Source organism: Nilaparvata lugens, chromosome 12 (genome assembly GCF_014356525.2).
Source record: "Nilaparvata lugens isolate BPH chromosome 12, ASM1435652v1, whole genome shotgun sequence".
In the NCBI taxonomy this organism is placed as follows: Eukaryota; Metazoa; Arthropoda; class Insecta; order Hemiptera; family Delphacidae; genus Nilaparvata; species Nilaparvata lugens.
The window spans coordinates 20524262-20668440 of record NC_052515.1 but is presented as its reverse complement, the minus strand read 5'-3'; the positions used below and the strand labels follow the sequence as shown (position 1 = coordinate 20668440).

Genomic DNA, 144179 nt, shown 5'->3' with positions numbered 1-144179 from the left:
CCATGCTGCTCTAGAGATCAAAATGGTATTGAAGATAGATATTTTCAATGACTCCCACTCCATGTTCAGACATGACATATTTTCAATGACCCTCACTCCTCCTGTTACATGTCTGTATGGCATAATTGGGTTGTCCACTCAGTGGTCAGTCAGTCAGTTCATATATGTAAGAAATCACCTTGCTATGCTTTCAACGAAGGCTGTTTCAACGACATCCACTCCACCTCCCCAGTCAAATGACCAATTGCCACCAGTCTTTATCAGCATCCACTTCCTGTTCCAACAAGTATGTATGACGTCATCTCTCAACTATGCCTATACATCTCAATAATGTTCTCACTGTAGGGCTGAGAGTGAGAGAGTGACAGATAGGTAGTGAGAGAGAAAGAGAGTGAACAGTGAGTGATCAGTGGGTGAGGGAGTGAGACAGTGAGTTTGAGAGAGAGAGAGTGAGTCACACAAAACTATCACTATACAATCCTCATACCAATTGCATAATGTTTTGCAATCAATTATTTACAATTTTCCTTGTTTGATAAGTCATCTCACAATGCCAAATGTAGGCAGTCTGACATATATAATTAAACTTGAGTGCAAAGTGTAAAGCTGTTTATGGTTTCCTGTTCTAGAAATTGCTCCACTTCTTGACCGCATATCCTTTCCATCTAATAAAAATAAAAGCAGGATATATGTGGTGTAAATCATTTCCCGCGAACTCTATTCTTAGTCCAGATGTGAATTTGTTCTATTATGAAGTGTTTATTCCTTTCACTCTTATCAAAATTGAGTCTCAATTTCATCTTATTGGAAATTTGTATCTTTGGATAGGATAGAATAGGAAACAAAAGATAACACACAAGGTTACAATAATTTTCTTTATTTTTTTTAATTATTATACATACATCAAAGCATATCTATGGCCAAATCAAATACAGAAAGTAACTCTTTCCTTATTCCTACTGGGTGTATATTTCAAAACATCTAGCTTGATTCTAATTTTATAATTCAAATCTATGTTGGGATTCTCAAATTCTTCCTCTAACCAATAGTTTGATACATACAATGCTTCCACATTTTCAAACTGTAGGATATACCGAGTATTGTTTCTATTGTACACTTCTTTTATTGCAATAATGACTAACTCTATACCTTCTGGTAACTCTTCTAATCTTTTGCACTGTCCTACTTTTACTTTCCCTTTAATTTCCAGCATTGTGATGTTATTATACTGCTCCACTTCTTTTTGTGTGAAGGGAGTGTCTTCCAAGTTTTTCCATACATCTGACAGAAACTTAAGTGATTCTATTCTAGGAAATGTATGACCATTATAGCTTGTCATGCCATTGACTGTAATTACACAAATTTTCTCTTCCCTTGGCAGACAAATTATTTCTTTTTTGTCAGTGTAAGGGATTACAAAATAACCCTCTTTCTTGAGAGTTTCGATAGCTTTGTATGCATTAATTTTTATGGCACCCCTTTACGAAGTAAACGTTTTTCAAACCATCTTTCTCCCCCAGTACACCTACATATGGGAATTTCCCAGTATTATTCACAGTAAATGCAGTCACATTGTACACTCCACTTAGATCAAAATTTTGCCAATGTGAATGGAAATATGGCTCAAGTTCCTCTCTTAAATTCCCAATCTCCTTCTCGAATTCTATAAGTTGTTTGTGCTGCTCCTTTATGCTCTCTGTAGCCTCTAAAAACTCTACCTTTCTACGTTTGAGATTAATCTCATCCAGTTCTAGCTTACGCTTCTTGGCTGATAGCACTGTGATAGGAGACAAGGGTATGGGAGAAGCTTACAAGTTATGTTTGCTCGTTTTCTTAAGACTTGTGGTATCAAGTTACCTGTTGCTACAAGGCCCAACTCATCTAGGTCAACAACTTTGGATATGGTAGAGAAAACTGTGGTTGACTTGGAGAAATATATGTCACCACTCTTAATATAGCACTTTTGTGAGAAACTGATATTATTTTGGTTGGATGAGTCCTCAAAAATTTCTACATAATTGATAGGTAGTAAATTGAAACTGAATGCAGAAATAACATAAGAAACTATTTTATTTCTATGTTGTGGGTCAGTGGGGAGCTTTACTTGTACTCCAGTCGATTTCCTGGTATTGCTATTACCCCAGTAAACATACTGTAGAAGATCATTATAGACCAAACAACAACTATTTTTCAAATTATCTGTCAGTTTTATCCACATCTTGGCCAAGGACACAGAATAAATTGGAGCATTTTGAAAATAATTTCTACTATCATTCAAAAGTGACAAGCTATCTTGAATAGGGTCAAAGGTTTTGCTATTGTCTCTATTTGTTAAACTATAGTTATAGATTGTAGCTTCCAAACGTGTAATACCATGCATTTTAGCTGCATCAGAGGTAAAGGTTTCCCATAATCTTGTATCTGGACAGGCAATAAAGTCTACAATATGGTTACCTAACTGCTTATTTACACCAGGGCTTGTGATTTGACATACAAACTTATTATAAATTTTTACCCTCACATTACTATTAACCCAAGTCAAGCAATCAATCCCAACAGTTTTGTTGTTATCCACTATCACATTATAGTCATCTTTATATTCTCCTTGAAAGCAGAAACAATGATTTGTAGTTAGAAAGTCGCACATTCCATTCTTGTTGAATATTCCAGTGAAGTCCTGTGTTATGTCCAAGTCTAGTAGATAGAAGTGCTCATTCCTCAGCTGCTCCAATAGTCTCGGTAGCTCTTCCATCAATGTAGCAATTGGTACGTCTGCGAGCTCCACTTTGTAGGGTATACCCACTGGTTCCTGGTATTTTTGTTTCACCTCATTGTAATTATCTTTGCCAAGCACTTGTAGAATCTTTTGAGACATATCACTTCCACTGTCCAATAGGTAAGGCAGCTTTGCTTTGACTCCATGTTTAGCTGACACCATATTAGAGAATTTTCCTCTCAAATATAAGTTGAATGCACCACATATATCCTTTTTTAGAACAAAATGTCTCTTATCCATCTCCTCACAATCGTCCAAAGCACAGATTTTCACAAGCATTATATTGTCACAGAAAGGTTCTGTAATAGGCACAAGATTCGAGTCATCCTGCACCAACAGTTCTTCTCCAGCAGTGTAATCAATATTTCCAATGTCTGTCACAAGGTTGTCATTGCACAGGTTATCTGTTAGCAGCCACAAACCAAACCGCTCATTGGTAGGCTTAATTTTATTACCACAGAGTGTAGGCACATTAAACACCTTAGAAGTATCCATGTTTACTGCACCGTTGACATTAACAAACTGAACGAATGCAGATCAATGCTGCGGTATTTATAGTAAGATAGTTGAGGGATGATGTCATACATACTTGTTGGAACAGGAAGTGGATGCTGATAAAGACTGGTGGCAATTGGTCATGTGACTGGGGAGGTGGAGTGGGGGTCGTTGAAACAGCCTTCGTTGAAAGCATAGGAAGGTGATTTTTTACCTATATGATCAGTTACTGATCAGACTGATCAGTGACTGTTCAGTTATTGATCAGTAACTGAACAGTGACTGATCAGTTACTGATCAGACTGATCAGTGACTGATCAGTAATTGAACTGACTGACTGACCACTGAGTGGACAACCCAATTATGCAATACAGACATGTGACAGGAGGAGTGAGGGTCATTGAAAATATGTCATGTCTGAACATGGAGTGGGAGTCATTGAAAATATCTATCTTCAATACCATTTTGATCTCTAGAGCAGCATGGTCATGTTGATCTAGAGTCTCCATGGACATCTTGATCCAGTAGGTCTACCATGTACATATTGATCTGGAGTGATAGGTCTCCATGAGCATGTAGAGTGACAGGTCGTGCATGACCATCTTGAGCTAGAGTCCTTAATGCTGGTGGCCATTGGTCATGTGACAGAGGGAGGTGGAGTGGGGGTCGTTGAAATTACAATGCTTAAAGTAAAGTAAGGTGATTTTTTTTACCCATATGAATTAATGAAACTCTCAATCAATGGTTAACACAAAAATGAGGTTTATTTCATATATGTTTACATCATTACATGAGAGTAGTTTTAGACAGTGGATCAGCCAATGATGGTTTATTTCTTTATTAACATATTACAAATGGTAATACATTCGACATTAACTGATTGGTGTGATGAAGGCTACTACCAAATTGAAGCCATCTTGGCCTCGGCCGGTGTGATGCCTGGCGGCGGTCAGTGGCGGCCGGATGACTGGCGGCGGCTGGGCGACTGGTGGGGAGACTGGTGGGGCGACCGGTGGCGGCCGGGCGACCGGTGGGGCAACCGGCGACTGGCGGCGGGGTGACTGGTAGTGGTGGGCCAATCTACCCACTACATACAAAAAAAAAAACAAAAAAAAAAAAAAAAATCCTCTGGTTCTGTTGATACTGACCTTTAATACTTACCTTTACCGCCTTGGATTTGAGCTTGGAACCTCCAACTTAGGAAGCTGACTTGCTAACCACTACACCATAGAGGATTTATGTTTAAAGACTTAAATTATATAGAATATGATACTTCTTCCGACTGGTGACAATAGTGGGGCGACTGGTGGCGATAGTGGGGCGACTGGTGGCGATAGTGGGGCGACAGGTGATGATAGTGGGGCGACTGGCGGTGATAGTGGGGCGACTGGCGGCGATAGTGGAGCGACTGGCGGCGATAGTGGGGCGACTGGTGGCGATAGTGGGGCGACTGGTGGCGATAGTGGGGCGACTGGCGGTGATAGTGGGGCGACTGGTGGAGATAGTGGGACGACTGGTGGCGATAGTGGGGCGACTCTTGGCGATAGTGGGGCGACTGGCGGCGATAGTGGAGCAACTGGCGGCAATAGTGGGGCGACTGGTGGCGATAGTGGGGCGACTGGTGGCGATAGTGGGGCGACTGGCGGCGATAGTGGGGCGACTGGTGGAGATAGTGGGACGTCTTGCGGCGATAGTGGGGCGAATCTTGGCGATAGTGGGGCGACTGGTGGCGATAGTGGAACGACTGGTGGCGATAGTGGGGCGACTGGTGGTGATAGTGGGGCGACTGGTGGCGATAGTGGGATGACTGGTGGCAATGGTGGGGCGACTGGTGGCGGTTGGATGACTGGTTGTGGTTGGATGACTGGTGTTATGGATTGAGGTCTACTTCTGATGAGCAATCCATTGATGATAAGCAAACTCCATCCACTGGAATTTCCTTCGAATTTCGACTCCTCATCCAGTAGGGTCATGCACGCTTGGTTGATGATGTCTGGAAGATTGATGATACTGAAGATGGTGTAGTTTGGAGTTTTGAAGGCGACACTCTGAAACTCTTCTTGATCGAAGAAGGTCTTATCAAGGGTGCTGCAGAAATATGTTGCCTCCAATACTAGATTGAACTCCATTGCTCCATGTGTCTGCAGTTGCTGACTGATGATGTGAACAATTTCATCCTTCAGACTGCTCAGAAAGGTGTGGAAATCTTTGGCAGGCTCATCCTTGTATGCATTATTGTAGTATAGAGTCGTGAGTCGGGATTTGAATGCCTCCTCCAGGACAACAAACTCGTCCACAGAGTTTGCTGTTTGCTGACATCATGCAGCTTTGCTCATCTGGAACAATGCAGAACAATATTGTATTAGTATGGTATGCAGTATTCAACTCTATATATAAATCACTATCAACAGATGTGGGGGATGAAGGTGGTGAATCGGTATCTAGGATCGTGGGTCAAGGATGGAGGTTCATAGGTGTTTATGTTCTAGAGGATGATGGTCCGGAGCTGTATGGTGGGGTGGGGTGGGGATGGGGGAATGTGAATGGGGGTCTAGGATCTACTTTGTGATTATACAGTTTTTAGGTTAGGATGAATTACAACCATGTGAATGGAGGTCTAGGATCTACTTATGGGGATGGGTGGGGATGGGGGAATGTGAATGGGGGTCTAGGATCTACTTTGTAATTATACGTTTTTTAGGTTAGGATGAATCACAACCATGTGAATGGAGGTCTAGGATCTACTTATGGGGATGGGTGGGGATGGGGGAATGTGAATGGGGGTCTAGGATCTACTTTGTGATTATACGTTTTTTAGGTTAGGATGAATTACAACCATGTGAATGAAGGTCTAGGATCTACTTTGTGATTATACGTTTTTTAGGTTAGGATGGATTACAACCACCAACTCAAAGAACCTAATTTGTATGTATTACAAATACGTATTGTAAAGCTCTTCCTGGGGGAGTCACTCTCACCTCCAAATTAACGGAATGACTTGAAATTTGGAACTTAAGGTCCTTTCACTATAAGGATCCGACACGAACAATTCCGATCAAATGCAATTCAAGATGGCGGCTAAAATGGCGAAAATGTTGTCAAAAACAGGGTTTTTCGTGATTTTCTCGGAAACGGTTCCAACGATTTTGATCAAATTCATACCTAAAATAGTCATCGATAAGCTCTATCAACTACCACAAGTCCCATATCTGTAAAAATTCCAGGAGCTCCGCCCCATCAAAGCAGATAGATTACCAATTATCAGGCTTCAGATACAATTGAAACAAAAAATCAAGTGGAGTAGATTGAGCAAGAAAATCTCTACAATTAATGTTAAGTAACATTTTCACCTAAAATTGAAAATAAGCTTTAAATTCGAGAAAATGTGATTATTCAATTGCAAATTATTGTTGATTCTATTAAATCATTCACTATGAAGAGATAACAGACCTCATGTGTGTCTCCAGCGTTATTGCCCTGTCACCAGCTGGCTCAAATCTTTGAATAGTAGACTTGAGATGCGCGGGAACACTAGCGTCAGGTGACCAATTTTCATAACGGCAAGGAAAGTTGTGTGAGTGCGCCACACCAGATTTTTAAGATAGAACTTGAATTTTAAAAACATTTATAAAGTGAAAATGCACTTACTATTTATTAGTAGTGAAGATCGTTTCGACCTGGTGTGGGTCATCATCAGACAGTAGAAACTTACTCTAATGTCAAGCTTATGTATTTAATACAGTGATCATGAATGTTTGTACGTTCTGGGTTCTTCATATATTTTATTAAATCATAAGTACTCGTACTATACCTAGAAATTAATCGATTTGATGAGCTCACCAGCTTTTTATCATTATCAGTTTCGACTTTGAGTTGGTAGCTCTCATCCATGTTGAGTGTAGGCTTATCCACACTCGTGTCCTGGATTTGCAATGTCAGATGAAATTCGTAACCTCCATCAGCTTTTATGGGTTTACCTACAGTCTCCGTCAGAAGTCGAGTTGAGAAAGATCCACGTAGCGCCAGATAAACTTTGCCATTTTGAGTATTCATTTCTGTCAAATTATTATAATAAGTGATCCCTCTTCTATCAAAAACTGGGTAGGAATGCAGCAATATTCTAAACCAGTGGTCGCCAAACTTATGAGCCTGTGAGCTAGAATAGCATCTATAAATCTTCTAGTAAAATACCAAGGAATACTAGAATAAACAAAGTATCTTTTATTGCATATAAAGGTACATTTCTATTGTTGAAATCTACTTATCTCATAGCAAAAAGTATAACAAAAGTTGAAATGTGCATTAATTTCAATGAGAGAAGTGGAAATCTTTTTGGACATCAAGTATTTTCTTGATGTTTGAAGTGTACGTTGTAGCCGCCATTCTGATGCGGTTGTCCAAAAAATGTTCCTATATTGATTTTTCATGAAATTCATACTTGAAAAAGATGATTCACGCAAGTAGGTAGAGCTGAGCATGGCTTTCAACCTCAATGCAACTTGAATAATAATTGGATATTTTTCTTTGGGGACTAGAGGCCAAATATTTCCAGTTGTAGAAAGTGATCTGAGAGACAAGATCATTTTAAAAATCCACAAATTCCATTTCCTGATCTCTACCAAAATGTTTTACAACACAAGCTGCAAAATCTTCTGCATCGATCTCTACGAAAGAAGAGTTGACGAATTGTACCATATTCGATATGCTTTTAAAATCTTGAAATCGTTGATAAAACTGTTGTCTCAAGTCTGAATTGTAACGTATTCTTGGTTATTGCTGAGGTGCTGTGAAGGATTTTTCTCGTTATTGATTTTCTTCAGACTGGAAAAGTGTTTATATTCAAACTGGACGACATTCTTTTCCCTCATCTCAAGCTCCTTGGAAAACGATTTTACAGATCAAATCATTCCACCGATATCTTTCCCTTGAAGCTGGAAATTTAAATCATTCAACTTCTCAGTTATATCTGTGAGAAATGCAGAAATTTCTAGCCATGTTTCTCAATGCATGGTTGACAACCTAAACATTTCTGTGAGCTACCAAAAACTACCCCACGAGCTACCGGTAGCTCGCGATCGACTGTTTGGCGACCACTGTAATCTAAACTATCAACTTGCGACTATAGTTTTTTTTTGTAATATGTATCATTCAGCTTGGTCACAAATTGATTGATTCTTATTATGACGTGCTAGCTCTCGATAGACCCATTACAGATACTAAACAACAGTACAATGCAAAACAAATAAACCAAAAACAACAGTATTCAAATAAACACAACGAGACGCGAAGTAACGTGACGTGAGTCTGTTACATGAGTTAATATCATTTGATCTTAATATAGTGTTCACACATTGCTAATGAGCTCCGTCTCAATATGAATTTGATTTGACACATAATTTGACACAAGACTTCATTTCAGATTTCTGACATCTTTCTGCGGTAGAACCGAGAAAAATGTTTCAAAATTTTGAGTTTGAACTACACAATGACTAATGGAAGGGATACAATAGCTCAGGTGCTTTAAACTGAGAAAATGAGGACAAAGCTTGTGCTAATTATAGTCAACAATCAGATTCAGGTTCACATGAATAATGAATTTATTGCCAAATAAAATGATTATTTTTACAAATAAAAATAATCATTAAAAATACAATAGGTTTTGGCGTGACTGGAAAAAGAAGCCTTGAGCTCCAGCCACGATGCACCATCTACGTTTAACGCTCATTTAGGTTTACGAGAAGTTGCATTTATTATTATAGTGTAATACATTCATTTATTGTAGTCTTCTCCATTCTATATCAGTTTGAAATGATATTATGGTGCATAGGTCCCTGAATATGATCAAATAAATATTTTGGGTAATTCGGGAAAACTACGAATACTGAAATAGAGGTAATAGACATAGATTTGTAAAATGATACGTCCTCTTTCAAAACACATGAGCTCTAAACTGATCCATAGAACATTTGAGGTATTTTTTGTACAAATAAATTGGGCAGTGGGCTATAGCAATATCCACTCCAAACAGTCAGCAAGCCTCGTAACATCAATGGGGTGCACTCAACCAATTATTTGTCGTAATTAACCAATGCTTTCATTGAACTTGAAGCAATGATTCATTTATATATTCATGTAGGCAACAGGTTACACCTTATGTGTCTCCTTCACAAATACAGTCACACAAGATTTGTATACAATCAGTAAATCTCACTACAATGGATCAGATTTTCCTGCTGAATACACAAAAAATATGTTATATTGAATATTAATCTAAATTTGGGAGAGGAATATGAAAGGGTCCACCTGTTCCTCCTCTTGCAATATAGTTTAATACTAAGTGCTTTTTCAGATATGGATAAATGTATGAATATTCATATTATATCTCATATTAAATACCTTGATTCCCAGGAGGTTCGTCTTCCATAATGATGTTGTTGGGGTTGATTGCAACCAGTTGCCTTTGTATCTGCACCTTCCCAGTGGGCATTGGCCATAGTGAGCCGGGGGGATCACCGCAAGTCAGTTTGCACACATTCAACGAAATCTGGCCTGAATCTTCGCCGTCTTTGCCAGTGAATTGTGTTTTTCGGCATCGATTTTTCATACACTTGTAGGTCCACAAGCCTCTGAAATTCAATTGATGATAGTATAACATTTTTTTTTTAAATTTAAGTACAGAAAATTGAGATGACAAGCATAAATTATCAAATGGAAAGTATAATAATTTTATGTATGAATTCTGATCTGATATTCTTGTGTCCATAGTAATCTGAAAAAAGTAATGAGAAAATCATTCCAGTAGTCTGAACCAGCAGTGATAGGGAAAACTCATCATAAGGACTTCAAAGTCCCTAGTCCTCTGCAATGTGTAGAATTCCTCAATTTAATGGTCTGAAATCCTCTCGACATTTGAAACTTCAGTGATCAGAAGAAACTTCACGGAGTAGCTCCGTAAAGTTACTCTTTTGATTCCATAGGCCAATGAAATTTATCAGTTTTTTATTCATCTTTCAATTAATCACACATCACATACAAATGTCATAGGGTACCGGTATATATCTGTGAGGGAGCAATAAGCTCAGCCACAAACTGCCCCTTTGTTGGTTAGGGGAGCTTTGAGTCGAACATCGTACTCATGAATTTGTTGAAAACCAGAATACATCCACAGTAACTCTCAGCTTGCCATAGTAGGCGACCCCCTCGAAAACCATTCTTCTCCTTCTTAATTAATATGCTTTGGAACTTTTCATTCCTAGAATATAACTTTTTCCCATTGACGTAGCTTTGTGCCATTCTTTCTTCCTTTTTCTATCTGTAGGCCTTCCTTGGCCATATTATTACCTCTTTTTAGGCCAACCCAAGGTGTGATGTGGACCGTTCTGATGGGTGGTGTTTTTATATGATGTCTCTAACGGTGCCTGCAGAATACCAGGCGCCCTCCTGTAGTATTTAGCCTTGCCTGGACATGCGGGTGACTATGTCTGGGTTGACTCCACTTCCCTATCTGTTCGTGGGAACCACATTAATAAATCAGACCCCAAGGCAACTCCAGAAGTTGCCTTGCCTTCAAACCCATCGGGATCTTCCCCATCAGGGCAGGCTCCTCAATCTGAAATGGGTGCTTCAAGAACACAGAAGGTTTCGTTGCACTCTTTCTTGCAAAAGAAAAATAAAACCCAAGAAGGTGGCCAGGCGCCAGGCGCTCTAGAGGCAGTTTGGCGACCCCTACCTCAACGGAAGGACCTACAAAAAGGCCAGAAGTGGAACTCATGCAGGTCACGAGTTTGTGGGTGAAGATACCAAACCTCACCACTGCTCAAGGAAGGGCTGCCATTCAGGCAAAACATCTTGGGAGAGTTTAGGTTATTGACCCTGCAGAGTTTTGGGGGGCAAAAAGAAAAAATACCAAGAGACCAGAGATGAGTAAAACTCCAGTCACAAATGTGGGTCAGGAGGCTGAGTCGAGGGTGGTCAAGCGCCCTGGAGGCAATTTGGCGACCCCTCCCTCAGCGGAAGGACCTACAAAGAAGGCCAGGAGTGGAACTCATGTAGGTCACCATGACCAATCAGTCTGAAGGAGACTGCCAAGCATATCACACTTGATTACAAGAGACCAAAGGGCAAGGGAAAGGGCTCTGTTTGGCTGCAAGCAACCAGGTGATGAATAAGATGTTAGTATAGGGAAAAACTCCTGGATCTTGTAAAGGAAACAAGTATTGATTTGCCTAAATAACGCACTTGGGAACACAATAAGCTACGGTTGACGTGCTGTGTTCTTTGGAGCTTTGGATCCTTGAATCCGTCCCTTCAAACATATCATATCATATCATAGCCTCAAACTCATTTTCTCCCTACCATCTTTATAAATACAGTAGTGACAGTTGCCAAGGATGGATAGTAATATTAAGACATTATAATTATGTCTTTAAATTTCATGAGTAAGGTATTCAATTTTTTAATCCATCACGAATTTTGATTCATTATAAAAGAGAGGAGTTCATTGCCAAGCAGTCTGCATTTTTTGACAATTAGATAGTAATAAATAAGTTATATTGATATTAAAAACTTTATATAACACGATTTTTTGGCAGTGTCGCCATATTCACGGTTGTGAAAATAGACCCATGTTGTGACTTGTCACAAACAAGTATTCTCGTTTATTCACTAGTAGTAGGGTGATTGATCAACTTAATTATGATGGAACTGCTAGTCGTTATTATTATCTTTTCAATTGATTGGCTTGAAATTCCATAAGGATAAGGAACTTTTGAGAACCATAGAAATGAGAAATACAAGGAAACAAATAACAATACATTGAGATAACAATAATGATTATCCACGTTGAAGTGAGATAAATTATGTATGAATTGTGATTACCTGATATTCTGGGCGATATCTGGTGATGATGGCTCCGTATACGTAAAACATATCTGTTGTATAGTTAGAATTGTAACCAAAATAGCTAACAGGTATTTTGCAGACTTGCTATTGACGAAGAAATTTTTGAGGTTCTGAAAAATAATTACCATTATCATTATTATTATAATGTAGAAGTTATATTTTTCAAGGAAAAGATGATCTGAAACCATTCCAGTAGTCTGAACCAGCAGTGATAGGGAAAACTCATCATAAGGACTTCAAAGTCCCTAGTCCTCTGCAATGTGTAGAATTCCTCAATTTAATGGTCTGAAATCCTCTCGACATTTGAAACTTCAGTGATCAGAAGAAACTTCACGGAGTAGCTCCGTAAAGTTACTCTTTTGATTCCATAGGCCAATGAAATTTATCAGTTTTTTATTCATCTTTCAATTAATCACACATCACATACAAATGTCATAGGGTACCGGTATATATCTGTGAGGGAGCAATAAGCTCAGCCACAACTGCCCCTTTGTTGGTTAGGGGAGCTTTGAGTAGAACATCGTACTCATGAATTTGTTGAAAACCAGAATACATCCACAGTAACTCTCAGCTTGCCATAGTAGGCGACCCCCCTCGAAAACCATTCTTCTCCTTCTTAATTAATATGCTTTGGAACTTTTCATTCCTAGAATATAACTTTTTCCCATTGACGTAGCTTTGTGCCATTCTTTCTTCCTTTTTCCATCTGTAGGCCTTCCTTGGCCATATTATTACCTCTTTTTAGGCCAACCCAAGGTGTGATGTGGACCGTTCTGATAGGTGGTGTTTTTATATGATGTCTCTAACGGTGCCTGCAGAATACCAGGCGCCCTCCTGTAGTATTTAGCCTTGCCTGGACATGCGGGTGACTATGTCTGGGTTGACTCCACTTCCCTATCTGTTCGTGGGAACCACATTAATAATCAGACCCCAAGGCAACTCCAGAAGTTGCCTTGCCTTCAAACCCATCGGGATCTTCCCCATCAGGGCAGGCTCCTCAATCTGAAATGGGTGCTTCAAGAACACAGAAGGTTTCGTTGCACTCTTTCTTGCAAAAGAAAAATAAAACCCAAGAAGGTGGCCAGGCGCCAGGCGCTCTAGAGGCAGTTTGGCGACCCCTACCTCAACGGAAGGACCTACAAAAAGGCCAGAAGTGGAACTCATGCAGGTCACGAGTTTGTGGGTGAAGATACCAAACCTCACCACTGCTCAAGGAAGGGCTGCCATTCAGGCAAAACATCTTGGGAGAGTTTAGGTTATTGACCCTGCAGAGTTTTGGGGGGCAAAAAGAAAAAATACCAAGAGACCAGAGATGAGTAAAACTCCAGTCACAAATGTGGGTCAGGAGGCTGAGTCGAGGGTGGTCAAGCGCCCTGGAGGCAATTTGGCGACCCCTCCCTCAGCGGAAGGACCTACAAAGAAGGCCAGGAGTGGAACTCATGTAGGTCACCATGACCAATCAGTCTGAAGGAGACTGCCAAGCATATCACACTTGATTACAAGAGACCAAAGGGCGAGGAAAGGGCTCTGTTTGGCTGCAAGCAACCAGGTGATGATAAGATGTTAGTATAGGGAAAAACTCCTGGATCTTGTAAGGAAACAAGTATTGATTTGCCTAAATAACGCACTTGGGAACACAATAAGCTACGGTTGACGTGCTGTGTTCTTTGGAGCTTTGGATCCTTGAATCCGTCCCTTCAAACATATCATATCATATCATAGCCTCAAACTCATTTTCTCCCTACCATCTTTATAAATACAGTAGTGACAGTTGCCAAGGATGGATAGTAATATTAAGACATTATAATTATGTCTTTAAATTTCATGAGTAAGGTATTCAATTTTTTAATCCATCACGAATTTTGATTCATTATAAAAGAGAGGAGTTCATTGCCAAGCAGTCTGCATTTTTTGACAATTAGATAGTAATAAATAAGTTATATTGATATTAAAAACTTTATATAACACGATTTTTTGGCAGTGTCGCCATATTCACGGTTGTGAAAATAGACCCATGTTGTGACTTGTCACAAACAAGTATTCTCGTTTATTCACTAGTAGTAGGGTGATTGATCAACTTAATTATGATGGAACTGCTAGTCGTTATTATTATCTTTTCAATTGATTGGCTTGAAATTCCATAAGGATAAGGAACTATTGAAAAACATAATTTAATAATATTGGAAATAGACGAGAATAGGCATCAAAACATTAAAAAAAAATGATATCTTATCACTGTATTTAGTACCACACTAAATGAATATAACTTACCCTACATTCTTGTCATTCAAGTAAGAACATGTTGATTATTGTGAAAAGCTTTAAAGATTTCATATTGCTACTGTCACTACAGAAAACATGTTGATTGCAGCCTTTTCATCAAAAACTTTTCAATTACCAATGATTGTCTTAACAATCAGTCAGTTCAATCAACAAAATTCAACTGAAGAACCAAATGAATACAACATGTAACCAACAACACAGAATCCAATAAGAGATGAAAAGTAATAAATACCGTAATCGTTCTGTAACAAATCCATCGTCTCATTGCAATGGAACCGTCGGTTAAATTGGTGTAACGCACCCGGTTAAATTTAGGCATGTTTGGAAAACTCACAGTCTCACACACACTCTCAGGCACTGGCAAACAATGACTAAGTTAATTTCAAATTGACTCGTGTGTCTTTGTCTGCCAATTAAAGGCCTCTATACACTAGCCGAGCTCTCGATCTTTAGATGCTCCCATTAAAAATACTGTTCAGCACTGATAAGAAAGTTCACACTGTTGATTTATGTAATGAGGATTAGGAAAGATTCATTTGAAATAGGGTTTTAACACACCAGTAGAACTTGGAAGAGCCACAGAGAAATATTAAGAAGATTCACATTGAAAATATACAATAAAAGATGAAACTGTAGAAGTGAGCTTGTGTTAGTGTGTACAGGCCTTAAGTAACTTTGGTGGAATAGTTTATTGTTTGTTCATATATATGCTTATGTGTTTGTGTGTTGCTCCGTAATGCTGTGTGAGTCAATTTTATTTCTGTGTGTGTTGAATATCATTTTGTGTATGTAAATGTGAGACTGTGGGTATATTTGAGTCAATGTGTGTTCCTTTATTAGTATAGCTATTGAGAAGTATGCTAGAGCGTTATTGTTGTGTAAATTTTCAAAGCGATTGAACTAAGAGATGTGCTTAGGAATACTAATTAGACAGGTGTAATGTGAAGCATTGTTCGGTTTTTCGAGTTACAGTACGAAAAATTATGGCTGTACTTCAAGCTAGATATTCTTTTAAATATTGCTCATGATTTTTGGATATTTTTGTATTGTGTGTTGAGACTACTGAGTATTTCTGGTTGTATGTGTAAAAGAAGGGGACAGAGCTTTTGAAAAGTAGTTAACAATAAAGAAATACCGTATTATTGATTGGCAGCAGCCAAACTGAAAGTTTATAAATTGTTCGTAGGTAATCAGACTTGACTTTAAGCAACGGAGATTGATATCTAATCGGATTTAAAAAAGAAAATCCAATATTCTTAAATATTGTTTTATGGATTTGAATATTTGTTCAATATAGAACAAATTAAGACGATATTTTTTGTCCAAAATTTTTAAAAAGAATAAATTTGAACTAATAATATTACTTTTTTTTATTAAATGGATGATAAGAATGATCAAATAATTTTTAATGAATAAATAATTAAAAAACATGTCGAAGAAGATGGATTAATAGATTTTTATTAGTAGCCTATTAATATTGATACAGTGAAAATTATATAATTTACAGTATAATTATTTATTAAAAATTAAAATTAAAAATAATAATTAAAACAGTGAAGGAGGCAAAATGGGGTTTTACCTGTTGTCTCCATGAATAAATAAATAAATATAATATCATATCATGATACTTTACACTCATTCTTTTGAAGATGATAAAACAGGGTGAAATGAATTCCCAGCTTATAGAGTAGAAAAAAATTATAATTTTGGTATAGATTGGAACTCAATTATTTCGGAAGTTGATTGAGTTATTGGTATATATTTTTCATAAATTTCGAAATACTTAACGATTGAGTTATTGGTATATATTTTTCATAAATTGCGAAATACTTAAAAGTACAAAAAGAGCTTCTAAAGTGACTACAATTTTATCTGGAGCTATTTTCCAATATTTTAACAGTTACTAACTTGAATTTTAGCAAATTTGGACTTGTGGTATTCAAGTAACAGTCTTTGGAATAATTGAGGTTAGGTTGTGACTAGAAAGATACATCAAATCTAGATCACAAGATTTGTCATCTTCATAGTTTAGTCAGAAACCTCTCGTATATCCTAGAAGATTCGGTCTTGAAATTTCACCCTAAGCTGATTCTAGCAATCATTGATATGCATATCGTATTCATTCAATACCTGATAGATTAATTTACGAGATGAAAATGGGTTAAGTTTTTTTATATGAATATCTGCTCTCATTACAATACGAGGATCTCTTTTCCAGAGGTATATTAATTAGTGTTAAACGCATGTTGAGGAAATATAATCGTAATAAGAAAAAACTATTTCTTCCTAAGAAACGAAGAATCCGACATCTTATTCATTTCTAAATAAGTGTCTAAACTTGACACGGGCCACAGAAGTAATGTAAATCTTCAAGAGTATCCAAACAGTCTCACATAAAAATACAGAGAGCCTGATTGAAAAATAAAAATAACAATCTGCAGGAAGTCAAAACTTATGCGAGATCTTTCACAAGAGTGATCTAAACGAAAAAGACTAAACAGAATACTACACTAAATATGACAAAGATAATGATTCTATTCTGTTACTATTGCTTATTGCTCTCAAGATAATCCTCTTCAACCAAAAAAACCTAAATCAAATTAAAAAATTATAATTGTTTTTACTTTTTAGTTGGGAAAAACATCGGATGACCGATGTCTAGGTAAAACCATCGATTAGTGAAAAACATCGAACAGTAAACATCGATGTTTGATGTTGAAACATCGATGTATCGATACCCATCGTTACTTAGAAGCTTTTAAGTATGCATAAAATATATTATAATTTTGATTTTCAGTATGTCTAAAATCATTTGTCTATAAGTCGTCTATATCCATGTTGATATATTTATGTTGGAAATTGTTTGATTGTAGACTTACAATAAGAAAGTTAAGCGGCCAATAGACCTCTCACAGCTCAATCTTATTGAGTATAGTACCTAATTAAAAGGCCACAGAGCTATATGATTAACTCGTTTTAGACACTGCAGCATGATGTTATAAGTAGATACTATAATGAATAAATGGAAAAAGTTTTTAGTCACAAAAAGCAAAATGTTACAAACATTTGAAATGCTAACTTTAAGATAATATTGCGCGTCTATTTCGGGCTTAAGAGTTATTACAGTACATTAGAGCATAGACTACATATAATAGACAATAAAAATCTGTGATTAGAGTTATAGAGTCTCCGAGCACTAGTGAACTATTGACCTCGAATGAGTCGATATATTTATGAAGAGCGAAAGTGCGACTGAGAAAAATAAATAGAAAAATAAGGTTACTTCCAAGGTTAGCCGTAGCTTGTGAACTTGTCAGCATCGGTTTGATGGAAAGTTTTGGTGTTATCAATACAAGTAATGCTGACATTTTCAAGTGAATCTCACTGAAAAGACAGTTACTCATTTCAGCGTTGAAAACATCTTTTCAAACAACAGTTGTTAGGTGTGAAGAAATGGAAGCTATTCAAGCGTGTGAGGGTGCAAAAATGCCTTGCAGACACTAACTACCTCTCAATTCACACTTTTACATACACCTCATGTGAGAAAATGATGAGAAGGGACAAGAAAAGCGAGGAGAAGACAAAAAAGAAGTAGAAGAATGTGAAGAGGATGAAGGATAAGAAAAAGAAAAGGGAGAGGAAGAAGTACAAAGGAAAAGAAAGTAGTGTGTGATTGAGCAAGATGAAACACTGGGAAAGTAGCATAATATGAGAGGCTGTTCTCGTATGTCAAGAGCGTGGGAGGCTTTAATTGGCACATGTGAGATGACAACAATGTGAAGAAAGAAGAAAGAGAAGGTGAAGAGGCAGAGAAGGAGGAGAACAGTGTTGGTAAGGGTGGGTTTTCCTTTACAAGGGAGAAAACCGTTGTAGCTGCCTGCATGGTGAATGTCTATCTTCTTCACACATATGCCTCTACATTGCCAGCTTCTTGCTTTCTCTAGTCGACTATTCCTTCCTCCTCTTCTCTCTCCTTCTCCTTTTTCTCCTATTATTTCTTCTTCTTCTTCCCCATGTTTCTCTAATCTACTTCTCACTCTGATTACTCTTCTCCATCTTGTTCTTTGTAGTATTACATTTTTATAGATTTACCTAGTCCTCTAGTGTTCTTCTTCCTCTTCTTCCTCGCTTGTCTGATAATCTTTTACAACTCATTTCTTATTTTGCAAACACATCTCCCATTCGTTATATGTCTTCTAGATTTCCTTTGTTTACGAATATTGTTTATTCATCATCGTTATCTTTCTGTTCTTCTTTCTAAATAATATTTTCTCCTTAACTTTGTTTTGATTTTGCTTTCAAATCTCACTAAAATTCTCTCTCTGTCACTATTTCCAGATTCTCCACCTCTATTTCTTATCTTCATCAACATCCTTCTCCCCCCTGACATAGTGATGAACATATTTCACCATATCTTTGCGTTCCCATTATCCTTTTTCCTTTTTCATTAGCTGTCTCATATTGTACCCTCTTATTTCTTCTATTCCTTCTTCTTTTCACATGCAAACACTTACCTCCTCAACTCCTCTATTCATCCTCCTCCTTCTCCTCCTTTTTGTCCTCTTCCCCCTTATCATCCTCCTACTCCTTCTACTCCTTCTAATCCTCCTCCTCCTCCTCCTGCTCCTCCTCCTCCTTCTCCTGCTCCTCCTCTTCCTCTTTTTGCTCTCCTGCTCCTCATTCTCCTTTCCCTTCTCCTCATTCTCTTCTTCCCAAGTAGACCAGAGCCCACACATTCACACTGTCGTCAGTTAGCTGACAGCTATTAAGATAATTGGAGCCTGTTGCCTGTTGCCTGGACATGGGAGTGAGACTAGTAGGCTAGTCCAGTCACTCCTTGTCTCTTCAAATTTGCCTCCTTAACTGGCCTGATTGTATTATACCTACATCTTCATACTTGTATGGCGTCTCTAACGAGAGTTATCAATTTGCTCTGATGTGAGCAGGCTGAATTGATGGACAAGTTAGTTTGAGTTCAGATACTTTCGGCCAGTAAATAGATATCAGGCTATCGGAAAATATAGAAATATTTACTCCACTTCAAACTATGTCGGACTATGTGTGACTAAATTTGGATGTACGTATCGTATGAATACATAAATAAATAATAAATAACTTCTAGGACAAGTTATTGGTCAAATAACTTGAGTTTGTGGATTTGAGTGAAATTTTCAATATTTTTTTGCAATATTGTGAAGGAAGAGTTTTGTTTGGATTCATATTTGGAAATTGATCAATCTAATAAATTCAAAATTGTAGTAGATACATTTTTTGGACTCAAAATTTTGTGCGAATTATCATTTAAGTTACGTAAGTAGCATAACCTTTAGACTGTGTATTCCAAATTAAGGTTTGAAGCAGTTTCGGGCAAATGCCTGTTGTTTTTACCTGAATTGTATTTGCTTATTAATAGAAAAATAGAAAAATAAATAAATAAATAAAGAGTTATAAAACTTATATCAGCATTTGTTGAATGCGAAGCTCAAATGACGTATTGTCACATTGTGAAGTTGATTTCACTGATATTAATTTTCATTTTTCCAAAGCCTTCTATGGTTAAAGTCATCCCAGTACATCCAATATAATATTAATGACCCATCCTTGTTAATATACGTAGAGCAATCATATTCTTTCCGTCAAGATAATATATCCAATGCCTTAATAATAGATTTCCACAACATAAATTAATTATGGTACTTTGGTATTCATTAAGAATTTCTTATAGTCTATAAAAACATCTGGCAGCGTTGCAAAGCTGAGAAGAGATAGATCTATCTGCTATGTCTGATGACGTACTAGGTTAAGAAACCTATGATCAGGAGCTGATTTTATAACGTGAATCTCACAAATTCATGAGGAATGCTGCCAGTTTGAAGTGAATACAGCAAGGTAATACTAGGGTTGTTGTGAGTAGGTAGTTTTTCAGTAGCTGCTTTATTTTAGTTGTTCCATATGGAAATATTATTGTATACTTGCATAGAAGCATAATCAGGGGAGGATAACACCCCCTCCCCATGGAACTCCATGACGTTCCACCTACCATAAAAACCCAAATTTGGTACCTCAAAAATGAGGCACTCTCGCAAAAAATGAACGGGTGCAGCGAGTTATTAGTTTGGCCACGATGTTTTTGACGTGATTAAGTTCGGCGATAATATTATTGAACGCTTTGGTGGTTTCGAACAACCTAGTAGCTATTTTGCTACAAGACCTGAGGAGCTGGAGGTTATGGTTAGTAATTCTTGTCTTAATTGATTCAAATATTATTCTAGGTTGATTGACAGGTAAGATGACTGATCTCTTGTAGAGAAGTTGGTATTGAGATGTTATTGAGAGATAATGGGGTGTTCACATCACATCTCACAAAATTTTGGTATTCATTACCTAGTACCTAATATGATTACAAAATGAGACGAAAGCTGAAGGAGAAAATAATCTGATTGGATGGTATTGAAGGAAACCATTCTCATAGAGATGAATTTCATAATGTAGGAACTATTTTATTTATCTCTTTCCTGTATAGGGCTACTTGTAATATAAATATAAAGAAAATAAATAAAAATCTCAGTACCCTTTTTTAAAATATTTTATCACGTCATGTTTCGGTCATTTATGCCATTATCAAGTGATATGAATTAAATAAATAAATACTAATGGAAGATTCTTAGTTTGATCATATGTTAGTGTATTCATATGTTTTTATGAACTAGGACTGTAAATTTTGGGTTTAAATTCGCATGACTCTATCAAAAATGGGGTTATTGGTGTCTAATTGGATTAAGTTTATTATTTTATCTCTGTTTAATTTTGCTGCTTTATAAATATGAAATTCTTCTTTGACATTCAGTTTTTGACTTTTATTACCATAATTAAGTATTTTCATATTGGAATTTATATCTGTAAAATTATGGCCTGAATCTATCAAGTGTTCAGCAAATGCCGACTTTTGTGTATAATTTTTAGATTTTAGTGCTTGGATATGTTCTCGAAACCTGATATGGAAATTTCTACCCGTTTGCCCGATATAGAATTTGTCGCAATCACTACATTTAAGTTCATAGATTCCAGATTTTTTAAACTTATCTTGCTGTACATTTAAATTTGATTTCTTTTTTATCAGTTCGAATGCATTGTTTGTTGTCCTAGAACCTAGAATGAATTTATTTTTTGTAAAGGTTTTTCTTATAGCTTTATTAAATTTTGTGTTATATGGAACACAATATATTCTTTATTTCCTACATTTCCTTGATTATTTTGAGCTCTATTCTGTATTAATTTTCCTTTTTGTTTGTAAATCATTCTATCAATAGTTTTGGTATTATATCCATTTGTTATTGCCATATATTTTATTATTTTCTTCTCTTCTCCATAATTATATTTTGACATGGGAATATTTATTTGCATTGCATTGAAATTTGAAATTTTTTGTTGCCAAGGATGTTTTGAATCTCTAGGAATTATACAATCTGTATGTGTGGGTTTTCTATAAATGCTAAAATCATGTTTATTATCTTTCATACTAATCGTTAAATCAAGAAAATTTATTTCATGTTCTTGAGCTTCCATCGTAAATTTTATAGAAGGTGATATTGAATTTAAATATAATTCAAAATCTTCATGTGTTTTATCTTCATTATTATACAGACATATTATATCATCAACATATATGTGCCAATAAATAATATTTTTCTTTAGAGGACTATTATCATTCATTATTTTAGATTTTTCTAAATTGTTCATGTATATGTTAGACAAATAACCTGATAAAGGAAATCCCATTGCCAAACCTTCCTTTTGTTTGTAATTTTTCTCATTGAATTTGAAATAATTTTGATCTACACATACTGTTGTCAATGCTATTAGATCTTCTATTTCATCATTATTTATATTATTATCTATCAAATTTTGTTTCAGAATACTAATTGTTTCATCTGTTGGAATACTAGTGTACATGTTGGTTACATCAAATGCTAGGAAAATAGCATCATTTGGAATTTTTATATCTTTAATTCTTTGAACTAACTGATATGTGTTCTTTATACTATGGTTTTCTGTCATTATTATCTTTTGAGGTAGAATTTTATTCAAATATTTGCAAACTTTATATGCAGGAGCATTACGGTAATTTACTACTGGCCTTATTACTATTTTATTTTTTTGATAAGTGACAATAATACAACCCAATGTACCTAGAATACTTTGTACTCTAACTTATAATATTTATATTCATATTATTCATTATTGCAGAATTCGTTGTTATTGGTTCTTCGGTTATCTAAGAACACACTTATGAAGATAGTATGAAGACAGGTAGAATTGATAAAACAATAATAAAAAATACAGAAATAGGACTATATGGTTAGTCTGAGCTGGAAGCTAATGAGACCTGTATACTGTTCAGTAAATTCTCATATTTCGAGGATACATGGAATTCTAATCATTTATACACAAATCTTATTTTGGAATGGTCATTTTCATAGTATTATATTCAAGTAAAATGGCACACACATTCAATCAATATCGATATTCCAATCAACCCATTAATAAATATCTCACCTCCCAACTCCAATCCATTTCGCTCAATTTGACAACTAGCAATTTTGACCAAAAACATTTCTAATAATTACTTGATCATTTTCTTCCTCACCCATTCTCCTCCTGCCCTTTCTCTTGCTCTATTTATCCTTCACATTCATACAAACTTATTATTCCAGTTGTTATTTTTTCCTCAACTGTCAACACATTCTGTTCTCCATTCTTCCTTTCTCACTTATACATTGTCCTCTCATTCCATTCTGAACAATTTCATCCCTGTTGGAAAACAGTTTTTCATCGTTCGAAGCCAACACTTAAACCCACACAGTTATACAGCTGATCACCGAACCATTAAAAATACATTTGTCTTCGCGCCCGAGTATCATATCAATTTCTGTACATCACACCCTCTCCCTTCCTCCCATCAATTACCCCCACATTACACCCTTTTCCTCTGAAAAATTCCACGTACTTTTCTTCCTGCTATCTTTTTTCTCATACTGTTCCTTTTCCTCTACGTCGCATCATCCTCCCCACACAAATCTCATTCCCGGCATCCTTATTTCTCTATTCCCTCTTTCTCATTCTCTTTCTTTTTTCCCTTTTCCCATTTCTTCTCCTACTTCTCACCATCCTCCTCCTCCTCCCCCTCATACTCCTCCTCCTCCTCCTCTTCCTCCTCCTCCTTCTCCTTCTCCTCATCCTTCTCCTATTTATCTTCCTCCTCCTCCTTTTCCTCCTTCTATCACTCTTTCTCCTCATATCACTCTTCTCTTCCTACTATTCTTACTCATAATTGTACTTCTCCTATTCCTCCTCTCCCTCCCTTACACCTCCTTTTCTCCTCCTACCCCTGGCCATTCTTGACTTATCCACCTGTCAGACCTTCTTGACCCCCTTTTTTCTACCGATTCTCTGAATCTCATCTTCCAATAATTTATTGGCCTTCTTTTCTTCAACTGCTCTTTCTCCTCTTCCCCCCTCTTTTATTCTTTCCATCCTCATTCCATTTACTCCCAATATTCATTTTCTCCCTGAATATTCAATTTTCTCTCTATCCCATCCTCTTCTCCGCCCTCTCCACTCCTATTTCTTCTTTTCCTTTTCCAGCTATTCCTGTCTGCTTCTCCTATTTCAACATCCTCGTTCTCTCCTCCTTCCAATTCTCTTCAATTGTTCTATCTCCTAGAAGGGTTGTGTGACAGAGCGGACCTGGAGTCTTAACTCCGTCCTTTATAGATGCATATAATCAATAAATAAATCAATCAATCCTATTCAAAATACTTTTTATCCGAATTTCCTCCTTCTCCCATCAACGTGCTCTCATCATTGTCTCCTTTTCCATCCTCTCAATATTTAATTTTCTTACTTTTTCTGTTCACTTTCTTCTTAACCTCAAATACCTCCCTCATACCACTTCCTACTATTCCACTCCTTCTCCTTCACTACATCTTCTTCTCCTCTTCTTTCACCTTTAACCTCTCCTTCTATCCCTTTTTTTTCCACCTCTTCATTGATCACGTGCCCTCCACAACCTTATCCTTTTTTTCACTATTTTTCCTCCCTCCTCAATCTACTCCATTTCTTTCCTATATATCCCCAATCATCACTTTTTTACTCCTTTCCATCACTTTCAACCCCCTTTTAATCTCCTCTTCACCCTTCTAAAACATTCTTCCAAGTATCCTTTTCCTTATCTTCTCCACTATCTCTCTCCTTTCTCCCCTTTTGTTTCCCAATCCACTCTTTTTTACTCTTTTTCACCTCTATCAACCCCCTTCTCATCTTCTCTTCACCCTTCTCTCACCCGTTCCACCCCTTCTAACACATCCTAAACTATCCTTTTCCTTCCTCAAACCTCCCAGCTATCTTCCCTATCTCTTCACCACCCTTTTTCATCCTTCATCCTGCCCTCCACTACCCCCACAAAACTCGCTAGCAATAAAAGAAACAATAAACGTTATTTAAAGTGCATTATTGTATGGTATAGCGGTGTCGCATTGCGCATGCTCTGTGCTGTTGGTGGGTGGTTGAAAGGGGGGTGTGAGAGTTGCGCGCGCAGCTTTTATGTGCCGAGTTTTTGAGTCGCGTCAGTTTGCGGCCCAAATTTGGAGCGCTTGCATCTGCGGGAGCTTATACTTGGTAAGGATTCGAAAACACGCGATTTTTCTAGAGAACCCCCATTTCCCAGACAAATTTTCCTCAATCTGATAATCACTCTCTTAAAAGTAGTCATTTCATACGTTTTGAAAGGTTTTTGAGGGTTCTTTTTGATTATTAACAGAAAAATAAAAGAAACCATCGTAATAATAATGTTCTAAGAATACGAAAAATATGTGATTTAACTTCTTGAAATATCTGAATTTTCATTTTGTTGAGAAAAATTTATTTTGAAGATAGGTAATGGTTTTTGACCGGTTCAACATTGGTTTTCACAGAATATGAAAGCGTCATCCAACAGTTAACAATAGTAAACCGTTAAGCTAGAAGAGTTGATAACTTTTCCAGTATTGAAAATTGGTGAGGGAATGAAAATTATGTGATTTCGCCAGAAAACCCTGATTTTCCTCACAAATTATTTTTAATCTAATTAACATTTAGTGAAGAGTGAGAAGGAAATTATTTTGAAGGCTTGAATAGAGTTTGAGAGGTTTATTTGTTTGAGAACTATATAGTAATAATGTTATGAAAATATGCGATTCCACTAGAAAGCTCTGATTTTCCTCACATAATAAGGAAAGTCACTTCATTGTGAAGAAAAGTTTTCAGGTGTTAAAAAATATTGGAAAGTCATGTAGCAGTTAACTTTTATAAAATCGAAACTTGGTAAGAATTGAAAAGTACGCGACGTGACTTCACTAAATTATCCCGATTTCTAATTCCAATTTCTTAATTTGATAAAAATTATTTTATTTTTAGAAAGTCATAAAACGTGGGGAACGGTTTTTGAAGGGTTATTCAATTTTATTCATTAATTTTTTACTGTCAATGATTTTCTAGAATTTTGTTCAAAATTTCTCTGGCTCTGATAATCATTATTTCAATAAAATGACCGCTTCCTCGTTATTTGCCTATCCCTTTCAAATTCTTCTGTTACCAATACATGTGTAAGTGAGTTATTTTATTGATGACGTCGCTTTATTCAAAAACTATTCATCTACTCTTGAAAAATATTCGGTTATTCTGTAACTATCAAGTTGATACATAAAGAATTGGAACAAAATGCGTTGCACTACCTAAAATCCATGAATTTTGTGGATCTGATAATTATCGCGATTGTAAAAGGCTTTGCTTCTGGTTGAGATAAGTTGGTTTGTGGGTTTCATCCGCTGGAAAAAGGGGAGAGATATATGAGTGACAAGAAAACTCACAAAATATTATACTTTTAATCCAACAGAATATGCTGATGAATAACATGTTTCATGAGTAGATTGAAAGGGACTTTTTCGAAAACAGTATAAGGTTTTTTGCGAAAAGAATGATTAATACGTAAGTGATTAGAAAACTCCGATTTCTCCTCATTTCTTCAAAATCTAAAACGTTGTCTATTGAAGACGGTTCCTCACCAACTCGCAAAAGTTTTTGGGGGTCTCATTAGCCTATTTTCTACGGGAGAGTGAGCGGTTAATTTTGAACTAGAAGATTCTTTTTCAGATTGTATTTGGAAGGTGAGGAGAAACATGCGCGATTATACAGTAAAACTCAATTTCTACTGTGAGACTATTCTAGATATTTAATTATTTGAATGGTAATTAGTATAGATTTCTCACCAAGTGGTTTTCGAAGATCTATCCAGCTTTTTACTGAGGAAGGGAAGTAAAATCAAGGTGTCTATCAAGAATTGATGGTTTCATCATGATTTTTGAAGGAAAGGGAGAAATAAGGAGTAATACTGGAAACACTTATTTTCACACTTCATAACATTTCTTGAATTTGACGGATTTTCAGTTGAAAAATGCATCTTCCACTTTTTCAACATTTCTCAATTTCTCCAATTTTGATGAGAAACAGCATTGCTCCATACTGTAATGAGGTTGTATTGAGGGATTTTCGTGGAATATATTGAAACATTTGAGTTTCAAATTTGTCCAATAGAAACTGCTTTGTTCTATGTTAAAATGAATTTCGAGGTACTCATTCGGTCATTTCCTGTAGAAGAAAAACAAACCTTTATGAAAGATACCTTTACAAACCTTTATGAAAGATATCTATCTGGCTGGGAACCCATATTGTTGCCAAGAAAATTCTCGATATTTTAAAATTCATTTAGAAGAATGATGAGGAACTTCGTAATAACTAATTTGTAACTGGAAACACCCGTTCTCATCGGTAAAACGTTAGATAAATGCGTTATTTGTCTGTAATAAAGATGAAAAACGCTTTATTGGACTGAAGACTGTCAGATTCAAATTGTGAGTTTTAAAGAAATATAGTATATCATATTCGTTGCAAACAGCTTTCTTACAAGAAATTTTCGAGTTTGCATTGATTTTTGAAGATTTTTGATAGAAGAGATAACAGATTGTAACGCTCTTTCACCTGAAGTTCGAAATATGTTCAGTCTTATATATTGTGAATCTTCTACCTTATTTCTCTACCTTTAAATGAGCTTTCCACGGAATTTTGCAGCGAAGAAGGAGTTGTAGACGAAACCTACCTTTTTATAAATCTTGCTACATCCTAAAAAAGTAAATTCGTATTGCTTTTGTTGGTGGGGAGTCCCTTGCGGGAAGGTCCCACCGCCTGAATATACACATCCTACATCGTTGCTACATCCTAAATCGTGTAGTCTGAGTTTCTTCTCGAAAAAAGTTCATTGTTCTATAATAATTAATATTCATTGTTCAAATCATCTATCAGAGGTTTTCAGCAATTCTTCGTGTTCTATGAGTTAAAAGTAAGTAGCGTATGAAGAAATATACAGCTGAGTAGAAATTCTACTTTTCTTCTTTGATAAACAAATGATTTATTTGACTTTGTTGCGAAAATACTTTTCTATGGATATATTTCATTCATTCAAGCATTTTGTTGAAAGTTCGAGCTAGTAAGGAAAATCACACACTTTAATCAGTCTATAAACGCTCATGACCTTTGGATTTTTTCGAGATCTTGTTCCTGTTTTGATGAGAATCTTTATTGTTTCATATTGTTATATCAAGGGAATTCTGGGGACACTGTTCCAATATTTCCACCCCATTATGTAGAAAGAAATAAGTCGGAAGAAATATATGGATCGTGAATGACGAAAAACGCCCATTCATTGAGCTATCTCTCAGTGAACGATAAATTATCCCATTTCATGAAATGGTTCATAACGGGAGACAATGTGATGATTTTTCATCAATAATCATAAATTCACCAGTCATTTCGAATGATTTTTTTTTCAAATCAGAGGGGAATCAACTTTTTTCAATCAAGGTTTCACGTTCAAAGTGACTTGTTTGTTGTTTCCATATTATAATATTCGGGGGCAATATAAGTTTTATTGGAACGATGTGTGGGTTCACGGATCTCTGTAAAACATAGTAAAAGGAGTATTGAACGGGAAACGTCCATTTCCCTGTTCCAGTTCTTCCAAATTTCCGGGTGACCAAGAAATCGTTGAACAGTTTTAGAAGAGCTCTTTTGAAGAATTTTGTTGAATTATTGGGATTTGTTTTCTGCAGTGGGTAGGTGTTCAAAAAATTATTCTAAGGGCTGAGAATAATAGGTGGTTTCAAAATGTCCTAACCCATTCAAATTCTGTATCAATCGATTTTGGTCATTGATTAGACAGAAATACTTCATCATTAAGATTTTTAGACGATTATCGATATCGATATTGAAGCTTTTTTGTCAGTAGAAAGAATTTATTATAATAAACGCCCATCAAAGTTTATCTTCGATTTGTTGGCAGACAATGAATTATTAAAAATTTGACATTGGCTAACGAATATTTTTGATGATTATTCTTTTTGGTTTTTTACCAATTCTAGGAAGTAAACATAGTTGTTCAGAACAAGATCGGATAGCCTCTAACTCTAGAGTGGACAGCTTGAACTTTATATCTGATTCTCTTATCATGATGACGGTGCGTTGATAAAAGAGAAGCTCTATTGTAAGACTCAGTTCATTTCTTAAGAAATTGTTGGTAAAATGAGTTGACTAGACAAACACGATACGTTCTCTGACAATGACGTTTTCTTCAATGATCATCGAATGACCAGTGAATTGATTATTATCAAAATGATAGGATTTCAGAGATTCCATTGAGAGTTTTATTCAATTTTTGCTAGAATTAGTAGTAGTTGTGGAATATACTGATACAATAATAAGGAAACAACTGATCTGCATCCTCCCAATCTGATTCGTGATCTGAGAGGATAATGATGATTATTGAGTCGATAACATTCCATGTAGGCATTAAGTACGAAGACTTTCTTCTATTCCTCCATCAATAACTGATAACACATTACATGTTCTCCAGAAAACAACTCTGAGAAATGGCTTTTCTGCTTTCTGTAAACGATTTCTGTAGTTCATTTATTGCATCTTCTATCTACTGTATATATATATATTTTTTTTAATTTATTTTATTTATTTTATTTTATTTATTAAAAACACACATAACAAGACAAAACAAAATTACAAAGAATTGAAACAAATAAAACACAATAAAATGTTACAAATATAAAAAACCATGGGCTTTGTGGTTGGGTGTGTTGGAGAAGAAAAAAAAAGAGAGGAAGATACCTAGCCAACTATGGTTTCCCATGTAATAGGCAGGCAAAGAAGAGAAGAGAAGTAATGAGGGAAAAAGGTAAGGGAGAAATGGGGGGAAGGAAGAAAACAGAGGAATAGGTACTCAAAATAAAGGTAAGCGAGTCCACTGAAAAATGAAAAAACAATGCTGGAGCAGAAATCTCGAGTCATATATCTAAATGGAAGAAGAAATTACTGTATGTCCAGTTTTTTATATCCAGTTTAATTTTTCCGCTGATCTTATTGTCCATGAGAAAGTGATTTGGAATGAGGTTTATTATTTTAGTACCTATGTAAATTAACTGCCTCCTTATACATTCAATATTAGTGTTATAGGTTACATATTTGTTAGCAGTGGCCCTTAGATTATAATAATTAAGTGTAGAGTTTATTGTGAGAGGAAAATCGGATCTATATTTTATTAAGTACTCAATTACGGTTTTTATGTATAATTGACGTATAGTCATGACCTCAAAATCACTAAAAACCATATCCGTTGGATAGAGCCTGGGTTTGCTTAATATAGTTTTAATTATCAGTTTTTGTGCTACAAATAATTCAGCAATATGACAGTTGAAACAGCCTCCCCAAACAACTATGCCATACTGCAGAATTGACTTGACTAGAGCATGATACATCATTTTCAGGTGGTTCTTATTAAGAATTCTGTTAACTTGGTAAAATTTAAAAGATAAATATCTAATTTTTCTACATATGTATTTAATATGAACATCCCATTTAAGGTTTTCATCAATTATGATTCCCAAGTACTTAGTATTATTGACTTTTTTAATGGTGGGACAATCACAATTACCCAAGTTTAAATTGCACTGAGAATGGAGTCTCAAATCTTGATTCTCGTTGGGCTGTCCTACTCTATTTGCAGAGAAAGTTATGTAATTCGTTTTTTCAATATTTAAACTCAAGGTATTCTTATCTAACCACTTCTTGATTAAAAGCATATTATTTTCAGCTATGGTATGAACTTCATTCCATGAATTACCGTGAAAAATAGCTGCAGTATCATCTGCAAAGGATATCACAGTTGAGTTTAGAAGTCTTAAATTTAAAAAGTCATTTACATAGAGTATGAAAAGGATGGGAGAAAGTACAGTACCTTGAGGAAGACCATAAGAAGTTAAGTTAGTTACACTAGATTGATCATTTATGGTTAGGGACTGGGTTCTATTACTCAGATAGCTTTTGAACAATTTAAGCGAGACTCCTCTGAAACCATAGGACTCCAGTTTATTGAACAAAGTATTATGAGGTATTGTATCAAAAGCTTTGCGTATATCCAGGAAGACTGCAATAGTTTTCTTATTGGAGTTTATTTTATCAGATAAAGTATTGACGAATTTTATTAGAGCGTCAGATGTACTTTTACCATTTTGGAAACCGAATTGGTTCTTGTTGATTATTTTGTTAAGATTCAAGAAAGAAACAACTCTTGACTTTATTAGTTTCTCCATTATTTTAGCAAGGTTGCTGATAAGACTAATCGGTCTATAATTACAGGGATTAGTCGGGTCACCTTGTTTGAATAGAGGTTTTATTTTGGCTGACTTGAGGTGCTCAGGAAAATATCCCTCCTCAAAGCATCTATTAAAAATGAAAGAGAGAGGTTGAGATATAAAATTGGCTATTTTCTTCAGCGTAATATTACCTAGACTATCAATACCAGGACTGCAGTTGTTCTTTAGATTTTTAATAGTTGCCTCAACCTCAACTGGGCACGTTGGTCTCATAAAAAACGTGTTATCGATCTGTATTTCAGGAAATCGATCACCAGTATTATCAGGGATATTGATAGTTTGAGCTTGTAATTTACCCACATTTGTGAAATAATTGTTGAGGGATTGAGCATCAAGTTCAGTACTCTTGTCGTTGATACTGTCCTCACCTATAACTTCGTTTATGCACTTCCACAACTTCATGCTGTTGTTATTACAATTTTCAATTTTCCCTTTATAGTAGACTTCCTTTGCATGATTTATGATCTTATTCAAACCATTACGATAAACTTTATATTCATTCTTTAATATATTGTTATTAGGATCTCTTCTGAGTCTAGAATGCATTTTGTCCCGCGTGATTATTGATCTTATGATGCCTTCAGATATCCAGGGCTTCAGGGGACGAAGTCTGTTAGGTATCACTTTTACCTTCTTGCATTGATTGATGAGACTGGTCAAACGATCGACAAATTTATCCATAATAGTGTCAATGCTTCCATTCACGGTATAGATTTCTTCCCAATCTTCATTCCTTATGCGTTCCAATAGTGCATGATAGTTGGTTCTAGTTAATGTGTTTATCAATACTTTTCTATTATTCTTATTGATAGGAACCTTCACCAAGTTCAGTACAACCGCGTAGTGGTCAGTTATGGTTGTCCTAAATATAGCTCCTTAATGGACATAGAATGGTTGCCTGAATTTTTATAAAAAATGTGGTCAATGCAAGAATTTGTTGTGGTTGTTACTCTGGTATCACCAGTTATGTAAGACTTATAGCCATTACTATTGAAAATATGCAGATAATCTTGAACAGGAACACTAGTTGAATGTGTATTTATATTCATGTCTCCCGCCACACATACATTTATTCCATTAGGAATATTACTGATTTCATTACTCAGACTATTAAGAAAATTATCAATATTTTGATTACTTGGTGATCTATAAACCCCAATCACCTTCACAATAAAATCATCAATTCTTAGGTCAGCACTAACTACATTAGCATCAGTAATATCGAGTGAAACTTCATTGAATCTTATACAATCTTTTATGTACATGCATAATCCATCACATTTATTCTGTTTAGTGAACTTATTTATTGCCGTATATCCAGGAATGTTGAAAATGAACGGCATATCTGCAGTCAACCAGGTCTCCGTTAATATTATAATGTGAATATCAGTTTTCAATTCATTGAGGCAGCAAATGAACTGATCGAAATTAGCATTCAAACTACGTATATTCATAGACATAATATTGAAACACTCAGCATCTTTATTTCTGTCCTCGAGAAAATGATAGTTCAAATAATCGTCGATTACATCTGTTTCATTTTCTGTTTCTAAAATATTCAGAACTTCTTCAGTGTCACTCATAACTTATATCATCAGGTCCACTTCTCTTTTCCTTGTTCCATTTAACAAGCCCCTCACTATCTATGAATTTAAGTTTCTTAATTAGTTTGTCCACAGCATCATCTACTAGACTGGTTGTTAAATACCTGAAAGTTTCAGTGTGTCTAGACAAAGCGACAATCGCATGGGGCATGCTGTTATAGATTTCATTCTCCTTGTACTTAATTCTGATTAGAATAGCATTTTTATGAGTTAGCCCTTGTGCTTCATGGATTGTGTGAAGTGCAACATCCTCTCTCCACTTTATAGTATCACCCACCATAAGTTTTCCTCTTGGGTGAATGTCAATATCAAAGTGTCGGGTTGTATCAGATGGTATTCCCCATTTCTGTAAGTAGGCAGAATTGAGATAGCTCTTTCATTAATCGTCGTAATATTTTCATAGACAGTGGAAAGGACAAAACAAACATCGATAGGACATCTACGAGTTACCGTTTGCTTTGTAAAAGGTTCGCAGAATTCTGAATTTTATGCCATCTTGTGGCATAATTACTTCTCTCAATATAGGGTATTTGGTTTGCGTCACCAACAACAATCATTTCTGAGGCCTTACTCAAGTTAGCAATAAACCCGATGTAACCCGCATGCATAAGTAGAGCTTCATCAATAAAAACTCTATCGTATGTTTTATTCTGATTATGATTTATTATATATGAGCCAACTGTCCTGTAATCAAGCTTAAGACGATTACAATGTTTTCGACCATACCTTTCAATGACAGTTTCACGGATTGCTTTAATACCTGCTCGTGTTTGAGTGAGTACTAGATCCTTGCCAGGCTCATGATGCGAGACTATAAAGTAAGATTTACCACAGCCGGGAACACGGTCATACCACTTTATTTTAGGAAGTTTACACTCATGAAGAGTTATTCTATTTATAGTTTTTATTAATTCGCTATTCAGCATAAGTGTAGTATTACGTGTGACTAAAACATATCGTTCTTTAGTAGAGAATTTTTAAAGTATCCTCTTGAAATTCTACGTAACTTCCACCCTGCTCCAAGCAATATCCCATTCGGTATTTAGAGTTTGTTTTGAATAGGAATCTTTTCAAATTATTATCATAGATGTTCATATTGCTATTCAGGACGCTTATTAGTTCATCACCTGATATTGACATGTTTCTATGCGTGATCCTATCTATTTGGTAGAGAGTTAGTGGGGAGGATATTTTTAATATTCTTCCCAAAGAATGGACATTGATATGTCCAAAGCTCCGCCAATTTATGTAGATGCATAACAATATGATTATTATCTATAGTTATTATATTACAAATTGCTTTTTCATATCATATACAGTTCAATAGTTATTTTCTTAGTCTATATTATGTAAATTCATCTATAATTTTGCTGTATTGTAAGCTATTGTATATAAGTGTATAAGCCAGTATATAATGTAATCTACTTAAATAAAGTACTCAATCAATCAATCAATCAATCAATCCTAAGAAGAATATTTTTTATATATTTTAGCATTTTCGTTATCAGTGTTTTGAAGTAGGGTCCGTAATTCAATCATAGAGTTTATGAATGCTTCACGTTTATTATTACCTTCAAAGAATCCTACAGGGTACTCAACTCCCGGACTATCAGATAGCTTAGGTATATTAAGAAAATTAATTTCACAATAACCTCGATAATAAAAAATAAACTTCAAATCTCTAGCTCCTATGAGAGTACTCAAGAGTTCAGTGGCAGGAATATCAAAATAAGTTTCACCAAGATTGTTAAAAGAATCAATTCCTATAATCAAAGGGTAATTGAATTTACTCCAATCATTTATTCTATCAAAAGATCAATAAGTACCCCATTTTCACCATCATTTAATATGAAAATAGGAATGTTTTTATCAGAAAACAAAACTCTTATACAATTAGAATCTCGTAACACATTCAGGTGATTCCATTCTTCAAGAGAGAAATATTTTTTATTTCTAAGCAGAGAGAGTCCTTTGGATGTTTTAATACTATTTCCTATTTTTGTAAAAGATATCATAACATCAACCCTCTCACCAAAATTATAAACCAGACTTATTTTACTTTTATCAGTATTAGTTGTTATGTAGAAACTATCAATTTTGTTAAGGATGGAATTTAAAGTAATTATTTTGTGTTGGGTGATTGCTTGATTTTACTATCACTATTATTTTTATTTATCCTCAGTATATTGAATATTTTTCTTTCAGATTCCATAATCAGTTCTATCAATTATTTGTTGTAACGCTTTTTGATAGGAAGGGCACTCTCTGTCACCTACTTTGTGATCGAAAGCTTTTTTATCATTGCGGCAATTTAAACATGAGGGCTTTTTGTCTCTATTAGGGCACTCTTTAACATCATGTCCTATAGTGGAACAGTGAGCACAGGTGTTTTGTGCTTGAGTGCAATGCTTACTGATATGTCCAATTTTTTGGCACTTGAAGCAACGAGAGACGGCAACATAGTCTCCAACTCGGCACACCCTCCAATCAATACCAATCCGCGATTTGTTAATAAATTCTTTTCTTAATTCACCAGTGCACTCCACTACCCAGTGCACGGTGTTTTTGTTTTTCGGTCCTATTTTAAAAATCGGCCTAAAGTTTTTCAAGAAATTTTTCCTACTCAGTGACGATGACTCGAGATTTCTCTCATACACATCGTTTGCCAATTCAGCAGCAGTTATATCTGCAGCGACGTGATACAGAATTATTCTTGGCAATTTGGATTGTGGCTCGCTTACCTTTATGTTTGGATGTTGCAGGACCTTATCACCCAAAACATTTTCCTTATTGGCCCTTGGGTGAAGCACCAACAGCACACCCCCACCACGGACATCAACAGCTTTTTTAATGTTCAAATTTTGTTCACGGGTGATGTTCTTCTTTATTGTTTCTCGAATTTTTCCGCTTTGTTCCTTTTCCGTTCCATTTATTTTTGCTGGCTTCAGGATGATCACATTCTCCTTGGGCGACAGCTTCTTGGTCCGGGGCGGAGACTCCCTGGCTGCAGCAGTGGAGGCGGCACTCGATAATGTAGAAGGTGCGGTCCTCTTCTTTGGCAGTTGCACGGCCTCAGCAAATGAGATCGGCTTATTGTGGCTTTTTGCAACTTCACTTGCTAGTTTATTCACACTCTGCTCCAGAGTGTGAATTTTTCCAAACATTTCCGCGTTGTTATCTTGTATATGTTGCTTAACGTCTATTCTTTCGATACTTATGTTAAGTTCATTGCACACATTTAAAAACGAATCATAGTCCTCTCTGGATACTTTCTTTTTCAAGATAATTTCACTCCCCCATTTCAGAAATTTCTTTTGTATATTTTAATAGAACGTACCTCGAAACGTATTCCGCTATCGTTTTTAATTTTCGGTGGCAATTCGGGAGGCATATTCATTTCATCCTTTTCCTCCTCTTCCTCGTATTCTAGCTGCGCGGATGGTGGTAGTTTTGTTGGCGTATTTATTGGCGAATGGATCATCTTAAGGCTGATAGATCCAAAACACCATAATTTATTGATAGTTTGATAGCCTAATTGTTTTTTTAAAGAAACAGAATCTAATTTTTAAAGAGAGCAATGTTCAAACGAAAAATTTGGTGACACACTTTTCACTCAGAAAAAAAACGTTGAGTAGTTTTCACTGTGAAAAACTGCTGAGTAGACTGCTGGTTGTTGGTGTTGACACAACTTGTTCCACTTTCACTACTAATACTACTCTACACTAATTATTCGCTACGATCTGCACTCTACGGAGGTCTGATTACGACTGAATATATATATATATAATATATATATATATATATATAATATATATATATATAATATATATATATATAAGCGAAATGACACTCACTCACTGACTGACTCACTCACTCACTCGCAGAACTAAAAATCTACTGGACCAAAAACGTTCAAATTTGGTAGGTATGTTCAGTTGGCCCTTTAGAGGCGCACTAAGAATGGATTTGAAAAAAATCCAAAGATACGCCCAAAATCTGTGTTTTTCCACGTTTTCTCAGCTTTATCGAGAACAAATGAACAGAAAATGTTCAAATTCAGCACAGAAGCTCAGCTAGGGTGTGATAATGTTGTGTTAGAAGGAATTTGAAATAACGCCAAAATTAGTGTTTTTTTGCATTTCCTCTGTCCTTCCATCAAGTAATAGACAGAAAATGTTCAAATTTTGGTACAGGGGTTTAGCTAGGGTCTAAAAATTTTGTGATGAGGTGACTCTAATATTTCATCAAAGATACGCCCAAAATCAGCGTTTTTCTCAGGTTTTCTGCGTTTTCTCAGTACTTTGACTTTCTGATGGAATGACGCATGCTCAAATGAAAAATGCAGGCGAGCGAAGCAAGCCTGCTGATCTCATTTTTGGACGATCCAGTCGGGGGTCCAGTCGGCTTGACGGATATGGCGAGCGAAGCGAGCCTGATGACCAGTATGGAATAAACACATTATGTTTAGTAGAAAAATCCTAGAATCTATTAGTTTGATTATACTGAAATAGTATTGTCTATGATGAAATGTAAGAGGCAATAAATAGGCTTTCGGCCAAATCATCTTCTATTATTTGAATTTGTTATAACTATTTGGCTCTTACTCTGATTGTAATTGGGCTTAATCATTATGCACATGTACTTCTAGCATGTTATCTTTTTCAAAACCTCTGTCATGAGAAATTTACGAACGTTTGGTTTGTTTCAGAAAAATCTGCAAGGAGAAATCGAATTGTTCACTCCACTCACTTCAAAATCAAGTAAGTATAACTAGTAGATTGAACTTATACTACGGAATAAGGATAATAGTTTTCTCCTCATTCTATCTCCAATCTTATTCTTCCCTTATTTTCTCTAGTATTGAAGGATTTTGTGGTTGTGGTTAAACAAAAGTAGTAACCAAGTAGTGACTCAGTACCAACATTAACAAATTTTAACTTAACAAATTAGAATTTCGTCATACTTTGTATCCGTTTGCAAAATTTAATCCATGATATTTTGTATTGATTTGTTATCAAGTCACCGAATGTACTTTTGGGAGAAATATAGAATAATATAGTGTAATTTCAGTCTAGTTTTATTGTAGTAAGAATTTGTTGTTCATTGTGCTACATTGTTGAGGGAAAGTGCGTCGTAGTCTTATTTTGTAACCAATTACAGTAGACGACTACGTTCAGCAAAATAAGAGTATTATTATAGTTTTTGAAAGAATAAACCTATAAGCTTTCCATGTAATAACAGCTATGATATCACTATCGGCGGCTTGAGTAAACAGTGACATTTGGAACATAAACGCCCTATACCATGATATATGTTTTGATGTTATGCTCAACGAAAGTTGAGTTGCGGAAAATATTGAACTATGCTTTCTATCTTCGACACTTTGAGATTGAAGTTCGAAGCATAACTTGAGGCTTTGGTAGAATTTTAAGATTCCTTGAAGGGTTTATTGGTGAATTGTTTTCAAACTCCTTGAGATGTCCCCTCCAATTTTATATTAAAGCATTGAAGCTGAAGCTATTCAAGCAGCATATTTTGAACAACACATCATGATAAAAATAATCTATAAACTCAGTATTGTATAGTATTCGAAAACTAAAGATTATATAATGTTATCTAAATTATTATTGTGGGATGATGGAGTTTAGAACTACTGATCAATTGGAAGGAATTCTATACAATTTCAGATATGGTAACTTATAACCCCTTCTCAACATTGCGAGTTGAATCTTATGTTGTGATAATGGTTTTTATATAAATTGAGATTGAATTGATTAATTTTCTCTAATTTATCTATAATATTCTAAGTTCAGCTAATATATTTATACATTTTTTCTATAATATGATAATATCGGGGGACCCAGCTTCGCTCAGGAATACAAAAGCATACACATTTTATAACGAAAGAGGAAATTATAATATATTTATAGATTATAGAATGATATACCACGTTTGCTACAATATTTGTTAATTTACTATTTACTATTCTATTACTAATAGCATCTAGTTACTATTTTGGACTTTTTAAAGTAAAAATTTAGTCCAACATTCACAACTATATGATGAAGTTTTCACTTGAGAATTACTTCTAATTCCACTATCCAAAAAAGGACTGTTATTCATACACTATGAATACAGAATGGTCATTGCTAATGCGATGTCTAATCACTTCATGAACAAAATACTACACATGCACAGGCCACGCAGCAGCTATGTGCAGCAGCTATGTGCATCTGCTAAAAATGTTCAAGTGTTGAAGGAATTAAAAGGAAATTTAACTATTATTTGATGTATTTGGAAACATCACGAAAATATGTTTCTATTTTGAATATGATTATTATTTTTTATTAATTATGATTAATTTCACCTTTCAAACCCTCAAGGTTTCTTTATTGTTTAGGTCGTGTTTATATTTTACAGTTTGGCTATACGTCATCTTGTGAATTCCGGGGATGTGTTATTTTAATTTTCCACAGACGCACTCGCTCACTCATTTTCATATCCAGAAACGACGAAAGTCTCAACTGTTTTTCCAACGATGAATTATCCTTTCAATGTCGTTCAGCAAGTTTTACCAGGGATGAGACCTAGTGCAATCGAATTTTTATATCATAAACCTTCTATGTTCCAAATTTATAAACATATAAACATTTAAACAGAATTTGCTCGTTTAATAGTATAGGATAGTATCAACTAAGCTGTTAGATCTCTCCTTGCACTATATTATGATAGCATGTGAACAATGCATCCAAACAATGATTCCATATCATGACGAATATATTCCAAGTAATGAAAATGGAATATTCAAATCAGCTGTTCATTTCAAGCATAAGGCATGATCCCTACATATTCACCTGTTACGTTGGACATGATTGACATATAAGCGCCCACTCTCACTCGAATATGTTACATTCTTTAGAATTAGTCAACAAATAATGTCAACCGCATGTTTACATCATCAATCAGTCAGCTTCGGCTAGAAATAGTCTCGGGATGAACTGTCCATCAGTCTCAATAATAATTGTAATGAACCATGTTCATTAAACGTTGGTCTAAAAGCATGTGTCACGCGGGAAATGTATATTATATGTTCATCTGATTTCCATTGCATGTTGGTATGAAGCACTACCTCCGTAAATAAAGCGTTAGGGGCTTAGGGCATTCGTGTGACGTCAGCACAGGTTGGGCTTCTACACCAATAAAAATCCGTTGATTTCAGCTGATCTATATCAGATAGTGTTTTATTGGTGTAGGAGCACTACCTGTGCTGACGTCACTCGAATGCACTACGGTTTTTTCAATTCATTTTCAAATACTTATTTTTAAGCAAGAAAGATGTTCAAATGAGGCCTTGGTTTGTATCCAGGTAATGAGAAGAATGTCAATGAGAGATGATTGAATATTGGTTATGAGGCAGTTGTGATTTTTCCCAAGTGGAATACTTCTTTGTGACAGAATATAACATGATAACAACCTTTCATCGATCCAATCCTTAGACATCCAACATCAATTCTTTCTACAACTGATGTCACTATAGAAAGTTTGGAATCGGTTGCTAGCAGTCAGTGAAAGAACAAAAAATATGTGCTCAATTGTTGCCTGCACGTGAGCAGGCGCCAGTTAATTTAATCTGAATGCGGGTGCGACATAAATTCGTTGCAACCCCCTCCCCCGCTCACCATCACACCTTAAAACAGTACCCCCCACCCCTTAACAACTAAACACGTACCTGGTAACCCCCAACCGTCTAAAAACAGTCCCTCATCCCCTAAATACAGTACTGGTACCACATGTGCTACGCCCGGGTTTATTTAGCGGCAAATAGCCCAAACAGGTTGATACATTTGAATATATTGTTCTACTGTCATATATACATAGGCCTGATGTAATTGTGAGGTGTATATAGATATACAGCCCCCTTTGTCGCCTCTATGTCAACAGACACATAAAGGAAGGCGGCAATTGAAAATGCCGGCCATTTTGAAAGCAGCGGCACATAATTATCGCTAGGAAATTATTTCAAGTGTTATCGGGGGTTTCAATTACTAATTCAAAGCCGAATTTACATTCTAATGTGGACGGTATTGTATGTGGTGGGCTGTTCTGAGTACAGCGTTTGTCGGAGATGGAGTGATTCGAGTTTATTCTCACACTTTATCGCAGATAAACGTGTCTGATTTGAAATGATAATTGAAAAATTGTGAATTATACAATAATGCGAATGTAATTATAATATATTGTGAGGGTAACACTGATTGAGAAGAATGAATTGATGAATAATAATATTATATTGAGTGGGGAATGACGGGTGGTGAAGAAAAGAAGATGTTAAAAGTATACTAAAGATAAAAATCTGGTGTGGCGCACTCACACAACAACTTTCCTTGCCTTTATGAAAATTGTTCACCTGACGCTAGTGTAAACGCGCATCTCAGTCAAAGATCTGAGCCAGCTGGTGACAGTTAAATAACGCTGGATACACACGAAATCTGCTATCTCTTCATAGTGAATGATTTAATAGAATCAACAGTTGCCAACAGTTTGCAATTGAATAATTACATTTTCTCAAATTTCAAGCTTATTTTCAATTTTAGGTGGAAATGTTACTGGACATTAATTGAAGAGATTTCCATGCTCAATCTTTACCACTCGAAATTTTTCGTTTAAATTATATCTAAGATCTGATAATTGGAAATCTAAAATCAAACTTTGCATAGATGGGGCGGAGCTCCTGAAATTTCTACAGATATGGGACTGTGGCAGTTTACTTAGCTTATCAATGACTATTTTAGGTATAAATTTGATCAAAATCGTTGGAGCCATTTTCGAGAAAATCGCGAAAAACCCGGTTTTTAACAACATTTTCGCCATTTTAGCCGCCATCTTGAATCGCATTTGATCGAAATTGTTCGTGTCGGATCCTTATAGTGTAAGGAACTTAAGTTCCAAATTTCAAGTCATTCCGTTAATTGGGAGATGAGATATCGTGTACACACCCACACATACACATACACATACAGACCAAAAACCACTTTTTTGGACTCAGGTGACCTTAAAACGTATAGAAATTTAGAAATTTGGGTACCTTAATTTTTTTTCGGAAAGCAATATTTTCCTTACCTATGGTAATAGGGCAAGGAAAGTAAAACTATCAGATCAGATCACTTTATTTAATTCATGTAATCCACTAATTTACTTATTTATTTTACAAAATGGGGAGAAAAACAAAGGTAAATTTTCCATAATTTATTCAGTTGTTTGTCTAAATTTTTCAAAATAACTATATTCACTTGACAAAATAATAAAATTATTTGTTTAAGTTGGAGAAATATGCATGAAATTCCATGCATGATGAAGTTGTTTTTGAAATTCACTACGGCCTCAATATGTACCATCTCGGCTAGAACAGATATTCATTATCTGTTGGTTCAAACCTGTAATGTAAACATTAGCTACACAAAAACCTAGTTTGCCGTTTAATTGAGATAGTGGAAGTCATTTTAAGTAATTTATATGGTGCTAGATACAGCATGCAAGTCTATTTCAGTCCTTGCTGCTGCTTTTAATTCTTTTCTTCATTCAATCTTTATTCAAACATTTATTACAACAATTGTTCAACGGATGATAATAATCTGATATCAATTGTTATTATTACCCATTACTGATCCAACTCCATTCACGGTTGAGAAACCGTTTCCGTCTCCAGTTTTCTCCTCCGGTTCTTCTTCCTTGACGGTATTCTCCTTCTTCTTCGTCTTCATCTTAGTTGCTCCTTCTTCATCCGATCGGAGCCATCCGCTCATTTTAGAAACCAAGTTGGGATTGGCGGGTTTCAAGTGTCCAAGGAACTCAATGACTAAACCGATAACTTCCATTCTTGAAAACTTTGATCTTCCAGTTTTCTCTGATAATGAGAATCTTGTTCACACAATGAAAAACACATGATACTTTCACACATTTCTATAGCGAGAGTTTCCATTTATGAGTTTTTCAAACACCTCTCACGTGATAACAGAGATAGAATGTGACAATTTTGTTGAATTCTACGACTACCTCACACATTTCATCGTCAATTTGTAACATATTTTCGTTCCCAAATTCATGATTCTTCACAAAAAATATGAGAAATCGAGTTTTTGAGAAACTTGAACGTTTTTGACGGGGTATTCCTAGAAGTACTGAAAGTCACCGCACGTTTTCAAGTACTTTGGCAGCTATTTGACTTGAATACTAGACGATAGATTCCGCTGGTATTGGATTTTATGTTATCAGTAAAAGTCGCGCCGTTTTCGAAACAGATGAAACACTGAAAAAGTGAGATGGAAAAGGTGTGGAAGAGAGGAAAACACAGAAGAAAGGAGAAGAGATAGAAGATAGACATTTGGAAAAGATGAGTGAGCCAGACACATGGAGAAATCAAACATTGATATCGATATGAATGAAAAGTGGATTGATAAATAATGCGTATTATAAGTTTTGATTCATAAGTGTCTGACTTTTGTCATAATCTATACTGCAATTTCATTCATTGTTACCAGGAAATAATCACTTCAATCAAGTAGGCCTACTTCATACATTTTCTGATAGTTTGCTCATATACAATTTTAATACATGTTAGTGTAATATGGGGAATATTGAGAGGTTTGAATTGTATTTTTTTGTACCTTTCTTCCAGTTTGTTGAACTGATCAAAATTGAACTAAATTTTCCCAATATGAACTCTAGTGAACCTTGTTTTTGATTGTTGAAGAATTTATTCATGCACAAAGTAAGCACCTAAATTTTGTGTTGCCATAAAAGATTTGCTAACTTGTTTCTTATCCATCCATATTATTGCAGTCTTCTAGCATTTACATAGTACTGGCTTGGATTTCGTCATGAAATTAATGCAACGTATTTAGAAATGTATTTGAACCATGCGACGTTTTAACCTGAAATTAAGCCGGGTGTTCCACGTCATTTGAGTGGAAGAGCGGCAGTTCTAATCGAGTCGTCACCGCGAGAAGATGTAGTCGCAGAACAAGTCTCGGTCTCTAATTTAGGCTTCGGCCTAATTAGATGAAAAAATCTCCTTGTTATTTTTATTTTGTATGAATTAAAAGCATGTTGTTTAAAAAATAGTACCGTAGTTGAAATGTAAGCGTGAGTGATTGTGAGTGCCGATTTATTTGTTAAATTTTCAATTCAATGGTGAGTGCCAAAATTATTTTATTAAGCTCAAATAGATTGACCAGATAAATTGACCGAGGCCCTAAATTTATTGTAGAGTGAGTTAGCAAATTCTTGACTAAATATCAATTATGAATAATTGCAATAAAGTAGTAATTTGAAAAATATTATTTGAAATTAAATTTTTTTAATGTTGTATTATTGAAACAAGTAATTGAATAAAAATAACCGGATTGATTACAGTGAATATTTTAATTCGATGTAACAGCAGAATTTCAAATATGACCGATAATTGTATAATTCAACTAATAAATTAATATCAGTAGCATTTCTACAAAATCTTTTATTTCAAGTTCCTGGCTCGTGATAAGTTACTTGTTTCTAAAACAGGCTTTGTTAAACAATAGTGAAGATCTTGGCATTTGCATGAACGAATCCATCCAAAGCTCCCAACCGTGGATTCAAATAATTTAAACAGTTGAGTGGAGATTTTTAAAGCAACTATTATTATATTTTTCCCTTGTTACAAAATTGGGTCCTCTCATAAATAAATTCCCCCCTGGCTTCCCACCCGTTACAAATGAAGTCAGGTGTGGGGTAGTGTTATTAATACCGCCACCCGTTACAATGAAGTCAGGTGTGGTTATTGGTTATATAAATACCTCCTCCCATCACATAGGCTTCTGTTATCAGGATAATGGAATAATAATCACGAAAGAAACAATATTTTTTGAGTTTTACTTCAATTAGATAACAATCAATATTCAATACTTTACGATAGTAAGTTACTTAACTTGATATGAGTTCATTTAAACCTGGAATTTATATAACCATGATACAATACTATTTACATCTTTTTTAAATGTTTGAAAATGGTAATTAGGTATTTCATGAATCTCATTTTATTCGAGGGTTAAACTGTAGCTTCTTCTATCAGACTTGTTCAAAATAACTATAAATATTTATTCTGAATATTATTTATATCCAGGTGAAAACTGCTTTTAACCCAAATATGAAGTTATCTTTTCAAGAAGATCGCCAGATTGAAAATACTATATTCCATTACCCTTATGTAATAACCCTTATGTAATAAAAATAACCCTTATGTAATAAAATTTCATGAGAAGTAGGATAATTCAAATATGAGTTTATTTTTTAGCGAAGTCCACTGAATGACTGATACCACATGAAATCTCAATATTATTAAATAATATTAGACTATAATTATGAATTATAATTGTATTCATGAATAAATTAAATAAATGAATCTTGTGAAGTCAAGTTAGTGATGTGACATGTAACTCACACCTCGCCATCACCCCTGGATCACATCACACTTCCGCACAGGAATTTCGCCACTGCTCTATCTATCACGGCGTTTTCACCTGGCTAAGCATGAATGTATTGTATGCGACGAGCCGGGTCCCCCATCAATTAGTCTACCATATTATAATACAATGGACTTATCAGTTCCACACATGATTTAATTATTGTATTTAACACATTATGGTTCACTTACAAGTTAAACGCTACAGTGATAGACTACAAGTATGTTCATGGCTTTACGGTTTTGGGCTCTCCTGGTGGTAGGCTGTTATGCTGATATGTTTCGTCTTTCTCAATGACTTTCATGAATTTGTCTTGTGTTGATGATTTATCCCACTCAATGAATTTGTCACTTTTCACCTTGAATTTTCATGGATATTATTGATTTTCCAATTAGTTTATTGGTGTTCCGGATGGAATTGATGATTTTTTTTGTTATTTATTTATATATTGATAGATACAATATGATTCTCAACTATGAATGATTGGGGAAGTAACAACAGGCTCAAAGCCTAAAACTGTTCTTTTCCCAAATTTGAATAGAAATTGTCCAAAAATAGGTTATGTTTATCACTTCATAAGTTTTGTCCAATTTTGGGTCTAAATATAAACTGGGAATTTAGAATTTAGATAAGTTGAAAACCAATTAGATGAAAATATTCCACTAAATCATTAATTTATTTGATTTGTTTATTCAACTATTCAGAATTACACAACTTACAGGAAAGTATCACAGGATTATAAGCCCAAAACGGTTCCAATTCTAAGTTATACAACAGTCCAAATGTTGCTAGGCTATGTGTCATTCAACATTCTTCAATTAAGCTGCGTTTACACCAAAGTTATTAACAAAATGTTAATAACTTAATCCTTATGGATTCTATTAGATTGAATATAACTTATCATACACATTATGATCATATGTGTTTGTCAAGTTCCTTTCAATCTAATAGAATATAAGGATTAAGTTATTAACATTTTGTTAATAACTTTGGTGTAAACGCGGCTTTACACACTCAATTTACAATTCAAAGCACACAAAAATCATTTTTTAATTGAAAAAATACTTCTAAATTAAATTAAATCAATCACAATTAATTAGAAAATTCCAAACTTTCAAAAAACTATAAAATTTTGACACCGAAAAGACACACTATTTTTAGAACTTATGACAGCATCATCATCACTGATAACTGGATATTGGTGGTCTGGAGCATCTCAACTTAAGTCTGCTTTCTCTGCGCGTGGATTTGGACCCCACCAAGGGGGGGGGGGGTGTTTGATCAACCCATCTCATTATCAACACAAAAGCAGAAGCTTATATGTTTTATAGATATCACCCAAAAATCATATTGTTAGTATGATTCCACAGCATACAGGACTTGATTGTAAAACATTGTTTATGTTTGACCATCTAATTTTTACGTTGTAATTAATTTAATGAGACAAGTCGTAACAAAGTAGATGTATTGGAAAATGTATATGGAGTGGAGAGGCAGAAAGAAGAAGATGATGAAAGATTCAGAAAAAAATTAAAGCAGGGAGAACGATATATTTCTCCTAAACTACAAGCAAATGAAATTGAAAATAACGGATATCCAATTCATCCAAATTCATGCGACAAATCCCTTGCTTCTACATTTTATCAGCCATTGTATTTATGAAATTTTCCCAAGTCGATAATATGCAGCATTGTTATTAGTATCAGCTTCACTATTTTCTATTGTGTCTCTACTTTTCAGTATTCTTGTTCTAAGTTACATAAAATATTATTTACTATTTTACAGAGTTTTAGGCACAGATTAGCCTATTGTTTATTCAGTCTATGGTTACATAAAAACGTTTCTCGTTTTATCCGGTACTGATTGTCGATAGGTATGTTTAGTTTTCACTGTCAACTGAGAAAGCACTAGTACTTGTTGTTCACTATCTTGTTAAACTCCGCAGAGAGAAACTTCGCATTGATATTTTTTAAAGGTGATCTACTGATTCCTCTTCAATGTTGATTATTTAAATGGAATTCGTTTTTCAAGTTTCATTAATTTTCGAAAGAATATTCTATCATAAATCCCAATATCATTTTATCTATACTATAATAAAGTAAATTAGCTTATACACGTACGGGATAGGAAATTACGTTTCACGCATCATCACGTCTGAACTACTGGACTGATTAACTTGAAAATTTGCATATAGATCCTTAATAAAATGTATACCTTTGTAATAAAAAATCTACTCTGTTACGACTTGTATCATTAAATTAATTACAACGAAAAAATTAGATGTCAAACATAAACAATGTTTTACAATCAAGTAACCGAGGATGGTTATAAGCCTATTTTAAATTATTCAAGATTTCATTACGTCAAGTTTTCAGTTTGTCAAGTTTTTAAAATATACCCTTACGGAATACGGGTTACCTGCTAGTCTTCATAATATTATGTCACATAAAATTTAGGACTCACATTGATGAACTTGTTTTTGTCAAATAATAGTGTTATCGAGGATTTTGGAAAAAGTGTAAAAATATCAATATACAAGACAAACGACAAAAGTGGGATCGTTATAGAGATTGAAAGCTCTACACAAGAACTCCAGTCTATTGGAAAAGTTGGAATTGTTCACAAGTGAACAGAAAAGTTTGGCATTTTGAAGCTCTGCTTGTAGGTACGAGTTTTGCATTTGGTCAAATTTTTGATAGCTGAAGTTTCACTCATGCTTCACCTTGGAAAAAGTTACCCGAACATTTGAATGGTTGAGTGTCCATGGAAATCAGTGGAATTTTCATCCTTCCATAGTCAATTTCATTAATCTGTTACCTACATCATTATTGAAGCACCTACGCTATTACGATATTGGAACTCAAACAAAAAAATGTATCACAAGTCGATAAATAAGTGAATAGTTGAATGAGTCAATATTTTCCAATTTAGAGTTGAGTGGGAATCCAAAATTCTGGTTTTCATGAACATTTTTGTACTGCAAAACATGTAAAAATTAAAAGCTAAAGGTGTTTACACACCCACTTTCATGTAACTGGGGATACGTTTTTGGAGCATGTAGCCATCCTATCTCCCAATGTGTCACGTTCAAATCAGTGTAGCGTAAATTGGGAGATAGTATGCCTACAAATAACAATTCCTAGCTCATCCTCTTCCTGGACTTTGACATTTTATGAAAATTCTAGAGAGAGGTACCTCAAGGCTAATCTTGTTTCTTCTCTCCCAATAATTTCAATAATTGTCGTTCATGACAATTATGTGATATTTTTGATGAAGAGTAAAATAATTGTTATCGCGAAACATAATTTCTCTTGGTTAAAGTTCTAAATTATGATCCTTTCAATGATTCCAATTAGTTGAATGATAATTATGTTCTAAATTGTTGCTACTGTGGAACACTTTACTATTTGATAAGAATTAATCGTCATAATAAAGAGTTCATAGTAACCTACTGTATCCCAGTCTTCTCTAAAGTACTGATAAGAGGGCTTATTGCTGTCTTGCTGTCAGTCTAGACTGGATAATTCTAAATGCGTAGGATTCCAATGCCAGCGTCAACATCTTTTGTTTGATAATTAGCTTTGGAGATAGTCAGTCGATAAGAAAATCCTCTAATTTTAAAACTTTTTCAATTCTGCAGCATTCTCTCCACATCGAGTTTTTTCTGTTAAAAGGGAATATCTTCATGAAGCCTCTGAGATGTGGAATCAAACGAATCAGAATTTTTATTTCAGTTTTTGCTTGACATCTTTTGCGTCATTAAAGACTGGAGTTCTCTTGATATCTATACAATCTCACTATTTTCCGACTTTTACGTATTTCTGGTTTTATTTCTTATCATTCCTTATCATTGATTATATTTTCAATAACCTATTTGGTTTCCTATCTTCTAGCATCGCTCAGATAATAATGTCTGCCTTCTTTGTTTTGACATTACTGATTTCTACTACTCCAATATCTACTTCATCAATTATACATAATTTTAACATTGAAATTCTACTATCCTTGTTGTGATATGGCTTCATACTGAATAGAACAAGTCGAGATTGTCGAAATGTCAAGCGTCACATCCACTAATTGATTAAAGAATTGATAAATTTATTCCTGATATTACAAAATCACCGATATCCAGAGAACTCTCTAGTGAATTTTTAAACACTTTGATAGAAGTGAATAAAAATGTTCAACCGCCAAAACTAGTTTCTAAATTTCCATAATTAAATAGTAGTTTTGACAATTTATCCAATTCAAATGCCTCTCTAGCTTATCTATCAGATAAGAAACTGGGAAATAGAAAAAGAATCCGATACATAGGAAATCCTCCTGCGCGTATTATACAATACCGTGACCTTCAGGTCCATGAGCCGAAAAGCGAGTTGACTGTTAGTTAATTTAATGAATCACGGTACTTCGTTACCAGGTGCAAAACTGTTTACAACAAAGATCCCACTCAGTTTGCAGATAATTCTCCACAAATAAGCTCACAACTCTGAGAATAGTTGGAGCACTACTCTGTAATTATTAGCTTCGAAACTAAATAGCTCATTTTGTGGCCAAAACACCAAACTATCGCAACTCTCTAATGCACTTTGAAACATGTAAGTTTCAAAGAGTCACAAACAGTGGAAGTTGTCGTATAAATAACGGTCATTTTCAACTTATTTCAAGTTGGGACTTGGTAGGATGTGAATTTTGAACTTATTTCAAGCTGCAACTTTACGAGATGTGGATAAGTTTGTTGACGGTGTTGTTAATTTTACAGCTAGTGCTAGCTATGAATTTCCTTGCTTGTTTCTAAATATAAGAGCTCTCTTATGTGTTACAGTATAGTAATATATTGATTTTGTAGAATAACATGTCAACTTTTTTGAATAATATGTTAACTAGAATACTAATTGTGGCATGATGGTTCAACTTTAATGCAAAGGTGGGACTAGAACAAAATATCAAGTTGCCAAATTGTGAAATTTCAATGATTCCATGCAAGCGCATGATTGTATATTATATTCAAATTCAAATTGAATTCTCTGAATCGTCCTAGTGGTCGAATTGTATATCCAGTCATGAGGGCTTGCATGAAAATATATTGAAATTTGACACAATTCAGCAACACTGGTATTATTTTGTGCACGTCTCAACTTGTTTTATTAAAAATTTAACATTTAAACAGTTCATTCGTTTATTGTAGGTACATGTTGTGAAATAATGGATACTGTTTTCACACTGTAGTTAGACTTTGAAGTATATGAAATTTAAATCACTCGTTAAATCTAACTCAAATTAAAGATAGATTCATAGAAACTTGGGAACATTATGTTAGTCATTGTTAGTTGGAGTGACCCGTAGATTCCGAACCTACATTCACAGGTGAATTCTTTAATATCACTTGAGTATACAACGTCTATTCAGAAATCAACAGTTTCATTTTATTGAATAATTTTTTATCTGTGATCGTACTCAAGAAACATAAAAACTTAAAGAGAATAGTTAGGTAGTTACAGTGACTTGTTCCAACACCTAATGACTTACTAAACACTAACTTATTAGTGTTTATTAATACGCTTATTATTAATACGCACAAAAAAACAAAAAACAAACAAAACCCACTCTAGAACATGGTACGCCATAGTAGAGTAGGTCAATTTCCACACAGAAAAAACTAAACAAGTAGAGGACACATTATAAGAATTTTTGTAACTAACTATTGTATGTAATTGTAATTTATCTAATATCTTGTGTAATTGATGTTGTAGTTTTAGTTTTTTTTTGGGAAATAAACATTTTATTTTATTTTTTTTAATTTTATTTATTTTAGCATACACTCAGAGTTTTCTCAATATTTTGTTCACTCTCACACATCTTTCCATAAAATTAGTTCTAAAATATTTATGGAATTCCAACAATCTGCCATGGGACAATGTTGATGCCATGGGACTCAATCAACATATACAGTATTCTTGAGAACTTGACATTGTTAGGATGTAGGTAGTTGCTGTGACTATAAGTTTCAACCCACATTCACAGTTGGAGTTTTGAATATTTTGTTGAATAGTCTAGTCGGACTAGTCAAAGCGATGTTCGACATCCATCAATCAACCAATTCGATCAGTTTGTCCGTCAGATTTGCAATTCAACCCCCGCATTGCTTCAAAGTCAGTCAGGTGTCAGATTAGCACTCAGACAGTGGGCCAGACATATTTTGTCTATCATACGACCCTTGATATTTCACTTTGTTTTCATTAATGGGGGATGTAGCGCTTGATGCTCTTTAACAGGAAAAACATTGACATGTACTGCATTCTTCAGCTTGAAAGTAGTCTGGAATGACAGAGGAGTGGCTTCAAAAATAGTAGGTTTCTATGCAAATACTTAGATCATATATGGCCTATGTTTTAACAACAATCGAATAATCGAACATTAATTATTTTGATGTATTACTTCAGAAATCAATCATGTAATTTGGAAAGATTATTTATTTCTGTGACTATCATGTCCATCTTCTCCTTTACAGATCAATACATCGTCATTGAAATATTGCAGATTGAAAACAACGTTAACAGGAGCTGCGTTCGAGGCCAGTCACACGTTTTTACTTCAAAGAACTGGTAAGAAAGACTACATCAAATGTAATACCTACCTATTTCAATCCATTTTCATATTGGTGTCTTAACACTCTAACCGAAAAATGGTCAGAACTGACCCAAACCGAAACATCCGGTCTCACAAACCGGGTCTTGCTTAAAGTGTTAATTTGATATTTTTCTACCAAATAAAAATTTAAATATTTTTCAATGGTAAATTTCAATTATAGTTGAGTATAATCTAGATTTAAGTTGCAAATTAAGTGATGGAACGATAGAAAAAAATTTGGAAACATTGATATGTAATAAATGTATAATGTTGGATGTACGAAAACACACAATACTAAAATCCGTGTAAGATATACTATCAGTTACTACTCAGAACAATAATAATGGAGAAATATTAATCAATATAGGTTTATAGAAAAACTGAAAGGTAATAATTGAAAATATTGTTTGAGCAAACATTTTCAGCCTTCAGTTATTTTCACATCATTATTTTATTAGCAAGAAAAGTTCATAAATAACTATAGTGGTCGTTGTCTGAATCATCTATTTCGTCAAGTAAATGTTTATCTTGTGACACTCCATTGTAAAGCATCCTATTGATACAAGTTCCAAAGTCTGGGGCTTGTATATATTAGAGGTTGATAACTCATCGATTGTCATCGATTTTCCTAAACTACTGTTTTCTAAATAACAAAAAATTGTTTTTCAAATGAAACATCTAAATAATACCGAAATAATAAAGAGAAAAACATAAGAAAAAAATTGAATATTAAATGTTTTTAACAAATTTTGTTAGTCGAAGCATACGGTATTTTAGACCGGTAAGAAATAAACTTTATGCAAAAGATTCGGTAGCTGATACCGATACGTTTTCAATATATATTGATGTTTACTTGATAACCGTGAGTTGAGAACTAACGAGCATTGTTGGAGAATGTTGAGGAATAGTGAGAGAAAAGGTATTAGAGCGGGCAGCAATTTTTGATTCACAATGTTGCCACTATAGAAAAAGTAATTTTGCCTCTGGTCTCACAGACCGGTGTTTCGGTTAAAGTGTTCTTAGCATATTTTTTGTAATGAAAGCATCAAATGTATAAACTGATGCTTCATATAATTTTCGATGAGAATTATTGTGGAATGAATTCTTTCAAGATGAGAAAAGTATAGGACAGAAAAATAGTCTATTAGATTCTTCCAAGAAATATAATGTCTTCTAAAAGCGTTTTCCCTCCTCCTTTTCACTCCTTCTTGTCATATATTTCTAGATTTCTCACGTAGTTTGGCTTTCTCTTACAAGTCATTCCCACTCATGTATTTCTTGTCTGGAAGACCGTGTTTTTCACTTCTCTTCTCAATCCCTATCTTGTTCCATCTATAATTTGATCCCTCTCTCTCTCTTTCCCTCAATTCTTCTCCTCATTTGCAAGTAATTACTTTGCAAAATTAGTTGAATAATTATCAATATTGTGATTCATGGTGAATTGATGTATAAGCCAGTATATATTGTAACATACATCAATAAAAACCTCTGATCTAATCGAATGCTTCTTTCCAAATAATTGCCTTCCGCTCACGAGCTTTTCTTCTCCTCATACGCTGGACAATAAGTGCTCCTATTGTACATTTCCCAATGTACATTTTTCTCACTCGATCACCATTTTTTCATTATACCATCTCACTCTACCTCTCTCTCTCTTCTAATTTTATCTCTTCCTTCGAGCTCTCTTCTTTCTTACATTTACTTTTCTCATTTCATACCTTATTCTCTCATATTTATCTTTCTCTTTCTCGCAGTGATTCTCTGACAACTATTGTCATTTCTTTTGTGCTCACTCACAAACCCAATTCCTCTCTCTTTTTTTTCTCTCTCTCTCTCGTTCTCATTTGCAGCGCACAGTTGGTGTTGGTGTAGTGACCGCTTAGGTAGGCAGTCGCCATCCATTTCGAATTCTTGCACTTGCAATGCGAGCGCTAAAACAACAGTTGGCCTCGTACTTTCCAGACTAATAAATATTTTCCGTAAAAGTGTGTGGTGCGGTCACTGGGGCGGCTCGTAGTTTTTCCGGCCACTTTTCCGGAGCATTATTAACGCAGGAAAAGCGCTTTCACACTCACAGAAAAGCTTTGCTTTCTCTCGCTTCTCTTCAACGTTAAACGGGAAATCTGGCCGATGTTCTCTCTAATTCTTCCGACATCTTAACACCGGAATTTCCTTGTAAACCATTCTTCCAGTTCGAGTTGTTTGGATAAATAGAAAATCTATAGGAGAGCTTATTCAGTGGTATGCTATTCTCTGAAATTCTAAAATCATTGTTTTACAAAGCTACGATATATTTTGAAAGGAGAAATAAGGGTTTTTCAATGGAAAATTCAATGAGTTCTTCAATGGGAATTCGTAGAAAGCGTTTTTCATGGGATCTTAAATTGGAAAAATCAAATTTTTCAAAATAAATTTATATCCAATGAGGAGATTGTTCACTGAAAAATTCAATGATCTTCAGTTCATATTCCAGCTCACGAATACGTTTTCTAAAACTAACTCACTATTTGTTGAGTCCATCTGTTGATTCACTAGATTACAGCATAAAGTGCAATAATGTGTGGTTATTCCTATAAATTGATTGCTATTTGCAACATCTTTATAATATCACAAAATACGGAAGATTTTGACTTGAGATCAGAATGATCAGTTGTTAAGCCAAGAAAATACACCAACAAGAATGCATCAAGCTTTCTTGCGTGAAATCATGTGGTTCAGACAGGATCACAATAATAAATACATTTGACTCATTATTATCAAAAAGACCCCGAATTAATATTATATGATCTAACCTGAAGATTCTTGAGTTGAAATTTTTGAAACAGGGGGAACAGCTGGAATGAAATTTGATTGGCATCACTGTATAATACTTATTAACCCTAAGGCTAGTTACATACACATCGATTTTTGGTCGTACGATATTTTACCGTCCTTATAAATTCTATTAGATTGAACAGATGATTTCAAACATATGATGTTTGCCAAGTTCCGTTTAATCTCATAGAATTCATAGTGACGACAAAATATCGTACGACCAAAAATCGATGTGTGTGTAACTAGCCACGGGGATGACATTCGAAGGCTTATTTTTTATCTTTTGGCTGTGTGTGATGAACTCCAGGTTTTCGTATAGCAAGTGTTATTGGAATTATGATGATCGATGAGAGATGAGGGTATCTAGAGAACGGGTTTATTAACGGATTTTCAAAAGTATAATAAATATTTAAAGGATTCGGTTCCTTGAATGATCAATAATTATCGGTAAGTTGATTTGGTAAGTCGACTTGTCCTCTCATTTCTTGTTATGCTGTTCGATAAGCTGACAGTGTGACCAGCAACTGTGATCTGTGACTAAGCTAGCAGTGTTGGTATCCAACTCATTCCCAATAAGAACTGTCTTCAATTTGTTATATGGATTGATTGAGTACTTTATTCATGTAGATTACAATATATACTGGCTTATACACTTATATACAATAGCTTACAATACAGCAAAATTATAGATGAATTTACATAATATAGACTAAGAAAATAATTATTGAACTGTATATGATATGAAAAAGCAATTTGTTATATAATAACTATAGATAATAATTATATTGTTATGCATCTACATAAATTGGCGGAGCTTTGGACATATCAATGTCCATTCTTCGGATGGAAGACAATCAGACGGGAGCCACGCTGAATTAAAAATTATCTCCGCAGTGAGTTATATTATTTAAGAATGTTTATTTTTTTAGAGGGCCCTCGATCAACGATAATGATAAATTGAATTTATTCAAATGCTAATCAATGAATAATTAGCCTATTATTAAACTTATTCTGTTTGTTGAAAATGATCGCTAGACGATCGAAAGTACTTCAGTCAGTAAGCAAAAGCTTTTATATATCCACTTAATAATTGACTGCATGTCGTGTTTAAATACATAAAAAAGTGTGTTAATACATAGCAGCTCGGAATGGATCAAGAAACCATCACCTTTAAACTAATTGTTACGAGGAGTTTTCAACAGTAGATTAAAGTGAAATAATTCTGAGATTGAATGATTAATGTAGTAGAACCTTGGAAATCGGTTTGCCCTGTACAAAGTTTTCCCGAGAAAATAAAAATGATAGGAATTAGCATGTCTAGAATATTGACCTGGGAATCTATCATAGTAATTATGTTCGTCACTGTAAATACAAAACTTTCAGGCTAAAAAATAACATCAACACTGAGAATCACACACCATTGACGAAAAAGTATTTGTTTTATGTGAGAAAGAATCCATAGTAACCGAAAGAAATCAAGAGAATCTTGAAAATAAGACAACAATCCAGGGATAAACGGTATTTTAAAGGATGACAGCGGTTTACCGCCATAAACACAAGAGCCACTGAAGAGTCGCGGATTTATAGCTCCCCGACTTCTTACTTCGAAAAAAGCACTTCCACACAAAGTGTGCTGTATTTAATCGAGCCGTCCTGCTCCTGGCTGTGCTGTCTTTAGATGGGCGTGCAAGATGGAGGAGCACTCCTCTAGGCGCGTTCTAAAAGTGTGGGCGGTATGTTTAGACGATGTTTAACGGTTGTGTAACCGTTTCCAGGGGAGAAACGTTTTTCTGGAACCGTTCATCACTTGGAGTGGCCACTTCACTGTTTTCACCGTTGATGTATCACCGCGCTTTTCTTCCTGCGAATGGTTTCCATGTAATGTATCTGTCATTTTTATGTCGCCGACCAGTTAGATTCACTTGAAACTGTCAGCACTAATACCATTAATGCTCTCCATTCAGCCAATGAGTCAGCATCTGAAGTGTATCTCACCATAGGGCAGAATGATGACGTTCAAGCTCTGAAATCTGGAAATAGGTGTGTCATTAGTAGGCCTACATTAACGGTTGAGGGTGTTCTGTGCATACAATTTATGTATATTAGACGATTCTAGTATGAGCTAATGATTGAGAGGTTATTGTGAGAACTATATTCTATCTGATTCAAAGATGAAAATGATAAGTATCTTTCGATTTGATATTATTAGAAAAATATGAATGTCTTGATTAAGTTGTGCACTTTAATTTACCTTCATGATAGTATGTATAAAAAGATGACGTAGCTGATTCAAAGATGAAGTATATCTCGATTTGATACTAAAAAAGTGGAATTTCATTATAAATAGTGCCTTCCAATGCACATGATGATATGAATGAAAATATGAAGTATGAAGTATCAGATTCGATGATGGAATATTTCTTGATTTGAAAGTATGAAAAAAGCTAATTTCTTGATGTTAGTATGAATAAACTAATCTCATACATGTTAGTATGAGTAAATGGATTGTAAGATTTTCAGAGATTTCCAGTGTTGTTCGTGAGTTGAAGTTTTATTAGAATGGTTGGAAAGTTTGTAAGGTCAGCTCTAGACCTTCTTTGGAGAATTTACTTCTGTTAAAAAATAAAATAAAACTATAGAACCAATTTATTCACAAGACAAGAGGTTTCCATCACAAAGCCATTCTATCAATATCAATCAAAACGATTGATGCCACTCAGATGTAGATGTGATCCTTCAAGAATGCTTAAAAAAAATGTGTCATGCAACAACTGTGCAGCGTTGAATTGCAGCCCTTGCTACACTTGCTTTGAGGCATGCCCTAAGCTATCAAATTGTAGAGGCTATTTACAAGTGAATACTTTTTCCATGCCGTAGTTGATCAACATGATGATCAAGAGTTGAAAACGCAATTGTGGCAATCAATGTAGTGGAAGAATTTGTTGATAGCTTTTTACCAGGGATGCTCAATTGGTAGCTAGGAAGGAAGAGAGGAGTCAGAATCTGGAATTTTCTGTGTGATAATCTTTGATAGAAGATAGGCAGCCGAAAGTTAAGTGAGCGTCGATTTCTGCTCTTTTCTCTTTCATATTTTTCATACTCCTGCATGTTCTTAATCGTATTTTAGCTCCTTTTCCTTTCATAACGTTTCTCACGTACTATTCAAACTTCCACACTACTCTCTTCTTTTGTTACCTATATCTTTATAGTTTTGATTATGTTTGTCATTTTGTCATGATGTGTAATTCAGTCCCTGACATTCTTCTTCTTCTTTTTATAATGCTGGATGAAAATAAACCTCTTTTCCCTTATCGTATTATTCTGCTGTGTATTCTTCTGTGTACATCTTCTACATCTTCAAGGGTTCTGTGGCAGAGAGGACCGTGTGGTAGTAAGGACCTAGAGTTCTTTATCCGCTTGAAAGCAATTATTTAATTCTCCACTATTTGGCATTCAATCCTATGTGTTTGGTAGAGAGTTTGTGGGACGAATACTTCGAATATTCTTTCCGAAGAATGAAAAGCTCCAATTTATGTAGATGCATAACAATATTATATATTTCATCTATAGTTATTACAAACTGTTTTTTCCATATTATATACAGCTCAATAATTATTTTCTTAATTTATATTTTGTAAATTCATCTATAATTTTGCTGTATTGTAAGCTATTGTATATAAGTGTATAAGCCAGTATATATTGTAATCTACATAAATAAAGTACTCAATCAATCAATCAATCCTATTTCAGCTGTCTTCTTCTTCTTCTTCTCCTTCTTCTTCTTCGACTTGTTGTTGTTGTTGTTGTTGTTGTTGTTGTTGTTCTTCTTCTTCTTCTTCTTCTTCTTCTTCTTCTTCTTCTTCTTCTTCTTCTTCTTCTTCTTCTTCTTCTTCTTTTTTCAAGCTTTATGATATTATTCCATACTTCACCTTTTCAATTCCCATGAAAACATATCTCCTTTCAGGACAATTAGTGTTATGTTGTCCATCTTCTCACTGTGTTAACTCCCATCTCGTAGGCCTATGTTTCATTCAATTTTCTTGTTATTCACCTGTCTTTTTGTTCATTCTCACAGTATTGATTCGCCACTCTTTTCTTCTCCTCTCTTTTACTCTCAACTATTCTTTGAATGACTTCACTGAATTATTTGCTTATTATTTTTCTGTCCTTCTCACACAACTTCTTTCTGTCTGTCTCTCACTTCATTCCTGTTCTCTTCTGTTGAAAATCTCAATGTCTTGTTTTGTATATCTTTTATTTCCCCTCATGTATTTTTGTAAGCTTCTTCTCACTTCTCTATCACATTTATCCATATACTTTCAACTTTCTACCAATACTTCTTTATGTATTCCACTACTGTGTTATGTACTTCACACATTCTCTTTCTTCTAATAGCTCCGCCAATTTATGTAGATGCATAACAATACAATTATCTATAGTTATTATATTACAAATTACTTTTTCATATCATATACAGTTCAATAATTATTTTCTTAGTCTATATTATGTAAATTCATCTATAATTTTGCTGTATTGTGAGCTATTGTATATAAGTGTATAAGCCAGTATATATTGTAATCTATATAAATAAAGTACTCAATCAATCAATCAATCTTCTTTTACCCCTCCTTGATTTCTCATTTCTCCTCTCTCAACTGTTGTATCACCTTCCCTCCCTCAACACCATTCGTCAAGCACTCTATTTCACAGCTTTCAAAAAATGACAAAGAAAATTAAAAAAAGTCAGTCTCGTCGTGCATTATTTTTTAAAAGGCTATCCATTGAAAGCGTCTGCCTTTATTTTTTTCGAATTGCCCCTCTCTCCAAACAGGCTGCTCCAGTGAGATTCACCAACAGATGTCAGCATTCCTTGTAAATAAAGCCTGCACTTCCCATTCAACGAATGCTGACAGTTTAGAGTGAAACTGACTATAGCTCTACTCTACCTGATTCAGAGACAGCTGCTATTAAATATTCAACAACCAATCTCCTCTCGTCTTTTCCTCTGAATTTTATTCACCTTTCATGAATTTTCCTCTTTCATTCGACATCTTCAGACAAATGATATGCATCAATTTTCATTTACTTGACAGAGTTGACAGGGCTATTGACCTTGTCTCCAAGTTTGTGATACTGGGCAACAATTTGGGTCAACTGTGTTACAGACTGCTCCAAGATTCTAAAGATTGAAAAAATTCAGTGTTCATTGAAATTTTTGATTTTGGATTGGAATGACAATCCAATTTTTATGAAATTGTGGAACATGTGGGGCAACCGTACTAGCAACAATTAAAGCAGACTGGAGTTTTTCAAGATACGATCGATATTTTTAAATGGAGTGTTCGGTTTCCAGTTTGAAAGTGTTCGCGTGCTCTCTTGAAAAGTTGAAATATTGTTGGGATTTTCCCTCATATCACAATAATTATTATGATTGGTTAATGATCAATCCTATACTGGAATCAATTGATAGTCTTCGAGCTTAATGCTGTCAGCTCAATTTGAATGCATCTATATATATATATATATATAAAAGCGAAATGGCACTCACTCACTGACTGACTGACTCACTCACTCACTCACTCACTCACTCGCAGAACTAAAAATCTACCGGACCAAAAACGTTCAAATTTGGTAGGTATGTTCAGTTGGCCCTTTAGAGGCGCACTAAGAAATCTTTTGGCAATATTTTAACTCAAAGGGTGGTTTTTAAGGGTTTAAAATTCGTCTTTTAGCATATATATTCTTCTTATTCTTTTAATTATAATATTGATAAAAATGTCCATACCATATGTCAATATAGAACTATAATCTAGAGAGAGTACCTGTTCGAAACAGTTGTTAACTGGTAACTAAATTAATAATTTTGTCAGGTTGGCATTAAGTTGAGTTGACTTTGTTAGGTTGGCACCAAGTTGAAGATTGAAATGCAGTTATCGCGGAAAAATTGATTGGGCACTGCTACTTCAATCAGAGCTATTCCTGGGAATATTATATTAAAAGCCGTCAGGCTCGCTTTGCTCGCAATATCCGTTTAGCCAGACGTTTAGTCTGGACCCCCAACTGGATCGTCCCAACATATGATAAAAATGCTGAAATGAAAAATGCAGGCGAGCGAAGCGAGCCTGCTGATCTCATTCTTGGACGATCCAAGGCTAGACGAATATGGCGAGCGAAGCGAGTATAATATAAAATCACATGAAGATACTGTCACATTCATTATATTGTGTAACATTTTGAGTTTTAACCAACAGCTGATCTATCTTTGTTCAAACCAATGCACCTAGAATACATTGTATTAATGTACTCCAAGTACCTTGGTTCAAACTGAGGTGGTGTATACAGCCTCCATAGAATTTACTTCAGTAAAATTATAATTGCACCAACAAGAGTTCAATTCAAAAAGTTATGGGTTTATCACAAAATCGTACAATAATATTGGATTAATCTTGAACTATAAAATGGATGACGATTTCTTAATTCATTCCGAGGTTTGATTCATTCAGAATCCGTTTTTCCGTTCATCCATTCAATGTTGCTACCTACATTATTTCAATTGATGACTGTAAGTTATGTTGGTGAAAGAACTCCTTCCAATTCAATTGAATATCTGTTCAGTGTTCCTTCCTAATAAAATAATACTTTTTCCAGTCAACAAGTACAATATTATTTGCCACAGTTAGAGATAGGGAGGATATTATCACAAAATTGTCAAGTGGTTTAGGAATGACTTTATTTGTAGGCTCTGTTTACTGAACGGCAAATTGTCAAAAAAAACGTCCAGCTACTATCACAAATAATACAAGATATCGCCAATATTTCTCAAACACAGTACAAAGAGTTTTTGTATTTTCACGAGCAACAGATATGCAAGCTTCCTGTCTCAAATTAGCACACTGCAGTTGTATCACGTGCAGAGTGTCAAATACATTCTGCAGTTTATTTATATTTGCCACCATTTTATTCTTCTAATTAAATGCGCAGCTCATATAATATCTTGTTTCCTTATCTACAAAGGAGAGAATCTGTAGATCTACAGATTGTTTAAATTAGTTCAGTTTCATCCAATCCCATTATCACAATTTATTATTTTGATGGACCAGAAAATCCTCAAATTGAAAAGAATCGTGTGGATCATACTCATAGATGATATTTATCACTGCAATCTTGTTACAATGGAACAAGAATATGATTCCATACATCACTATTTTATTATTTCCTCATCAATAGTTTTCATTTCTTCAAAAAACGAATCTTCCAAACTCCACATGAAATTACGTAAGTGTTTATGGGTGATATTCATTTATTAATTTATTGAATGATGCAAACGAATAAATTTTCAAAAATATAATATGATTGATATTATATTCCTTGAATTGATAATTCTACCCATCCTCAATCCGTTCTCATTGAATCTGGATCAATTTCGATTGATTTATTCAATTTACCTCATCAACTACAATAATTTCATTGAAGGGGAGTCACAACAAGCTTATGTCCACAAGTGTCCTTTTTCCCTGTTCCAATTTCTACAAGGTTGAGCTAGGCGATTCTGTTTTAATCAGCTTAAATTGTCATGTACCGGTAATATGGTGAGATTAACATAAAATGTCAGCATTACTTATAAAAACATCAATGCCACTGTTTCACCTGTTGCCGACAATATGAAGTGAATCCCGTTATAGTCCATTGGTTGTTAATCAAATGACGTTTTCAAACCATAAAATATGTAGCTTTGGAGGTTGATCCAATAGAATTTCAGATGCTTTCACATAGGAGACAGGAGCAAGAACAGATCATCTAAAAGCGAAATGGAAATTTGGAGTGTGAATGAGTCAAAAGGGTTTTGATGGCGTTATGTGTGGGTGTTATGGAATTTATATGAAGGAATTATGGGAAAAGGGTTGAGACTCATAACGGTGGTCATTTTCATGATCATTTGCTTTGTATAAAATAACCAGGTCAGTTCTGTGAGAGGCGTTCTTCTCTATAGAACTGCATATTATATCTTTATGAAGGCTTGTTTTGCTCTGGAGCTGCGTACGTATTTGTAAATAATTACCATCACTTTTGATTCCTTTATTCCTCTTCATTCTCGAATATTTGGTTCTTCTCCTCTCCTCCTTCTGTTTTTCATCATTCTCAGAGAGTCTTTTGAATGGTTATTAATTCGAAAGATCAAACTGTATTATGAAGAATGTAAATGCCTATGCCTTATGAGTTCCTCTACTATATTTCATTTGAAAACTCCGATAAAAGTAGTATGAGGCGTATCAACCTTTGATATGATGTTCTTCGGTGGGTTCGAATTCCACTTATCAAATGGTTGTCTGTTTACTACATACGTCATCCTCTCATCATCTCATAAGCCACCATTCTCGTCTCATCATTATCTCATCACTCACGCACAGGTAGAAAATCCGGTGTGGAACACTCACACAACTTTCCTTGTCGTTATAAAAATTGATCACCTGATGCTAGTGTTCACGCGCATATCTAGTCTACTATTCAAAGATCTGAGCCAGCTGGTCAAACGCTGAGCCAGCTGCTGATACGCAGATCCATCTACATTTTCTTAAATTTACGTCAATTTCTATCGAAAGATGATTTAAGAAATGTATATTTTTTGCCTATGTTCAATCTGTTATAACAGCCGGAATTTTAGCCTATTGAGGAGCGTATGAATCAATTCTGAATCCTATAGTCATCACTCAAAAACGCATAATAAAAACAGCTCTTAGTAAACCCATTCGCACTCCGACTAATGGAATATATGATGAGTTTAATGTACTTGACATTTGACAACTGTATGTCAGAAGCTTACTCCTTTACATTCGTGTAAACAGTGATAATATGTTTAAAAAATATAAATCACAATCACGCAACACGCTCAGCAAATTCCATTGGCATTGAAATTCCGAGACTTATTAAAACAAACAGTCACTATTTTGCACAAGTTTTAAACAGAGATATTCCTTCCACTCTTCGTAATGCCCATAACTGTTCACCCTATGCGTATGAAAAACACATCAAAATATGGTTGAGGGAGATTGGTAGCGAAAACATAGAAGCCATAATTATTCATTCAAATTACCTATAACTTATTATCAACTTAAAATCCCGTAATCTACACGTAGTGTGGCTATACCTTTACTATAACAATGTCTTAGCCATGTAATATATAATGAGCCGGAACGTAAACATCATCAAACTTTTTATTAAAAAGTTGTAGTTGTCAAATTATATTACAGTTTTCATCTGTCCATTTAGTTCTTCTTTATTTCTTCTTTCTTCTTTAATGCTTCATGTATACATTGTTTATAACTTATACTTTTCCAGTGACAGGTTCTTCATTGGGTTGCATCAATGCTCTCGAGGTGTATCATCCTCTCAGTAATTTTTCTATAATTATTAAACTCATTATCATTCAAGAATTAACTATTCAAGGATTCAGTATTACTTTATTTAGTTTTTACTAGTAGTATTAGTTTTTACTTAGTTTTATAAAGTAAAGAATTACTTTATCCTTCTCAAACCACAAACATATTTATTCTAAATAAAGAACAGACTCCTCTCAACACACAGGCTTAAGCCTTCGTGGACGAGATGCATGTTAATTTTTCTTTTCTTTTCACTTTTGTATCATAAGGATTATCATATCTTTATTGTACAATACTTATTTTGATCAAGTGCGATAGATTACAACCTATAATTGTACATGTTGGTTTATTTGAAATTGTACTAACTGTGAAGTATATTCAATTTGTATTTATTTCATGCAATAAATGAATTTCAATTTGAATTTGGTGGCAGGACAATAACGCTGGAGACACACGAAGTATGCTATCTCTTCATAGTAAATGATTTAATAGAATCAACAGTTGTCAACAGTTTGCAATTGAATAATCATATTTTCTCGAATTTCAAAACATAAATTTTAGAGATTTTCATTCTGAATCTTAATCTTTTAATTTTTTTTGTTTAAATTGTATCTGAAGCCTGATAATTAGGAATTCGAAATAAAAATTTGCAGCGATGGGGCGGAACTCTTGAAATTTTACAGATATGGGACTTGTGGCAGTTGATACAGCTTATCAATGACTATTTTAGGTATGAATTTGATCAAAATCGTTGGAGCCGTTTTCGAGAAAATCGCAAAAAATCCTGTTTTTTTACAACATTTTCGCCATTTAGCCGCCATCTTGAATCGCATTTGATCGAAATTGTTCGTTTCGGATCTTTATACTGTAAAGACCTTAAGTTCAAAAGTTCAAGTCATTCCGTTAATTGGGAGATGAGATATCGTGTAAACAGACACACATACACTCATACACACACACACACACACATTTCATACAGACCAATACCCAAAAACCACTTTTTTGGTCTCAGTGAACCTTGAAACGTATAGAAATTTAGAAATTGGGGAACCTTAATTTTTTCGGAAAACAATACTTTCCTTACCTATGGTAATAGGGCAAGGAAAGTAAAAGATAAGTAGGACAATTCATTTTTCATGTTCGAATTTTCAAATTCTCAAAACTTCGCTTAAAATCATTGAAGTTGGTCATTGTCTTATCTATTCGCACTTGTACTAATTTCAATTCCCTTATTCTGTCTCTTACTGAATGTTTTCTTCAATTCACTGTAGTTTTGTCTCTTTTTGTATGTAATATGAAGTGTTGTGAGGCAGAAAGGACCAAGATCTCTAACTTCATTCTTCATGATGGCATTAAATCTATCAATCAATAAATCAATATATTCTTATCATATTTCCACGATTTTCGAATGTTGAGTTATTTTTTTGTTTTCAACCTTTCAAATATATATTATGTCTTGTGCTTTTTGTTCATGATTATATGGATAATAAATTTAAAGCCTTTGATAGTACCCAATTGTTTCTACCGCAGTGATAAATTCAAATAAACTCTGTCAAATAGGATTTTAATAGGTATTCCAATAGGATGTTTATAGGTATTCCAATAGGACTACGAATCAATTCAGTTTTCCTCCTTATCCAAGTTCTCCCAAGTCCCCAAGTCCAAGGTAAAAGCCTATGACTTATACAGTGGAAGTTCAACCCAAATGGAGAGGGTGTATTAAGATTTCATAAAGCACATAAATTGATATTCTGTACACTAATTATTATTGTTCCCAAACATTTGTGAATGAAAATTTTGTTTACTGAATGAAAGTGAACCCTTTACTTGCCCGCTCCTCATTTTCACAACTCTCACCCCCTCCCCATTCTTTAGTACTCACCCTTAATGAGAGTCAACTCAAAATTTTGACACTAATGACTGATATCTAATTATGGCAATATATGCTCTCCACCTGCACTCATTCTGTCCCTTCTCAAACCCACATTCATTACAAATACATAATATAGATCCATGTAGAGAATTATGCCCAGGTACGTACATGTTTGTACATATGGCCGATATATGGGTTCAAGATCCGATCTATGTATGAGGTGAATGTAGTCTATAGGCATATAACGTTATTTGATTTTCGAGAGGCCGGAAAATTCAAACTCGGGAAATGGTCGTTCAGGATGGAAAATCGGTTGGAAAATTTTCAAACGTGGAAAGCGGCCAATCAGACTCATTTTCGAACATCGATTGGGATCGATATCGTTCTCAGTATTATGGACGTGTGTTTCGGCTCTGGAAGTAATTGTGTTTTCAAACTGATGGAATTCTGTTATCGAATGATTCAAAGTGTATTCATAGCATCAGACATCAATAGTCTTATGCTGCGAATAGATTGCGTGTACTGGAATTAATTGCAATCCCGGATTAGCCTAGTAGGCACAGGTGAATCAGAATCACAGCTGATCTTCATTAGTGCATCCTGCAACCCACAACCCACAATTATTTCCTTTTTGTAACTCTTGGTTCAAAGCTGCGTTTACAACAAAATTATTAACAACATTTCAATAAATTAATCCTTATAGATTCTATTAGATTGAACATAACTTTTCACATACATGATGAACATTATGTGTTTGTCTAGCTCCGTCCAATCTAATAGAATCTAAAAGGATTAAGATATTAACATTTTGTTAATAACTTTGGTGTAAACCCAGCTTGAGTTCGTCTTTATCTATTGAATTGTAGAAAAACATCATTGGAAGTGTAAGTATATCTCAATGATTGTCTTATAATCACTCGCCATTTTAATGTTCATCAGAATAAAGAAAGCTTAATAGATTGATTACAGTATAAACCATGAAGTATCAATTCCAAAGATGTTTCTCTATGTAATATTATTGTTGATGAAATATGTTGCAAATTCAATCAGTTAAATTATTAACAGTCTTATTCCAAGCTCGAAATGGGTACAGTGAAATTCAGGATATGTTTGTATCCTCCCTTGAAGTGAAGGTGAATTGTAAACATTTTATCCGTTATTTGTGAATATTTACATTTATTTTTAGTACCATTATATGTCTGGGAATGAATCAACCCTACTATGAAGTAGTAATCATATCGGATGCACAATACGTAGTCTATATTCTAAAACTCTGTACTCATTCAGTTTTGCTTTACCAGAGATTGATACTGACGTAGCACCTGCAATTGATGGCTCGTTATTTTATAAATGTGTGGTTCAGTATAGCAAATTGAAATGAATTCGAATTTGTGCCTCAAGTATTCTTATAGAATAAGTTGATCTTACTGTTGATATTTCTGGTTGAATAAACGAGAATAATATAAGGAAAGACAGATGACTGATGAAAAAGAAAGATTCTCAATGTTGGGATAAGGATAATACAGAGCCTATCGTTTTCCTACCACGTAAAATTGAGTGTTGTCAAGCTTTGAACAAAGCTAAGATGCAATTTGCATCACATTAAAAGACATCTCCCTACCAAACGGGCTTCACAAAAAAGAAAACCTCCCGTTTCCCGCTCCTCTACTCTTTTCGGGTTCTTCTCTTGGGACAGCTGTTCTTTTTCTGGTGCTCCTTGCGACGTCTTCTTTGCTTTGGTCTTTTTTCGTTGGCTGCTCTTGGCGGAATGAGCTTTAGTCATGAGTCTTTCACGGTCAATAAATTCGAACCTTGGTAAATTGGTAACCTTTTTCCGAATAGAAAGTTCTACTTGGTAACCTTGGGAGAAGAGAGACCTCGTCTGATAAGATAATACAGTGTGGTCTTTGACAGTCATGATAAAACTCATTGAAGATCCTTTGATGGGCAAATTTGTTCAGCAATACCAATTACTTGTTCCTCAGAATGAAGTCTTGTTTTTGTTCTAGTACAACAGTATTTACATGGGATCATCTATTTCTCTAGATTAGAGAAAGTTATCTTCTTCATAATGGATTGACAAATTCATCAAAGTATTCTTTAAATAGATGCACGTGTATGTAGACCTCACCACAAGATACGCCAGTCCGTGTAAAAACATTTCTTTCAAATGCAGCAGCAGTCTTTAGTCCAGATTGCCATGATAATTGCGAATCTTCGAAAAAAGATTGTGACAAGGAGAAGATTATAAAAATGAGATATCTAATACATTTCATCTAATTTCTCATCTCTTCTAGTAAATGGAATCAGATAGTTAGTTGAATAAATAAATTTGAAAATTTTCTCATAGAAATCTTCGACGGATAACACATGATAGTTCCACAGAAATGTGCATAGAGTTCACTCTTTCAGCAGGATAACTAAGTGATCTTTTACAAACTCTATTAATATTTCTCATAAATAATTCGAAGTGATAGTTCTTATCTTTCAAAGAAGTAGTACTGGATGCCTTCCAGCCTATTTTATAGCAATCTTATCCCAATTCTTGGGAACAGGTTATCACGTTAACACGTCTTATGAATTTTAATGAGATGAATATTGACAAGGATACACATTTTTTCAATCTCCCTCTTTTTTCTAATCTATTTGAGTAGGATACATTACAGCTTCTAGCTTCTAGTCCATCTATCATAAACACCTATTTCAAGAACTCTCATCATACTCCAAGGACATTCACCTCTCTCTGTTGGTAGACACATTCTCAAAAATTAAAAACCCTCAAGTTTCAAAAGAATCTTCAATCCAATGCATCAGGGCATCCTTTCCAACATGAACACTTCATTCCCCCATTTATTTCATTCAAGGATGATTAATTATTAATTTTTGTCATCAATATTTTATTTTATTCAAGGTCACACCCCTAAACTAAAAAGCTCACATTCATCCATGTTTTCTCTTGATTTCGAAATCCTAAGTACTAAAGAAGAGTATGAAATATTCATCCACTGCCAGCTATAACAAATGATAGGAATATTTTGTTAATAACAACAGTATTATATAACACTTTCATAAATGTTGCCCAAAATACAGAACTTTGAAGGAAAGCTACAAGACTTCAAGAGAACTGATAAACTCCAGCGAATCATACACACTATCTATTTCTTTCCCTCTCTCTGTCTCTTTGCTATCTCTTCAACAACTTCTAAACACTCTCTCAGTCACTCTTTATCTTATACACTCCCTATTACATCTATGCTTTTTTTAAATATCTATAATGATGTACTATTATAGACAGGAATCTATACTAAACCTTGGCTAAGTTTTATCATAGAGAAACAATAGCGTAAGTAGATATCCCATGGTATAGGGCGTTTATGTCGCAACTTTTATTGTTATCTCAAGCCGATTACTGTTGATTATTGTCGAATTTTACTGTTTTGTTGGGGTGAGAGTGTATGAACGGCACAATATGAGAGACTACCAGTGTCACACAGCTTCACGTCAAAGAAGTACATAAACTATCGGCTTGAGATAACAGCAAAAGTTGCGACATAAACGCCCTATACCATGGGATATCTACTTATGCTATTGTTTCTCTATGCTATTACTCACACATACACAATTTCTATCAATCACACATCCATCGCCTCTCTCTCTTCCACCCTGCGTCTCTCTCTCTCTCTCTCTCTCTCTCTCTCTCTCTCTCTCTCTCTCTCTCTCTCTCTCTCTCTCTCTCTCTCTCTCTGAACGCAATGCTTCGATCCATATCAACTTGAAATGCGCGTCACGGACCATTAGCCAGTCACAGGTTTTTTTCCGGCCTTTTTTATGGGTGAGTGGATCGGGGTGATGGGGGGATTGGTGGGGGTTGATGGAGGGAATTTTAGCAGTCCCAAATCGCCAATTTGGCCGTTGATATAATCGGGTTGCGAGCAGAAGAGCCAACTCAACTCGACTCGCGCTAATTGTGACTGATATTGGCGCAAAATTATGTTAGCAAAGTGGAATTTAATTTCCAATCTTTTTGATGCCTCGTGTCCAGTCGACGTACGATGCGACGCATGGAAAATCGGATACAAAGGTCCGGTGGTTGTCTCACTTTCTCTGTCGTTTCTATTTTATTCTTCTTTCTAGTGACTCTCTTCTCATTGGCACAATATTCTCTCTCTGATTTGCTCATTCATTCTTACTCTCTTCTCTTAGTTACAATCTTTACCTTAATTCTTTATTTTCTCTTCTCTACATTATCTTGTTGAGTATCTGCTACTGAATCATCAGTCGGTATCTAAACTAATCACAACCAATCTCACTCACTCATCGCTTCACTTCATCAACTTGAAGAGTTAATGGAGATGATTTTTTTAGATATTGTTCTACAAAATGGACATTCATCTATCCAAACTTCAGCGATCAATGTAGATGGAAGAATAATATTATATAGTTGTAATGCAAATTGCATTTTATCACAAGGTGATTGGGAGGAAAAGAGTGTTAGGAATTAAAATCACTTTGAAAAAATTTTGTTTCTTTTTAATAGGGAGAGTGGATGACATTGTGATAGGTATCCTTATTGAATGAAAAGGAAAATTATCAAAACTCCATAGTTCACTAGGGATTTTTATAAAAACCTAACCTCATACGGGACAGTTTCTCAAAGAACTTTTAAGCAAATATTTTCCATTAGCCTGATTCTTTACAAATGAAGTAGCATGTTGTATTCTTAAAATACAATGAGAGTGAACTTCTACAGATTCCATAGTTGAAGAAAGCTGAATATCATTCAACAATATAATATTTTATGTATTGAATGCGATAAGATAATCAAAAGGGAAGTGTTATTCTAAAGTATATGTATACCAGGTGTTAAAGTGTACTTGAGAAACCCTCTCCACTCGACACAGATGTTCCCAACCACCAAATTTAGTTAACAACGTTTCTTGCTGCAGGATTCAGGCCTCAACACGTCAGTTACGTTTTCCGTGCGTAACTGTGACGTAACAGGAACGTAACCGCGACCACAACTGTGACAAAACAGTTGTGAGACCGTAAATCAGGCAAACCCTATCGGGATGGGCTACTGAGGCAATATTTTCCAACCCGAAAAAACCAACTCCAACCCGAGAGAATTGGGAATCCCATCACATATGAACTGAATGTGTGTGTATGTATATATATATATATTCATGTGCATCTATGCTATATGTGTGTATGTTTGTTCTATGCTATATCGAAGTATATTTGTATATATTCTATGCTCTGTGATCCAGGAATGTGTCTGTCTATAGAGCTGTGACACGTCTAACTATTATTTACGAGAAAATTTTGGTCATTTAACAACACACCAAATTCTACTCAATGTGTAACTGGTGGCTTCATTTTGCCTGCTTTTAACAACTTTGCGGTTTACTATGACGAAATGCCACGTCGCATTTCCATTTACGGAATTTTTCAACGGTTGATTGATTTATCTACAATAATTTATTATTCATTACATAACATTATGTATATTTCCAATATGTTAACGTATTTATTCATTTTTAATGAATTAACCGATGATGATAATAATGATAATGTCAGAGATTGACAAATTGTTTGAGAGGATACTGTTAAAATTGAACTTTATGTGATTTACTGGGTAAATTACATTGATTTTAATGTTTTGTTGAGTGATTGTTTGTTTGTTTGTTTTTAGAGCTTCCCAGAGACTCTAATCAGAGTAAAGGAAATGTCATAAATTTATAATTCATATAGTATTACAAAAAAGAATAGAAAAAATCACACAAAGGTACCCTCTCTACACACAAACTTCTAAGGTATAGAATACTGCAAGCATAAAAAACTTTTTAACTCCTTCTCAAAAACATCGACATCTTCACAATTTTTCAAGTGAGTAGGAAGCTTTCTAATAAATTTAAGGCCCATATATGAGCCCCTGAGAATGAAAGTGGCCTAAGTCACTTTTTTCCTGTCCTGAGATTTTTAATGGTTTGTTAAAAAAGGGTATAAGAAAATCACGGAAATTTATACAAAAAGGTTCGATAGTGATTACTGTCTACAGATAACTAATAAATCTCATGCCAAAGTTTGATTTTGGAAATATTTTTGTTACCATGGAAATTAAAGGGCCTAACTGACTTAAGCCACTTTCATCCTAAAAAGTTTCTGGTTGAAATAAAATATTTCTGACTTAAGCAAAAAACGATTGTTGTATTCTACAATTTATGTAGGTTTTTTCCCAAAAAGAGCTGTTCTGTGAAGTGTACAGTGAAGCATAGTCTCCTCCATTTCTAGTATTGTATCCATGCGAATCAGCATTTCTAGTAATTGTTTTTCTTCTAACATGCATAATCACCTCATAGATATAAATAGAGGGAACGGTTAGTATGCCTTATTCTCTGAAGTGTTTCCTACAGGACTCTAAAGGCATAATACCTTTGATCGCTCTAACAGCTTTTTTGGAGCTTGAACACCCTCTCCAGATTCTGGCACGACCCACCCCACACAATAATGGCATAGCGGATGTGTGACATTATGAATGAGTGGTAGACTGCCATTGCGAGTTTGGTATCATTCAATCTTCTTATTTGTCGGAGTGATACGTGTAGTGATCAATACGTTATCTTCTAATATGAGGAAAGAATCGGCTTATACATGTACGTGCTAGGAAATTCACGGGTGAACACGTCTGAACTACTTGACTGATCAACTGGAAATTTTGCATATAGATCATTGATTTACCGAGGATGGTTTTAGACCATTTTCTCCAAGATTTCAGTCGGTCAAGTTTTCAGTTTGTCAAGTTTTAAATTAAACTCTTGTGGAGCACTGGTTACCTGATAGTTTCTAATATTTCTTCCGGGAAATAATTTCATTAAGTTTTGAAAGGTCATTAGAATCACCAAATTTGAGTTAGAATGGAGTTATAACACTGATCAATATTCTTTTTCAGATTTCCTTTACATGATGGGAAGAAAGCGAGCTTGAACTTCTAATATTACGTAACGTGAGTGATATTTCCTATTATATTTTTATGATCATCCAAAGCTATGACCAAGATACTCGAATAATTACTCTACTGAAAGGAAATATTCCTTTTGGCATTCACCCATTCGAGATTTCTAAATCCTGTACTATAGAAAGGAACAGTTGACTATGGAGATGCTATTTAACGACTTTTATTCACACGTTGTGCAAGTAAAAACTGTAAAAAAAGTGTTTCTCCAGTATGTGACCAACTTATTGTCAGTTGTCTATCATATACGTAATATTGTTCAGCCTATATTGTCAATTTTTTATCTTATATTCCATAAATTATACGTTAGGTGAGAAGTTTCATAATTCAGGATGTCAGCGATTTGGATGTTATGTTTTTGTCACTCAATAGGCTACATAATATTATCAATGTATTATATATGACCTTGTGAATCTTAGATTCAAGTTAATAATGACCAGTGTGAAATAATTAACATAAAATTTTCTGTAGGAATTCAAACCCAACAACAAGATATCGAGAATTCGAAGTTAGAGAAAGATAAAAATGGAGAGAGAGCCCTCTCAAACAGGCCCCAATTATTATGAACCAGACCGTTGAGATAGGAAGTGATTAAGTCGAGAACAATGAAGGAAGCACTGCTTGAAAAGTGCCCAGTTATCACGTGGCATGTGAATTTTCCATTTTCCTCACTATTTATCGTCTTTTTCCTCACTCTACTGCAGTGGTTTTGAGGTTTTTCCTGGTAGAAAGCTGGGAAAGCGTTGAAAAGCGAAAATCGTGCGCGCTTCACAGCGTTTGAAAGATGCTTCTGGGTAGTTCTGCATGATAATTATTCGTCATCATCATTATCATAATCATCATCATCATCATGTTCTCGACTGTAGAGAAAGAATGAGTGAGCTCGAGAACTCTGAATGCATATTTTTATGAGGATGACATGTGAAGTTTCAATTTTCTATTTCCAGTTAAAATTTTTTCAAACTCCTGACACAGGTTAAAGAAAATGAAACGTATAGTAAATGTACATGTAAATTTACTATTCCATGAAAAGTAATGTTGAACACAGTGTTCTCTGAACACAGATTTGTTTAGAGATTCCCAGGAAATCTCGTTCATACTCTAGTAAACGATTATAGAAGAGGAAATTAGACTTGATTATAACACATTGTGTTTAAACACAATAAAATTTGTTTATGGAACGCTAAGTAAAATCAAGTCCACTTACAACTCTCTTTCCGGCTCTATGAAAACTTATTCTGAATATAATTGTTGATTAGAGTTGACCATATGTTTCTTCAACCAAGAAAAATTATCAAAATATAATAATATAATCCAGTTCATACGTCCTGACAGATTACGATAGTTGAGTCCTTATCTTTCCTGAAATAATAATAGGGACTACAACATCATAAGAACTGATATGTATTGATGTAGCCTATATATCATATAGGAAATCGCATTATCCTAAAATAAGATTTTCCATCACACTTGGATAACCTTCTGTTCTTTCTCAACAATATACACATTTTCAAAACAACTTATTCATTTGAGTTCGTTCATTCCAGAAACTAGATGTTCATTTTTGTCAAATTTGTTATTTCAAGGAATAATATTTTGAACAAATTATAATAAAATCATGTGTGTTACGGTATTTACTATATTAGAAGTTCAAACCACACTGAAAAAATAACTTGCAATATAAAATATTTCCTACAATCATAATAAATTGAGTATGACAGATTCTCCCTATATTATGGTGAAACAGACCACATTTTGTCAAGACGATGCCAAAAAAATCATCATCATTCTAGATACCCTTATACTAAATCATTATAGATATCCTTACTAGGAAGCCTTCGTTTTATATGAGTTTATTGGCTGAAATTGAAATTGATTTATTTAATTCTTCTTTCACAAAATGCAATACATACAAAATTAATAAAGATTTGGATACTTAAGTATACTGTTGTATGGAACCAAGTATAAGCGGTAATTATTGAGTTTCATGTATTTATTTGTTTGAACTTCATATAAAACACAGCCTTGCAGCTTATATCTTAATGTCAATAATTCTACATCATGTCTCATATAAAAAAAAAGAAATGGAACTTTTTCTCTCTCACATATTGACACTTCCACACACGAGCAACATCAGCTGAACACCAAAAAATTCCTGGAACAAACATTCCATAACTCCTCCACATAATTATAGCACACACTTTGACAAATAATCGAATACCACCACTTTCCCGAAGACCACTTTCCTTAAATACTTCTTGGAACATTAGAGATCACCCGCTTCAAAAATGAACCGAGCAGAAAACTGGTCTGACACTTGAGGAGCAAAATGACCAACTCTTGGAAACTTCTATTCGTCGCAAAAACTCAGAACATTTTCTTGTAATTATTTCCTCTTTTAATAGAGATCTTTCTCCAAACATCTCTCTCCACCATATTTATTCCCTCTTTCTTACATTCCCTCCCACTTTTTTCATTCGACTTTCTTCTTTATTGGTTTTCCTTATTAGCTCTACTTTTTTATTCTTATGATACATAATTTCATCCATTCTTATCTCACTTTCTATCTCCTTCTTTACGTTCTTCTTATTACTCCTCCACTCTTTTCTCTCCCTTTTTCCTGTCACATTCCTTCTCATTTTTACTCTTTATCTTCTCTCCTCATTTTTACTCTTTCTCTGCTCTCCTTCTTCCTCTCTCCTCTATCATCTCTTCCACAGTTTATCTTCCGTTTCTACATGATGTCAGGAAGGAGGGAAAAACTTCATGCTGAAGAGAATAGCACAGAACAGAGAGGAATGAAGAAAGAGGAATCATGTATCGACCTGCCCAAGGGCAGAATACTGATGATGATTATGATGATTTTTACTGTTTCTCCCTCCACTCCATATATTATTTCTTTATCCTGTCTCCCTCTTTCACTGGTTTCACTCACTTCTCTATCCTTCTCACTCCTACGCCCTTCAAGTCTATTTTTCCTCCAATTTCATCAATTTTCCCTCAGAAGAATGTCACAATTCTCTTCATAAGATTGTTAGGAGTTTTAATGATTGTAGATGAGTGCTTGTGAGGATTCTCAAGATTCTACCATTTCATCCTCACAAGAGATTCCTCACACATGTAACGCTCAACTGCACTGGCATAACTTTAGGCCGTGTTGTAACATTTTGTTTCCGCCGTAAAGTCGGACCTCGGCCCACTCACATAGTTCCTGCAGTGTGACCGGGCCTAGGCCTACTCACATTGTTTTCTGCTGTGTGGCCGAGCCTAGGCCTACTCACTTGCATTGTGTGGCAATGGCAATGTTGAAGTGTGGCCCAATTAATAACGCCTGGTTTAATTGCATGGTTGTCCGGTTATTAGCCGCTATCGTATTATCACTGCTCCTCGCTTAGGCCATATTCCATTGCTGAGAGCTACTCTCAACATATGCTAAAAGCTCACATGCCATTCTGCCATAGGCCATATGAGAGAGTAAGAGATAGTGATAGAGAGTGTTTGAGAGAAACAGTGAGGGCGAGAAGAGTGTTAAGTTATACGTTTCAGGGAGATTCATAGTATGATCTCATACGAGGTAGGAACAAATACGAGGGTAATCTAGAATCTAAATTACAAAACACTCTAGTATCAACACTCTAAAACCTATACGCGATCATACTATGCAATCTTATACGCTATTTTGGATTTCCGTACTATCAAAAGAACTACTAATTGCTCGAATCAGGATTGAAATAAAAATTCAATGATTCTCAAGTCTTGTGGGCTACTGATTGAATTTGACTGAATTTTCCTCCAATGGAATGATTTATTCATTACATGAAATCAATAGGCAACAAAGAAACGTCTTGCTGTGTGGGGAGGGGGGATTTCTATAAAAGTGAGGGATTGCCATTCAATGAGATACATGTGTTCAATCCGAGTCAGAAATGGCAAGAATAAGACTTGTAGTTAATGAAAATGTAAAATTATTATTTGAAAATAATGCAGTGAATCACTTTGTTCCCACTGTATGCAGAAACAATAAGAGAAGGAAGTTACACACTTGCTACAGAAGTAGCAAGTATGAAGATTATCGGCTAGATTTCTTCTAAATATACTCCCAAGAAAAGTAAAAAGAATGGATAAGGAAGTTAAAGTGGATTTTTGATAACGTTTCAAGTCTATTCAATTAAAGTAAAAAGAGTTTGTAGCGACCGGCACACAATGTTCACTACTTGCACTCTCCACTGTGAACGTCTGTAGTTGAAAGCTGACTCTTAACTGTTTAATTCAGGGCCTGTGGAGTTCTATGAAAGAGATCACTGATTCCAATACTGAGCCGAATAGTATAATATACGAGCAGAACGTGATCAAGTCATCTAAAGTGGAATTAAATGGAGCACACTGGAGCAACAGGTGGTTTCCTTTATTCCAGTTGACGTCTCCCACTCACTTGCCATCAAAAGCTATGACGTGTTAATTGACAATTAACTTGTTCAAATTTGCTGAGTTGTCAGAAATCGGGCAATGGAATTTGATTGAAATCATTAGACTACATTGTTTCCATGTTTTCTTAGATCGGCCACTAACGTAAGATTCCTAACCAAAAAGGTTTTGTTTTAAAGAAACTTTTCACTGGAATTTACGACTGTACAACAGCAAAACGTTAGTGTCAGTTGTTTCGATATATTAACAGTGGTTTCCTTTGCTTGCCTTGGAATATAGAGTTACTATTCTTGTGTAATAGTGTCACAATATGACATGTGGGTTGCGAATATTATCAGTTATTGCAAAACTTGATTCAAAAGTAGGTAGTTTAGGAAAAGTATGATTGATAAGAGAGGTTGATGTGTATGATTAATCTCTTTCATGGCTTATCCAAGAAATCTAGTAGAGCCAGTTACACACACATTTATTTTTGGACGTTCGATTTTTTGCCGTCCTTATAAATCCTATTGAATTTGAATGTATTGGAATGAATATTCATTGAACAGATGATGTTTATCAAGCTCTGTTAAAACAGGTAGAATTCATAAGGATGACAAAAAATCGTACGTCTAAAAATCAATGAAGTGTATGTAACTGGCTCAACACACACACATCGATTTTGGGTATGATAAGAGTTTAAACAAACTAGTATGGTTTTGAATACTCGTAAATGATTTAGAAATAGAGAAAAATGTGAATTCCTCCCATGTAGATTCAGAATCTCTGAATAAGAAATTAACCTCGTTGGAGAGACACTTTTTGTACAAATAATAGGATTGAAAGAGAAAATGAATAGACAATTCGCATTTGGAGGAGGAAGAGATAATAGAAAATGGTGGATTCTGAGTTGATTAATCAATGTGCTTTGGAAAAATCCAGAGAAAAAAATAATATTCTGAATTAGGTTCACTCTATTAAGCCATCACCGTACATAATATTCATTGGAAGTCATTCTATTATTTTTTCTAAGTTATATCTCATATTTATCCAAGTTATATCTCATCTTCTTCATGCTTCTTTGAAGTTATTTTTCTTCTCTTATTCACATATCTCCACCATAGTTTTCATTTTCCCATTGGTAGTTCTTATTTTTCTGTTACTGAATGTACCCACTCAAAGCTTCGTTGCAAACATACAAAAGGAAAGGAGCTCATGATTGCATCCAACAATAATATTCCGGATGATATTGGAACAATAAAAGAGACAAAATAAAAGGGAAACATTGTCCGCAAAGTGAATTAGACTCGGGGAAGGCTTAGGGAAGGGGGACACTTCCTAATTTTTCCTTTTTCAATGATCCAATTAGATAGAAATAGGATAAAAAGGACTGACTTAATATAGCTGGCTGCTTGACTGTCTGCTTTTTCCACAACATTAACCCTTGAGCTCTTCAGCTAACCGACTTTAGTCTTGGCCATCAATTGCTTCCATTCCTCTTTTCCTTCTTTACTCTGTCGTTCTTCTTCTTCTTCTTCTTCTTCTTCTTCTTCTTCTCCTCCTCCTCCTTCTCCCTCTTCTTCTTCATCATCATGATCCTCTTTTTATTGTTTCCCTTGATTATGCTCTTCTCCACTTCTTTGTGTTTGCTACTTTCTGACAACAATTTTGTGTTTTCTATTTTGTCTAGAGAGAAATATATAAGCTGCATGTCTTGTACAATCATTATTACACTTCCACCAATCCTATAACCCTCGCTTTTTTCCTCTCTCTCCTGGATTTATCCGGCTCTTATTTTACTTTCTTTGTTCTGTGCTCATTGTTTTCACATTGAATAGTTTGGATTGTACCAAGAAAATAATTGTCATCCAATCCGGGAGAAATAATACTTTAGTTGCTCTAATGAGGGACCCTAAGATTCATAATACGGACTTATATTACAGCAAGGTAATTTCACATTGAAATTACAAATTATAAAAATTACATTTAATGAAGACTTGGTAGTTCTCTCTCATATTCTTCTATCAGTAGAATAAAATTTCTTCAGTTCATTTTTCCCAAAGATTGGTCCCTCAGTCATTGATTGATAATGATGTGTTTTTGTGGAGAAATGAAATTTCATTGAGATCTTGATGAATAGATTTTGTTCGGGTTCATTTGCATGAAACAAATTCAATGCTTTCAATTATGTTTTGTTTCAAGCTTTGTTTTCATCAAATTCATAGACCTATCTCTATATTTATTTTTATTTTCCATTAATTTAATTATTGGATAGAGTAAGCAATATAGTAGTCGGAAAAGAAAAACAGGCTATTGCCCAAAACTTCTTCAATTTCCTATTTCGTCTTAAATTGTCCAAATATTATGTAGTTTATGTCCATTCCAATTTATACACTGAAACATCAATCAGAATGGAACAAAAAATTTGGAATTTGGATAGATTAATAATAAAACTTCCGTGAAAACATAAAACAAACTTCAAATTCACAAAATAATTATATAGAAACACATTAATTTTGAGCTCAAAAATATCACGTTCACCAAGACACCTCCTCCATAATTATTTTCAATCTACATGATATGATTTTCTCCAAAATTTATTGAATAGTAAGCTACTTTTGAAATTGAAGCAAACTGAAATCCAAGCTAGCATATCATATACAATGATATACATGGATGAAGAAGACTTATCCAAAGTCTAATCTGATCTTATATTATATCTTCTTATTCCCACTCCTCTTCCTCTTGCTGTCTCACTTCTCTTCATTCTCCTCCTTCTCCTCCTTCTCCTCCTTCTCCTCCTTGTCCTCCTTCTCCTCCTTCTCATCCTTCTCCTTCTTCTCCTCCTTCTCCTCCTTCTCCTCCTTCACCTCCTTCTCCTCCTTCTCCTCCTTCTCCTCCTTCTCCTCCTTCTCCTCCTTCTCCTCCTTCTCCTCCTTCTCCTCCTTCTCATCCTTCTCCTCCTTCTCCTCCTTCTCCTCCTTCTCCTCCTTCTCCTCCTTCTCCTCCTTCTCCTCCTTCTCCTCCTTCTCCTCCTTCTCCTCCTTCTCCTCCTTCTCCTCCTTCTCCTCCTTCTCCTCCTTCTCCTCCTTCTCCTCCTTCTCCTCCTTCTCCTCCTTCTCCTCCTTCTCCTCCTTCTCCTCCTCACCCTTCTTCACCCCTTCTCCTCCTCCTGCTTTTCATCCAACTACTTACCCCGTATTTCTTCTTCTTTTTGGCATTATTGCTCTCTGCTCACACATGTGCACGGTTCATATAATTCATCTCGTGTGTCATGAACAGCGCCGTATAAATAAAGTGGCGCGCACCCACATGCTTGCATTGCACTACTCTCTTGTATGAGGATGAGTGAGTGAAGCGACGCTGGCAATTTAGTGTAACCAATTTGAATTTGAAATGAAGAAAAACGTTTTTCCAGTTCATTGTTTTGCGAATTTCTCCGCTATCCAGAGTTACAAGTGCGCTAGAGAACTTTCCTCAGCTCAGTTTCTGGAGTGGTTTCTTCAGCTTGATGCAGTTTGATATACGAACAAGTAAAGTGACTTCGAATATTCTGCCGAGTTGTTCATTTGTCATGTCGTTTTGCTGGAGATGGGTTTCTTCGGAAATAAGAGGTCATTGATCTGTTGTTCTTATTATGAAGGAATTGACTTCATATTCTCCCTTAATATTCCTTAGTAAATGTAATGAGAAATACAATACTATCGTACATTATGGATGGTATCGTTTTCTTCAAAGATAATAGATCTATTCTCTCTGCTTGTCTTCCCCTAGTTCAGCTAAAAAAGTGGTGAGAAATTTAATTATGTTGAATGAATTGAATGATTGAGTTTATGAATTGAAATGGACATAACCTAGATAGTACTTGGACAATTTAAGACAAAATTAGGAAATTGGAGAAGTTTTGGGCAATAGCCTTTTTTTTTCTTTCCGGCAACTGTATTGTTCACTGTATCCAATAAATGAATAAAAATGTGATATCTATTATTTATCATGTAATTCAGTTGATCGTTTATTAGGTGTTTGGTTCAATCGAGATTGATGAGTAAGTAAACCTCTCTAATTGACCGAGCGAAGTGAGGTCTAAGATTCAAGTCGACGGTTTGGCATTTCTCTTAATATTTAAATGTTTAAATGTTTTTATGTTGCGCATATACGGCGAAACGTGATAATAGATTCTCATGAAATTTGACAGGTATGTTCCTTTTTAAATTGCGCGTCGACGTATATACAAGGTTTTTGGAAATTTTGCATTTCAAGGATAATATAAAAAGAAAAAGGAGCCTCCTTCATACGCCAATATTAGAGTAAAAATCAGACTATAGAATTATTCATCATAAATCAGCTGTCCAGTGGTATAATACTACCCGTTCAAAAACATCGAACATTTTGAAAATGTATCTTCCCATCAACGTTAGTAGACAGTTGTCTATAATACTACCCGTTCAAAAACATCGAACATCTTGAAAATGTATCTTTCCATCAACGTTGTAGACAGTTGCAGCCAGACCTGATAACAGCGCTCACACTCACATTCCGGGACGACACGTCACGGTACGATAGGACAGAAAGCTCTATATTTATTTAGGATTTATTCTAGACATTTTAAATTGATCAATTATTTATTAATTTTTGAGAAAACATAACAACAGGTCAATGTAACTTACTGACGGCGAGGTCCACTGTTCAGAGAACTAATAGTGTGTAATATTGTTGAAAGCATGGATGCATACTATTCAAGGTTAACCTAGCAGCCTAGAGATCCCAGGTTCAAACCCGCTCATCACCTAAGGTTTTTAAACAGATCACTCCTGTTTTATCAGATGGGCACGTTGAACTGTCCCGACTGAAGTATGACAGTTGTAAGTCTCATTGACGGCTTTAATTATATATTTAGGCGAGGTGGAACCCTCCTGCGAGGGACTCCCCACCATCAAAAGCCATACAAATTCACTTTTACTTTTAAAGGTTAATCTCCAACTCAGCATCGAATGAATAGATTAGAATCGGAAGCCGGCCAGAATAGCCGAAACGACTAATAAGGTGCATTTTCGTTTGTGCGTAAACTTCCGCAGTCGACGACGACAAGCATTGTTGACATTCATATTGTCCAAATTTAAATTGAGCTAAAACAGCTGATCAAAAACTTTTCATTATTTTTTCTTTATTATTAAAGAATCAAACATTTCTAATAATATGAACATATTGCCATTCAAAGGTAAAAGTAATCTCCTTCTTCTTCCCCTTCTTCTTCCTATAGTTCTTCTTCTTCTTCTCAAACTGCCCCATTAAAACATAATTGAACATGATGTTTTAGGTTACTTAGACAAATTGAAATCTACCCAATCTGAGATTCTCTCCCTGTCGTGGTCGACGACGACATTTACGCACAAAGGAAAACCCAGCTTTAGGCGTTGCACCCTTCAGCCTGCTAGCGCCACCTGTTCGGATCCCGCTGTAGACATGGATATAATTGATCATCATATAGAATCACCCACGTACAAGCTTTAATCTCATGTGACCATCATCCGCAATGTAATATATATTATAAAATGCGGTTCGGAATTCTATCCCGAAGTTGTTGTTTCTTTTATTTATAAATAGGTGTTCAACTTCCCATGGAAATGTGTGAGTTCACGATGAATAGAGAAATAGCTTATCAATAGTGATCTCTGATATCGTCCGGCTTTGGCAACAGCTCATAATAAACCTTCAAAGGCATAAACTTCATTGAAATTAAATTCAACAGAGGAAATCTCACTGGAGTTTTCAAACCATTCAGTTCTAGAATATAATGAATACCTGTAATAGATACAAAGCCCATTCAAATCAAACACACCAGAAGGAATCTTACTGGGCCTTTCAAAACAGTTTGGTCCAAATCTTAATGATTAATACCTGCGATAGTAGGTACGAAATCCATTGAAATCAAACTCACCAAAATACACCAGTTAATGATGGTGAACAAACACTGTAGTAGGCCCAAAATACACTGAAATCCAACATACAGCATGATTTCTTACAGGTCTTGTTATGACATTTGAGAATCTTCCCAGAACGAAGAATTTGGACAGAATTGGAGTCGTAACACGCTTGAATTGTGAGGCTTTGATGAGCTGCGCCAAAACGCTGTTGAAAAGGTTGGTCATAAGTATTTCAAACGAATTTGGCAAACGCTTTGGGGCGGGAAATATTATACGTTTTATACGGTATACGTTACCGGCAGTAGAGAGGAGCGAAATAACCAGAAATATGAGAGGTGATATGACATGCCATTTAGTTGCAGATAGTGGCTGGAAAAACGGTGGGAAAGCGGAAAAGTGGCAGAACAGTAAGGTGGAAATGTTGAGTTGAGTGGTTGGGCTATTTCTCGCTTTTCCAGGGATCTGAATTTCATTAAGTGGCCGTCTGCGCCCAGCTTGTTAGGTCGAGTTGCCTTTTCTATTTTCCGGTTCTCTCTTTTATGGACGAAAAAGGCATGGATGAAATGAGGAAGGGGAGAGAGAGAGAGAGAGAGAAAATATAAAGTTTTGTTTGAGTAAGATGTTGCGGAAGTGATGTGGAGGAGAAAAGAGATGGATTAAAAACGACCGGAATGTTATAGAGTAATAAAGAGTTGACTTTGTTACGCATTAACTTGAAGATTTCGTCGAAAACGTAGATTGTGGATCAAGATAATATTGTGTTAAAAGGTTTGAATGGAACATGGGTAACAGAAAAATTATTTAGTTGAAATATTCAAGTGAGTTTTCATTGATATTCTATATTAATTAGATGGAAGCGACTAGTGGAAGTGACTATTCTTCTCCTTCCAAATAGGGATTAAGCGTATAATACGCTTAATCATTACACATTATGAGTTGGAAAAATTGGGAGCAGTATTGAGAGAATCGAGTGAAAAGGGTCTGATAGAGCAGGTGAATCAAACCATGGAACGACAAGGAGTAATGATTAATAGAGAGGAGGGGATAAATTGGAGTGAGTTGAGTACAAGGAGAATATACAGTATTAAGTCGATGATATTCAACACCATATATTTTCTGATGAGTAACGTATAGCAAGTGAATCACTGAAGGTGCAAACAAAACGAGTGAGTTGCGGTGTAGATTTTAGCTCCGATTAATGCCACTAATCGGCTGTCAATGATAAAAGCACTCAGATGTCGTTGTGGATCATCGTGACTGAGACTCAACATAACTGTTCAGTCCCATACTAACTTGAAATTTTTTTTTGTACATGAAGGACGATCACAAGCACGACCTGTCAGGTCGAAAGCTATATATCGACCTGACCGTCCTGTTTGTACTCGCAAGCGTGTAAATATGAGGAAGAGTACCACTATATTCTATTTTTTCCCGTGAAAAGGAGGTGAGAAAATGAAAAATACAAAAATAAGTGGAAACGAGGTTGAAAAATCGATAAACGAATAGAATAATTGGAGGAAATGAGACGCGCGTGAAATTAGAAATTAGGGTGGGTACAAAACGAGAAGGAACCCCAACTCAGAATATAAAACTGTTAAAAGAGAATTCACCGAGAAGGGAATGAATGGTAAGACATCAAAGAGAGAAAGAATTCCCAACAAAGGTTGTAGTCAAAAGTGAAAAAATTCATGTCACTCAACAAAAAATAAATTGATATGAAAGATTGAAAGATCTAGAACAATGGAGTTATTTGAATGTTCAAATTCCCCTCCACTTTTCTTTGTGAAACATCGTTGATGCTCCTTGGTAAGTGCGAAACAGCGACATCCATAGATATAGAATAGAATAGAATAGCTGCCTTTATTTTTACCTAGGAGGGCGGAGTTAGGGCGCAGCCGGCCCTCTCTTACACTCAGTAACACCCAGAGATCTGGGAGTCAAACTGGTATCCTGTGAGATTCAGCAGTATGCAGAGAGTCATGAAGCACGGCTCCACCAACACAACAACGTCGAGGCAATCCAGCTGCTAGACAACGGAGGTTTGGTGCGGAGGCTCAAAAGGAGAAATCCAGTGAAAAAGCAGAGCATTGATGGAGTGAAACAATGAAATCATGCTTAATAGTACAGATATTTGATCGGAGTACATAATATTATCATTAGCAGTGAGAGAATCTAGTGAGAGTTTCACTGTATTTTACTTTCCTTGCCCTATTACCATAGGTAAGGAAAGTATTGCTTTCCGAAAAAAATTAAGGTACCCCAATTTTTAAATTTCTATACGTTTCAAGGTCCCCTGAGTCCAAAAAACTGGTTTTTGGGTATTGGTCTGTATGTGTGTGTGTGTGTGTGGTGTGTGTGTGTGTGTGTTGTGTGTGTGTGTGTGGTGTGTGTGTGTGTGTGGTGTGTGTGTGTGTGTGTGTGTGTGTGTGTGTGTGTGTGTGTGTGTGTGTGTGTGTGTGTGTGTGTGTGTGTGTGTGTGTGTGTGTGTGTGTGTGTGTGTGTGTGTGTGTTGTGTGTGTGTGGTGTGTGTGTGTGTGTGTGTGTGTGTGTGTGTGTGTGTGTGTGTGTGTGTGTGTGTGTGTGTGTGTGTGTGTGTGTGTATGAGTGTATGTACGTCTGTTTACACGATATCTCATCTCCCAATCAACGGAATGACTTGAAATCTGGAACGTAGGGTTCTTACAATATAAGGATCCGACACGAACAATTTCGATCAAATGCGATTCAAGATGGCGGCTAAAATGGCGAAAATGTTGTCAAAAACAGAGTTTTTCGCGATTTTCTCGAAAACGGCTCCAACGATTTTGATCAAATTTATTCCTAGAAGAGTCATTGATAAGCTCTATCAACTGCCACAAGTCTCATATCTGTAAAAATTTCAGGAGCACTGCACTATCTATGCAAAGTTTGATTTTAGATACTCAATTATCAGGCTTCAGATAAAATTTAAACAAAAAATTTCAAATGGAAAATATTGAGCATAAAAATCTCTACAATTGATGTTTCGTAGCATTTTCACCTAAAATTGAAAATAAACTCGAAATTCGAGAAAATAAGATTATCAATTGCAAACTGTTGGTAACTGTTGATTCTATTAAATGATTCACTATGAAGAGTTAGCAGACTTCGTGTGTCTGCAACGCTGTTGTCCTGTCACCAGCTGGCTCAAATCTTTGAATAGTAGACTTGAGATGCGCGGGAACGTGGTGGAACAGGTGATCAATTTTCATCTTCTTCTTACAGCTCAATCGTTTGATTGGTTGGCAGCCTTCCATCTAAATCTGTCCATTGCTACTCTCTTCCATTGTTCATAGCTCATAGCACCCAGATCCTTCGTCATTTGTCTTAAGTACTGCAGCCGGGGTCTCCCACGACCCCTTTGTCCATCAACTGTACCTTCCAGAATACTTGACATAAATGCGTCGTGTCTTATTATGTGTCCAATCCAAGAATGTCGTCTGGCCTTGAGAAAATTCAGAAGAGATCTCTTTTCTGCCGCTCTCTGGAATACCTCCTCATTCGTAACTCTGTTTGTCCATTTTATTTTGAGCATACGCCTCCAACACCACACTTCAAAAGCATTCAGAGTCTTTTCCTCAGCCTTACCAATAGTCCACGTTTCAGACCCATAAAGAGCTATACTCCAAATGCAAATCTTTATTAGTCTCTTTCTTATTTCCAAGGTTAGACTATTTGAGGAAAGAAGCTGCCTTTTACTAATAAACATACCCTTAGCTTCTCTGATTCGGCGCTTTATATCCAGTCTATCTTTTCCATCTTCTGATATAATGCTTCCAAGATATTTGAACATTTTTACTTGCTTCAGGGCGTAATTATTATCTAATTCAATGGACACATTCTCTGGGACTTTTGAGCAGACCATTACTTCTGTCTTTATCTTATTCATCTCCATATCATATTTAATTCGTAGAATCTCATGCAAGGTGGTTAGAGCTCTTTCTAAACTCATTTTATTATCCGCTATTATAGCTATATTGTCTGCAAAACGAAGCATCTGAATCCGAACTTCAATTTTCATAACGGTAAGGAAAGTTGTGTGAATGTGCCACACCAGATTATTTATTATTTTTTATTTAGTAGGTGAGGTTTAATAAAATTGGCTCATTAGTCTCATGACTAGATAGCAATTGTAAATTTGAAAGAAAAACTTTTATTTGTTTAAAGTCAATGATAATAGAAGTGTAAACAAGGCTCACGATGAAGTCTGCATCGACTTAAAATAAGAGTGAGTGGTTTAATAAGAGTGGAAGACTGGTACTAGTTACAACACAGGGAGAAAGATAAGGCTTCTGATAATATGACGAGCCATCTAGTCTCAACAGATAGAAGTGAATGATGAGCAGTAGGAGGAAGGCGGAGAAGAGGTTGATAAAATAGAAGAATCAAGAGACAAAAAAGAAGAAGTGAAGAAGTGAGTTATAAGGAAGAGCGACTTGCCGGCAGGAAGCAGGATGGAGAGTATTATGTTTGAGCTGTGACTGAAACCACTTAGCGCAAGTCAGTTGTTTGTCTTTGAAACGGTCGCCACCTGTGAGCAGTAGATTTCACCCCCAAACCCCTTCAAAAACCCCCCAGAACCTCCTCAGAGCACCCTCCTAGAACCTCCTATTCACTCCTCAATCCCCTCCCCAATCGGCTCAAGAAACCCGATCACCGAAATCTCTGCGTTCGGAGCACCACCTCAACACACTCCAAGAAGCGTGCTGCTGTTGTCTCTAGGAAATAGGGAAACGAATTGATGTTTGAATGAGGTGAGAGAGAGAGAGAGAGAGAGAGAGAGAGAGAAAGAATGGGATGGTGAAAGGAGGAGAACGAGAATAAGTTTGAGTTGAATGGTTTTGGAGAGATATATGATTGATGGGAATAGAGAAATATTGAAAGATGGAAACTCATGTGTGAAAATTTCATAAATAAAATCAGTGAATGAATGAGAGTGAAATAGCAATGAAGAGAGAATGAGGGTGTGAAGAGAAATTTCTGTGGGTGGAGCTTCAATTCAACTATAATATGATTTTGTAACCAATGAAATTTGTAGGATATGGTGAATAAAATACAGTGAAGAGTAATTGATATGGTAAAGTGTAGAGGGGAGAATAGAAGTAGGAGGAGCCTGACCTATTAGATGATTTCATGACCAATAAAATTTGTTTAACTTTGTGTATCATATAATGTAATGCGTGACTATCTAGAGACCTTATTCAATGAGGTTTCATAGTTAAAATACTCTGAAAATGGTGGTTATGCATTGGGAAAATGAGCTGGAATTGGAAAGTGAGCATGGTTAGTGTGAATGTGTGAGTGATTGGTTGCCAATTTTCCATTCTTTCTTCTTTTTCTATTTTTCTCTATAAATTCATATATTATCAGATATTCATTCCTGCTCGCAGACGTAGAGTTTTGTACTCTTAGCAAGCAGTATTTTCTATCCAAATTCACAAATTAGTCCTAGTTAAGAATGTTCGAATTCTTGTCTGAAGTTATTGTTTCATAAATTAGACTTTCATGTACTTTATAATTATTAACTTATTACTGTAATATTGTTGAACTGTATAATTTTTTTTCATAATTTGTAAATATTGTGAATTGGAATGAATAAAATTTGAATTTTATTTTGTTGTAGAACCTCTCCAAAATTGGTTGATTTATTATATCCATTATAATATTATCAACCATATTGAGATGAATATGGCTGTTTTGAGATCTATTGATCGGTCGAGATCCATAGAGTATTTATTTAATCATTCATTTACTAAAAACACACAATCAATCAATGATTGCGAGAAAACGAAAGGAGAAATTAGTAGCGAGAGGACAATTAAGAAACAGTCAAAAGAAAAGGATAGTGAAACTAAAAGAGCGGGACTAAAAGGGGAGATAAATGTTGACAGAGAGTGAAAACCAGAAGAAAGAAGAGATGGTGAGCAGAAACGAGTGGAATTTTGAGTGAGAGGGAAGAATTGATTTATTATTCAAATGAATGGAGCGCAAAGTATATGAGGAGAGGCGCGATATCTCATTTTTATTGCGGCAAATATATACGAATGAGGCAGCCAGCCTCCGAAGAGGTCAGAGGACTAGACGAGAGAAAAAGGGAAAGAAGTAATCAGGTTGGAAGGAAAATCGATTCGATCTAAATTTGGGCATGAATTGAAAACCGTTTGTTCCGTTTCTCTCTCAACAAGGATGTGAAGAATTCAGACACCAACCACGGAAGAAAAAGAAAGATAGTCTTTGTAGGGTCGATTTGGGAAATGAATCAATCGAATCAGAGGTGTCAGCCTATTAATATAATATTAATGTATATGTTAAGCAGTTGCAGCAATGACAATTATGCAGTTGTCACGCATAGCATAGAATTGCATTGAACATGATGATCAAAGTCTCAATATGAGGAAATGATGTTCCCGAAGAAACTAATTTCAAAGGTTTTTATTGATATTCCCACTTGGGAATAATATTGGGCCTCTTAGACTACATCAATAAACTTTCTTGATTTGTTATTAAGTTATAATAAAATATAGAACTAATTAATTGAGTTTCTTCCAGGGTCTCTTGCAGTATTTATTTATTAAAATATTGATCCCGTTGATTCAATTTCTATCATAATAATACTTGAGAGTATAAGAGTATATATTTTAGGGTGGAGAATAGTTCTGTTGTTAGGTGTTATTTTCGCTCTTTATTCCGCGTGGTGGTTTCCCTATGCCGTCACACCTAAATTTCCTCTTATCTTTGGATACTTCCATTTTCTTTCTGTTTGTTCCTTTACTTTTAAATCATGTTCAACTTTTCCACAGTTGGTTGTAATTTCCAAATATCTCTTTGAAATCTGTTTCCCTTATACGTGCATTCCCTTCGTGTCTTTCATAGCCATTCCCAGCCAGTAGTTTTCAGATTTATCTTTCAATCCTAGTCTTCACAAAGTCAATTCCTTCATGTCCTCTATATACATTTTGAGCTATTTATAGCATTATTTTATTATAATGGAAAGAGAAATCATGCTCTAATGCAATAGCATAACATGATTTATTATCTAAATATTTCCCTACAGTACATAATGAAGCGAAAATAAGATTCATCGTGATCACACTGAAGTCATATAGTCTCTGTAGAAAGTACACCACTCATTATGCTTCAGGAGCCGTACATCTCTTTCGTCTCTCTCACGCTCTCTCACTCACCGTAAAACAACGAATCCAGCACTGAAAACGTGAGTGCCTCTACGAAATTAAGTTAGAAATTTTCGGCTTCCCACTCCTCTTTCTACCGTTTTCCTCTCCTTCCCTCTTTAACCCCTCCCAATCCCTTCTCTTCCGTTCTTCCTCCTCAATTTCCCTACCCCTGCTACTAATCCCCTGCCCCTGGCCACTACTTTTGGCCCCCTGTCTGGTACCCCTGAAAAGTGCAGAGCCTACAAGGGTTGCTCACGTCTAGGGTGGTGTGGTACGTTTGCGGGACCCCGGAAAATGTTTAGAATGGACTACAACTGTAGTTGTGTTTTTGGGGATTCCGGTCTTGTGGTAGGGTGAGAGGGGTGGATTTGAGGGGTAAATGGGTAGTATATGAGGGGTAGCAGAGTAGTATTTAAAGGGCTATGAAGGTGTATTTGAGGGGTGCTGGAGGGATTGAAAGAATCCCCACCTTGCAGGTGGAAAGGTGAGAAGGGAAAGATAAGGGGAATACTGGAATAGTGGAGGGAGAAATTTGAGGTAACTGGTGGGTATTTGAGGGATAATTAGGGGTGAAAGGGTGATAAGGGGGGTTGACGGTCAGTGAAGCCCCAAACGAGGCTGGGTCCCCCATCGATTCGAACGTTGACCAAATCGAATTAAACAAAAATATATGAACCTCTGTTAAACCACTCACTGTGAATTTCCCTCTCACCTTTCGACCCTCATGGTAACTACCAGGATAGGGTCCATCACATATGTACAGCAACCTTGTGTACACCAGACAGGTATCACGGCCTATCTAGATGTGAATCACAGCAGCGGTTAACCTTCCGGCAGTCGCGCTGTTGTAAAAAGTACAAAACTGTTTTTTGCTGCACAAAACTATTGAATAGGGTGTTGTCAGTTAATGAGTCACCTATACATTCCAAAACTTACTCCCCATCACTCTACTGAGTTGCAGTATCAACCGAGCAGTGGTTCAGTCTTTAGGTGCCATTAAGTCGCACTCTGCATAAGATAAGGAATGACCGTATAAGGGGACTGTAAACGAACCAATAACACAGAATTGATGGCTTTGCTTGATGTTCCTTATTGGGCTATGAATAAACATCCAAATGTTCATAGGCCTAAAATAATCCAAGAAGATGGAAAAAGTAATTATACAATATATTAATATGTTTTGACAGCAAACAGAGTACATTAAGTACACTTGGAAAATTGGATGTTGTAAAAAAATACAACACGCGACTGCTCGTGTGATTGAGTAGAGCGCGACTAAGGAAGTAAGGAAGTAAGAGGTGAATGTTGTTTTTACACCGCTTATCGTGTAAAGTGCATTTATTTCGGAATCAAAATTTGAATCGATAAACAAATTATGTATAAAATTTACGGGTAATAAGTGGAAGAAGAAATTAGTAAGAATAGAGAATGAAAGGATTAGAGAGAAAGAAGATTGGAGACAGTGAAATAGATCAGATTCTTCATTCATGAAGAATTTGAAATATGTTTGTTTATAAAATAATTTATGATAACTTGAATTATTATTAACATCACAGCTCACTATTTGATGAGGACTATTGATTTGACTTCATATGTGTGAATGGTAGCTTTTCTGGATGAGATGCTAACATGAGCTACAGACTTGTGCGATGGGTCCGATCATGATGAGGAATAAATTATGTGTAGACAAAATGTAATTGGAATTCGATGATGATAATAATAATATTGTCTCGTATAACTCGGCGAAGTTCGAACAGATAGGTATTCTCGCTTGGAAATTCAATTATTAGCTTCGTAAATCTTGAAGCACGATAATGAAATTTTATAAGACAATGGCAGCTCCACTACTACTCTATGGCAGTGAATCGTGAGTAACATCAAAGCCACTTGAGAGTAAAGTGCAGGCAGCTGAGATGAGATTTCTCCACAGAAGTAAGGGCTGTGACAGAAGAGATCACATCAGGAATGAGAATATACGGAAGGAACGAAATATCTACTGCCTGAATGAGAGAGCTGCATCGTATCGTCAGCAATGGAAAGAGCATATGAAACGAATGTGAGATGATGGGTTTCCATTGAGAATTATTATCCAATGATGTAACATATGATACAGATATTGATGTATACAATAAAATTTCAAAGTTTCAGAAAATATGTGGCACTATACATAGAAACCTTAAAAATAAATCAAGACAAGAAACTAGAATAAAGTTCTATAATACCATTGCAGTTCCGACTCTCCTATATATGGAAGTGAGAATTCAGAAGTGGGAAATCACACACGTAGAATGAACAGTCGAATTCAAGCTGCAGAAATGAGGTTTCTAAGGAGTGTATTTGGCTGCACTAGAGTTGATAGAATAAGAAACACTGATATAAGACAGGGTTTATTGGTTGCTCCTCTACATGAAAGAATTATTCAAAATAGACGCAACTGGTGCAGTCATTTGGATAGAATGCCACCTGGAAGAATTCCCGTTGTAGTCCAAAACTATAGACCTACAGGAAAAAGAGATGTAGGGAGACCAAGAAAGAGATGGGTACCGGAACAGGTTCATTAATAAACCTAATCCCTGAAGTGAAGATGAGATGATGAATTATTATTATCATCAAGTATAAACCGGTAGGCAAAAGAAACATAGGCAGGCCACGAAAAAGATGGCAATGATTATTACTTATTATTAATTAAAAAACAGTAGATTATAGTGGTGCTTATGATGATAATGACGTATTTAATTATATTGATGTTATTAATTATTTTACTCGCCACATTCAGATCCGTCTATGTGGGGAAAATATTCAAAAATTTGGTTTTAGATATGTTGCCTATGTAAATGTATCTTGTGTCTTGTATTGTGGATTGAATAAATTGAATTGAATTGAATTTATACATTCATTCATTATTATTTTTTTATTGTAATTACAAGCTGAATGTGAGTCAGGACAGACAATAGCCTAATCCCTGTTTGAAAGAAGAAGGAGACTTCGTAAATCCAACTGGAAACTGAAAGCAATAAAAACGCTCACACCTAACGCGCGTGCAGTTGCTAGATACGTTCAGTGTGAGCAGCAACATGCAAGTCACAACGTGTTACAATGGCACTTTTCACATTTTGTTTTTAGACTCATGCATGATGCGACTTGCACTTGCACATATACGCATCCAATGTGATCACACACTTAAGTTGGATTTTCGTTTGTGCGTAAATGCCGTCGTCGACCACGACAGGGTGTCACATTGGGTAGATTTCAATTTGTCTAAATAACCTGAAAGATTCTGTTTTATTGGGAGAGGTTGAGCTTATACTTTTTATACTTTTGAATGGCAATATGTTGATATTATTATGATTGTTTGATTCTTGAAAAATAAACTCAAATAATGAAAAGTTATTTGATTAGCTATTTAAGCACACTTGAAATTTGGACAATGTGAATGTCATCAATGCTTGTCGTCGTCGACTGCGGAAATTTACGCACAAACGAAAATGCACCTTTAGAAAGGAGCTTGTTAATAATGTGAAGTTGTTATAATGGGAAGGTGGAGATATACTTTCCATCAACACTCCAACATAGAGAAAGAAAGAGAGTGGACAAGATGGATAAAATGAAAGACTTCAATATGAAGAGAATGGAGAAGGAAGACGCATGAAGTGAGATAGTTTGAAAGGTCACAAAGAATCACAGGAATAAACAAGAAAAAAATAGTAATGCGAGATTACTATAGAATTGAGTAGGAAGGAATAATTATTAAACGAAGATCCAAATTGAATGCTGTAATTCACCCCGAAGACTTCTGCACTGTAAATATTGACAACAGGGTAAACAGCTGAAAGGAGTAGGAGTAGAAAGAGATTAAAGAGTAGGAAGGGGTTGTAGAAACAGAATATTGTTATGGATGAGGCCTTCAGAGGAGCTTCCAGATTCTTCGAGTGAGTTCAAGTCTTGGTGCAGGAGCCCGTCGACCAATGACAAGCGCGGTCCGGAACCTTCTGGTAATCAAAAAGCGCTGAGATTGGTCTGGCGTGTTCGACACCTCCACAACCTTCTCGAGAGTTCTGTTGCCTGTATAAAATGGCGCGTGTCACAGTCGGAGTTGGTTGAGAAATCAGAGTGGGGATCATTGGTACTTATAATCGTGACAGAGAGGAGATAACGGTGATAATATATTTTTGTAGTTAGTTTCACAGTTATAATTCTTGGTGACAGTTATTCTTGAACAGTTATTTATACTAGTTAACGTACACTTGTGATATTTCTGTGTGAGTTATTAGGTAGTTATCAGTTTATAGTTAGATACTCACGTGTGTTATAGTGTTATAAGTAATAAAGCTGATCAGTAAAAATCGCCTCAAGTGTTTTGTGTAGAACACATTGGTGTAGAAACACGCAACATTATAAAGGATGAGAATAACGTAAAGGGGAGAAAGGCAGGGAAAGATAGTGAATGTGGAAAAAAGACGTTGCAACAGGATAAGATAAGGTTGTAGAAACATAAGATGAAGGATGAAAATGAAATAAAGGAGGAAGGGAAAAAGAAAAAGATGATGGATGAGGAAAAATGAAGTAGAAACAGGAGAAGATAGTTGAGGAAAAACGAAAAATAGGTCTGGAGGAGACAAATTTCGTTGAATTCCCAGGCCAGGACGAGAACATCATAGCAGTTGGCCATCCTTGATTGCTCACCAGAGGTTGTCTCTTAAAAGAGACCAGAGCTCCTCCTCAATTCCCTGGAGCTGTCTCCTCAATTCTTGGACCAAGGCACAAAACGGAAACAGAAGCCAAAATGCCAAATTGCTCGATCAAAGATATTTCAACTGGCTGTTCAACCCTACCTGCTGCTTTTCTCCCTTCATCTTCTTCTTCTTCTCCTTCTTCTTCTTCTTCTTCTTGTTCTTCTTTTTTTCTTCTTCTTCTCCTTCTTCTTCTTCTTATTCATCTTCTTCTTCTTCTTCTTCTTTTCTTCTTCTTCTTCTTCTTCTTCTTCTTCTTCTTCTTCTTCTTCTTCTTCTTCTTTCTTCTTCTTCTTCCTTTTCTTGTCTCCTTCTCCTGCTCCACCTCTTTCTCTTCCTACTCCTCCTTCTCCTTCTACTTATCCTTCTCCTCCTCCTTCTTATCCTCTTTCTCTTCAACGTCCCCGTCCATCACCATTATCATCATCTTCTCTTTCTCCTTTCAATTCACCGCTTCTTCTCTCCCACCTTCCACGCTATCTTTTCACTCTATATCTTCTTATATTGCTGCTGTTGCTGCTGATTTTCGAGCCTGCTCTTTGGTTTTGGTCGTTACCTTTGACTACAACGCTCCTTGCCAAACCAGCGGATGATTACTGCTGTTCACCAATGACTTTTCTTTCTCATTGCACTGTTTTAGATGAAAGTAAGCCGGAGGAAATAATATCTAGCCCGAGCCGGGTTAGAAAGAACGTGAAGAAATATGGTATACCGTAGCATTACAGTTGTGTTGTGTTTGCATTACAATTTCAATTTGTGTTTTCAATACCGTAGCAGTTTCTCATGATACGACCTTTAATAATTTGCTTATTCATACAAGGAGTTAGTTGATTGAAGATAATCATAAATTGGAAAAAAAGCGTGGGAGCGTTACTGCAAACAGAATCTGTTCTGGGATCCTGGTATAAAAGTAGGATAATTATGTCTTTTTATTGTTGTGTGGAGTAAATTAGTAATTGATATTGAATCAATGATTGATAATATTATTGATTGATGTTTTCCTGTTCAAAAATGGACTTCTTTTACAGAGGGTTACCTCAGTACTACAGTTTATACTATAATACAGGTTATTAGACCTACTACTATTTCTGAAGGAACAATTTGGGAGTATAAAAAATAGCCTACCAGCAATTCGATCAACCTCAACCATGTGATATTGATCATGTTGTCAATAGCGTATGATGCATTCAGTCAACCCAGGAGAGGGTTTCTCCAAGAGACTCTAAAAATAGACTATCTAGAATAGTTAGCAGTTTTTTATAATAGGAAGATCACATTATTCATGATGAGATGAATATCATACTAAGCTGTTTTTTCTCAACATTTTCCTGTCTGAGCTAAAAAATCCCTAATTTACTGAAAGCCTATTCATCTCTGTATTTTTCTCTGAGATATAAACAAATTCGTCGACATGGGAGAAGATTAATTCGTTGAAAAGTTGAGGCCTTTGTCGAGCGTAACGGACATATCTGTCCCAACGGCGTCATACGCTTCAAAATCGCAGCAGTGTCAAAATCCTTGACCCATGACACAGTCAGTGCTTCACTGAGTCCCGTGGCTCGCATAAAATATAAATTACTTGGTAATGACTCACAAAACGCGCAAGATGTGAAAAGCCGTCGTGTGAAGATGAGACGAGTTATGTGTGACGTAGTTACTGCTTCACTTTAATTACAATTTCTCTCAAACGGAAAATCAGGGCGTGCGTAGAGGGTGGAATGTGAGGAAGGGAGAGACAGTTTAGAACTTAGAACGTAGAAAAATGTGTTGAGAAATCCAAAATATGTTTTTGGGTCGGTTATATGTTGTAGACGAATTATTGGTTTAGCTGATCAATTCTTCTGCCACATACACTACTTATGTAACACTTACACCTATGTAAGCACGTGTGTGTAAGCAAGCACCATTATAAGTGCTTACAGAAGTGTAACACTCATTTTACACTTATGTAGGTAACATACCTATGAAACATACCATAAGTAGCATGAGTGTATTTATGTTACATTACTCAATCATATACCAGTTTTCGATCAAATCATTGAAATTAATCACGTGGAAACATATTATTTTCAGGAGCAAGGGCTATGTATTCGCAATATCGATTTGATCAGAGAATGATCAATTATCAGCTTAAAATTCGAATGTAGTTCATTTCAATAAGTTCATTTTTTCAGATTTACTGAAGTAGTTTTGGTTTGGATGGATGAGTTAGGAAAATGTGCATTCAATATAATATACTGGTAGTTCTGTGAACAGTAGACCTCACGCAGTTCTCTCATCCAGACAAGTATCTGGTGTCACCTGTTCACCGGCTTCTCCAGACATTTGATTATTGAATAATTGATTATGAATAATTCTATAGTCTGATTAATAACTATCTTCAGAGTAGATGATAAAGTGATATCGGAGTATGGAGGAGATTCCTTCTCCCTTCTCATTATCCTTGAAATGCAAAATTTCAAAAAACTTTGTGTATACATCGACGCGCAATTGAAAAATGATTTCTCATGATTTTTCTTGAATGATCGCTTGATTAAGATTGATCTCGTAATAAAAAATTATCTCAAACAAACATTGTCACTCATGTGTTCCAGTTTCATGGTGTGATCGAGATCATCAATTCTCAAAGTGCTACCCAATTGATTATCATAATTTTTATTAGTCATAGTACTACTGACAAGTATTCAATCAATTCTTGAACACATTACCAACTGCAGTACTAGAGCAGGAATGGAATCCTAGAAAAGCTTCCACGTGGAAAAATCATGATTATAATAAGTATTGTCAAATGAGAATTGATATGGTAGACTCTTTCCATAATTAGGAAAACACAGATTTATTCTTGTCGCATCCACATTTTATAGTAGATTGTACACTGGACTACAGCATAAGATGTTTTGGTTTCAACATGAAACTGCAGCCCCATGTACAAGTCTTATAAATGTGGATGTGAGAAAAATAAAACTGAGCTTCTTCAATCATTATTGTAACTTGTGAGAATATTTCTTTGATCCGCGGCAATAAATTTCATGAAAGAAGATTCAAAATATGTTTCCCAACGTTATATTTGTTGTGGAGGAACTGATACCTTTGTGAAGTCACAAATTCCAGAAATTTGCATCACATCCGTTTCATAATATGGAAATGCAATTAATTTTTTCTCAACCCTTATATCTTCCCTGGTGTGAATGTACTCACACACCTACCGGAGGGACCCGCATAAATATGGAGTTGTGAGGGTGGTGGAGGTCTATGAATACATGTTTAGTAAACGGGGCTCTTGCTTACAAAGTAAGGGATGAAAGAAAATGAAAGTGTTGGTGGTGCTCTAAAGAAAAATTATTACAACCTGAAAAGGTGTCTCTTGAAGGTAGGGGTGACTGTGAATCACAATTATGTAGGTTAGATTAAGTGCGCCATCATGGTTCCACCCCTATAATCTAATAGACATTTTAAAGATGTTAACCCTCATATCCGTACAAAGATTTTGCTTGTTTAGTCTCCATTTTATTATTCCCAGGCGTTTAACTTGGATTGAATCACTTTATCTCACAAGATTCATCTCAATCATTCTAATAAGATTACATGAATTCCATTCTTGTTGAAACCTTGGATCTATACGGACTCTAATATTGCTCATGAATTTGGTTTAGCACTTTTGTAACTTCGTTCTAGTTTCACTTTCCAGTGATATAGGGCAATAAGTTTAGTCTTTAACCTTCCTCTTTCATTGTAGCCATTCAATTCTTATCAGATGAGAGAATTTCCCAACATTTTAATAATAATTCACCTTCAACTAAATATTTGAGTCTAAAGCTCCAATAGATGCTTCTGTGATTATTGTTGATTTTTCTCGTAAATACATTGGAATATCCTGATGATAGGCCTACAAAACAGTTTCTTTTAATGAAAAGACTTTAAGGCAATTGCACAGAAATTCGATTTGAATGCCGTAAATAGTGTCATCTAATGGATTCAATGAATGAATCTAACGTAAACCGGATTCTGGTGGATTAATTCAATTGGATATTCGTGCAACAGACCTTTTGAAATCGATATTAGAGTGGATATTCCCCATAGATAATGATATGGAAAGTTTGTGCCTGACCTTTCCTCTTCTTCTCTGATGGATGAAGACTTTGGAAAACTTGGACAATCTTATTTAACAGATGGAGTTTCTTCTGGAAGACGTGTTTTCCGCTACTTTAGTTGAGTTTATAATATCCAACCGATTTTTAAATTATGAGACTCTCAATCTAAGATGAATCATTCAACCATCTCCTCACCACTGATTTATTTTTGGATCGCGTATCATTGTTTTATTGGGTGGCTGTTCAGAGTTCTGTCAACTGTGAGATTCTAACAAAGTATTTCGTGTCAGCTTTACTTCCAATTTAAAAATCCTACCGTTCTGAATACTTATTTCTTCAGGGCTTCTTTATTCTGTTAGTTGAAAAATGATACCAGCAGCTTTATCATATCAATAAGTTTTTAAAAGGGTACTTTGGTATTGTTTTTGAGCCTACCGTTCTAAATTATTGAAACTGATTTCAATAATACACTACTCTTATGCCTGGTTTCTACGATTTCAGTGGATGTTCCAGTTAGTAGTCAGATCATCAGAAGTATGTGACTTGAGAAGTGTCTCACGTAGTTAAAACTGTAACCTTCCATAGATCGGTAGGTATATTCACGAAAACAGTTTCAGTTATATGCTCACGGTACCGGCCTCCTACAACTATAATGTTTACTACTAGAATCATGAAAACTTGACATTGAAAACCAGTGAATCTCTAGAAATCAGTCAATCCATTTTCGTCACGAATCTTTCAATCTTTCTACAGCATGAAATCTCAGTAAACTATAGAAATATAATATTGATACACATAAAAATAGAATCTAAGATGAAGAATGGAATTATTGCGTTTGTCTATATAATTAGAATAAATATCAGTATTCATCACAAATCTCAATCACTCAAGCCGACACCAAAAAACCAACCAAAAAAGGCAATCCACTCAATAAGCCTGCATAATACCCATTGATCAAATACCTAAACCGTTAATCTCATATACAGGCGCTATGTTAATCGGTGCAGTGTGTTTCAGGCCGGGCTTTATCTGAAGGGTTGTTTGAGTGGAGGTTTAGATGTGAGGGGAAAATGTCAATGGAGTGTGGACCGTGGAGACGAGGAGGATCATGATGTGGAGGAGGAGTAGGAGGAGGAGGAGCGGTAGGAAGAGGTGGATGAAGAGACAGAACAAAGAGTGACCGATAACATAACGATTATACCGTTGTAGAAGATCTAGTCACATGTGTAAACCGGGGGTCCAGCAGCAGAGCTTGAGGTACGCATGGGATAAAAGGGTTTTTGGACAGTTTGAAAACAAACGGTGCGGACCACTGGATACCGATTGTGTTCGTCCTCCTTCTCTTCCTCCTCCTCCTCGTCCTCCTTCACCACCTACTCCTCCATCAGCCCCTCCTTCTCATCCTGCTCCTCCTTCTCCTCTAAACCCGTCACAACTAGATGTGTGTTTCGGCCATGAGGGTCGTCAACCCAGAGGGATTTACATGGATACTAGTCGAGTGCGCAGTCATTTGTTCCGCATTTTTATGTTGGTGTCCTGTCAAAATGAGCAAAGAGAAAGTTGTGATTCAGTGGTAATGACTGAGATTGTGGATCATTTCTGTTGATTGTGATGCCCACATTGACTCCAGGCTTGTGCGTGGAGAATGGATGGTAGGATATTGGATAGGTTGAGATGAGATTGGTAATGATAGTTTGTGATAGTAAAAAAATATCTATAATAATACTTACTCCGCCTAATGAAGGATATTTTGAATCCAAAATCACTTCATCAGACTTGGTAGGCTCAACATGCTCATTACTCTATAGGACGATGACAAATAACGTACTAAGGGTGTCTGATAAGTCACTCCCTATTTTCATACAGCTATAATTTCTTTATTTATGAACCAATTTTGTTAGAACAACTTGTTAGATAGAGCACTCCTTGAGGTTGAGTCAAACACCAATTATTTTCATTAGTTTCAATTTGAAAATGCCCCCTCTCTCGACTGAGGAAGAACGAGCTGAAATAGCAGCTTTTTATGAGCTCTGGAGATCTGTGGTGCTGCGAGTACAAAGGTGTTGGAGGGCTAAACGAGAGATCCATGCAACACGGGATGCAAAAACATTGAGATCTTCCTTAAGAATCGTTGCAATAGAGTAACGTGAAAGACACCTTCCACGTGATCCTTGATGCAGTGATTTCTTAGGGCTCCTCATGAAAATTTCACGAACTCTGTCAACATTCTCTGCTGTCCTTGACGTTGATGGTCTTCCTGATCGTCTTCTATCTGCGAAACTCCCTGTTGTTAGTAATTTGGAATAGCAATTATTCTTAACAGTTTTTGCATCCAGTGTTGCATGGATCCCTCGTTCAGCCCTCCACCATCTTTGTACTCGCACCACAGATCCTCAGACCTCATAACGAGCTGCTATTTCGGCTCGTTCTTCCACAGTCAAGAGAGGGGCATTTTTAAACTGAAACAAATTAAAATTGGTGTTAAACCCATCCTCAAGGAGTGCTATATCAAACAAATGTAGTTCTAACAAAATTGGTTTATAAATAAAGAAATTATAGCTGTATGAAAATAGGGATCGACTTAGCAGACACTGTATATTCTCATATTTCTGAAGAAATCCTATCATTCAATTTATGAGAGGAATTTTCCTCATTATTCCATTTTAAACATGCTCACATAAGCTCTAGGCAAGGCCTCAAATATTATGTGAAGTATAATGAGAGATGAGATATGGTATTTCATATTAAGAGAGCTTTCAGCTTTAGATGGGTTCCAATTTCCTGCGCAGCAGTTTTTCAACTGTGGAGTGCGAAATGATATTAACTGAATCGGCTCAAATATTCATACACTTAATATGGTTACTTATTGCAAGATCCTCTGTGGAATGTTGTACTTGATAAAAACTGACAAAAATTATTTGAGGGAATATGTGAGAGACGCTTCACAATCTGGTACTATTCACTTCAATTGGATGCTTTTCTGCAACGTGTAGTTCTGAGTTTGATTTGAAAACAGTAATAATGGAATGAGCAACACCAAACTCCATATTCATTATTATTCATTCATTTCAATAATTTATTATTCAAAACAATAATTGAAATGATCTGTAATAATATATATTATAATCTGGAAGTGGGAAACTAAGCTTAGCTTACTATCCCTCTGGAGTGATCCGTGGTCCAGTGGATAGAGTGCTTGCGTAGCAGCATAGAGATCCCGGGTTCTAACCCTCTCAATACCCAAAAGTTTTTTAACCAGATCACTCCCGTGTTATCGGATGGGCACGTTAAATTGTCGGTTCCGGCTGAAGTATGACAGTCGTAAGGCCCATTGACGGCTTAAACTATATATTCAGGCGGTGGGACCTTCCCGCAAGGGACTCCCCACCAACAAAAGCCATACGAATTTACTTTTTACTATCCCTCTTTTAAATTGGAATTAATAGTGAAGAAGTCCAAAAGTGCAATATTTGTATAATGCAAGTTTATGTAATACCATAGAGAGTCAATAACGTAGCGTAGCGTAAGTAGATATCTCATGGTATAGGGCGTTTATGTCGCAACTTTTACTGTTATCTCAAGTCGATTACTGTTGGTTATTGTCGAATTTTACGGCTTGAGATAACAGTAAAAGTTGCGACATAAACGCCCTATACCATGGGATATCTATTTATGCTATTGTTTCTCTATGGTAATACTTATTTATTCATTCAGTCATATATTATCATAGTTTTCTAAGAGGCATAATAGGCTGATATTTAAAACTTTCCCTTTTCAAATGTATAGTCTACTACATTTCAAATGGAGATGTATGTTATGTCTATAGGAAAGTCCCTATTCTATGAAAGCTTACTATTGTGTAGGACACTAGTACTTTTTAACGAATTTCAACCAATAAAACCAGCAAACTACTTATGATAACGTTTTATAACCGATAAGTTAGAGCTGATAGATTGTATTCAATTGAATTGGATTCAATTTCTGCTTTCGATGCACCTTTATTGCGTAAGATATTCCTGGCGCTACTTCTCAATTCGGGGTGGTATATTTTTCACGCCTGTGTTTCTCGATGAGTTTTGGGTGTGAGTTGGTGGGAGAAAGAAGATGAGTGAGAGAAGAGAGGGGAAAGGATAGACGATGAAGGGAAGAGGTTTATAAGCTATGGTTTGAAGGGGTTGTGTGGGCTTCGACATGGGCTGGCCTCCATACAGTTATTGGCTTGAATCTAAAAGAGCCTCACATTTTGCTCTTTTTCGGAGACTCCTTGTATTGCGTTTAGATGATTTTGGTTTCTCCGCAAACTGCTCCCTCTTTCTCCTTTCTACAGTTCCTCCTTATCCCAATTGTTCTTTTATTCTTATTCTTTTCCTTCCACAGCTTCAACTATTCACCTTTTTCCTTTGTTTTCCTTATATTATTCTCATTCTACTTATCCATTTTCTCCTCTCACATCTACTTACATCTACCACGTCCCCCCACTCATTTTCCTGCACCTCTTAATTCTTCTTTTCTTCCTCCTTTGCACCCCCTTCATCTTTTTCCCTTTCATCGTCATCTCCTTCTTATTATCTTTATTATTCCTTCTCGTTCTTTCCTATCTCCTTATTCTGCTACACGCTCTTCTTTCCCTCCTACTGCTTCCACTCTTTTCTTTCTCTTCTCATTTCCCTCGTTATGGTTGTTCTTCTTTTCCTCCTACTTCTTCTTTTTCTTTTTCTTCTTGTTCTTTTTCTCCTTGTTCTTGTTCTTGATCTTGTTCTTGTTCTTGTTCTTCTTCTTCTTCTTCTTCTTCTTCTTCTTCTTCTTCTTCTTCTTCTTCTTCTTCTTCTTCTTCTTCTTCTTCTTCTTCTTCTTCTTCTCTTCTTCTTCTTCTTCTTCTTCTTCTTCTTCTTCTTCTTCTTCTTCTTCTTCTTCTTCTTTTCTTCTTCTTCTCCTTCTTCTTCTTCTTCTTCTTTTCTTCTTCTTCTTTTTCTTTTTCTTCTTGTTCTTGTTCTTCTTGTTCTTGTTCTTGTTCTTGTTCTTCTTCTTCTTCTTTTTCTTTTTCTTCTTCTTCTTCTTCTTCTTCTTCTCCTTCTTCTTCTTCTTCTCCTTCTTCTTCTTCTTCTTCTTCTTCTCTTCTTCTTCTTCTTCTTCTTCTCTTCTTCTTCTTCTTCTTCTTCTTCTCCTCCTCCTCCTCCTCCTCCTCCTCCTCCAAATTCTCATTTCTCTAACACTGTTTTCGCTCCTCTCTTTTATCCTTGTTTCCCTTCTTCTTCTCTTCATTCTTCTGCTCCTTCTCATCCTCCTTTCCCCCACTACCTAATTCTCCTGCACTCCTCCCACACATCCTTCCCCCCCCCTTGTTCCTTCAACTTATCCACCGTTGACTACACCTTCATCTTCCTCTTTTCCCTCTTTCCTCTGCTATTGGACTCCAGCAAGCTGCACTTCATAATACAACTGTATATGAGATCAACCTCATCGACTCTATTCACTTGACTTTCCCTCTATATTCCGGCCAAAGTCTGTGCTGCTGCTGCTGCTGCTTATGTTGCAATATGTGATGTGATCTGATTCCAGGGCTGTATTGGTAAAATTATTGTCATCGATATAGTATTATGGCTCTCATATTATTTCTGTTGTTGGAGAAAATGTTTTAGATACTTCATGGGAAGCTTAGTGGAAATATGCATGGCTATTATTAAAGTGGAATGAAAGAGAGAATTGGATTTACCTTTACATAAGTAGACCGTTTACATAGTAGAAAAAATTAGAGTGCAGTTTCTTATTCATTTAAATACGATAATCTTTCATTTACTACCAATGAGCATAATGCAAAATGACATTGCAGTTTCATAGTCAAATACGATAAATCATCCATTTGTTTAATTGATGTTTCTCCCACCACACATCATTTTAGTAATATTGTCTTTTACGTGTTAATATCATTGTTACTGTTATTGTTTTGTATAACCAAGCCATCTTAATTCAAAATTTATAGTTTTAATGTTTATTTTGGACTAAAATTTTATAAAAATTGTCCACGTGAAATTCTAACCTTATCTTGGACTTTGTCACTTATAAATTCGGAAGAAACATAGCACAAGGACTACCTTATTATTCCATCTTTCAATGTTATTACATTAGTGTCATTTGCATTGTAAATAAATAAATAAAATATAGCTTTTTCTCATTTTTGTGAGTTTTGAATGAATTGGAATTGAAATTGAAAATTATTTACTCCTGACCACATGATGCTAGTAGCATTATATGAAGACAAAAATTGTCTCTATTGGATTCACTTGTTCTTTAGTGAATTATTTTTGAGTTTTGAATATTCAGAAATGGATTTGGAAATGGTTCAATCGATTGGAATGTATTGAAATGTAATGAAATGAAAACACACATATAGCCTATCGTCAAATTATGGAATTATGGAATATCGCCAAATATGAATTTATTGAATTATGGAACAGTGACTCAGTCGAATTTTTATATTGAAACGTATATTCATATTCAAATTCTGATCACAATATAGCTATCACTAATGATAATTTCTTTTGATCATTTATCAATATAAACTGAGATGAATAACTAAATTTCAAATTATGAACACAAGCAAGATTAGAATGGTGTCATAATAACTCAACTGACGAATTGACTATTAGGTCGAGAATTAAGTTGAACTCCAATTTCATTTGAACTAGGTCCATTCTTATCAAGCTTGACACTCACCCTTCGTGGATTCACTCGTATTCAAGTTTAATTTACATCGAATTAGTCCATAATGAGCAGTTTATATTGGTAGCAGTTGAACTGAATAATTTCAAATCAGTTCTACTCAATGGAAACTGTATGACAAACAAAATAAGTTTCGATTAACGATGTCCAATGTTTTAGAAAGCATCACTCAGTTTCCCTTCTCTCTCCCTTCTCTTCTCCCTCTTTCTGCCGGTTCAAGACAAACCAAAAGAAAATTGGAAGACAGAAGAAGCGAGAGGGGAGCATCAAGGTTGTCACATTAAAGGAAATTGGATCTGAAGGAAATTAAACTTGTTGAATAAATGGGCTAAAGCTAAAATACATCATTGATCAAACACATTTCCCACGGAATCGTTCTTCTTTGAGCATTATCCACGTTCTGTTTCACTTTCTCATCACTTTTCATCTTCTGCTTCTTCTTGTTCTAGGTAATTTTTCCTTCTCCTTCTTCTTCTTCTTCTTATCCATTTTCTCTATCCTCTACTTCTTCTCCTCCTTCTTCTCTTTCTTCTCGTTCTTCTTGTTCTTCTCGTTCTTCTTCTTTTCCTTCTTCTCCTTCTTCTCTTCTTCTCTTCTTCTTCTTCTTCTTCTTCTTTTCGTCCTTCTTCTCCTTCTTCTCCTTATTCTCCTTCTTCTCCTTATTCTCCTTCTTCTCCTTCTCCTCCTCTTCTCCTTCTTCTCCTTCTTCTCCTTCTTCTCCTTCTTCTCCTCTTCTCCTTCTTCTCCTTCTTCTCCTTCTCCTCTTCTCCTTCTTCTTCTCCTTCTCCTCCTTCTTCTCCTTCTTCTCCTTCTGCCTATTCTTCTCCTTCTTCTCCATCTCATCCATCTTCTCCTAGTTCTACTTCTTCTTTCCCCCCCTCACTTGTTCCTAACCTCATTTTATTCTTGTTTTTCCCTGGTTTATCTTCTTCTTGGCCTTCGTCGTCTCCTTACTTTTTCCATTCTTTCGCCTTCTGAATCTGTCATTCTCATCATTCTATTTTTCCCTTCCCTATCCCTCACTCTCTTTTCCCACTCAATTCTTATCTAATCCTGATACAGGTTTCTCTTTTCACTCATTTCCCTTATATAATATAAGTAGTAGTCAAATAATATATCTAGTAGTCAATTAATCTATTATATTCCCTGATCCTCTCACTCTTTTTCTGTCTCATTATTCATTCCTCAGAGATCCTTCTCTTTTGTATATTAATCCCATCCAACCTTCTTTACTAAATTATATTCAGATATTCCCCATCATTATCCTAACTCTCATGAACTCGACATTTCTTTCTCTATTTCGGGGTAAAATGTCTCATCCAAGTTGCCAAGATAACTTGTCAAATGCTCTCTTGTCTTTCCATCTAAACAATCCAATCGTTTGCACGTTTTGATAATAATATCTTCCGATTTGATTTATTATTAATCTCAATTATTTGAGGTTCTGTAGTCATTAAAACAATCAGCTGAGAAGTAGCCAGCAAGTAATAGGACTTCTGTTCAACATCAAGTTTACGTGCTACTAACTATTAGACTTCCAGATCAGTAGTATGAAATCAAAAATATTTTCGAACTTGGAATTATCAGGTCATGAGAAAATAGAATAATTGAAAACTCTTTCAAATGATAACTGTCTGATAATATTATACAAATAATTCAATTGAACTCTCCAATTGATAGTAGTTAATTGCAGTCTTTAATTATTGAACTGCAAATGAATTTAAATCTGGATAGTGATATTTGATATTAAGATAAGATGCCCACCAGAGCATCACATATAAACAATATACAGACTCCAAGATTAAATAAAACATATTCAACAACTAATATTCAGTACCTGTCACACATAATACTTAGAAACATACCTGACTATCTTAAAACTTTTCAAAATTACAGATCAGGCCAGTATAAGCGACTTGTTGAGAAGTGGTTAATAAGTGACCAAGAGGAGTCTGAACGCGTGCTTCTCTCTGTATATAGGTAGAGAATGTGGAACTTGGTGATCTTGTCTATGGTCCTTCGAAATCCAAGTCCCATAGTGCTTATTATTATTTTTTTTTGTAGCCAGTGTAGTTTACTGTTATAGTATTACATGTTTTGGAAAATTCTTTATAACTTGGTATTTAATTGCATTGCTATAGTGTATCTACCTTTTAGTTCCACTAACCTTTAGTCATTAATTATAACTGGCTGTTTCTGCAGCCAATTATTTGTTTTCTTCCTATAATATCAACATTTACTCATATCATTTTTTCAAATCTGTATTTTTCTCAATTTAGTTTAATATAATATAAATTTTCATAATTTAGTTTATCGAGTTCAAATTCAGCGAATTACGCCAGGCCCTCACAAACACAGGCTTAAGCCTACATGTGAGTCTCTCATAACGTAAGGGTATATATAGATAAACTGTAACTGTACTGTATTATTTGTAAATTGTGAGAATAAAATTTGATTTGATTTTTCACTATCTTATTTGATCATCAAATTCATCAACGATGTCGTAGGAATCATTAGAACAGCAAGCAACATCAAAAACTCCTCTCTCGAATTCCGATCAATAAGTTTCAGATAATATCACTCATTTCAAGAAGTTGTTGAGATTTTTATAAATTGTTATCATTTCCTGTAACTTAATATTATATATTTCCTTTCCAGATGCTGAGAAGGGCAAATTCGCTCAGCAGAATTCAATAGACCTCAGTTCAAATGCTATAGCTTGATTCAAAAATTTCATCAGGTAAGAGCTCAATCTTTGAATATAGAGACTAGTGGAAGAGAAATTCATGCACCAGTTATATGATAATTTAATTTGGAATAAGCTAATGAACAAACAAATTCCAGCTTTAGTAGTTTTTTAAGGCTATCTTGAAGCTTAAAAGTGAATGTCCTTCAACGAACTGTCAACCACGATTAGAATCATGATAACAAAACAGTTGAACCTGAGATTAATGGGAAATCAAATGAAAAGAAGGAAGTAATTCTTTGGAACGATCTTGCTCTGAAAGAACACCAGAATAATTGAAGAGTGTGAAGGAGATCTATTTTGTTTTATGTATGATCTGAATTTAGATGTTTCAAAACACTCATGATGATCTGCCAATTATTATCAACAGATTCAAGGTTGCTTCCATATAAGGTGATAGGATGTGGATATGTATGATTTATAATATCCATGTATTTTGAGACAAAACTTGAATTTGAGAAGATACAAAACTCTGTCCCCTATTGTTCATCCAGATTTATTATAATCCATAGATGATCCAATAAATGATGATTGATGTATTGGAAAAGAATGAATGCTCGAAGGTTCATAAATGAAAAAGATGAGTGAGCAGAAATTGAGACCAAAAAGAGTACTCGACCCGGAAGTAAGAATGGAGAATGAAAAAGAGTGAGCAATGAAAGATAGAAGAAGAGATTGCCGGAGATGAGAGACAAAAATGATGAGTAGAATGGAAGAATGCTGCTCATGATAAACTCTTCAGGACGAACAACGAAGAAGAATCTACCCCACTTCTCTCCTCATCTTCAAAAATGAAGAGGAGCCCTAGATGGGAAAACATTGAAATGGAGTGGAAATAATAAGTAGCCCGACCATTTATTTTTTATTTTCTTCTTCTTCTTCGCTTTCCACTTACTCTTTCTATTCTTCTTTCTACTTCATTTTTCCATCGCCGCTCGTCTTGTCTTCATTCCTCCGCCAATCAACATTCAGCCTTTTCATGTTTTTTCTTCCATCAAACATAATGGCCCAGCAATGTATGTGCCCTTTCATCCTCCATGTATTATAATAAACATGAAGGTTCTGGTGTTTAGTAGCCGTGGTCAATTTGAATATTCTTCTCATTGTTCTCTTTAGATCGTACAAAAATTCAAAGTACAAGGTCTTAAAATTAGTTTTGGGCCATTATTGTGGTACCAAATGAGGAAAATAGAGCTGAAAATTAGTGTATGGGAGCATTATTATTGTGATCAACTCAATTATTACGGGGAGAGCTCATGTCTCAGCTAAGACTTCTATTATTTGCTAAAAAGTATGTGACCGTAATTTCATTGTGAATATTATTTTTGTTCATTCTTGTTTCCTGTACTCGGAGCTCAAATAAGCTCTCGATTATTCTGGGAATATCTCCATTCTTGCTATCGAACTGAATGAAAAACTCTCTGGAAAAAACACAGAGTTGTTCCCAGTGTTGTAATGATTGAATTACCAAATAATTAGACCAAAGACCTTAAAGAGATATAGACCCACAATGCCTATGCCTTCCCAATGATAGCTCTTACTTGAAATTGAAGGCCGCCATTGGGGTATTTTAACACGAGATATTGTATATTCTTTATTTGTAATACTATAGATCACAAAGGCATTGGTATGTAATAAATAATCTTATGGATTGCCCCCTCAATGGCGGATTTCAATTCCAAGTAAGACACTAGCGCTGCATGTGAGTCTATGCATATTTAAGGTCTTTGAATTAGACTGTCTTCTTTGAAATTGCTTTTCGGCTGCTTGAGACCAATAAAATTCAGGTTCATCAATCTCGAATCAGCATTCTCCCTATCATAGATCATTTGTAAGGGCTCTAAGAATTGAGTGGGCAATCACCAGCGTAAATTAGATCTGATGATAAATAAATGAACGAATCACTGAATTTCGTTTTATCTGTTATTCTTCTGGTTTGTATTTTATAATAATTTCAGCTTACTCTCAAAACTGATTTAGGGCTGGTTTCCGAGCTCAGGATTCAGCTACGTTCTAGACTTTGAACAGCTGGAGTCAGAAAATTTGCATTTTCTACAACTGTGCGTGAAGAAAGAATTTACATACTCAATTCTCCTCGTAAAACAGCTTATTTCTGAGGAGAATCTACTTTTTCGCTCGCTAACCATCCGCGCATGCGCAATAGATTTTTTTACGCTCGCTAATCATTCGCAGAAGAGTTTCTTTACGGTCGCTAATCAGCTGATGATTAGCAGCTTGCCAAAAGACAAACCACTCTCGGTCAGATCTTAACCAAAAAATTCGTTAATTGTTCCGATTCTGCAGCCATGATGGATATCAGTGTAGACGAATTATTATTAACTCCGCCAGATATAAGTGATTTAGCAGGTTTATGCAGTCGTAGAAAAAAAATTGTATGTAATTCGCGCGTAATGCTTCTTTATCGCTCTTGCAAAATTAGCTGTTGCAAAAAAAAAACTTGCGCACTAGTTGCACAAATAACTATTCCGATACGGGGCGTAGTCATACTCCACGTTTAAATTAGATTTCGAAAAACTAAAATAAAATAAAGAGAAAATAGTGTGAAGTTTTAGCTATTTTAAAATTATTCAGGTATGTTTCATTTCGTCAAGGAAAAACGTTTCTTATTATTGAAATAAAGATTATCATAAAAAAACCGCGACTACGCCCAGTTTCGGAAAGCCAATTTTCTGACTCCAGCTGTTTAAAGTCTAAGAACGTAGCTGAATCCTGAGCTCAGAAACCGGCCCTTAGAGGAGATGGGCCATATGCGTCATCAATCTTGTTAATTTAAGATTCCATGGTTGCATTTTTATATCGTGTTTCATTCCGGGTTTGAACCGACAGCTCATCTATCTAAATTTATAATTTCTAGTTTCTCAATATCGGACATGTAACTCAAATAATCATTGGACTCAAATGTTCAGCAGTGGAAATATAACCTACCTTTTGAAAATTTTACTATTTATACAATTTGGGATTAGAGCAGTTTTGGGCTTGGCCTGTTGCTCTCGCCTAGTGATTTCTGTAGATTATGATTTGTGATTGTATTGATGAATCAATAAATTGATAAAAATTATCTCTGTTTGAGCCAAGATGGTGCATATGGGTCCAAGACGTCGCAATGGTTCTCAATTCAAATATTCTCAGTAATTGTCATAATTGTTATCATAATATTTGTAGACATTACAAATGATTTTTATTCATCCATATCATATTCCTATTCCTGTATAGTTTGCTATCACTTGTATAATCAAGGCTATTGCAACTTGAAGATGGATGCCGCTCGCGAAGACACCGTTACCCCAAAGTCATTCGTAGCCAAAACAGAAGTAGAGGCAATATTTTTGCGCAGGGAACAGCTAGCACGTTGCGGCATACAAGTTAATTCAGACAATGTTGAACACCCTCTTACCGGCCTCTCTATAGCTCTACTAGTCGTTGTTTAGCTCTTTCCTTCCCCTCCCTTTACAATCGTTCCCTCTCACTTGTACCCAAACTTCCTCTCCTTATTTTTCTCTCTCACTGATTCTCTGTGTAGCAATAAAGCGGTGGGGTGCAAAGTATAATTAGAGTAAAAGTAACGAGCTCCCCCGGGGGGGGGGTGAGGTGGATGAAGGAGGGTCAGGGGGGTTGCATGGCCCCTCTGGGACCAACCAGCTTCTAGTCCACACACACCTAATTACCTTGAGAAGGCCAGAAGCACTTTGTACTGCATTCATCTACTGCTGCTCCTGTTTCAGTGACCATCATGACTCACTACCTCACTTACTCTCTCTCTCTCGCCCTGTCTCTCTCTTCGCCTGTCTCTCTTCTTCATTAGTTACTCTTTCTCCTCAGTTTGACTTTTCTCTGGTATTTATTCCCATGATGTCATGGATTATTCCTCATCTAATGTTAATATTTATTGTAATCCTAGACTTGTTTTGGTTCTTCTCCAATGTTGACTCATCCTCACGTTATATTTTAATATCCTTCTCATGCATTGTTTATCTATTGCAATGAATTATTAATGTTGATATAATCTTGATTAGGAAAAAGTATGATAAGTTGGATTGTTCATATCTAACTCGAAATCACATTTTCTAGTTCCTCTTTCCGTTCAGTGTTCAAAGTTTTCCTATCAAGTCTTCATTCCACTATCTTTACACCATATTCATCAAACTATTTCACCTCTCCCGTTCTTCGTGACTACGAATCTAATTTAATTTATCATATTTTAGGAATTTCATTTTAAAAGTCCATTGCAATATTTCCAGGGTCATTACTGGAATCTCCACTTGGTAAATGTGGACAAGTCTTCAATATCGTTCCACGTTGTTCTCCATTGTAGATGCTAATGATACCTTTACATAATACACTGTATATACCTATATTAACAAAATGGCTCATATTCATATACAATCTATCGTACCTTTTCTCCTGTTCTATTTCTTCTCCTTATTTTTCCTTGTTTTCTCCCTCTCTTCATCTTCTCCCCGTTCTTTGAGACAGCGAATCAAAAGAGAATATATCATTGTGAACATGTGCGTCGCTTGTAAAAGGAAGGAGGAAGAGGTCATCAATTAATTAGGTCTTACGGTGGTGTGTTGCGGGCTACAGAGCTCTTAGTAATACGGCGGTGGTGGCTAGAAAGAGTATTCAGCACCCGAGGCAGAGAACAGGCTAAAAAGAGTATTTAGCTCCGGTGGCACTAAGTCGATATGCTGCTACTGGCTTGCAGCTTTGGCACCGCAAAATTAATACCTGAGAATCCGGATTGTACTTTATTTGTGTTGGCTAAATACTACCGACTTCCGGCTACTGCTTTAGGATTTTGGTGTGGGGCGAGGTACTGGAAGAAGAGGGTAGTGGTCTTAGAAGAGAAGGGTTGGTAGAGGTTTTATGAATAGGAAGCAGTAGAATGGGAGAAGATTTGTGAAGAATTTGGAACGGAAGAGAATGATCAGAGAGGTATAATGATGATGATGCAAAGAATATGTTAAGTGAGGGAGGAAGAAGGAGACGATGATAGTAGTTGTGAGGAGAAGGAAAGAATTCAGAGGAGAAAGTTTATGGTGACGATTTCCTTAACTCATCTATGTGTTCCTAAATTGGATCATCAAAATAATAAAATGAGATAAAACAATAAAATAAATAATAAAACTCATAAAATAATAGTTTATTTGAGATCAACGTGTCTCAAGATGAGAATAAAGTGAGCAAAAATTATAGGTGATAGATAGGTTGATCTAAGTAGATAGATAGAAGATGAGGAAAAAGTTCAAGGATGTAAAGAGCCTCGATTGAAGAATTTGAAGGTGATCAATGAAAAGTACACACAGAGTGAAGAGTGGGAGAGAGTTCAGCGAAAAATGTGAAAGAAAAGGGAAATTTGTTGGGAACATGAATGGAAGGTGAGATATAGAATTTTCAGGGGTTTCGAAAGAGGTGGATAAGATTAAATGTTGAAGGGTTGAAATCGACAAGGAATGTTGAACTTTGATCGGAAGCCCAATGGAATAAATAAAAATTATGGATATTATTAATGGGGTATGAAACGTGAAATAAAATGGGTTATGAAAAGAAAATATTGAAAAAATAACTTAATTAATTCAATGTACAGTGATAATGAAGTGTAATATTCAACTATGATTTGGTATTTTAATCCTTCTAAATTTGAAATTCCTAGCTCATATATCATATTTTTGTACGAAAATTGAACTTGGACGTTTTACAGTGGAAACATAGCCTATTTTCTTCGTCATGTTATTCATTATCAACATTTGGGAATGGAATAGGTTTGGGCCGAGCCTGTTGTTCCTTCCTAATAATTATCATTTATATGGTTTGAGATTGTATTCACGAATAAATCACAAAAATCATGTTGCTTCGTCTGGCTAGAAAATTAGAAAATGAATTATGAAAATGGAACAAGAAAATCAGAATGACAGACTTATGTAGGAAGAATGAGTGCGAATGGTGAGAAGTGGAGGATTAGTGGAAGTGGAGGAAGAAACGAGATGTGTTAGAAAGTGGGGCAAAGTGGAGAATATAGAGCAGGAAAAAGATCTCGGCCATTACATTCATGTACGAAGTGGAGCCTCATAGCATAGCACATCGTTTTCGTTTCGGTCGCATTAAATTCTGCCCCTAACTCCTTTCGCCAACCCTCCTCATCAACAGATCAGAAACAAAACTGCAAAATGAGCAAACAGACTATGAGAAAGAGGCACTTGTGGCCAACGAGAGAGCAGTGATAAAGTCGGCTGTTTAACTGAGAGTAAGAGAGAGATGTGGGTGTTGAGTGTGAGAGAGAGTATGTGGGTGTGAGAGAGTGGAGAAAGAAGAGAAGTTGTTGGCTTGGCGGCGGCAGAGCTCGTTGACTAAGGTGAGGAGAGAATTATGATTATTATCTTAGTTGAGGTGGAAGGTAGAAGAGGAGCATGAAAGAGTTGGGAAGACAGGGATAGAGTCAGAGAGAATTTACTTATTTGGGCGGGAGAGGCTAATACGAATGCTGATGAAGGTGGAGGGAGGTGGCTATGAAACGATGTGATACTAGGATTGAGAGCACTACTAGAAATAATGAGGAATAGACTTCCCATTGATCATAGTTTCCGAACTGTAATAGTTGAATTAGGTTACAAGTAGGAAAAATGAGGAATAAAAGAGGAATGATAAGGGATTGTACAGAGATTAGTGGAAGAGAAAATGCATCCAGAGCAACAAATGGTAAAGAAATAGAAGAAATGCTTAGATTAATTATATAAATTAATGTAAAAAGGAATATTATATGATTTTAGTCTAAATCAAATGGAGAAGGTGTGATTACACTATTAATCGGACGTGAAAATGTTCAGTTCCGTTGGGAGAGTCTCTGTTTGATGGGAATAGGAGGATTGGATAAGGAAAGAGAGTCAGTTTCCAGAGATTTTGGAGAGAAATAAATTTAGAATAATTCAAAGTGATATTTAATTTCATGAATGCAGTGAGAGTGAATGCAAACAATTTCAATGTGAAGGAGATACAAAAAGAAAAATTATGTGAAATAGAATGGAAAAACTATTACAATTGAAAATTATATTGTACAAAAGAGAAATACATGAAGATTTCACTCGTGATTAAGTGAAGTTGAGAAACAGTTAATAACCAAGAGGAAGAAGAATAATATGAAGATGACTTCAGAGGTTTGTGACGGAAAACTTGTGGATAAGTAGGTTGAATGAAGGAGGAAAACAATGATGCAAAGTATAACTATTATGAATAGGATTAACCTCCATCTATCCTCACTTTCGTGAGGAAAGGTAGCTCACCCCCACTTTCTGTGAGAGAGGGGTGCGCGGGTGCGCTAAAGCGAATTCAGAATGAAATAGGATGGTGGTTGAGCTGAAATGTGAAGCGCGAGCTCATATACACATATGTGGCCAAATAATATGGTTACATGTAGATGTGAGGGAGGATATGTGCTACAACATTACAACGGCGAGCATCGTAACACATTCTGTATGAGCTGGGTGTATTTCTCTAAGGGTTATGAGTAGAGGTGAAAGATATTAGGCTTAGTGTGAGTTAAAAAGTGAGTAAGTGAGTTAGTGTGTTTTCAGATTGTTTAGAAGATTTAGAATCTTCTTCTGAACTATCTTAGAATCTTCTGGTATTTGAGGGTTTCAAAATTTTGAAGATTTCTCCAATAATTATTGTGGAATAAGTTTGTGTGTTTGGATTGGCAAATGATATTTCTCTTTATCGAGTTTTCCATTTATCGGATTCTCTAGTGTAAACATATACTAAACTTGTAACTTGTGATTGGTTTCCACTCTCCCTCTACACATCTTTGGTTTCTTCTAATTCATCTTCTCCTCTAATTGTCTTATTATTACACTATAGCACCGGTAGGTACCTATTATTTCTGTCTCCTCGAAACTGTTATCATTTCAACCTACCAAACATTTTTAGAACGATCCATCTATAACCCCAAAACACGTAACAATTGATGACTAAGAGCGCAACCGAGATTGTATCGATAATCCAATTTCTCGTGTGTCGAAAATAGACTTGGAAGCTATCTTGTATATGAGAAATTGATCATCGAATCTCCTGGATTGAAATGCGGATCTCAATGTCTTTGCTATCGATCACTTGTAGCTATGTAGCGATTCTTACTGTATATTCATGCTTGCTCACACATATATGTACTGTTGGAATATACTTACTATGATTATAACTGCTGATAACTGAATATAAGAGCATACCCAGTATTTGTACCTCACACTCGACCACAATAGTCAACAATGGAATTCTAGGTACTTCAAGTCTCTGTTGATCAATAGAAGTTCATATCCGAGTTTGACAAGAGTTGCGAAATATTTAAATATTAAAGGGGTAGTTGATATGAACATAAGAGCTAAAAGCATCTAGAGGTTCATCTAGGGCAGAACCATTCCTCTGAATGACAAGCTCTTCCGTCCATGAATTTCGACAGGAAATCTTTTGGATTTTGTTCATAGGACTCTATGAAGAAGTTCATGACGTGGCAGGTTTTACGTTTTATTATAATAATACTATATATCTTCTGTTTTATTTTCAAATAATTTTATTTTTGTCAACAGGACATAGGAATGGGCGCCGCTCTAGTGATAGGACTTATGCTACAAAGTGTATCATCACTCACATGTCCACAAGAATGTATCTGCCTTTCTCAATCACAGGTAATCTCACCAATCCACCCTTATTTTTCTCTTCATGCATATCCAAATTTTCGTTCATGTACATTTCTATCCAACAGTACATTTATCAACTATTCTTATAGTTTGTCTCCACATTAATTAGCTCATAGTTCTGGTTCATGGAACATTGCATGTGGTGCACGACATGCATGAAGTATGATTTTCTTCATCTCTTGAATCATCCACTATGAATGCTATTCAAAGTGTCTTCTAAAGAACTTTTGAAATTCCTACCTATATTATAAAATACCTGTATTTCAAAATTGTAATAGATATCCAATTGGCATAGTATTTCAAAAATTTGAAGAAATTCTACACGTAAAGAAATCATACAGCCCAAGGTACCCTGATGAATGCTTACCCTGAGATACTTACAACACTTGATCCATTACTCACTTTGTAAAACAGGATTTGATTGTCCAGCCTAACATCATTGCGTCATTAGTGAAGAGACCCGTTTGGGGAATTATTAGTGAGGATCGGTAGCTTGCAATCATTGCTATCCGGATAGGTCAAGTTGGGTCAGGTTATTGAGGCCTGTATTATATTCTGATACACACAATTTGCGCCAGATAAGAGCTACTGTATATTATGACAATTAGTCGAAGATAACTATAGATATAATACAATATTACAAGTCTGTACTGGTCACAGTGTATATAGATATGGATATAATGGGCGGTTGTAGATTTTCCACCCTTGGGCAATTGATAGGCTTCGAAATTGGAGAATATTCAGAATTGAGATCAGATTTCTCCTTGTTAGTTGACCTCAGGGCTCATCAATTCAAATTAGATTCGAAAATGATAGAAGTTTATTGTGTTCTCTGTAGGAGGCTGTTTTTAATGAATAAAAAATAATCTCCTCGTTTTGAGATCATATCGCGAATCGTAAATTATTTCTTACATCATTGTTGATAAGACGCATCCTTATTGAACAGACGTGCCAAAATTTCATGTTCCCCATAAAATAAATACTGATACTCTCTATCAATTTATTCCAAAATGTTGTTGATGTTCAATATTTGAGGAGTTATTCGACCAATGAATCACCTTTCAAAGTATTCTAAAAAACTAAACATAGTAGTGGAATTATTAATTAGTGTTGAAAAACTCTATCTCCATCTTTCAATAGATAATAACAATTATTTCGTACTCATAACAATTGTTCGTACTCATTACTGATAACAATTATTTCGCACCGTCTTCACAACTGAGCTTATATTTCTTCCATAACATTGCAATGCGGATTGTTCTTATTCTAGAGTAAGGAAAATTATAACTGTTGGACCCAAAGTGGCAGCACGTTGGTCCTGAAGTTATTCCATGTAAAAATTCGAGTTAGACTATGAAGTTGGTATTGTCTCTAGAAAAAACTCAAGATAAAAAGGATCATTTGCGAGGAAAGTACTTTGATTGAAGTGGTTCAGTCCAGAGTTATCATTATAATTCAGAATTCAGTCAGAGTAATCATTATTTTTATCAGTCTAATTGCTCTCGATAACGAATGAGCAACTATTTCAAAGAAATGTGGAAGGATTCAATCTATAATTTATAAATTTGGACAATAACACTTCTAGAACACTATTTCAGTCTCCCATTTTGATAGTGCTTGACATTTTCATCTCGATCAATAAACTCGATAGCATTTTTACTTTTGGACAATACATTATAAATCTGAAAGAGTTCAGTAATAATGTTTGAATGAGGGTTTGACGATCACCTCCAAAGTTATAATTTAATGGAGTTGAATAATCTATTAATGGAATGACATCAAGAACCATAAAAGTGTCCAAATGATTGTTCCTGCACAGAAATTGAGGGAAGTGTGACAGTAAAATTTCGCATTTGTTATAGACAATAATAACTATCTTGATTGTTCCTGCACAATAATTGAGGGAAGTGGAACATTTTAATTTCGCATTTGTTATAAAGGGTTGACAATAGTAACTATCTGAACTTTTTTTTTGGTTTCCATCAAGTTGAGGTAACATGAATTGACCTACATTCTACATAAACTGTCTCATTGTGGATTTCGAAAATAATTGTTATTGCAGCTCCATCAAAACGTATCAATTGATAATGCTACTATCAGTAATTTGACAATTTGATTTTGTCGCATAATATAGAAAATGATCCATTTCTCTCATTTGCTTGGTAATTATCCAGCACAGAATTCATTTTCAAAAGATATTGTATTCTTGTATGATGTCTAGTACTGATATAGTGATTAAATGCCTACTTTGAAGTTACTTCCCATCAACGTTTTCTACGTCAAGAGTTAGCTAAAACTTGTCCTCAAATCTCACACTTCCCATCCATTAGAATCATACACTATCCAGAAGAAATATGTTATTTTTGTAAAGAGTTCAATAGTGATGAGCTATAATTTTCATCTTCCAGATAAGTAATTCGATTCCATTGGGTTTCATACTATTGTGATGTACAATTCTTATTGTTCTTAACACTTCAAAAATTCATTCCAATTTTAAATTCTATTCATCACACACGATTCTGATTCCGTATCTCATCTGTGATTGATATTGTTCAACTAAGTATTCCAGTAGATGATATATATATATATATATATATATATATATATACACGTGATAAACAACAACAATAGAGCAATTTAGCGGCTATGTTTATCTCATCAACTGTTGATAGCAATGATGGGGAGCCGTCTATAAACCAGGGGCCACAATACTGGATTCCATTAAGAGAACTAGTTGAACGTGATAATGACATACCTGTCGTGACCCCCCTTATACATCCCCTGTACCCTTCGTCATTGGTTGGTGGTGGGGGTTGGATGAATGCCTCTAGCCTTCCCATCCCACCAGAAGGGGGAAATGCATGTTTGGTTGTTTGTGGTAAATGCGTAGATCAAGTCGCGGTATCGATTCAGAGGTGAAGACATTTGAGAAGGACACTTAAGTGGAGGTTGTTGAAGGTATCAATTTAGAGATCAAGAGTGTTAAACTTTTGTTATTACTGTATTCATGTCATAAATACTATTTTTATATCAGTTGTTATTCGTAATGATAGTCAGATGAGTTAGATTATTGATTGCATATTCGTGTTTTAAGGTTTTAGTGCTATATTGGAGATTTCTCAAAAATATTTTTTCCAAATCAGAATTTGAGATGAATAAAATGTTAAAATATGAATATTGAACAATTATGTGAAATGAAATATGGATTCAGATTCCATGTCATATCTACCTTTTAGATGTTTATCATTGAAAAGGGTCTCTAAGCCATTGAAATCATTCATATAGCTTCATGTTCTCCATTTACATGTCATATTTATTATGATTCTTTATGGTTTTTATGAGGTTATGATTATTGATATTCTTGCAATAGTGTTTTCTGTGAATTATACACAACCAATCAACTCTTTGATTAAGTAATAGATTTCAATTAATCATTGTTTGTCAAACAAAAAATTACTGTTTTTCCAAAAATTTTCAGTGCTGACAGCTGTAAAAGAGATGTAAAACATGAAACCCACTTACAAGTATTTTGTTTGGTGACGCGCCCACACTGGCCACGGGTAAACATTGTTTGCCAAACATAATAGAATTTGCCCAAACTTTTTCAACAAACATGTTTGTCGAGCATTTGTTCAGTGTGGACACGGCTTAAGATATTTCTTAATAAGCATTGAGCAATAATTTGTACATACTACATAGGTAACGATTGGTTATGAGAGATCAAATCAGAGATTAATGAGACAATTCTAGTCTATTGGTTCGGAGCAAAACGAACATAAGATAATCGATTTTTAAACTTATAATACTGATAGAATTGATTTAATCAAAACCAGTAACAATAGTTTTGTTAGATAGATTACACAAAAATGTTTCTCTCTTCTACTATTATATTATTGATAGTGATTCAATCGAGTTGATGAGGGATTTTGATTTGCTCAGTGCCGATTGCAAAAAAGGCGATTGAATTCTAATCGTGTTTAATTCCACGAGAGCCAATCAGAGAAGCCGTCTTATCAAAAAGGCCTTCTCTGATTAGTTCTCCAGAAATTAATTACGATTAAAATTTAACCGGCTTTTGTGCAACCGGGCCTCAGTATTTATCACATATCTCGAGTTGATAATCTGGAAAAAACAAAAATGTATAGCAAATGTGGCTCTAGTGAAATTGTTTCAGATATAAAAGTAATGAAACAACAATGTTTTTTCCCACTCAACCAAACCTTCCCACTATTTCACCTCCAAATCAGATATAAATAGTTTTCGAAATCCATAAAATAATATTCTAGTTTCAGCAAGCATTTTGTGCCATTTCGACCACCGCTGGAATCCTAGAGAGACAAATTCAAATTTGGCGCCACAAAGCGTTGGCGGCGGACCCGGGGGTCACGTGACCAGAATTATTATTATTTTGAATTCCTTTTGTGGTGGCATGGCGACAATTTTACGCAACGCTAATTTCGAAATAATGCGCTGCTTTGAATGCAGCAGGTCGCTAATGCTCTGTTCACTGTAATGCGGTCACCTTTATACCTGCTACAATAATATTGTGTACTAGTCAATAGTAGCAATAATATTATTAACTTTATGTATATATGTATATCTGTAGTAGTGGAGTTGATATAGTAGTAGTGGGGTGTTGGTGAGATTTACTGTCAGTATTATTGGAACGGAGAGCATTGGGATTATTTATAAGGAATACTGACAGTTTATACTGAATCTCACTATAGTATTCGATGATAATATTCGGTTTACTATGTGGTAATACAAAGTATAAGCTTGGAAATTAGTTTGCAGGTTAAAATTAATTCGGTAAATAGTGTAATGCAGTGGTGTTACTAATGTACTGTAACAATGTGTGTGTGATACTTTTTTAAAAGCCTGTTGGTTTGTTCCAATCACGCATGTGATTTGTCTACGCTATCACAGGATGTATTAATAATGTATGAATAGATGTACACTTCGAGAACTAATCTGGTATACTTCGGTTGTTTAAGTGAGATGGATTTGGAAACTGGAAAATTTTTGTATTGTTTTTAACGTACATAGATAGAAACTTCTACTTTGGTGCTACCTAGGTATATTGAAAGATACAATATTGTTGAAACTTTATTTCAAATTTTTTCACCACTTCAGATTGTCGAAGTGATAAACTCTGATAACTCTGAACTCTGATATACAGAGACAAAGCATCTGTATCACATTTGGGTATGGAAAGATACAATATTGCTAATTTTTTCATCACTTCACATGGAGAGATATATCTGACAAAGCATCTGCATCAAATGAGGATATAAATTGACCAATAATTCAAGTCGAATTTCTTTAGCCATAAAATACGAGTACAAATAGAGAACAAATAGTCAAAATGATGCGAGTAGAATCTCTTTTGAATACATTCGAATTGTTACCAATCCTTATCCTACTAGGCACTAGTCTATATGGTAAGTACTTCCTACATGAATACTGAACATTATATTTATATATTTGTGTCTCAACTAGCATAAGATAAAACTTTCTGGAGAGCGTTCATTCATCCAAGAATCATTCGGTAGTATTATACGGTACTATAAAGAGCTGAGCTCAGGGTATAATCCTATCGATAACCTTCCTCCAGATAGAATAGAATGGAAGAGTTGAATCAATCTTCCAATCAAAATAGTATCTCCAACATTGTTAATAACTACGAGTTAATTGTCAATCTATCCCAATAAAGTAGAAAAATATTCATCCCCAAACGACTGATGAATAATTATCATAACCAAGCTGGAATCCAAGCTGGTATAATAATCATATCGTAATTCACATAAATATTGTAATCGAATATGAAATTTCATCAACTGATCAAATTAAATCTAATTCCAATCTACATGAATCATTCTGAAAGCTCAATCTAATCTTTTGCAATCGAGTTCAGATATGATATCAGGGCATTCACATTATTAATGCCTCGAGGAAATACAATGCCTCACCGTGTCTCAGAATAATGTTGTAATTGAGTAGTTGCTAGGCCTGAGGCGAAGTACGCTTAGGCACTGTGAGGTCACACATGAACCTCACTTCACACAAGCCAAGCCTCTCATCACTTATCCATGTGCATTGTGAGTGACGAATTTTCCCACTCCTATTTCGAGCACTACATTTCCCGCCATCAGCTTTTGTCGTTTGGTCGATTTTGGAGCGGCAGGATTATTTGTCGTTTGACCGATTTTGGAGTGTCAGGATTTGTCGTTTCTCCGATTTTAGACCGTTAGGATTTGACGCTACACAGAATAAAGCTATTCTGGGTAGAGTAGGGCGGTTATTAGATGAGAAAGAAGGTGTAATTGGAGTGGAGGTGTTATTAGATGCGAGAGGAGGTTAGAGAAAGAAAGGTGAGATGTCCGACAATAAAAACGTTTGGCCTGGAGCTATTATCTAGATTCTAGAGCTATTAAAGTATCAGTAAAGGTTCAATAACTTCAAAATGACAATATGAGAGCATTAGTCAATGTATGACATTTATTTTTTATCACTTAGTTCACGGTCACACAATTGGGGGAACAATGAGGACATTGGAAAGTGGAATAATTATAATATTGTGAGAAATTTTTACCAGCCAATGTTGAGATTCGAATGTTTTCCACATCATATAAGCAACATTGATTAATTTAAAATCAGAATGATAATTGAATTTCTCATTCAATTAGAGTTTTTTGAGGGTTGATTGCTGAACACAATAAATGAATTCCTTGCTCTACTTTCAAATTCAATGTCCATTCAAAATACAAACGCCTTGTAGAGATAGATAGATAGATTCATAGATCGAAGTTTGGGCGCACGGCGCAGCCGGCTCTCTCTCCCACCATTATCTCCATGATGTGTATCTTGGAAGGATGATCTTCATAGCTTATTTTCATGCACGAGATTCTTGCCTGTATTAGTAGACTACCATTGAAAACCGTTGGACATGTTACATAATCTGATACTATTCTCCAAAAGGGAACTTGAAATGTAAGCATGAATTAGAAATATATATGAAAAGGAAATCACTAGATATGAAATCCAAATAAATTCACAAAGAACTAGTGAATCAATTGCTTAAGAACTTGCTTTTGCTTGTGAACCCCAGGCTGAATGGCAACTAGGGAGTAGAGAATGCAAGCATCCTGCATGAATTAAGTATTCCAATAGCAGTGAGGTTGATCTCGCGATAAACTTCAAATTAATTTTTCACATGAGTTTGAAGCCAATCATTAATGAAATGCACACATTTTGATGTATGAGTATGAGATGTTTTCCTGCAAGGAAAAATATTTTTAGCTGCAAAATAACCTTAAACTGGAATAGGCATAATTATTTTCGCAGAGAAGCATAGAAATCTTGATAGTTGAAGAAAATATCTTAATAGTCTTTTGAAAAATCATTTAGCTATTACATGATAATCATTATAATAATAACAACTATATAATAATTATATTATAATAACTATAGTTGATGCTTGGAACTATAAATACATACGGCTATTTTGCGTGAAAATATTGTACTAACACATCAACCAGTTGCAAAAGAAACATGAGAATGTTGGACAGTACATTCACATTTGCACTATTGCACAGTTGCACTATTGCACAGTTGCACTATTGCACAGTTGCACTATTGCACAGTTGCACTATTGCACAGTTGCACTATTGCACAGTTGCACTATTGCACAGTTGCACTTTGTCGCACTATTTTACAGTTTTTCGATTTGAGCCTACTGACATAGAATAAACAATATAAGTTCAATCTATATAAGTTTCTCCTGCTGTTGATCTTTAACGCAAATAATATGTACTCGATGTAATAGATTTAATTTTCTGTGTATTCCAAATTGATGTTTGAAGCAGTTTTGGGCGAATGCCTTTTGTTTTTACCTGCATTGTATTTATTGTCTATGAATAAATGAGATGAAAAAGTAATTGGTGCCCTAATGAGTTGTCATTGTTGACAGGTCCTTTGCAACACTGGAGGTCTTACCGAGATTCCTCTGAAGCACCTTCCACCGACAGTGGAGCATCTTTCATTGACCAAAAACACATTTCCAATAATCAAAAGCGACGCATTTGCCGGACTGCGCAGTCTCAAGAAGCTGTCACTTGATGGCAACAACATCACAACCATCAAACCATTTGCCTTCAGGGGACTTCCTAAACTCCGAGAACTATCCATTCAACACACACCACTGGCCACTGTCGCACAATTCGCATTTGCTGGACTCCAGAACATTACCGCTATACTTTTAGGGCACAACAAGATCCAGAAGGTTGAGGGATTCGCGTTTGCTGGGACGTCGAATGTCAGGTTGATATTGTTAAGTAGTAACCCCATTCAGAAGATAGAAAGCTCTGCATTTTCTGGACTGACAAACATCGAGCATCTGATTCTACCTTCGGGGATCAAAGTTTTGGAACCAGACGCTTTCACGAATCTGGATGCAGTGGGACTGATCAAGTTGCCCTTCATGGATTTGGGTAGCTTGCAGAAACACACGTTCCGCGGGCTCACACACGTGCACGTTTTGTCCATACAGGAGTCCGATTTAGGAGTGATACAATCGGGTGCCTTTGAAGGCATGACCCACATTGGCAGCCTGAATCTGCTCAACAACAAAATCGACGCCATTCAGGAGCTGCACATCCACAACTCCAACAAAGTGAAGATCATGAGGTTGCATGGCAACCATCTGCTAGAGACCCCGGCTGCAGGGGCTGTGGTGATCCAAGGCGTCGAGAGCCTCAGTGTGGTATCCAACCATTTCCCCTGTGACTGCCATGTGCATTCCCTCCTGGAAGGTCCCCTAGCAAACGCTTCCCATACAGAGTTTGCCAACAAGAACTTCTGCATCTCTCCGATGGAGGTGAATGGCAAAGCAATCGCAGAACTCGATTTGGAGTCTATTGGAAGATGCCAGGAAGAGGTGACCAGAGGAAACCTGGAAGCGTCACTTTCTAGCTCCAGTTGTATCGTGTGTCATGTTACACTTCTTGTCTACACGTTTATTTTCACATTTCAATCAGGCAGCAGATGAGTTATTGCAGTGTAATCCTACTTTATCGATTATCGACTCCACATGGGGACAACAAGACTCTAATAACTAAATATTTTTCAAGGAACAGATTAAGTTTTTGTAAAGTGGAATTCTACTTTAATTCTTTCATGTAATTTGAGCAAAACTCGGTAAATGAGTTAACTTGATGAAACTGACTTGATTTTTTATTTAGTGAAACTATAATCTCCATTATCATCAATATGATAATTTATTCAAGACTCTCATGAAAAGACTAAGTTGATGAAACCAATATGATTATTGTTCATTCTCAATTCTAAATTCATTGTGTTGTTGAGTCTATGTACAGTAAAATTTCAATTTTCAATGTAAAAAATAATCAAGACTTGAATGAATGGATACTTTGTGGAATATGAAAGACTATTATGAGTACTAGGATGAGAACTATAGTGAGGTCCATGTTATAATGGCAGTGTTTGTTTAGCAATGGTATTGCTATCCTTGTCTATCATTCAACAAAGCGAATAGCGCTATCTCTGTCTCGCTTTGCTCTGTTGCCAGATCGTCTTTTAACAATGTAGAATTAATAATAAATTAACAAAATATTTAATATTAATTATGAAAATTCATTATGAAATTATTTAAAAATATAATTCATTGCTTGAAAAAATATAATTTATTATTTTAAACGAGAATGAACAATTAATATTACATCAATAAACCTGTATCAGTTGCCGTTGAAAAGGCATTGACAAGACAGCGAGGATCGTCAACGTTGTTCTCCTATCTTTCTCAACTGCCATTATAACGTGGACCTCACTATAAGAGGATTCATTATTCGGATTTTGGAGTGCTATTTTTCAATCCAGCACGACTTTGTTACCTAGCGACATCTATGTGTACCTAATATAAATTATTCTACTACTAAATCATGTTGCTAGACAATTAAGTCATGCTTAGCCAAGATTAGATAAGAGTTGAGGATTTGATCACAGATAACTTTCACGTCTCAAAAGTTTGATGAAGTTATGATGTATGAATAGCTGATGTGTAATTTCAACAATGTATTTATAATTGAGATCACTTTGTATATTATATTAGTTTCAAAAATAAGGATAGGAAAGTGTGTTTGAGTGCTCAATTACTAGAAGTGCTCATGCTTGTATACAAACAAGATACTTTCGATCCTTTCATGACTTATACATTGCTTCGAATATATAAAAATAATGGATCAAGATTGTGTTATGATTTGAATTCAATTGTAGACTAGGAAAAGAAAACTTTTCTTGCAAACATCTCTATTCTTCAATCATTGCAGAGAAAATTTAGAACAAATGAATTCCTATCATAAACAATTGAAGAATCTTCTTTCAAGCCAAGTTTCAAATAAATCCTATCGATTCGTGGGTGAGATTCAAGCTGAAAATAAATTCAGCAAGTGATTACTGAGAAATTTTCAAATTTAACTTTTTGGAACGTAAGGAATAAAATGCATTGAAGATCCAATTTATTTCAATCTGTATGTTAAAAAAATTCTCAAAGTGAGAGCAATTTCCTTGAATTGAGATCTCATCAGCTATAATTCATAAAAATAATCTACACTTTATAAAATTCTTCAATTTAGGCATTGCCTCAACTATTTTGGTTATCCTAGCCCTGGGCATAAGATATTATTGTATCTTATTTGGAATCTGAAAGCTCTCTCCAATAATACGTATTCTGCGCCCTTCAACTTCATTTTAGGTAAGACATAAGAAGAAACTATGCAACATCAAACATAACTGAACACTTTATTTAACCATCTCCTCTTTTCTATTTTTCTACAACCTGAACTATATTATGATATTTATCCTATGTAATAGGACTTTGATAGAGTAATTCATGATAAATTCAACCATGTATATTGAATAGTGTGTTACCAAAATTGAAGCAAATGTAAATAATAGCTTATAAATTGAATTTATGTATACTATATGAAATAAAACATTATAATGAAAAATGGAAAACGCCTATATGTAAATAGCATTATATAGATATTATCTTACTATTACGACAATTATAAATTAATAATTGTGTTGATGGTTTCTGAGTTCTAAGAACATTCTTGTTAAAACTGCGATGCTTTTGTTCACAATTGAATGAATTGATTATGATAATTTAACAAAAGATCGAAGAATTTCCTATTTCAATAAGTTATCGATCACTATATGATCACAGTTATGATTTTTCATCATTCAAGCAGAATATTCATCACATATTCTACTTCACGAGAAAAATTATCGAGTTTTTACATTTCCTCTGAAAATATTTCAAGGAGTTGATTCAAAATTTATTAAACAATTCGAGAGTTCCAATTTTAACTTTTCAATGTTGATGAACGATGCTTCTCACAGGAATACTTGATTTGAAACTGATCGAACTTGGTTGTATTATATGATCTTTTCAGTTTATGTTATTCTGTTGAAAATTTTCTATTCGATGCAACAAATATATTACAAACGTTTTATGCAACAGATATTTGATAACTGTTATGTGAAAATAAAGATGATGTATTTGTTGATTTTGCAGTTGTTGGCTCAAATTGATTGGATATTCATCCTATTACAAATTATGCGATGGTGTGATGAAAAATATGAACAACTAAAACCGGTGCCACACCTGTCAAACAATGCTCCGATCTAACTCATGTGGGATATTTATTTCTGTAGGTGGTAGGACTGGTCGCATGACTGACATGTGTGGCATGCACCATTCTAGGCCGTTTTCTTATCGGAGTGGGATCGGAACGCTGTATGAAGCCGCAGGTGTGAACCCCTGTCATGTAGCGTCTCGATCACACTCCGATCATACAGGTGGCCGACTGTGTGACAGCAGAATAGATAACACAGACACAAAAAAAACGGTAATAGTCTTTCAGAGAGAGTATAGAATGTAACATCACATTCCATTCTATCTGGTATGTACCTGGATTAACAGGTCTTCGGCAAAATACTGAGTTCTTGCAGTAATACACATGAAACTGAAAAAGGTTTTATCATGAATGGAGGAGTATTATTAATAATACTATAGAATTATTATATAATCATCCTCTATTTGTGAAGTTATTAATTTGAAACTGAAATTATGAAAGTGGAGGTAAACAGTATAAGCTTATTCTTTTCCTTTATACCAGCAAAATTTTATTCTCTCTTTCTTCTGCTGGACAAAAAAATATGACCCCAAACCGGCGCTACTACTTCTATAGAATAACCTCTCATCACCTCTTTCATCTCTTGTCATAGTTACTTGAAATTTCCGAAGTTCTTCATGATAAACCAGAACGTTTTGTTAACAGAGCTTTGAAAAGAAGATATTATAGATTATAGCTTTCTTCCATATTACTCCTGAGCATTTTCTTGAAAATGGAAAAATCAAGTGATTGAATCATGTTTATAGATTCCATGGATGAGAAGATAAGAAGATTCCACTTATCTTTACAGTTATTTATGAATAATAAATACATTAGTGTAGGGATAGTGTTATTCATAGCTCATTCCCCAATCAATGGATACTAGAAAGAAAAAGAATTGTCTTGTTCTATCATGAAAATACATTTATTATAGTGCGATTTTTGCTGAGAAATTGTTATAGAATGTATTTTAATGTAATACGATACCCACATGCTTATTGTGCATTTATTACTCATGAGCCAAGATTCATGTAAAAATATTCAGCAGAATTCAGCTATTCGTACTCGATTCTCAACATTTTATTCCACCTCCAACGACAAACTACTTTCAATACAAATTTGCCTTCACAGCCCATATCACTATCTCTCAAAGTGTCATATCCGTTGCTTATACACGGCTATCATGTTGGCACGCAGTAAAGGAGTATACAGTGGTCGTTTAGGATGCAAGATAGCGTATTGTCTTCATAATGCACTTGTTTGTACCCTTCAGCCCGGCCCTTTCAACACGAATCAACAACGGGCCTGAGGTACCGGGTGAGGGGGTCTGGCAGACCCCGTGCGCTGCATACTGATGTGACGTCTCCCCCCCCCCCATAGTCACGGTCTCGTATTATCACTGTAGCTGCCTTGTTTTTGTCAGCTGTAAATTGGGTTTATCACTTTGCTTCAACGACTGTGTGCCCCCTTTCCCTCGTACCACCTCACCTCTTTTTGGAACCCTTTTCCGCCCCAACCTCTTCTCTCGAGTCTTTCTCTCCACCTTTTCCTCCTCTTTCGCATTGAAAATCCTTGTCCTAATAATTCTTCTTTACCACCTTGTTGCTACTCTTTCTCCATCTTCCACCTCTTCTTTCTTATCTATCAACCCACTCCATCCTCCTTTTCTATACCGGAATTTCTTTTCTTCGACCATTACCAAGTCACTATCCATCTGATGATCTTCTTCCAACCAAAAATTCCGCTTCAAGTCTTCTCCTATACCAATCCTTAAGGGGTCACCTAAATTCAAAACTTGTAATAATTATAAAGTGTAGAATGAAGGCATTCATTTTCAATCCAACCCTGAAACCTCTATTTTCAAAACTTTATTTCCACCCAACTGAATCTTTCATTTTCAACCTTTTCTATCCCTACTGGAATCTTGAATTTTCCTTTTTGAATCGAAATTTGTATAACTTCCTCACGAAGAAACCTTCTTCCCGACTAGAATTATTTTCTCCCTATCAAGTTGATCATTTTCAAACCACATCCACTTAGGGCCGAATTCACCAAAACGAAAACTTGGTTTGAGCGCCAGTTGATTCTAAATGAACAAAAAATTATATTACAAAACTAATTCAAAATCATGTGACTCCGAACCAACTGCCACTCAAACCTAGTTTTCGTTTTTGGTGAATTTGGGTCTAAGAGTTCCTCTTCATTCTTCCTAAAATCGTCATCACCTCAACCACATTCCACATTTCAAACCATATCCACCCAGAACCCTTATCTCCTACTCCTGGAATTCATTTTACCTCCAAATGTCCATCCAGAAGATTTTTCACTCAGGAATATTTCTTTCAGGATCACTTCAATCATTTTCTGATTCAACATTATTGAAAAACTTATTTGAATTCCTTTGCTGTAAGAACCTTCTCTTACTCTTTCTAGAGTTCATGTTCTTCTTCTGGAATTCACATTTTCAAACTTCATCCGCTCTGAAACTTACCCGAGACTGGTCATTTCTGGAATGGAATAGTAGGCTAAGTTTGCTGAGAGTGCTAGTGATTATTTTCTTCTAATTACCACAAATCAAGAACAAGAATCATACAGTACCTTGTCAAACTCCCATTCATTTGACAATTTGAATGAATAGTTTTCTCTGACAATTTATAATGATGACTATGTTTGTTAGAATAAAGCATCCTAGATTCTTGGAAGTGAACGACTACGTCTATATAAATTCAAACTATAAGAAAACGGGAATATTAATAATTTATTATAGAAGTCTTGGAACTTCATTGAACATCAATAAAACCAACATTATTCCAATCCAGCTCATAGTTTTCAATTGAATTCAGATTTCGCAATTCTCTAACAAGCTCTGTGTGATTGGAAACAGGAGTTCAAAACTTTATCAGTGTTGAATGAGTAAGTTTGTAGCATTGAATTCGGAATGTATGATTAGTAAGTTACATACTGCGTTAATCTTCAATTAGAAGGTACTAATGTTCCTTTCACAACCGCTAATTAATAGGATTATATCGAGAATACTTGTGATACATGACTTCACATTATGAAGCTTTACACAAATCTACCATTCAATCTACTTATGAAAACAAGAGGATACAAGTAAGTTTTCTGATAAAATTTATGAATAGGCTATTATATTCAACATCCGGGAATGAATTAAACCAATTCTATTGAAAAGTTTCCTTTATCGAGTTTATTGAGAGATTAACTAGTGGAAACGAGGATTTAGTTTATTAAAATGTATGGTTTCATCGAGATTGTTGTTAGGTAGCATGCAGCCTCGTGCCTGGTACTACTTTTTGACTAGCTTATAAAATATCAGGCTAATCGCAAACTGAGCTGCGACGCGCCATGACATGACGTGACGTGAGCTTGCTATATGAGTCAATATCATATGATACTATTATAACGTCCACATTGAAATAAAGCTAGCATGTGTGTGAACATTATAATGTGATCATATTTATTATATGATTATTATCTCATCTAGCAGGTTCAAGTCACGTCATGTGACGCCGCGTCATGTCTCAATTTGCGAAAATCCTAAGAGTATAAGTACATTTTGAATGAAGCTGTGATATCTATTAATATATTGAGGCTATAAGAAAGTTAATTAAAGAATCACTTGAATATGGAATGATATGCACAATATCAATGAGTATTATAGTAAGAACATTATAATTCATAAAGAAGCATTGTGTGTGGAGCATGGAAAAATGAAATTACATTCTTTTCCCGTAGAAATTAATTGGTAATTAAATATAGGCATAGGTATTCATAATACGCATAGCTATAGAATTATTTATAGATTTTTATATTTTAATTGTATAATGATGACCCGGCAGCTACTTCCATCTATTGGTTAGGTTCAGAGGAAACTGAGCATCAAACAGTCAACCAATCAGAAAATAGTGGGCGGAGTTTACTTCACTATCACTTAAAGTAGCCTTCAACAATAATTGATGTGATGATAATCTAGCAGCTATTTACCAGGTTCAAAGTAAACTACGTTTCAAACTGACGTTTCACTCCATCGATCGATCTGAAAAAAATGAAATACAACACTAAATGCCGAAATAAAGTACTATATCAAATACTAAACTGCATGATTACCCAGCAGCTTCTGCTATCTGATGGCCAGAATTGACTCATTCTCACCAACAGGTGATTCTGAGCGTCGGCTGATGATTTTTTTTTTTTTTTAAGATTACGTCCTAAAGACTCCAGTCATGGAGTATAAGACAAGTCATGTTATTACACTTATTACATAATAATTCTAACACTAAGTAGTTCAACCTAGTTTAGGTTTGAAAGGAATTCTTGTACACTATAAAAAGCTCTATCAACTAAATATTTTTTAATTTGTTTTTTGAAAATCTTCAAATCATCATTACTTTTCAAGATTTGAGGTAGCTTGTTATAAAATTTCCTACCAATATAATCTGGTTTTTGTTCAAATAACCTACTATTGTGACCCATTATATGATAATCTGCTCTGTTTCGCGTATTATACTCATGAACATCTGAATTCTGGATCACACCACTCGTTTTCACATGCATTACAACTTCATATATATACAAAAATGGCACAGTTAATAGACCAAGCTTTTTAAATAAAGGCCTACAAGAGTCTAACCTATTCACTTTCTCTATACATCTGAGTGCCTTCTTTTGAATCTTAAACACCCTGTCCATATTTTGTTGAGATGAATTACCCCATACTAAAATAGCATACCTAATATGAGATAGTATAAGTCCATGGTAAGCAGTTAACAGTAGTTTTTTATCATTCAGCCTAGCAAGCTGCCGCAGGACAAATACCCCAGATGATATCTTATTACATATCCTCTCAATGTAAGGATGCCATGTTAATTTCCTGTCCAATAAAATTCCCAAGAATGCTACTTTCTCTTCTTGGTCTAATTCATTTTTCTCTACAAACACATTTATTTCTCTATCCTCTACTGAATTATATTACTTTTGAATTGTAGGAATTGACATTTCTTACTATTTATTGTTAATTGCCTTTGCTTCAAGAATTGGACAATTGACTGTACTCCAGTAAAAGCATTTATTTCTAGACTATCTAATAAATAATTGTTAAAGATAAGCGATGTGTCATCAGCAAACAACAGAGCTCTGTGATCTTTTAACTCTTTTGGTAATTGGTTCACATACAACAGAAACAGTAAGGGACCCAGAATTGAGCCTTGAGGTACTCCAGCCTGGACCTCCAGTTTTTGGGATTTAATTTTTACTATTTCATTCCCATCCACCTTGGTAAGCTCAACACACTGGTTTCTACCTATGAGATATGATTCAAACCATTTTAGTTCTATACCATTCACACCTACAGTTTTTAGTATTTCCAATAATATTCTATGGTTCACACAATCAAAAGCTTTGGATAAATCAAGAAATATTGCGGCTGCCTTCTCACCTGAATCTATTATATCTATTAGTCTTTCAACAAGGGATACTATTGCAGTCTTAGTAGATTTCCCTTTCTGGAACCCATGCTGTTCATCACATATGAAATTAATTTCTTCCAGGTGCATCAATAGCCTATTTAAAACTACTCTTTCAAAAATTTTACTTATTACATTTAGAATACTAATGGGTCTATAATTTTCAACTCTTTCAGAATCACCGCTCTTGAAAATTGGCAAAATTTTTCCTTGTTTCAGATCATCAGGGAAAATACCCTGCTCTAGTGAAGTATTAAGGAGATGCAATAAAGGGTCCAGTAATTCATTTTCACATTCTTTTAAAATTTTGCTTGAGACCCCATCCAATCCTACTGTTTTTTTGTTATTCAAATTTTTTATTATTCTTGACAACTCATCTCTTGATAATGGATGAAATTTAAATACCTTTTCAATTGGCTCAGCATTTAATGTAGTTGTATTATAAGTATTAGTGTTCAGTGACTTTTGGAGATTATATGCAACCTGTTGATAATACTTATTGAAAAAGTTACAAATGTCTATACTATCATCCATATAATTTCCATGTTCATCGATTATCCTAGGGACATTAGTAACTGTATCTTTTTGAGCTGCTCTCCTATTTCTATTAATTACCTCCCAAACAGCAGAGTTAAAATTGGTACTAGTTGTTAATATTTCAGCTGTTTTCTTACACTTAGCTTTCCTCACTTCTTTTGCATAGTTTTTCTTAGACATTTGTAATTGACTTCACTCGGAACATCCCTCACTAATTTAAATTCCTCATAAGCTTCCCTAACAATATTTCTTTGAGTAAGAATATCTTCAGTTATCCATTCATCTACTTTGTTTAATTTACTTTTTACTTTGACTTTTTTTATTGGACAGCATACACTAATGTGAAATCTTAGAGTATCAATGAATTGCTTATATTTGTAATTTAGGTTACAACTGTTATAAACACTACTCCAATTTTCTTGAAGCAGTTCCTGCTTCAAACAATTTATATTTCCTAGCTCATATTGCTGAATTTCTTTCACAAAAGTTTTTTTTCTGCTTGGATTCTGGCCCTGCAACTTAACATCTAAAATTTGATAGTTATGATCTGATAGATCTGAGCTACCTAACTTGACATTACAACCTTCTATATTTGTGAGGATATTATCAATAATTGTCTGTGAAGTTCGAGTTACTCTTGTATATTCGTGGACCTTAATTTCTAAATTATTCATATTAATAATATCTCTAATATCCTCTGTCATTTTATCCTGCCTGGCAAAATCGGTATTGAAATCTCCTACTACTATAACATTTGTGAAACGAGCGGTTGTAATTTCCAAAAGTGTATGGAGCAGCTCACAAAATTTTTGCCAGTCTCCATTTGGTGACCAATAGATACCTAACACTGCTACCTCAAATCGATCATCAATTTTTAACCTTAGTCCCGTCACCTCTAAATCCATCTCAACAGAAAATCTCTTAACAAAATCCAGTTCATAAGTTTGGGTATTTTTAGCATTGCTAGTGAATATACATACACCACCACTTCTATGAGCTATTCTACAAAATTCTGATCTCAGTGAATAGCCTGGAATCCTAACTTGATTTATTTCCTTTATTTTTAAGCCATGCTCTGTGAAAATAACAATGTCAGGATCCTCCTGTTTAAGAAATACTTCTAATCTGTCAATTTTGTTGCGAAGATACTGAATATTTTGATGATAAATACTAAAAACCTTACCATCTTGTGCTACTCTATCTCTAGCATTTGTAGCTTTTTCCTTTCCCTGTTTTGAGCCAATTTACTAAAAAATCGTTATTTGTTTTTTGACTGTTTTTAAACCAGAGGATTGCAAACGGCTTTCAATCAGCTCTGCCAATCTATTACAAAAGATTACTTTGCCAGATCGATTTAGATGCAACCCATGATTAGTGAAGTTATGTCTTTTCAGCCTTTCATTTAGAAAACAAATCCCCAGTTGTTTAGAATTCTTATTTTTTAGGCTGTTGATTGTATTATGGATTGATTTGTTTGTCGAATTGATTGCTTCATTTAATTCTGGCCTATCAAACCTATTAGGAATAGTACTTATTATTAAGTTTGTTTTTTTGCTGAGTGGCACAATTTCCTTGATTTTTTCTGTTACTTGAGGAAGATGATTCAAGTTAGGTTCATTTATATTATTTGAGCCACCCAGTACAATTAGATAGTCATTTTCATCAAAGTCTTTAGTTTGTTCCCTAGCTGACTCTACAACTGCATTAATTGATGCACTTGGCTTGAAAAAACATTGGACATCAAATTTATTTTTCAATCTTTTATCAAGGAGATCACTGCAATCACGTCCATGACTGGACGTCAGTAGCAGAACTCTCCCTTTCCTATCTTATTTCCCTCAGCTATATTTTTGGTTGCTGTCTTCAAAACCTCACTGTACGTTTTATATCGACCATTTTCAGAGCATTTTCCATCATTTAGGTTAGATTCTATTTTTTTGCATTTGGACGGAGGTTCTATCATACATTTAGTATTATCAAATTTAGATTTTAGTTTCTTTATTTCCTCCGACATTAGACTAAATTGATTTTTTAGATTTGGTATTTCTTTTATGTCTTCATCTTGTAATTTTATAATCAGTTCCAAAGATTTAATTTCTTCTACCATCCCTAACCTTTCTTCCTCAGACGTTTTTAGAGTTACTTCTAATTGGTTTTTTAAATTAGTGTGGCTACTTTGTAGTTGAGCAACTTTTTCGGCTAAAGTAGTTTGAGGAACTGGGGTTTTTGGTTTTGGCGTTTTTGAATTTTGGTTTTGGGAACGCGTAAGTACTCCCGCTATGTGTACATTTCTATTAATAACCTTCGGTGTTTTACTTGAGCTCATCTTCCTATCTAAGAAATTATATTACTTGCAATAATAATAATTGATTTATAAATGATAGGATTTTAATTTGGTTATAATTTTAGTCAAGTAATCTATCTATGTTTATTTTTAAATCTCGAAAACCTAACCTCAAAATAACCTCTAAACGATGTTTGGCTTATAAAATAGAATTAAGAATTAAAATCTAAAACAAAATGATAAAACGTGATCAAGAAACAATTAATAATGAAATTAATACAAAATTTGTACTGATGAGTACTATTTACTGTTAATTAATTAATTGTAAATTTATGTACTGATGAGAAATTTGTACTTTTTAAATGATGAGTAAATGGAAAAACTGCCAATAAAGGCTATCACTCGAATTTTATCTAATTTATTAGTCTATCAAATTGAAAATAGCATAGATCTATTTTATCTAATCAGAGAATTTTATCAAGTATAAATTTTTCTCAGCATACATATACTATGCTGATAAGAGGACCAAAGGCGAGAGAAGGAAAAAAATGAAGAAACTCATATTGTTCATCTGATGGGAAAGATTCAATGGCGGAAAACCATCAATAATCAGAGCCCGATCTACAATAAGTTGCACCCTGGGTGGCCTGTCACAATTTATGCCCTTTTATCCTGTGTCTATTGAGTTATTTTCTAATCATATTTCTTGTTTAAAGTTGATGTATGATATCAATCAAGATAATATTACAAAGTACATGCTGTAACGTATTGATATACTTATTTTAAGCGAATGTGCGTAATGAACTTCTGATATAAACTTTTTCCATGATTATTCTGCGTAAGTTTGAATCTTATCCTAATGGTTTCAGAGAATAGGTTGTCTGTAAAGTTATTGATCATGTCAATATCTGTGTCTCTCCCAATAGAAAAACAAAGAAGCTTATCTACAGGAGAGAAAGATTGAACCAATATTTTTATTTCCTTTTGGAGAAAGTAATTCAATTTCCCTCATCTTCACAAGAATCAGATGAACTCCTGTTAAAGTTGTTGAACATACTTTTTGCAGGTAAATTACAAGAAATCTCCCTGTTTTTGCTTATTTCTCTGCTCCCTACTATTTCTCACTTCTCAACCCCTCCCCATCCTCTTATTCTATCTCACTTCCATTCTCCATCTCTCTTCAGCAAATCCCTTCTATTTTGCTCCAGACTCAATCTCTATTTTACCTTGATTTCTCAATTCTCTCTTCTTCCCTTTTAGTTTTTTAAACACTCTACACGTTTTCTCTTTTCTCCTCATCCTCTTTATCCAATCCCTTTTGATTACCCAACTTCCCCCACTCAACTCTATCCCACATATTTTTTTTAGTTTTCTATCCTTTCTCCTCACCCTAATCTCCTTTGATACCACAACTTTCCCCAATTCCTCATCCGTTCACCCAGACACAAAATTATTTACTCCTCCAATCTCTATTACCGGATTACAGAAGCTTCAAATTTATGGAAATACTCAGCCTTTTGCCGTGTTTTTCATCGCAATTTTCCGGTAATTCTCAGCTCAGCTAATAGCTCTCGCTTTTCCCCGCAATCTTGTCAGTTTTTCTCGGGAAAACTTTCTTCGGAGAGCTTTCCCGAACGCTTAGCCACTAAGCGAATTGTGTAAGTGCTCTTGTTTTTAGGATGTAGTTTTTGTTTTCCACCGATTGTAGAACCTTTTTCTTCGTTACAGAGGATTATGTATTGTTCTTGGTTTTTTACCATCTATTAGATATATTATTACAAACACAAGCTATTCCTTTTAGAACGAAGATATCGTTGACAAACAAGTTTCATTGATAAATTGGGAATGTTCATACGCCACTGCACTCAGATACTTTCTATGAAGTAGTGTATATACAACATCTATGACCGATGATAGAATGACCTATCATAGAACTATTCAGTGAACAGTATCATAATTTGAATTGAATTTGAAATTTAAAAACAATCATCATAGACATGGCCGAGGCCGTCAGTCGAGTTGATAGTAATAATTGCAGCTGCCCACTTTTATCTTTCTGTTCTAAAGCTTCCTACAATAATTGATAACTTCAGTTTGATCAGGCTACCATGATAATACCCCAACCGTGAATAAGTAGATTAATCTTATCTATCAGTTTAGTGAAAAACAGTTTCACCCAAACTAAGCTCACTATTACTAGAGCAAAAACAACTGGACTCTCAACTCATTCATTCATCCATTCATTCCTGAAGTAGTATAATGAATAAATTAATTAATAAATAAACAAAAAAGAAATTAGAAAAAAGAACGACTGAGTTAGAGAGAAGAGGTGGAGGAAAGAACCCTTATTTGTAAGTATATCAAACTGTACAATATACTATATATCATATAATAGTCTATATATATATATATTGTGATGAATTTTTCAAATAGACCTCATGAGAAGAGAGAAAAATTGTGATTAACCTTCTTAAAAGGAAAGAATTTGCTAAAGGAGTAGTTAGCGACCGAGCGATAAAACTTACTTATCAGTAACTGTATATTAGATAAGAGTACCGTTCTGTACTGAATATTTTCTAGAAAATTATTTAATAAAATTATAATTATTCTGCAAATAAAGCACGAATTATTTATGAATTGCTCATTGAATTTTGAGGTTACACTTTGTTTACTACCGATCAGATGTTTAAAGCAGCTCGAACACAGCTGACTGATTCAAAGTATTGTCAAATGTCATGCCGGTTTCATGCAAGGTATAATATCATTTCTAAAAATTAAAAAACTATCAATAAAGGACCAAGAATTTCGAATAAAAAATAAAATGTTATATTATTGTTGAAATTATTTATTACTTAAGAAATTATATTATAATGTCAGGTCTTATTGTAACTAACTAGGTCATAGCATGAACAGTATATTATTGATAAAAACAGCAGAAATTAATTATAACAGTCTCAAACATAATAAGAATTGTATAAGAATATTAAATTATTAATTATTATTTCAACTGAACCACATGGTGATCGAATCTCTTTGGCAAGCCTAAGCCAATCATAGTGCATAGAAATAGCACCAAAAAGGTGATCGTTTGAAAACAACATATGTTAATCTACTATCAGACAACAAACCTGCCTTATCATATACGCTAGCACATGTACATTGTATAAGAGGAACTATGTCTAGAAGATTAAGCAGTTTTAAGAATTATATAAACTGAGTTATTATTGTAATTAAAGGAATTATATTCTACTGCCTGCCACTGACGTCACATCTACGTCATAATCGTTCTACCAATGGCAAATTTTTATGCAAATTTATTACACCGAGATTCTCAGAAGAAAGGTTCTAGCCAAGAAGCTTAGAGAAAAGACAGCACTTCCCTTTTGAAATCCTCACCGTTCAGATCTCTTTATAGTTACCAAGACCTATTCGTAAAAAATTCTCGTTCGATTTTATATGTTTTATTTGTGAGCCAATATTTTAGGCTATTCTATTTGTTATTCGTAAATCTATGTTCAGCAATCGATAAATTAAAAGTTTAAAGTTAAATTATCCCTTAATTGATTTGGTGAAGGAGATATTTAAATTAAAATTCCCCACGTGCCGAGACCGAAGCCTGGATTGCTGCCGACCAAACAATTTTGATCTAAAGAAGAAAACCACGACCACCAAGGAATTTCACGTGAGTTATAAGTTTAAAGGGGCCCCAATCTACGCTTCGAAAATATTTCAGTGCAGAAAAATATAAAATTTTCTTCGTTAAATTATTGGCCACGCCGACAAGCGCTTTTAGTTATTAAGAGCCTAGAATTTATTCATATAGAATTTCTAAGAATTTGTAGTTGATTAACTATCCTCCGCTGCCAGAACCACGACCCCGAACAATCTTAAAAACACTTTTTATTCATTTTTCATTATTTTTTCAAAACTGTTAAATTTTATCAATTGTAAAATTCTGTCGAATCACGCATGGTATCATGCAAGTACAAGAAAACTGCTAATCATTTTTGTCAATGTTGAAACATTTTCAATCTGTAAATTATATTCTGAATCTGCACTGTGAGATCATATATTTTATTATAATATATTTCAATTTTGTTAATTCGTTTTCTGAGTTCGATTATTTCTTAAGCCTGTCAATTATTGTGTCTGATACGTTCTATATCATCAAGAACCGATCGAATACGATCATTGAAATAATTGAATTAAGCTGGATATTGGAACAGGTCTAAGTGGATGTAGCGAGTGGGGTCAGATCGAGATATTTATTCTTTGTCCTTACCTGCTCATATATCAGCTTTTATCTGTTACCAACCTCGACTTAGGAGCGAACACATCAATTGTACAGCAGATGCAGCCAGAGATCATATAATTTCCTACAATAGAGCTTAAAACCCGACAAGACTCTGTTCTCGAAATATATTCCGAACGATATCTGGTCCTTGTACCCTATCTTAATCTTCGGAACTTATTAGAGACGCAGTCCCGTAAATTATCTACATCGGGATTTTTGCTCGACCTGTATGATTTTATATGCTCATTCTTCACAGGTAATAATTTTAAGATATCCGTCTTCAGTGTTTAGCGATCGCTACACTGCTTATAAAAATTTCATCACCATACAATCTGTCATAAGAAGAATCAAGGGTGAGCGAGCGTTTAGGCCTCCTGCGATTCCGACAATTGTATTGAATCTTGTAGTGAACCAATCAGTCTGGTGTACACTTAGCGTCCACGCACGCCGTTACAAAATTTATAACCTCAACACCGTTGATTCAGTGCAAGATTCACCCTACGTGTATTGTCCTATCCTTGGAGGTGAGAGTGACTCCCCCAGGAAAAGCTTTACATGATTATACATGTGTGAAGCCGTTAAAAAAAAAAACGCTCCACACAATATAATAATCTATAATAGTCTATATAAACATCATACTGTTTTATGTATAATTTTAAACATTGAATTCGGCGACTAACCAACCCCTATAACGTAGAGCATCCCTAAGAAAGCCGACGAGTCTGTTCCAATCTCTCCCATTTAAATAATCTATTATTGTGCTTTCATTAACTTGTGAGCTGCCAAACCATGCCTTTCTTATCCCTCGCAATATCTTGCACCTGCCCATGAAGTGAACTACATCTTCCAACTCCTTACTGTTACATAAGCTGCACTCAAACCTACTCTCTTCTCTCCCTGGCCTGAAGTTGAGTGGTAACATACATGCTCTGGCCCTAAAAATAATATTTATAAAACTTCTCTTGAAGTTATCATTCAGATAGGCTCGATTCTGCAAGTCTAACAGCAAAGAGGCGTATAGTCTATGATACTCTGACCGTTCAGCACGCTCTCTCCACGTCGCATACATGTTCTGACTCACTCTCTGCAGCAATTCGTTGATAGAACTCTCCCATCTATCCATGTGGGCAACACTGTCACTCCATTCTATACCATAACGCTGACAGAGGTCAATCCATACTTTGTACCATCCGCACTTCTTGACAATAAATTCATAAGCAATTTTGTATGGAAATCTCTCTGCCGGCAGACTAAACACTCTAATCAAGTAACCTAAGTGAAGCCTAAAAGTATGAATCCACATCAGCTCAACCTCACATTCTAAATAGATAACATAATCGGGAGTATTTTTTGGAAGACCGAATAATGAAATTTTTTTGAAATTTCTCCACTCGATCACTCTCAATATAGCCCCACACTTGAGCTGCGTAAGTTACGGTGGATCTGGAAGCTGCATTGAAGACCTGCCATTTGATAGAGAGCGGCGCTGAGTCATTGAGAATCAAGCTCCTCCAAACACTGTTTATACCAAACATTGCTGTCGCTACCCTATCCTCAAAGTGTTTTTTCATTGACAAGGATGAAGCGAAAATAACTCCCAAGTATTTGTACTCACTTACAACCTCCACTTCCTCTTCTCCGTAAAACCATTTTTCACTTTTCCTCAACTTTCCCCCTTTTCTAAAAACAACAACTTTAGATTTATTCATGTTGACAATCAGGTTCCATTGAGTGCAAAAAGCTCGAAGTCTATTTATCATTTGTTGCAGTGAAATCGGGGTATCTGCTAGAATCACTACATCGTCTGCATACATAAGTCCATTTATGTCTAAGTTTCCAACCGACACACCCCCCCCCCCCCCAATATGCTCACACAGGTCATGTATAAACAAGGAAAATAGCATCGGAGAGGCCAAGCAACCTTGTTTCACGCCGCTATTTACTGAAAACTCAGTCGACAGACCTCCATAACCGTTGCACCATACCTCACACTTATCATCGCTATACATTTGTTTTAAAATTCCTATAAATTTGCTCGATAAACCTATTTCATAGAGCCTGTAGAAAAGCGCATTTCTATCTATATTATCGAAAGCTCCTTTGAAATCGATAAAGAAAGCATATAATTTTCTTTTTTTTACTTGTAAGTAGTAATTGACGACACTATGGAGAACAAAAATATCGTCCACAGTAGAATACCCGGGACGGAAGCCTGCTTGATTTTCTCTTATAATACCCCTTTCCTGCTCCCACTTGACTAATCTATTGCACATTATTCCCATGAAAATCTTTGTCATTATATCCA

General features: G+C 35.2%; 2 protein-coding genes across 7 annotated transcripts in view; one reads left to right on the top strand and one right to left on the bottom strand.

Annotated features, from left to right (window-relative positions):
• The window catches only part of LOC111043556 (chitooligosaccharidolytic beta-N-acetylglucosaminidase), a 31206-nt gene extending 15893 nt beyond the window's left edge, over positions 1-15313 (bottom strand). Inside the window, exons 1-4 of the mRNA XM_039439094.1 lie at positions 14688-15313; positions 12149-12282; positions 9668-9897; positions 7112-7326 (exon numbers count right to left, since the gene is read on the bottom strand). Of these exons, the coding sequence (XP_039295028.1) occupies positions 7112-7326; positions 9668-9897; positions 12149-12282; positions 14688-14774 (666 nt within the window). The 5' untranslated portion in view covers positions 14775-15313. The remainder of the gene's footprint in view (positions 1-7111; positions 7327-9667; positions 9898-12148; positions 12283-14687) is intronic.
• Positions 15314-25031: 9718 nt separating this feature from the next.
• On the top strand, positions 25032-129171 carry LOC111043557 (chondroadherin). Of its 6 annotated transcripts, none has more exons than XM_022328539.2 (7): positions 25032-25132; positions 37579-37630; positions 51879-51972; positions 73011-73064; positions 108794-108875; positions 117473-117571; positions 125553-129171. In XM_022328539.2, exons 6-7 carry the CDS (start codon positions 117482-117484, stop codon positions 126627-126629), a joined length of 1167 nt encoding a protein of 388 aa, XP_022184231.1. In that variant the 5' UTR covers positions 25032-25132; positions 37579-37630; positions 51879-51972; positions 73011-73064; positions 108794-108875; positions 117473-117481; the 3' UTR covers positions 126630-129171. The 6 variants fall into 6 exon arrangements, with proteins under 6 accessions (XP_022184231.1, XP_039295033.1, XP_039295032.1 ...); XM_039439099.1 differs by having other exon boundaries at positions 51908-51972; positions 125553-129165; XM_039439098.1 differs by lacking the exon at positions 73011-73064 and having other exon boundaries at positions 125553-129165.
• Positions 129172-144179: the final 15008 nt, after the last annotated feature.

Bases quoted from the DNA above. Each gene is read 5' to 3' on its own strand.
- LOC111043557 (XM_022328539.2), top strand. From the start codon at position 117,482: ATGGGCGCCGCTCTAGTGATAGGACTTATGCTACAAAGTGTATCATCA. The intron at 117,572-125,552 runs GTAATCTCACCA...CATTGTTGACAG, and splicing joins TCTGCCTTTCTCAATCACAG to GTCCTTTGCAACACTGGAGG.